Source organism: Lethenteron reissneri, chromosome 43 (genome assembly GCF_015708825.2).
Source record: "Lethenteron reissneri isolate LAM-NWPU_2019-01 chromosome 43, ASM1570882v1, whole genome shotgun sequence".
NCBI lineage: Eukaryota > Metazoa > Chordata > Hyperoartia > Petromyzontiformes > Petromyzontidae > Lethenteron > Lethenteron reissneri.
In genome coordinates, this window is record NC_083821.1 from 11,083,463 (window position 1) to 11,197,720 (window position 114,258).

The 114,258-nt window shown below is 47.0% G+C and overlaps 1 protein-coding gene across 2 annotated transcripts; it reads left to right on the forward strand.

The window, feature by feature from the left end:
• Window positions 1-245: 245 nt before the first annotated feature.
• LOC133353301 (potassium voltage-gated channel subfamily KQT member 4-like) lies at window positions 246-107,541 on the forward strand. 2 transcript variants are annotated; one of them, XM_061569425.1, is made up of 15 exons: window positions 246-793; window positions 44,609-44,699; window positions 53,529-53,655; window positions 54,694-54,869; window positions 57,526-57,654; window positions 58,797-58,907; window positions 60,143-60,238; window positions 61,924-62,012; window positions 63,166-63,210; window positions 68,046-68,341; window positions 69,495-69,600; window positions 72,271-72,402; window positions 74,129-74,267; window positions 79,221-79,644; window positions 107,156-107,541. In XM_061569425.1, the coding sequence occupies exons 1-15, from the start codon at window positions 399-401 to the stop codon at window positions 107,428-107,430; spliced, it is 2,631 nt and encodes an 876-aa protein (XP_061425409.1). In that variant the 5' UTR covers window positions 246-398; the 3' UTR covers window positions 107,431-107,541. The 2 variants fall into 2 exon arrangements, with proteins under 2 accessions (XP_061425409.1, XP_061425408.1); XM_061569424.1 differs by lacking the exons at window positions 63,166-63,210; window positions 107,156-107,541 and having other exon boundaries at window positions 79,221-81,549.
• Window positions 107,542-114,258: the final 6,717 nt, after the last annotated feature.

Below are 114,258 nucleotides of genomic sequence, written 5' to 3' on the forward strand. Positions count from 1 at the left end.
CACTACGCACACACACACTGACACACCTACACACACACACTGACACACACTACGCACTACGCACACCTCGCCCCGTGATTGCGTGCGACAGGTGCAGTCACTGACGCGCGCATTCGGGGGAGGTGGAGCGGGGAGCCCTCGTGTGGCGGTGGCTGAACTGCCGAGGGGAGGGGAGTGGGGGGGTGCATCGCTGCTTATTAAAGGCAGCGCCGCGCCGCGTTCATTCATCGAGGCGCCACGCGCAACCCGCGGCTCCTGGACCACCGCGCGCCTTCGACGTGCGCCCCGAGACGCTCTGGCAGGACGCACCGAGGAGGGGGGGCGCACGGGATGGTGGCGTCGAGGCCGTGGCCCCGGTGACCTCTCTCCCCCGCCCAGCGCCATGCCGCGCGGCCGCGATGCGCGCTCAGACCTCGGCGCTCCAAGCCGCGACTCCGGCAGACGGCGGCGCTAGCGGCGGCGAGTGGCTCATGGAGCCCGCGGTCGAGATGCTCCAGGAGGAAGACGAGGAGGAGGTGGAGGAGGTGGTGCTGGTGGGAGAGGTTTTGACGGGGGCATCCCCCGGTGTCCGCGCGCCCGGTGCAGCGGCCTCCTCCGCGTCGTCTTCGACGTTCGCGCTGTCGGTGGAGCGCAAGCGGAGCATCCTGCAGGTGCCGGTGCCCGTGGTGCCGGGCCGCGCGTGGCGCTACCGGCGGGCCGCGCAGCGCCACGCGCGGTACCGGCGCCTGCAGAACGCCCTCTACAACGTGCTGGAGCGGCCGCGCGGCTGGGCGTTCTCCTATCACGCACTCGTGTGAGTGAGCTGCTCCGCCTGTTGCACTCCCACTCCTCCACCACCCCCGCCACCTCCCCCCGGCACACCCCCATACATCCACCGTGCCGCGGCGTGACTCGCGCTGCTCCGCTCGCTCACAAACGCAACGACGACGACGCCGCTGCGGTGGTGACTCGAACGCTGCGCCCCAACTCGCTCAGGAGCGCATTGTTCCGCCCGGCCACGCAGCAGTAGCGCTTAGCGCCTCGCCACTCACGCTCCGTCCGCCACCGTGACCACTAGAGCCGTGACCACCACTAGAGCTGTGACCACTAGAGCCGTGAGCACTACGACGAGCTGTGACCACCACTAGAGCTGTGACCACTAGAGCCGTGAGCACTACGACGAGCCGTGAGCACTACGACGAGCCGTGACTACGACTGCGTTCACTCGCAAACTCGTTCGGGGTAGCGCGCCCTGCACGTAACTCGCCCACCGTCCATTCACTCCCAAATATCTTCTCCGGGTTGACTCGCCCTGACCAATTCACTTCGCGACTCGTCAACTCCACTCGCTCACGCTACAAATGCGACTCTCGAAACGCAACCTCAGCCGATCTCTCAACCCTCACCAACTCAACTCACCCATTCATCCACGCACCAATGTTCCCAACGACTGACAATGACAGCACCGTACGTAAAATAATGTTTTCTGATGTGCAGATTTTTTTATTAAGCTTGTTTTTCCACCCGAATCCGTAATCGTTACAGGGGGCACATAAACACCCCTACATAAACATACATAGACACACCTGCAGGGCTTGTGTATCCAGAAGTTGCGCCCTCTGGGCAGTTCGCATATCGGGTTCCTGTTAATGATGTACAGTTTTTAATTAGGCGTATGAATGAGCACCTTGGATGTCGGGCGAACCGCATATAGATTCACTTGCTGATGTCTGTAAAGCGCCCTGCGTTTCCTCTTACACGGAACTGCTGAACAGATATCCAGATTACACTATTCCATTGCGCTTAGTTGACATTGTTAAAGGAAGCTGTTACCGTGCATAACGAGCCAACGCAATGAATATGCGACGTGGGTTGTTTATCGTTGCAATTCTGGTGCACTTGGCTTAAGTGAGACCTCCATCGAAGTGACCGTCTGGTCGCTTGGAACGACCTCTCTACGAAGGAGCGCTTGAGACCGGATGATACCGGAGAGAGACAGAGAGGGAGTGTGTGTTTAGTAAAGTAGCCGAGTCGTCGTGGCGGAACACAGTGGCCGCTCAGTGCAGCGAGGCTCTCCGCTCAGTGCAGGGAAGCTCCACTCAGTACAGCGAGGCTCCGTATAGTGCAGGGAAGCTTCACGTGTGCAGGGAAGCTCCACTTAGTGCAGATCGCAGCTCCGCTCAGTGCAGCGCGGCTCCACGCGCTCTGCACCGAGTGGCGGCTGCGTGCGTGAGTGGAATGGGCCTCTTATGGAATTCATTCACGAGTGTCTGATGTGATTGCGATCGAGCACGTCGATTGAAACGTATCAATAGACGTGCATGTTGTTCCAATAATAGTTACTGCGATTACACGAAAGCTTCACCGGCTCGTCGGACTCTTTGAAAAAAGGGTCATGCGTTGGGTTTTCTTTTTATTTTAAAGATGTTGTCAGCCAATTAATGATGAGTGTTTATACTACAGGATGGTCCAAATGTCTTGCGAACACCCCATTTAATCCTCTAATACGTATCTTTTATTTTCTTTAAAGTAACGTTTATTTTAAACAGAAATTGAATATGCATAGGAAAAATATGTTCATGGTCAATTAATTTGTGAGTCGCAAGACATTTGGACCACCTCGTCAAAGTGGGAGGAGAGCGGATCGCCCCTCGTGAGCAAGGGGGAACGCTCGATCCCCATACAGATGGAAGGAGATGTAGGTTAGTCCGCTCGCCTTGCAAATGTAGACCACTGATTAATATACAGGATGACCAAATTCATACCTACAGATAGATACAATCCGCGTAGTTGTGTCATGGGTGATGGTCGCATTTAGGATTTGCGCTTTGGGACCGTCACGCTGGGTAAGGTAGTGCGACGCAGTGGCTTCCCTTCCAACTGTTCATGATGAGAGGCGTCTTCAAAGTGCGCGGGTGTTAAATTGACTGTCATACAACAACGGCAAGAAGAACACGGTGGGTTTTGAACGACGGGCATAGCTACTCATGGGATGTAGCTACTGGTAGGGCAAAGGGGTAGACAGGAATCTACTGATATAAGTTTGCCGCATTGTGCGTTGCATCGCATATACGTTGCCGATTCACGAGGGAACTTTTTTCCTTCTAAGTTGAACGTTTCGCAAATGCGTTCTTTGAAGAAAAAAAAAGCGAATTTTTCGCGCAATTTTTAAAATTCGGTACGCACGCAGCGAAAAGGGACTGCAATGCCTGTTCATATACGCACATGACAGGTACCACGTGGAGATGATTTCCCTCCACGTGGCAGAGGGAGGTTCGACTCGACATTGTGGAGGAGTCGGACAGCGTGGCGGAATTGCTGAGTCACCTGCTGAGGCAAAGCGGTTATAAGTGACTCATAGAATTGTGCGCAGTTGCGTATACAGGACACGACTTCCCTGAAGGCATTCACCTTCAGCGAGCGCGATGCCGATCACACAACGCGGTTCGAATTCGACCCTCGATCGATGGCTGCGCCATCGCCGCACACGCGTCGAATAGAGAGCAAGGGACAAGTCCTTACTTACTAACACAACTCGTATCATTTTTCATTCCCCCTCTCCCTGAAAATCCTGGCTCTGCCAGGATTTAGTTTTCTGACAGATTTTTGTTTTCACGTTCTATTATCAAGCCAACAAGGTGAGGTGTTGAGCCCCAGAAGAGAACCAGCTTCCTCTGGTGAACATTCATGTGACTCCAGCTTCATCATCATAATTTATAAACAGTAATTGTGTTAACTATTTGATTTTAAGAATTACATTGAAATAAATTGTGGTGAATGAAAAGCAGGGGTGCAGGCCAACTTGGGTCATGTATTCTGTTGTTCCTAGCCCATGGGCCAGGGCAGGAACTGGTACCACCTGAGGTAGCTAAACCTTAGCAGTACTCATTTATTTTATGGCTAATTAGTGAATTACTTGATTAATCCTCTCACTTCACATGATTAGCACTTAATTCACTGTTGTTGGCTGCATTGTGAAATTGGAACCACTGAAGTTACGCCACGTCAGGTGGGACCGACCAAGTGAAATGTGTGGTGTGGGCTCGTGGACTATTGGGGCTGGGAAACACTTCAGCAATGTTGGTGCAATCGGATCCCACGAGGTTGCACCTCCATCAATCGCGAGAAATTACCCGATTTTAACCCTTTGCAGTTCCGAGACCACGGCAAGTTTCAGGGTGGGTCCCGTTCACCGCTGAATATAGGAACACGCAAGCGGTTCAGCGTTAACTGTATTTAGAGAGGCATAGCGCCGTTGTTTTTAAAGACATTGTACTCACCGCAGAGAACTGTAGCAACACGACCGCACTCTATAATAGCTGGCGCCAAACTGTGCCACACGCCCTCCCGCATGGCATTGTAGGATCCTCGGTACCGATAAAAGTTATTTAATTAAAAAATGTCTTCCATTCTCGTTACAATGACGTGCACATTATCAGAACGGGAAACGGTTAAACGCGTTGCAACTGAATGCAACAGAGCACAACGCTGCCGAAATATATTTCAATAATTTTAGCCCTCGGAGCTGGTTTCAACTGTGAAAAAAAAACACATTTTAACAACGCGTATTTTTATGGGGCCCCTTTTGTCAGTATTACGTTGATATGAAAAAATAAATAAAAAGGATTTACCCCTTTCTGGCAATAATACAGGAGGTGTTGGTTGACAGTTTAAACATCAAATAGACACACAGATAACAAGGCATCATCAAGTCTGCATTAACCACACATGCTTGTGGTAAAACATGCAAACAAATATGCTGCGATGATGTATGCATTGTCCTTGGACCTGATTGGCCTACACCAGAGACAACCTCCTTGATGGCTTTGTCTCACCGGTGCTTTAGAACAAAAATGTGAAGAGCACACGGAGTATGAAAACGCCAAAACATTCGTCTTTTTTTTCTTCTGTGCACTCATTGGGGGTACCGCGGTAGCGAGATGTTAACTCCCTCGCCTGGCATACAGGGGGTCGTGGGTTCGATCCCAACCCAGACGCCTTTATATTTGGAGTTTATATGTTCTCCCCGTGGTCGCGTGGATTTTTCTCCGGGTCCTACAGTTTTCCCCTCCACATTTAGAAACGTGCGTTTCGAGTTCTTTGTCTGCTCTCCATTTCCACGTGAGAAGCCACTTCGTTGAGCTGTCACCGGTGGCCTGGTCGCTTCTGAAAGAGAGCTTCATAGCCCAGTGCGCCTTACTTGGTCAAATAAAAAAACAATCATTGTTTAGTTTGAAAATAGCTCACACCGCAATCTGGATCCACTTTATTCCTGGCTTTGTTGGATCAGTAGTCGGCCATGGCCATCTTGAACAACTGCGGCAATAATGTTGGAGTTTAGGCTTGAACAAGGAGGAGTCTGTGATGTTATACATCTTATGAGAGGAAGTTCCAGACTGTGTGGGGAGCAGAAAAAAAGGAGGGATGTCCCATTCATAAGGAACATTGGCGGAGTGTGACGTTTTGATTTAAACAAAAATGTGTACGATAACGATGGATGGTGGTAGTATGTATGTGTGCAGCGTAGTAGCCAACCGTGTTAATCGTGCCCGCGCATCGCACGGGATGATTCATTAAAATTAACAAATTGAGGTGAGACGGTGAAAATGAATTTACAGGTGAGAGAAACACAGATACAGCTCGCAATGGGCAGTGCCAGCAGCAGCAGCATCAGCAGCAGCAGCAGCAGGTCTGATGAATGTGTCCCCATCACATCCACACCGTCCTCCACAGCTTAGCGCGAAAGAGTCAATTTGGAAATAATATCACAATTATTTGGTTCTTTCGGTAAAGTCACGTAGATAGAAAATAATGAAAAAAATAATAATTAAAACGACCGCTTGTGTTGCGATCGAAACGTTGTGAGTTTTTTGTCATCATTTTCATTTTATTATTTTCTATCTACGTGACTTTACCGAAAAAAACAAAGAATATGAATCCCTGCAGTCACGAAAGTTTAATGTAAAAATGTAATATCACAATTATAATGACTGTATTTATCCAGAAAAGCGACACTGAGTCATGGGGCTTTATTGGGAGGGTCCTGGATAAGGTTATTATGTTAAGATGTCTACACACGTGGGAGGAAACTGGAGCACATGGAGAAAACACCGCAACACGTAAGAGGGAAACTTTGGTCCGCTTGCTGTACTGTCTTCTCCTGGCGAGCTACGGCGTGGCACCTCGACACGCACGGGAAGGGAGTTTCACAACATGTGTGTGTGATCAACCAACCCTCGCCTCCACAGTGCTGGATGACAGGCGCGCGATACCACCACTTCCCAACTAAGTTAAATGGTGAAGGGGCCAGACGACATTGCTGGTGCACCCCAAGGTGAACAGGCGATGGCTCCGACTCTCAGCCACGCGGCTTTACTGACCAGGCGTGTCCACCATCATAAAGATAGCTGGTGTGAGATGCGACTCGGGCCTGTGGATCGATGCATCACACTGTGAATCGCGCACACTCTATGAAATACTGAGAAGTGGTTGTGAGTCAGCGACTGGCGCTTCAAGATTATATCCACCAATTGGGCAACCACTTTGTGGATACATTCTTTCCAGACGCATGAGAAGTTAAACATCCGACGGTTGCACATCGGCCTCTGGCGCTGTCCAATGCAGGTAATCGGCCTCGAAATCCTTAATTACGTTGAGAGCGTTGATTGGCATGGTAAATAAAAAAAAAACGGTACCAGCTAAACAACAGCCCGTGGTATATGCAGGGAAGCGGAATGATGTGAAGTGTTGAGGGGTTATTCATCTATTACTGCACATACAAGAGGCCACAAGGGCCGAACAAAATCCAAACAATTGGGTTCTATCACTATGCGCAGTTAACGTACACTGACATTGGCTGAAATCGGAGGATGACACTCCGTTAATGCTCCTTCTCGGGTGTGTCGTATTGGGATTGCAGAGGTTGACGGGGTGGAACTGCTGGCCACGGATTACACCGGAAGACGAGAGTCTGAATAAGCGGCGGGAAGGCTTTTCCTCGTGCCTATTAATGTTGCTTGGTGCTGAGTGACTGTGTGTGTGCACGCGCGTGGTATTTTGGTTACGCGAAACCCTCGAGTCCGTCTGAGTCTTGAGAATCCGAGCGATTCGCCGCTCGCCTGGGGTTGCCCCACACGACAAAGCCCCATGGATTCCACGGCGCATTCTCGCGACATCCTGCCACAGGTGTTGCGTGGTTTATGTGAATAAATAGAACTCTACATTCGACCCCACGAGTGCTGCATGAGAATCGATTGTCATGTCTACACACCGTGAAGGATAATAATATCCGCCCGTCCATGTGCCGGCTTCTACTGCTATTTGGGCAACAGTGGACAATGCAGAAAAGATCTATCGTTGTATTGCACTTCTGTGCTCCCCTGCCTGCACAACCCCGAACAGATCTGCGTAGAGTATCGTGGAATAACTCCCACGGCCCGCACAGCGCGGGAAATCCCTCGTCCAACAGTGGATTGACATTGACGCAGTGGTGGCTGCGTCTACAGAGAAGGGATGCGTGGGCACGGGAGGCCACTCTGGGTGTGTGTGTGTCACTGCAATATTTATAGCTTCGAATAATCCCCAATGGAATAGGGCCAGTTTACTGGACGACTCATGATCCAGAGGGACCTGGTTCATATCCTGGCCAAGGTCACAACCAACTATTGTTTGGTTCTTTCGGCAAAGTTACGTGACTTTTCTGAAAGAACCAAAGAGTATGAATTCCTGCAGTCACGAAAGTTTTAAGTCAAAGTCATAACCAACTCGTTGCAGGGCCCGATTCATGCAACGTTTATGTTCGTGCTTTTGTCGAACGTCCAGCCAATGTTGGAAATTCTGCAAAAAGAAGTGATCCCACCTCTTACAGGACACGATATAGCGAGCTAAAGGCGCAGCCCCGCAATTGCTTGCTCGTGCCGCTCTGCTGGCAGAATTACCTCCACAAGATGGAGCTCGCTCTAACAGAGAGCCCAACTGGAGGGGTTTTTGGCCTCCTCTTCCACCCCGGCAAGATATCTTGGAAGCGGTGAGAGAACCCACACTTTACCCCATCACACACAACCCACCGATTGACTCTTCGCGGTGCACCCATTTAGATTGCAGGGCGGGTAAAGACTTTTAAAATGCGCAGGGGCATTTGGGAAATGTGCCCCTTGTTTCAGTAGCCATGCCGGGAGATCGAACCGGCAATCTCCGAGATTTCAGGCCAAGTGTGCGAACCATTATGCAACGACAGCCACTGTGGTGAGATGTTAAATACCCCGCCTGGTATGCAGGATGACGTGGGTTTGATCCCGATCCGGCCGCCTGCTGTATATTTGGAGTTTGCGTGCCTCTCTCTCTCTCTCTCACTCTGCGTGGTCACGTGGATTTTTCTCCGGGTCTTCCAGGGTTTTCCTCTACATTTAGAATCAACGTGCGTTTAGAGTATTTGGCTGCTATAAATGTCTACGCGATAAGTCAATTCGTTGAGTCTATTAGGTGACTTCTGAAAAAGAGCTATACAGCTCAATAGTTAATACAGCTCGATATATACTAGGTAACGTTTGGGTAATTGCCCTTCATATTTGTCCAATGAAGAAGGGCCATTTCCTGAAATGTCGTTTATTATATATATGTTTACCCTGACACAAAAATGCCCGCAGCCAAATCGGCTGCTGGGCACGTGCCAGCGGGAATCGGTTGTGTGCAGTGATGTCATCGGTGATGTCATCGCGCTCGCCCCGCCAACGGACCAAGCCGACCAATCGGTCCCTTCATCTCGCACAAGGAACACAGGCACACGCTAACGCGTGGTAGTCACTTTTGGTTTGCATCTGGAATACATGGAAGTTCAACATACGTACGGCCACCGTGTTGGCTTTGTCACGACCCAATAGTGGTCGAATGTGTCCGTAGATCCCTACTATGAACATTGCAGGACCTGACTGCGATTTTGCACGTGGTGACCAAACGATATTCTTCCGAGTGTGGTGCCGAGGCTCTTTAGATGAGTAGAACACTGAATCCCTTGAGTGAGTATGCGACCGCCACACCCGATCCTCCCACACAAAAGAGTAAAGTGGACTCGGGCAGACTCCGTCGCTCGGCTGGGGTTGTCGGCCCCTAGGGCATGACTCGCGACGCAGTAGCCCTCGAAAGCAACGACATTGGCTGGTTTGCACGTGCTGGGCGCATTGTAGTGCCATGAGGGCTGGCAATGGCTTTGGGAGAGGCCTTCATCCAGCAGTGGATAGACCACTATTATATTGAACCTATGTTGCGCACCACATATACGGCCAACCGTGCTAATCCGAGATGTGGGGAAGGACAACAAACTATAAACACAACATTATGGTGATTAGTTTGTTATTTGTTAGATTTGTTAACCCGGAAGAACCTCGAAGCCTCAAGCTACTCTTTTTTAGAGGTGGCCTGCCAAGTTGTTTGCAATCGGGTGATGTTGATAGGTATAATCCCAAGTTAATGACTTGTATGACATTTTTCAGCATGCCATGTTTTGCCAACCCACCGTTACATTGTACGTTTTTTTGTGTTGCATTAGCTGTGGGATAAAACCGGAAAACCTCAAGGATACCAATGCAGGGGGGAGAGCTCCACACAGAAAGGTGGCCGAGTCCAGAATCGAACCCACGTCCTTCTTGTTCTGAGGCACACGTGTTTTACACTGCACCTCCACCATGCCGCCCATGCTCCCTCAGAGATGAGCAAGACCCGTCAAGTAGAACGCATGTTATTTTGACATTGGTAATCGGCCGCCTCGCTGCACTTGAGAATTGGGTTTCATCGCAGGTGGCCGCTCGGGTTTTTTCCCCCCCGCACCTCTGATTAGCACGGTTGGCGACGTACGGTGCGAAAGAAGTTCAGCATACATATGTACGGGTTCAGGAACTTGTAGAGCTCCCTCGGTGCTCAAATGCATGTAAGTACGTTGACATTTTTTCACACCGTACATAGCCAACCGTGCTAATGAGGCTCCGAGGCGCCACTGTGTGCGCGTTGCACTCTTAGTTTGCTCGCACGTTGGCAGTGCGCGCGTGTGTGGCGACCGCTGGCTCTTCGGTATTGATTACCTGGAGTCATGGCCAGGCGGTGTCCTTCTCGCTCTTCATTAAGTGGCATCACTCGCATCCAAAAATGCGGCCACTACGAGCTAAAAGTTATTTCTGCAACGCCGCTTGGTTTGCCAAGATTTATTGCAGAGACCAAAAACTTTAACGACATGCGAGCATTCGGAAGACGCGATGCCTCGGAAGACCTGTTACCACACGCGGCTTCGCCACACACATTGAACCCTAAATGTGTGAACACGTGAACTGACGAGACGGTACTCGTAGCTGACCGAGGAGCTGCGAAGGGCAGGAAAATGTGGTGATAGTTGACAGCCGAAGCACCTCTGCGGTGCCCTCCCCACCACCGTTGCGGTAAAAAAGATTTACGACGATAATAATGATGGTGAATTAAGTGGATCACTGGGTGGCAGAGGAGATGATAGTTCTGCGTCATTGTCAGAGCTCGTGTGTCAATCCGAGGCACCAATCCATATCTATAACCGGTCCTCCAAATGCCTCTCCACAATCTGCCCAATTTAAATCCTCGCTTCAGTTGACCGGGAGTAGCGCGGCTAAATACTGCTCAGTCCGACAACAGGATGCTGTTGTTCTTTGGGTATTTCGGTAAAGTCACGTAGATAGGTTCGAATTAATACAAATTAAATAAACAAAAAACTACGACGTTTCGATCACCACACAAGCGATCGTCCTCCTGATGACGATCGCTTGTGTTGTGATCGAAACATCGTAGTAATATGAATTCCTGCAGTTACGAAAGTTTTAATTCAAGATTTATAGGATGCTGTTGTTCGCGAGATGGTGGTCCATTGTCTGGTTCAGGTGGCCGCAGTCACACTCTGGGTTGTCTTTAATTCTCCACTTGTGGAGGAGGAGGTGTGTGCAGCGACCAGTTGCTGTTCTGAAGCGGTTGATGGAGCACCGTAGTTTTCTTGGCAGATCAAAGCCGTGCAGAGCAATGGTGGAGTCATCGATGAGGCTTTTATTTGGAACCTCCACAGGACTCCATAGTGTTTGGCAGCAGTCTCCAGTTGACCCCGCTTCATACAGTTGTCTCGCGCAATTCCAGATTTGGTTTCCAGGATCTCAGACGGCTTCATGTTGGATCCAGCAGGTCTTGATGTAACGGTAGATGTACACTTCATCGGGTTTTTTACAGTTGGTTCGATGTCGTGCCAACCTGGTGGAGGTTTGCTCGCATATTCTTGGCCAGAACTGGAAGCCACTTAGTGGGAGTGCATTTCGCTTGTGCCCGTTATCGTTCGAAGGACGGTGTTCATCTGGACGTCCAATTATTTTTGTGGGCGCTGCATGCCCAGACTGGCGTGCAGTACTCAGCTTCTCACGTTGTACCGGCCAGTTGGCATATCAGAACTCTTCTGCTTTTAGTTTTTTCGCACACCTTGTAGATATACTTTTTGAATGTGAGGCTTCTGTTTAATGTTATGCCCAAGTACTAGGGATATGGCTCGTTTCTCACAGAGTTACCACAGAAATTCACTTCCAACTGAGCGTTTACGTCGCGGTTATTGAGATTGTGGATTGAGATAGTCGTTGTGGTTGGATACGACCATTGTCTCCAGCTTCGAAAGTAGTCTTCTAATACGGACAAGTCTTCTGTTAACAGAGTTCAGGTTTGTTCCCTGAGTAACCATTGCAATGTTGTCTCCAGACGGTGTCATGGCAGTACCGGTTTTTTGCTTTTTCTGGAATCCAGCTTCAATGTAGCTGGTAAGTGAAAGGACCTGCTCACAGCAGCTTCTGGTAGGTCGAAAGCCGGCTTGTTCGACGGGCAGGTCTAGCTAAACTGTGGGCGCGATGCCTGTGAGGTGCATGCACTCCCATCAATTTGTATCCCATCGATAGCAGTGAGATGGGCCGTTAACTTGAGGCTTGACCTGCTGATTTTGCAGATGTCAGCAGGGCGATGACTTGTTCTCCCTTCCAGGCTCTGGGAGTTGTGCCACTTAAATGGACAGTGGTAAACAAGGCCGCGAGCCAGTTTTGGTCGACAGGTCCCAAGTTCTTGAGGAATTCTGGATAGATGTTGTCGTTGCCTGCGACTTTGTTGGCTTTGGTGCTCCATAGGGAGTGGACGATCTCATCCCTTGAGTACGGACGGGAGAATGTGGAGCTTGTTGGTACGCTCCTTACGGATGCAGTGAGGTTTTTTGCATACATCTTGTTTGTTCTGCTTGTTTATTGCGGCTTTTGTGCAGGTGAGGAGGCGATTTGGTCGGCGGTGACTTGTGGCACCTTTTTTATGGGTAGTTTGCTGGCGCTGAGATGGTGCTGAGGATTTCACGCTTTGCAGTTGGAGTATCAAAAGTTTATCTCCTTAACTATTTCTCACCATCGCTGTTGTCTGGCCGAAATTAGAGCCTCTAATAGTGCTGACACCTTTGCCTTGTCGCCAGTTCTGTTGAATGCTTTCAGAAGTTAATCGCTCTCTAGATTCCAGAATGGAGTGTATCACTTTCACTGGGCTCTGGGGATGATGTTGGTGGCCGCTTTGATAATGGCGTTGACAAAAATGTCACAGTTATGTGGCACCGGATCGATGGTTTGCAGCCATTTCTGATTCAACCTGGAAGGCCGACCAGGTCGCCTTCTGGAGCAACTGGTTTGGATCTGATCATCGGAATTTGAAGCCCGGTGTAGATGACTGTTGGTCAGTCTTGGCTGTCCCCTTTCCCTGACGCTTTACAGTGTGCGGCCGCGTGCGAGTGGCCACGGCAAGAACCCGCAACCACACTCGGCACTCGGCTGTTGGGAATGCACCATTCCGACGGGACACAAACCCAGCTCCCGTTGGAGTCATTTAGGATTGGCGATGATGGCCCTTCAACTCCAACCCTGCTACATTCCCTCAATCGCTGCACTCACGGAAGAAATTCAAACCTTGGCATTGCATTTGATGGGGATAAAACAAATAACAACAACTTAATTACAGCAAGATATTTTTTTGGGCTAGATCGCGTAAATAGACACAATTAGTAAGGTTTGTCACGTAAACAAAAAATGCCAATTCGTCATTCATACAGCACGCCGGTGTGCTGGAGAGTAAATCCACAACATTTACAAATCGAGTGCAACGTTTTGCCAGTAATTACAACTAGCATCATCAGGCGACAGACATATTTGTGGAGAAATCCTCCTGTTTCGTTTTTAAACACAGGGATACATGTGATGTCATCACTTGGTGGTGGCGGATTTATCGACACGTTTATATTTACACGATCAACCCAAAAAACCCTCTATTATGGATACTATGGGTGGCGAAAGTCTCCTACTACTACGTGTTAAACTAATTACAGCGATACGGTGATGTTTTTAAAAATGTAATGAGGCTGTGCGAGCGTGCGTCGATTGTGCTTTGAGGGCAGTGCTTATTTTTCAAAAGTCCACTGCTCGCACCACCGTGGCGTAGTGCAGTTCTCCAGTGTAACTCGTCGGGTGTTGGTCGAGTGCGACAGCTTGATTGCAATTGTGTGGGGAAGAGTAAAAAATATAATAATAAAAATATAACGATATTAACAGAAAATTGAATGATTAGAGAGTGGAACAAGGAATGGACTCTCGGAAGCCCTGGACTAGGGAGGACCCTTCAATGTGCTGTCTGCGTCCAAACTATGCGATGGAAGACGGAAGTATCATGAATATTTTTGCAATCTAGGTGGCCGGGTGACGTAGAAGTTAGAGCTATCAGCCGCCACCACTGCAGAGTTCTTGGGTTTGAATCCAGGCAGCCACTTGTGATCGAACCAAGTTCCCAAGTAAAGGGAGTTGATGCTGTCAGCTCGGTCGCCAATGAATGCACAAACAAGCATCACATTCGCTTTGGATCCGCACTTAATTAAGATAACTAACGCTTCTGAGAAATATAAATTTAACTGTCATTAGACTCACGTTACCCTCAGTGGCAGGGCAGGTGTGAGAGTGCTTTCGGATGTAGATCTGCGATATCCATTTCTGAGGGTCGTTCTCCAGCACAAAGGGTTGCGCAACGGCCACGTGAGTTCTGAATGGATTCATCATCTTGGGACGTGACTCTGATGGCACAATCAGGGTACAATGGGGAATAGTAAAAAAATAGTTGCCTTTAAGCGAGCGGCTTTAAACTAATAATGATACCAAGCGGCTGTCAACTGGTGCGCACATGAACGCGAGGATTGGCCACTGAGCCTGGAGTTGAAAACCAGGCGGGTTATGAAATCCGAGGTTGGCTCGTGTCCCCCGGGAGGCGTGGAAGCACTGAGTGTGCTGTGTATCCCCAAGTGGTTTATCTAAGGGTATCTGGGCACTGCAGCGCTGCGTGACAAACCGGGCCCGCGCTTTGGCGCGTCTCGAATGAAACATGCAGGCACTGCGTTTGGGAACTCTGCCAGGCAGTGCTGGGCAGTGTGCCCACGGATATTGAAGGGCTAGATAGGGCACGCTGCGTTTCGTGTTTCTGGATTCATATTTATGAACGCTTCCCAACTAAGATTTAGAAGTGTTGTTTTTTGTTGTTGTAATAGTTGGCCCCCAACTCGACGGTCGGGCCTCCAATGCTCGATAGAGCAAGTCAATACTTGGCTTCAGCTAGCAATGGCCAGGGAAAAATCCTCAAGCTCCAAGCACGTGAAAATCTTTCTTTTTTATTATCTCGTGTGGACAAATGCAATTTTGAATCGATAACAATATCTCGGCGGGTACGAGATCTGTACTTTGAAAGTGATTTTCACATCGGCTATTTTGGTTGCCAGCCACTGTTGACGAATTTAATTCATTTAAAACCAGGCGGCGATAATGAATGTTCCCTGTGATTGTGGGACAAAGTCAATCCTGGGATGCGTCACAACAAACCCCGTTGTGATGTGAGATCTGGTAAATGCAGCATTCCAGCAGCAAACCGAACTCTAAAATTGGGACCCAAAAATGTTCAAACTGGTCCAGCATTTGTTCGCTTAAACAAATGCTGCGTGATGGTATTGGTCTCGAAAGCCAATAGGCTTATGGAATAAAAAATATATCTTTGTTTGTATGGAGATGCAGAACGTCCTTTTATTCGTTTTTTTTTTGCCATCAACTAAGATGGGCAAAATTAACATGCTCTGTATATAATTGACAAACATTTCTGGGTGGCTCAACTGGATCACATGGTGACCTGGCAGCCCCTCCCGTCACTAAGCCCCGCCCCCTCCGCTGACCTTTACCGTAGCCACTCAATCACTAGCTCCACCCACACAACTCGTGACCTTTGCTCTCCTGAAATTGGCTTGGCCGGCAATTCGAACTCATCCATAATACAGGGTTTTTTTTTAGTTAGATCGCATAAAAATAAAAATGTGTCGTTAAACCCGCCACCACCCGACACAGCCAATTACTAATGTTTGTCACGTAAACAGAACATGCCAATTCATTACTAGTACAGCACACCGGTGTGTTGGAGAGTAAAGCCACAACAACGTAGTAACGAATTGGCATGTTCTGTTTACGTGACAAACCTTACTAATTGGCTGTGTCAGGTGGTGGCGGGTTTAACGACACATTTATATTCACACGATCTAACAAAAAAAACTTCTCTGTTGTGGATAATAATGGTCGCGAAAGCCTGCGTGTTAAGCAAGTTTGGTCTTCTTAGCGTATCGTTCCGAGCCGCACAATGAGCCGACGTCACATGGCGCATGAGAGGGATGGTTCACGTATCACTCACCACTGATGCTGGCGAGTGACCGGGAATCAAACTCGGGTCACGGAGTTCGCAGCTCGTTCACCACCGCGCCACCTGCACCGAGTGCTCTACTTTCCTAACAAGCGGCGGAGTCTCGATTAGTGGTGGCTGAAGCAATTACGTCTCGTACACCTGCCATGTCTGTGTATGTACGTTGACCTTCTTTCGCATCGTACGTAGCTACAACCGTGCTAATCGGAGGTGCGGGGTGAAGGACAACAAACTAAACACAAAAAAATTGCTTTAAAGAAACGAGTTTTCAATCTAGGTGATTTAAAAGTGCATAGCTCCAGTGGCTTCCTAATATCGAAAGGGAGAGCGTTCCAGACGGCCGCAAGAAGCGCATCCGAAAGCGCCACGCGATGCGGCAGCCACAGTCTCAGCTCGAGTGTGAACACATCGCTCGTGCGTCGTTATGTCGCTTCGACCCGTACACGCCGCGGAGCGCTTGGGCGTGCTTAATGGTGTGCGGAAAGCTTCGTTGTGGTCACACTGTGCTATTATCCTCGCGACCTAGGGTTCAATCGCTACTGATGCGCAGCAAGAGTAAGAAATTGGAATCCCGAGAATGGCCAAGTCATCGCAGCTTTAAATAAGTACATTGCCCAGTGCGTCAACATCGCAAGTGGCGAGATGACAAACGCCTCTGTGAGAAGTGCTCATCTTCTCCTGCGCTGCGCCAGCCTTAATGGGTGCTCGCTAACAGCAAGTGTTTAAAATGCTCCAAGTCTAAACGGGGGGGGGGGGGGGGTGGGGGCTCTGTGTTCGTGTGTGGGTGTCTGCGGTTATTGCAACCTTCCACCTCTCCCTCTTTTTTACGTAGCGTTCGCGGTGTAATGGGTCCTACTCTGTATAAGTTATTGGCTAATTTACTGGCAGCCTGAACATTTTATTTAATGCTGATGAGACTCGAAGGTCAAAAATCATGTTTGCGGTTGCGTCTCCCACCGATCCAAACTCATTTACGACACGCGCGCGTGTGTGCACACGTGTGTGTGTGTGTGCGCACGTGCGTGTGTGTGTGCGCACGTGCGTGTGTGTGTGTGCACACGCGCGTATGTGTGTGAGTGCACATGTGCGTGCATGCGCGCGCGTCGGGGTGCTGTTACTGTCCAGGCCCCGGTCTCGTCAATATTTAATGGAGTTACGGCGCGAGGAGCCTTTCTCTCGACTCCGCTCTGCCAACCGCGTCCAGCCACGACTGTGGGTGGGCCAGGAGAGCTGTTCGTGCCTGACGATACAGCAAGGGCACTTTAAGGAGCTTGGTACCCAGACAATTTCCACATCCGATCGATGCCATCGTTGTGGTCCTCTGCGTGTTTTGGCGAGCAAGGGCAGCGGTGGAATTGCGCACGGCGTGAACATTTACAGACTTCCAAGGTCATTGGGGCGCCTGGCGGTCTTCCTCATCCCACACCTCACGTCGACGCAGACGGAGTGGGAGCGATCGATGACGATAAGGCGGGCAAAGCCTGGATGGTGCTTGGATCGGGTGACCGCCATGCACTAACGGGTTCTCATCGGGGCAGGGGGGCTTTGTTCTGGGCAGCAGTCTGCGGTTCAGTGTAATATATGTATTTCACATGCCTGTAGTTATCAATCTGTACTGACGAGCAGGGTGAGGTGTGAAGGCGAGTGAGTGATTCTTGGCAGAGATGGGGAGGTTGGGGGAGGAGGGAGATGTTCCATGTAGCCATGGCATGGTGTTTTAAAAATGGACCAAATTGCGTACTGGGTTTTGGAGGGTGACGTTACCTTGTGCCATGTTTCCACGACCACTGGTAAACCGCCTTGGCCCAGCAATGGCCCTGGGCCATTCCAGCTGTCCCTGCACTCTGTGACCACGCGGCCGTCTCGGCTCGGCACCCTCCACTCCACCCTCGCCATCCCCTCACCAATCTTCGATATCACAGTATGCATTCATGTTGGCTTTCCACCATTATTTGAATGGGTTGGAGCGGTGGTGCAGTGCTTGGCGCAATACATTCTGAACCCGACGACCTGCCATGGCAATCGCTGCGGTTAGGGGTGACCCTGAACCGGACCTGGACCCAAGGGCCAACCTGGATGCGAGTTTGTGGCTTTGTTTTTGATAGTCAGTCACAGTGGGCCACTGAAGCCGCCCGTCTGGTGCTGGATTGGCCCGGTTTGGCTGCCTTGGGTGACCTGGGCCAAGCCCACTCGACTCGGTTCATGGACGAAGTCGCCTTGCTTCACTGCGGTCCCAGTGGTCCCAGGATTGTTGCCTCTTCGACGATTTGAGTTTGTTGGCTGAAACGAGACTCGTGCTTCGCTATGCATCGCAGATTTTTTTTAAATGTCCGCATGCAACGTGTGATCTTCACACATGCGGTGCAGTGGAGACATTAAAATATAGTTTGTGCAGTAAATCTTCCCCCCCACCAGCGACCGCTGGCTATTTCAGTGCAGCGTGTTATTAATACTCCCATGTGGCTGCATTGTGCGCATGACACTGGAGATGCTCTTTTTTTTTCTTTCACCGACCAAAATGATGACCACATTTTTTTTTTACGAACAATGAAGTGAGAATGGTAACAGAACGATGCTGGATTCGGTCACACGGAGGAAAACTGCGCGCACTGCAGACACGTGGTGCAAGGTGCCCCCCTATCGTGCCTGGCAGTTGGGGGAAACCCAAGGGGGCAAGAGGAAGTTAAAGCTCCCCATGGGGAACGTCGTGCGGGATCGTACCGAGAGGATGTTCAGGCAACCGTCGACCACCGATCCCGGAGCTGAAGCCGATCGATGGCTGGACCAGGCCGATTGACCTTTTTCGCAGTCCACATGACGAGATGGGCCAAATCGCAAAAGACCTCCCCCAGTGACATGGCGGCCAAACCCGTACTCGATATAAACTAAACTATTCGAAGAAAACACATTTTATTTTGCCAGGTAAGGCCCATTGAGCTATATAGCTCTTTTTCAGAAACGACATGGCGATGACTAATGCTTGCTCAACAAAGTGGCTCATCGTGTGGAAATGTATAGCAGCCAAATAACTCTAAATGCACGTTGATTCTAAATGTGGAGGGCACAGTAGTCTTGATTGGGGGGGGGGGGCATACGAATAATATGGTTGGGAACCGCTGATACAGGGGGTGCCACGGTGGTGAGATGTTAACTACCTCACCTGGTATGCCGGAGGTCGTGGGTTCGATCCCGACCCTGACGCCTGCTGCTGTATATTTGGAGTTTGCATGTTCTCCCCGTGCTCGCGTGGGTTTTTCTCCGCGTCCTCCGGTTTTCCCCTCCACATTTAGAGTATTTGGCCGCTATGAACCTGCATTAGGCTTCTTCTTTACCATGTGAGGCCATCTGAAACCATCCACTGGGTCGCCAACCTCGACACGAAGAGACAAGCGTGTCTGATGAACGTTGCACAATACGAGAAAGGAAAAAAAAACGACTCAAGACAATGAATATGCTCAGACCCCGACAGAGACATGGGGCGCTACCGAGAGGTAACGCAATGGAATAATATCAAACCGTTAAGATCCATTTAAGGCAGGCTGTAAAGGACCACCGGTGGTGATTTCTGTGCCGTGTGGCCAGGAGCGGTTGTGCGACGGGAGAGATGGGAGACGGGCGGCCGGTCGGCGAGCGTGTGGTGACTGTTGCAGTGCCCACTCGCCGCGGGATGCTTGTACCTGCCGACTCCCTGGGCGGTGGCGATTGTGAACTCGCCCCCCCCCCACCCACTTGGCAACAACAAACAAAACATAGCCGGCCGCCAATCGGGCGGCATGCCACCGGGAGATTTCGAGAAAACCCAAGGAAACCTCAAGCAGGTCGTTTCTGCCCTCATCAATTCGGTGAACGAATTCGCGTGATGGGTGTGCGTGTGTAAGTGTATGTGGGGAGCGGTGGTGTAGTGGTTAGCGCACTGCGCTATGAACCCGGCGTCCCGAGTTCGATTCCCGCTGACAGCCAACGCCCAGTGACGATTATCTGAACTGGCCCTTGGCCTCCCCTAGGTCGACTCAGTCTCAAATGAGTATCTGGTGCGGTGTGTAAACATCGCTACTGGGGAGACAAAGGCGGCTGGGCGTGGTCCTGGCCACCCACCCCCTCGTGTACCGTTCTGGCTTTCATAGGTGCTACTCGCTAACAGCACTTGACTCTACAGTCTGTTAAAGCTATACGGGGGGTCTTTGTCTTTATCTTTGTAAGTGTGGTGTGGGTTGCAGGGTGGTTAGAGCTGGATTCATTCCCAGATCAAATCTGAACCTCGTCTTCCCACCTTGAGAATATGAACCTTGGCACCAGCGACGCAATGCTGGTATATTGTGTGTGGTGTAGACCCAATATCCTATCATAATGCACTTAATCATCAGCAGCAGCCATGATCTATTCACTAGTTGGCGAGCACCTGAGGAGGCAGAAACTCCCAGGGTCTTGTCAGAGAACAATCCATCGAGCTACTCCACGCTTATTCAATCGCTCCATCTTTCTGCAGTAGGAAGAAAAACAATCTTCTTGGGTGAGTGTCCACTCCCATCTCGAGTCTCGACCACCGGACGTCAGCGAAGCGCCATACGCAAGCCCACGAAACGATGCCACGAACCTGTGTGCGCGTGTGCTCTTCCTGTCTCTCACTGTGATGGCATAACAGGCGCTAATTTGCCCAACCACCACCACCACCATCCCGACGCCCAGGACGGTGAAATGAGCACCGCTTTGTTCTGTGGGGACAGCAACGAACTTTGTTGGGAACATCAGCAGTCGTCGATCGAAATTAGGGATTTCGGATCATTGTGGGGGGGGGGGGGGGGGGGCACGTGCCACCCCACCCCCACTGGCTCCGCCAGTGCTCGGATCCGCGATGGCCACGTGTGTGGCGGTGAGCGCGCTGCGCTACGGACCCGGGCCACCAACGCCAGCGGACGAATTGTCGTCCGAACCGGTCCTGGGCCTGCCCCAGGTCGGCTCGGCCTCAAATGAGTACCTGGTGCAGTGTGCAAACGTCGCCACTGGGGAGACAAAGGCGGACCAGGCGTGATGGCCGCTGGTCACACACTCCTCTTGCGTGCCACAGTGCCGGCCTTCATAGGTGCTCGCCAACGGCACTTGCCCCAACAGTCTGTTCAGGCTCAACGGGGGAATCTGTGTATTCGTCTTATGCCGACAGCGAAAGGCCCTCCTCCTATCGTCTGGAAGGGCTGGAATCATCAGCGGAAGTCAACGCGTGTGGATGTGGTGACAGTGGTTTGGCTGCTCCGGGGAGCTGGATGGGCAGGCTTTGGCCGTCGCCAACGTCAGCTGGGGAACAGCTGCTCCAAACATCTGAGCACGATACTAGCTAGTGCTGCCCCCAACGCCTTTGAGTTATTGCTTTCGATGGTGCCTGCTCTCCCCCCTGCCATCCGAGAGAGTTTAGAAACGAGCAAAAAAAAATAGTTGTCACAATCCAAACAGGCGAGGTACACACGGCACAGACTCCCATGTTGATAAACTTAAATTTGAGCCCAATTCCCCCACAAAAAGCGTGTTTGAATGATGCATGTGACTATTTCATGGTAAGCTTGTTTAAATGATACATGTGACTATTTATGGTGAAGTCGTTGATTATGCATGTGTGACAGGGGAGGCCCTCCTATATATTTTTCACCAATTTTTCTATATTGTATGGGGAGCGGTAGTGTAGCGGGTAGCGCGCTGCACTACAAACCTGGCGACCCGAGTTCGATTTCCGCTCACGGCCAACACCAGTGATGGTGATTATCTGAACCGGCCCTGGGCCTCCCCTAAGTCGCTGTGTAAATGCTGCCATTAGGAGACAAACGCGACTGGGCGTGGTGCTGACCACCCACACCCTCGTGTGCCGTGCCGGCCTTCATAGGTGCTCGCTAACAGCACTTGACCCAACAGTCTGTTAAGGCTAGACGAGGAATCGATGTGTCTTTGTGTATATATGTGGGAACGCAAGCGATACTTTTCCCAACTATTTTCGTGTTAGATTGGTCAACTAATTAAAATGATAATTGGCGGCGTAATCAATAACTTGAATAAACGGATAGGCCGGCTTTACTCTTGTGTCGCCTCGCAGTTGCACGTGTTGGTGGCTCCGTGTGAGTGAGTGAGTGGTGTTTACTCACCGTCTGCTGCGTGAAGTCTGGAGTTGGGGTTTTTGGATCAAATGAAGTGCTGAGAACATCAAAGTTGCTGACTTGAGCCATTCCATTGAAGCTGTGAGAGCCCTCGGATTTGAAAGCCAGGAATCTTGTTGCTGGCTCATGAACTGCGTGGCCACTAATCCTACGATCCACTAAGGCGCCCGTGGCATCCTTGTTGTCGCATCGTTCGTTCGCTTCTCACTCCGCTTGTCCTGCTCAGGGTCGTGGTGGTGGTGGCGTGTTCAGTAGGGCGGTCCAGAACTCTCTTTTCCTGACCACAGACTCTAGCTCGACATTACTATACACTACTATACATTACTACTGTACATCACTATACACTACTATACATTACTATAAACTACTATACACTACTATACATGACTATACACCACTACTATACATTACTACTATACATTACTATAAACTACTATACACTACTATACATTACTATACACCACTACTATACATTACTATACACTACTATACACTACGATACATTACTATACACTACTATACATTACTATATACTACTATACACTAATATACATTACTATACACCACTACTATACACTACTATACATTACTATACACTATACACTACTATACATTACTACTTTACATTACTATAAACTATACACTACTATACATTACTATACACTACTATACACTACTATACATTACTATACACCACTGCTATACATCACTATACACTACTATACATTACTACTTTACATTACTATACACTACTATGCATTACTATAAACTACTATACACTACTATACATGACTATAAACCACTACTATACATTACTATACACCACTACTATACACTACTATACATTACTACTTTACATTACTATACACTACTATACATCACTATACACTACTATACATTACTACATTACATTACTATACACTACTATACATTACTATACACTACTATACATTACTATACACCACTACTATACATTACTATACACTACTATACATTACTATACACCACTACTATACACTACTATACACTACAATACATTACTATACACTATTATACATTACTATACACTACTATACACTGTTATACATTACTATACACTACTACACGATACACTACTATACACTACTACACTACACTATACACTACTACACTATACACTACTACACTATACACTACTACACTATACACTACACTATACACTACTACACTATACACTACTACACTATACACTACTATACACTACTACACTATACACTACTACACTATACACTACTATACACTACTACACTATACACTACTACACTATACACTACTACACTATACACTACTACACTATACACTACACTATACTATACACTACTATACACTACACTATACACTACTACACTATACACTACTACACTATACATTACTACACTATACACTACTACACTATACACTACACTATACACTACTATACACTACACTATACACTACTACACTATACACTACTACACTATACACTACACTATACACTACTACACTATACACTACTATACACTACTACACTATACACTACTACACTATACACTACTACACTATACACTACTATACACTACTACACTATACACTACTACACTATACACTACACTATACTATACACTACTACACTATACACTACTACACTATACACTACTACACTATACATACTACACTATACACTACACTATACACTACACTATACACTACTATACTACACTACTACACTATACACTACTACACTATACACTACTACACTATACACTACTACACTATACACTACTACACTATACACTACTACACTATACAGTATACACTACTACACTATACACTACTATACACTACACTATACACTACTACACTATACACTACTATATACAGACTTTAGCTCTTCCTGGGGGGATTCCCAGGTCAGCTGAGCGACATCGCCCCACAGCCAGCGTGGCCTGGGCCAGCCCCGGGGTCTTCACCCGCATTAAATACAAGTCGCGTCATCAAATTCGAGCAAGTGACGAGGCTGGCTCCGAGCGCCCTTCGCCAAGTCCCATTGGAACGCCGTTATTTGTTTGATTCCCACGCAAGCAGTGTCCAATTAAGATACACTATACATTACAATACGCTACTGCACTATACACTACTACACTAATCTTTATTTGAAGCTTTTATTATTATTTTTCTACCTACGTGAATTTACCGAAATAACCAAAGAGTATGCTACAACACCACTATACACTACTGTTTTATTCTAACTTGGACGCTTGATATGCACGTGACCGGCCGGTGGCCAGGCAGCACCGATGAGGACAGAGCACCACCTGAGAACCTGGGTTCGAATCCAGGCAACTGTCTGCAATTAAACGGAGTTTTGCGGTGTAGTGAGCTGCTGGACAGTGAGAAATAACGGCACACACACACGTACACAATTTGTATACAAAACATATAATGTTGGACGAGATTAAATATTGTTTGCTGTGTTCTGAAGTTGTTTTCCTTATAACTATTTTGTTTAGCAAACGTTTTGTTTGTGACTTTCGCTCATATTTAACCTACAGTCCAGTATTTTCAGATTTCCTTGAATTCGATCGTATTCTGCAAATCCGAGATCACTCTACTTTTCCACTTGTCTTTTGGCCTTTCTTTTATTGCAAAAAATGTGTTATGCCTTCTAATCCCAGTGTGAATGGCCTGAGTGAGTGTGTATCTCCTTCTCTCACTCATATGCTAGGTTTGTACATCGCTCCGATTTTCATTCAATCTCAATGTGCAAGTTCCCTCTCTACACGTGGTATTCATAATTCATGTATATATTTATTTATTTTAATAAGGTTCCGGTTCGTGATAACTTGGATGGCCCCCTTCAATTCTCGGTGAATTGAATGCATGTTGAATGAGTAATCCAATCCAGGCATGATGGGATGAATTGGAAAAAGGCAGATCCGGCAAACCCCTTACTATCACTCCTCCAGTGGGCATTGATTCTTAAGATCATTCATTAGGGCATTTAGGCACCCCTCCCCCCTTTCTCTCCCCCCCTCCCTCTCATTTTCCTTCTCATTGAGGGCTATCAGAGCTTATGAAGACACCAGGGGGTTGTAGAGTTTATTGAAACACGAGGTTTAGACATGTTTCCATTCCACTGTAATCCGTAACGCGTCTTGCGCTGGTGTCAACCTCCGTTCATATCCTCCGCGTCGTGTACCTGAATCGTCTTGGTAATAAAAAAAATACTTTGGGGAAAAAAAGGCAGATCCGGCTCAATACGATGCCAATGAGGCAAACAAAAAAGCAGGTTTGTGACTGTTCTTGGAATGCGGAACTTGATACTGAATAGGAGTGTGTGCGTGTGTGAACAAGAGAGTTTCCATTGGGTGCATACTGCCAGCCATGGCATATGGATCAGAAACCTGGAAAATGTATGTGTGTGTGTTGAACCTCTTTCGCACCGTACGTGGTCCAACCATGCTAACCGGATAAAAAAACTGGAACAAAAGCTGGAGATTAGACAGGTGATGAGATCCATGTTCAAAATTATCGTGAAAGATTTCATGAGTAACGGGAAGATTGGGTAAAAATACACAAATGTAATTGTGTTAACTGGGAATAAAAGAAAGTAAGCTTGGACAAGACATAGTTCTGCATTGGACAAGATTGACGACAGAATGATGACCAAAGGAGAGAATGCACTTGGGAGGACAATCACTCCTAAGGTGGAGCTATGAAATCCGTTCATATGCAGGAGATAGATTGACACGGTGTGGAGAGTGCTTCATCACGCATTAATCAGAGTACGGTTGATGACGGTCATGGTGGGACTAATTAATTATCACGGTTATGGAGCAGGGCAGCTTAAACACGGGCATTGGAGTGGCAACCAGAGGTTGGTGACCAAGGGGAAGCGCTCGAGACAGCTGCTGCTGGGATGCCGTGTTTTGCTGCAAGAGCAGAAAGTGGGAGGTTTGGTGTTGACTGGAGAACAGCTGAAGGATTTGCCAGAGGGAAGGAAGCAACGGCGAGGACTGGTGGCATTGACAATAATGACCTCTTGACCTATCTACATAAATAAACACCTTTATCGGCATGTCTCAAACAACCTCTAGGGCACTTGCCGACAAGGTAGAAAGCTGAAATGTGTTACCCAGGTAACTTTTAGAATAGAACAACAGGAAAACTCTGAACATCGGAACATTTTCATGCGCCCCCAAATCTCGATTTTAAGTGCGCCATTAACATGTGTGTGTGTATCATTCAGAAATCGTTCAAAATATAAGATTGCGGCGTTTTTCGTTTGATAGAGTGTTAAATGGCAAATACAATTTAAGCAAGAACCATTGTTCTATCTTTTATTGTTTTTGAGATATTTAGGATGAAAGCGGGTTTGAATGAAAAAAATACGCAGTTTATGATGTTCAAATGTGAATAATTCGAAAACGGTAAAAGATAGGAGCTTCCCCTTACAAAAATTAAGTTAATAAATTTGTGTTTTTTATAATAATAAAAAATGAATGGAATATTTAAATTGAGCGGTTTCCGATGGGTACGTCTTCAAATATACGAAGTTGAATCAAGTCGTCAACAATTTTAGTTTTGCGGCAAAATATGAATGTCTTGGAGTAGTTGTTCGTGTCTGATCGTAGCTGCAAATTAAAAAAAAAGCAGGTTCATTATTATATTTATTTTAAAAAATGCCTGGCAAAGACAGGCTTCATGAACTGGTATATATATATATAAAATGATTATATTTTTACACTTCTAAGAATGCAGGCTTATATCACAATCCACGATGAGCATTACCATTTCATATTGTCGTGGCTACTGCATTGGACACCTGTGGGTGTCTCCCAGGCCGTAGAGATCACGCAATTTTTCTCGCATTAAAAATGCCCCCCTGCTCTGCTGTGACCTACAGAGCTTCTCGCTGCTGAGCTTGATGTCCATCGACCCCCTCGAGCCCTGCAGCGTTCAATGCCTCTGCCCGCCGCACCCTCGTCCCCTTCTCTCTCAGTAGAGAGACAGGCTGCAGCTGCCAACTGATTCTCAGGCTGCAAGATTCGGTCATAGCTGACACCGAGACCCACATCGTAGAGTCGTGTGATCCGCTGTGATCAGTACGTGTGTAGTGACACAGAATCGGTCACTTAGCAGAATAGCGCTGGTTGCTGGCAGGGAAGGGGATCTGCAGCTACGGCAGCCCTGACTGACAGCGGGTCACGTGATAGACCAGAGAGTGGGATGTAGGGGAAAGGTCACGGAAGGGTCACATCGAGAACCCGCTGTTAGGTTCCAGAAGGGGGGCGTGGCCAGGCCACGCTGACAGTATAAGAGGGGCCCCGGGAGGGGACCTTGGGGCTGTCGCTTGGAGTGAGATTCCCGTCATGCTGCTGAGGTCTTCGTCACCGTCACCACCTTCACCATCTCGGCGGCGTCAGTCAGGCAGTCTGCCAATTGTCCTGACTGGGAGCTGTAGTTACTATAGTGTGAACTGTTAAGGCTGTTAATAAACAGAGTGCCTCCTACTCTTAGTCTCTCTGAGTCAGTCACTACACGGGTATGAACATTCAGTCCAATGTACAGAGGTAGTGGTGGTGCATAGTTTACTCAGTGTCGAGATTTGGCAATAATGGGAGCCTTTTTCTTATTATGGTCTGGGAGTACAGCAGTAATTTGATAGAGACAAAATTATATTTTGGCAATGTTTTGTTTACATCTGTGGCCATGACCATATTTTAGTAATATTTGCAACACTTTCTTAAGGTTGCTCCTTTCATCCGGTTTCACAGTTAATGTTTTTGACCAAAACACGTGTTTGTGGCGATTTTCACAGTGCGGAATGAACAAAATCACATTTCGGCTTGTAAAAACTGTCGCAATGATGTTGTTTTTCGTGGATCCAAGCAAAAACATAAAGTATTTCCTTTGAAGATCATCTAAAAAAAAATTATGCTTTTATCCACTCTGTTTCCATTTCATCATAAATCCGGCCCTAAGCTGCCTGACTACTCTGACGAAACAGCCATTTGCGACAATCCCTTGCGACATTTTTACTCGTTAGGCACATTCTTGGGTGGATAATCCTCCCGTCGGGTGCCGCGTAAGTCCCGTCACGCTCTCGAGATTTTTTGCGCCCTGCGACGTAAGACCTTCCGAGTAAATCGGCTCTCGGCGGTTTGCATTCAGGAGTCACGAACTTCTTGTGGAAGGCGTTTTGAGAACGGACCGCGTGCTGGAAACGCCACCTCGGTGACCTCTGGTGCACCTGTGACGCTGTTTGCCAACGCTGAGCTAGAGGTTTTGTTTTTCTCTTTTTCCTTTGCACCACGTGTCAACGCGGGGTTTCAAAAGCGTGTGGGTGCACGATCTCCGCCCTCAATTACGCCGACCTACATCAGCAGGAGCGGCGACCGTGACAGTGGCAACGTGCATTCTCGCGAACTCGAGCGATGTCACTCACGTGACTTTTACGTCACGCTTCTGGCAATGGCCCTTCGAAGCACAGCACATCTACTCGCTATGAAGAGTCAATGTCTGAAGCGTAACCGGTTCTATATTGTTCTTCATTTTACGGCATTGTTGTTGGAACACTGCAGTTTCGCCAAAGAATGTTTTGTAAAGATGTAGCTTTCCCTTCGTGATGTAAATGCGTTGCATATATTTTCTTACGTCCGCCGTGGAGAATGGGCAATGGGATCGGCTCATCATGCTGGCGTTGGGCGTATTTAAACAACGGGCAACAGTTAAATTGCGACCTCTCAAATGCCATCATCTACCAGGATTATTATGAAATTTGTTTAAAGCTTTTTTGCTGCTGCTGCTGCTGCACAATGATATGTTCCAGGCTTATTTTGTCTTAACCAGGTGATAACTTGAAAGACCAAGATGAGTCTCGTTTTATAAGAGTGACCTGTGTTTTGATATTATCGCAGTCTGCTACAGTGGAAGAATATTTAAGTGATCCATATTTGTGGTTGTACAGTACACCCAAAACAAGATAATATGATGCTAATTACAATTTGCAAAGATATGGGAACTGATCGCGGTAATCGTCATGTTGTGAAACTGAACGTCGTATCGTGAAAAATGATATCGCAGCGAGGGAGTGCAAAGGTCAAACCGAAGGCCACCCCAACTCACATTGGGAGTGAAACCCTACAAATTAAGTACGAGGCAACCTTTGCGGTGGACGTTTCCCCGTTGTGGGTTGCCGATGTCGGATCGACATGGGCAAGCCTACGCTTACTCGCGCCGCGTTCATTTCAAGTTAAAAATTGTTCGGCCACTTCCATTGTTGCTGACATTGTAGCCCCCGACAGCAGACGGTGGCGCTTGTTTGCTTCGTGCGGATAGGATTTTGCACGGAATGGGATGGTTTTTCTTTCTTATTTTAAAAATCAGTTTCGGCTCATCATTCATTCTACGATGCCTGTAAAATGAGGACACCCCCCCCCTCCCCGACCGCGCTAATGTGCGTCGACGGTGTCCGCAGCGCGTGTCCGATGGAAAGACCGACCCTGCCACAGGAATGCTTTTAACCATCGCTGCTCTGGCTGGAGCCGCTCGTTTGAGCGTGTTGGGTGTTGGGGGTGGGGGTTCTCGCCGTGGGAGCATAGAAGGTTCGAAACAATTCTCTCAAGGCGGAATGGCGTGATGGCCAGGGGAGTAGACCCTCTTGTCCACTTACTCTGCCGGGCCAAAATCTCCCCACCGTCCCCGGCCCCACGCCGGGCTCTCCTCGCACGCCAGGGACCGATGATGGAGCCGTGCCGGCGATGAACTCGGCCACCAACGGCTGTGGGCCACACCACCAACGACAACAACACCATCACCAACAACAACACACCAACAACAACACTACCAACAACAACAACACCACCAACAACACCACCAACAACAACACCACCAGCAACAACAAATAAAGCGCTCCTTTGCTCCGCGTGCAGCTCACCAGTCGATGAACACCCCCCTCGCACTTTGCCGCATTGTGGACAATGTGCCCCCCCCCCCCCCCGTGTGTGTGTCGCGTTGTTTTCATGTCTCACGTCGCCAACCGTGCTCGTGGGAGGCGCGCGTCAAGGGCAACAAGATGACACTGTCGGGTGAGGGGCCTCTCCGTTGCAAGCTCGTGAGGTTTAACTTGACCAGACTTCATTGCGCTGGCCAGCGCAAGGTCGGAGAATGTAGGAGTCGGCATGGAGGTGCAGAACAAAAACAGATTGTCCGCACCGACCTCTGCTGCCCAGCATGTAGCCCTGCAGCAGCCTGTAGCGACCTAAATCTTGACTTAAAGATTTCGTGACTGCAGGAATTCATATTCTTTGGGTCCTTCGGTAAAGTCACGTAGATAGGTTGAAATAAAATAATAAAAAAAACTACGACGTTTCGATCACGACACAAGCGGGCGTCATCTTGATGACGATCCTGATGACGATCGCTTGTGTCGCGATCGAAACGTCGTAGTTTTTTTGTTGTTTTCTTTCAACCTATCTATGTGACTTTACCGAAAGACCCAAATAATACCTATAGCGACCTGTTGTGCATGGCGGTCACTTGTGCGAGCGCTATCCAGGCGAGCAGCTGCTTGGCGTACGAGATCCAACGAGCGGTAAATCAACGTGTCGATGGTTTAAGCCACACACACGCAAAGACCACCGCTGAATGTCCCCCTTTGTGCACTTGAATTCTGTGCCTCCTCGTGGCTGTAGGTAAGACACCCAGCGGGTACCGACTTGGAAAGTCAGGCGTGACCCAGGGCATGCGCCGTTATACTTCTGTGTTGTTGCTCAAGACGCAGCGGCATGAGCCAAGCGGCCCTGTTCTCTCGAGCTGGGCACTGCCAGCCGATCCACGCATCACTCACGCGGGGTTCCGTGGTGTGTGTGTGGCGGGGAGGGGGGAGCTGTGTAAAGCGTTGGTGGAGTGGTTCGTGGCACTGCACTGCGAGTCTGCCGTGAACCGAGTAGCCAAATACATCGGCGATGAAGATCTGACACGGTCCTGGGCCGCGCCTAGGCCGACTCGTCTACTTCACCACTGGGGAGACAAAGGCGGCCGGGCGTGGTGCTGGCCACCCACCCGCTCTTGTGCCGTGCCGGCCTTCATAGGTGCTCACTAACAGCACTTGCTCCAACCGTCTGTTAAGTCTACACGGGGGATCTTTGCCTTTGGGATAGGTTCGTGTTATATATGTGTGCGTGTGTATAAAGACCAACAATAAAGATTCCCCATTTTACCCGATTGACTATTGGGCCAAGTGGTGTTGGTGAGCACCTATTAAGGTCAGCCCAGCGCATGGGGGCACTGATCGTGGTCCCACCACACGAGCTTCTCATTTTAGGCTGAGTAGACCCAGAGGGGGTACAAGACTGCTTCAAGTGTCAATTATTTCCACCGATTAATTTGTTTGGCCGGGAATCGAGGGTCAGTGATCGTAGCGCAGGGCTGTAGCCACGGCAACACCACCGCGCCCTCCTCATACAATAACAAAGATCCCCCGTGTAGTCTTAACAGACTTATTGGGGAAGTGTTCTGAGTGAGCACCTACGAAGGTCGGCACGGCACACCAGGGAGGCGAGTGGCCAGCACCACCTCCGGCCACGTTTGTCTCCTTAGTTGCAATGTTTACGCACCACACCACGTACTCGTTTTAGGCTGAGTCTACCTAGGCGAGGCCCAGGACCGGTTCAGATCAACGTCAATGGCCTTGGCCATGCACACACACACAGATCCGCACGCACACATAGCAGTGGCATAGTGGGTAGTAGCCTGGACCACAACGTGGGTACATATATATACATAGATAGAGTGTACCGCTGCAATAAAATAAACTTTAAATAATTTGAACGTTGCACTCGCAATACTCTAAACAACTCAAAAAAGCGTGCGCCGAGACTGCACGCGCAAGTTCGGTCCAAATGCCGCACGGACGCTGCTGCAGCTCGCCACGTGGGAGGTTTTTGCGGCGATTTCCGCGGCGTTGAGATCGCTTATCCGTGTATTTTTGTCGTCGTTTAAAAAGTCGAATGAAATCACGTTGCAAGCTTTAAAAATCACTAGTGTTTTGGTATTTTCGTGGAAATAACAGGGGTTTTGTTAATTGTTCAGAAACGTGGGGAGACTGTGGCACCGCCATGAGCCCTGCAATTTTCCCGAGCATTTCGTGGACACCACCGGCGGAGTCAGTGGCGGGGGGGGGGGGGGGCACGTGCCCCCCCAATGATCCGATCGAAATCCCTAATTTCGATCGGATCATTGGGGTTTATTAGTAATAAATCGGAATTTTGCGACCCTCACTGCCACTGTGTAGCATATTATTACGTGTCAGGGACTCTATGAGATGATAGGACAATAGTCTGAGTCCATAATTGGCAATAAGTCACGGCAAAGCGGTTATAAGTGACTCATAGAATTGTGCGCAGTTGCGTATACAGCGCACGACTTCCCTGAAGGCATTCACCTTCAGCGAGCGCGATGCCGATCACACACGGTTCGAATTCGACCCTCGATCGACGGCTGCGCCATCGCCGCACACGCGTCGAATAAAAAGCAAGGGACAAGTCTTTACTTACTAACAACTCCTCTATAATGTTTCATTGCTGGAGGGGTTGCCCCCCCCCCCCTTACCTGAAAATTATAGCTCCGCAATTGGTGGACGCGACCATCCGCTATTCTTGTTGGCAGTGCACAGAAAGTGACAATTGGTATCTGACACCCCCCTCACCACACACACACACAAGTGTTCTGGGCCGCTCATACGTCAACTCAACGCACATCCGTACCGTCCTGAAATCCGGTGCGGTACGATCGGAGTCAACACTGAGAAGGCAAAGTTGACGCGACCTCATCCTAGGTTCTCACTCGCTCGAAGTCACGCCCAAGCCCTTTTGGAGCCATGCGCTCAGCAGCGCCAGTTGAAATCCCTATGAAGCCTGGAGGGCAGAATGGAATTCAAAAGAACCTCACAAAGCAAACACCTCGTGAAATATCCAAAGCCGACGATCCCTTGGGGTTTCATCTTCCACGAAGCTCATGGGTCCACCCTAAATCGCATCAAACTGCACAAACCATGGCAGACGCTGCTACCTGATGCGCAGATGGACAGTGGTGCGCCACCGTGGTCATCCTGAACAGACCGTACAACGGAAAACGACGCAATGCCACTTCTGCGCATTCTGGGTTGACATTTATCTGGCTTGACCACCTGCATGTAAATTGTAGCTGTTGTTCTTCACCTATACATCAGCAGCTGTACGAAAGAAGAAGACTCCACGGTACTTGCCCTGACGCTCCATAAAGTCCACAATTTGCTATTTTCTCGTGAAAAAATGCGCGTGCGTGGTCGCACATTTTGTGTGCGACCGTGTTTATGCACTATATGTTGCCATTGTATATCAGCAACAGCAGCAGCATCCACAGCAGTGATCTATCCACTGCTGGATGAAGACATCCCCACGCCATCACCACCTCGCACTGTCCTGTGATATATAATACTTACTATTTAAACTATTACTTTGTTTATTTTACCAGGTAAGGCCCACTGAGCCGCGTAGCTCTTTTTCAGAAGCGACCGGACCACAAATGATAAGTGGACTATCATTTGCGACCTGGCCGCAAATGATAGTCCAATTATCATTGCACGTATCGTGTGGCTTACGTGGACAGTTATAGCAGCCAAACACTCTAAACGCACGTTTCTAAACGTGGAGGGGAAAACAGGAGGAACCGGAGAAAAATCCATGCAACCACGGGGTGAGACAGAGGATACTCCCTCGCCTGTATACCAGGCGAGGGAGTTAACATCTCCCCACTGCTTCGCCCCTTAAGTCTGTCTCGCTGCTGTGCCCAAGCGTCATTGATGGCTCGCGTCTCGGAACGCGTGGATTAGAGAATGCACGCGGGTGAGAGAGACGTTATTTTTGACTTGAGCAAGTAATTGGGCTTGGCGAGACGTGTTGCTACTTGGTTTGACGACTGCCGGTCGAGACGAACAGCGGAGCTGCAGCCAAAGGAGGCAATGCACCTGAGAGTACGCCGTGGTATATCCTTGTGCGTGTAAGTGCGTGACTGTGTGAGATATCCGACTTGTGTGCCCGTGCGCATGTGTTTTGACCCGGGAATGTGTGTGTGTATGCACGCGTGTGTCCGAGTAGGTGTGTGCGTGTGTGTGTTTGTTTTGTTTGCGAGCGCGTGTGCGTTTGTGTCCGTGGGGAGCCGTGACGCAGCGTGTTGACGCGCTGGGCTACGAACCCGGCGACCCGAGTTCGATTCCTTCTCACGGACAACATCGATGACGATTATCTGCGCCGGTCCTGGGCCTCCTCTAGGGCGACCCAGCCTTAAATGAGTATCTGTCGCGGTGCATAAACATCACTAAGAGGGAGACAAAGGCGGTCGGTCGTGGTGTTGGCCACCGACCCCCTCGTGCGCCGTGCCGGCCTTCATAGGTGCTCGCTAACAGCACTTACCCCCACAGTCTGTTAAAGCTACACGGGGGGGGACTTTGTCTTTGTTACGTGGTGCGCTCAATGCTTGCACTACGATGCCATTGGTTTCCCTGAGCACTCAATGGAAATTGGCACAGAGTATTTGTAAATGAAATGGGACTCCCCAAGGTCAACTCCGCCTAAAATAGCCACAGGCTAGCTTGCCCCATTGTCAGTCAAATGAGGAGCCACGGCTATCGCATACATTTGACTCCTTAAAATATGAAGACTTCGCTGAAGTCATCATCTGCTAGATGCGTATGGAAAATGCCTCCCCTGCACCGTGCAGGCTTTGGGAGTAATTTGAACATCCTTCACTCGGCTGTCAGCGTGGGTTTGTGAAGGTCGGACGTGTATATGCAGGAGTATAGAAGTGCATTTTTTTTTACCTGGTGAGGCGTACTGAACTGCGTCTGTATATCGCTGAGCTGAGAGTGTCCCACCGTGGCCATCCTGAACAGACCGTACAACGTATAACGACGCAATGCCCCGATCCATTGCGCAATGCCCAATCCATTGCGCAATGCCCGATCCATTGCGCAATGCCCGATCCATTGCGCAATGCCCGATCCATTGCGCAATGCCCCGATCCATTGCGCAATGCCCCGATCCATTGCGCAATGCCCCGATCCATTGCGCAATGCCCGATCCATTGCGCAATGCCCGATCCATTGCGCAATGCCCGATCCATTGCGCAATGCCCGATCCATTGCGCAATGCCCCGATCCATTGCGCAATGCCCGATCCATTGCGCAATGCCCGATCCATTGCGCAATGCCCGATCCATTGCGCAATGCCCGATCCATTGCGCAATGCCCGATCCATTGCGCAATGCCCGATCCATTGCGCAATGCCCGATCCATTGCGCAATGCCCGATCCATTGCGCAATGCCCCGATCCACTTGCGCAATGCCCGGGTCCACTGCTCCTGGCGCCGGCAATGTGGCTTGACCACCTGCATGTGACATTGTAGCTGTCGGTCTGCGCCTCCCCTGCCCACAGTGAAGCCCCGCAACCTGCGACAAAAACCTGTCGCGCGTGGCGGTTGCCATCACAGGCACCATCCCGGCCTCAACCCCGCTTAGCTTCCGAAATATGGGAGGAGATCTGCGCATTCTGGATTGATTCGTTCTCCGGCAGACAGAAAATAGCCGCGTCAATGTAACCGGTGCGGTCATGAATTCTGCTGGACTGTGTTTCTATGTTGTTTATATTGGCGGCTGGGGCCTGCGGAGAATTGGTTTGCCCCCACCCCTACGGCCGCTGCAATGACAGTCATTCCAGTGGCCAAGAAGCAGAGGCCTGGGAACAGCTGTGTTGTGTGCAGTGGGGCCAGTAAACGGGCTCTGCGGGTGAAATGTGAAAAGTGTGGTATGGAATGTGGAATTGTGCCTTGTGGCAGGCGGTTTTGACGCTGTGGGGATTGCCCTGTAGGAAAATATCGTTGCCCAACGGAGAAGAGTGCACGTATTCTTTTTTACATTTTAAGCGAAGATTTGAGAACGTTTATGCATTCGCTCTGCCTGTCTGTCCATCGGTCTGTACACACTGGTCCAATTTGGAGGAAACGTCAGCCTAAACGTCGGCTCGCTGTTCAGGACTAGCCCTGTTTAAAATTGGATAAAGTTGATCAGAGGGTTGCTTTAACGGCGGCAACACGCGCACGACTCTTTCTTCAAAATACTCAAATGCGTGTTGCCCACCCCGTTATTCATGAAATACCTGCGAAGACGAACCGCGTGGTGGACATCACAATCCACCAGTGCGCACAGTTTTTCCTGACTCTTTTAAAATCATCAATTCCAGCGTTTTTCTGTTTTGTCGACGCGGGTGTTTTTTTTTATTCGGCCGCGTTCATCAGCACTTCTAAACTGCCGTCGCGACGATCGAACTTTGTTCCGCAAGTCTTGAGAGTGGAGTGCATCGACCACCGTGTTCCGTTCGACTCGGCATAAAACTTCGCACGCACTCATTTGTGTTTATATCCACCGCAAAGGGGGGGGGGCGGTGGATGGGCTTAGCTGACCCTCAACCGGGAAATTGAACTCACAGCCCCGCTCATTATAAGCTGTGCATTCCCCGCCAGATATATAAATGAAATGAAATGAATTGGGTGCCATCTTTGCAGAGCGTGAAGCAAGTGTCTCTTCGTCTTGTGGTTGTGCAGATCCGAGCGAAATGTAATTTTTTCTACACCTCGTCACGTGACTCTTGTGGTGCAAGTGGGATGTGCTATAATTTAAATGCAGATTTGGAGGCTATGCGTTGGGATGGATGTTGCAAGCGACAGAAGCCAACGGATGCCGTGCCAGTTTCGATTCAAGCGCCGCACTTTCTTGCGAGCAACAACGGTCTTAATAGGTGCCCGCGAACGGCAGATATCTTTGCGGTGCGACTATGCCAACAGGTCAACGGGCGATGTTGTGCATGGTCGCGTGTGTATGTAGATTTTGGACGTGTACATGTTTGCCGTGGTTATACGAGTGAAAATGTACAGTTGCCCAATCATGTTAGATCTTGGAAGCTTAATCGGAGTTTGAGCCTGGATATTGTTGGGATGGGTGACCACCATCAAACGGGAGTCATTCAGTTGTGGGGCTGTGTAAACTACTTCTTTTATTTTTACTAGGTAATGACCACTGAGCTATATAGCTCTTTTTCAGAAGCGACCTGGCCACAAATGATAGCTCAAAGAAGTAGCTTATCACATGGAAATGTATCGCAGCCAAAGACTCTAAACGCACGTTGATTCTAAATGAGGAGGGAAAAACAGGAGGACCCGCATATAAATCCACGCGACCACGGGGAGAGAGACACGCAAACTCCAAATATGCAACAGGCGTCACAGGGTCGGGATCGAACCCCACGACCTCCTGTATACCAGGCGAGGTAGTTAACATCTCCTAGCCACCGTGGCGCCCAATGCTCCCCAGTGTCAATAACCTGCAACTGACGAGCGTGGTGAAGCCGTAGCCACAGAACCCCCCCACCCCACCCCCACTTGCCTGCACGGGGCCTATGGAGGTCCGAATCGAGCAGTGAATTGACAAAAACGGGCCCCACACATGTACGCGTGTGAAATGTGATCCACACCCACCCCGTGCGTGTGTGTGTTGTGCACGCATGAGCAATGTCTTTGTGTCCGTTTGTTGGATTAAGTTATACACGCGGACCTTTCGAAACTAACAAGTCCATTAAGATAATGAACAGAGAATTACAGACTTAGCGAAAACACGGTGGGGTTTTTTTTCTGTGGCATTATTAAACCCGTTACACATTTTAATTACGCGCAGCCAAATTGCACCAACGTTTTCCAGATTGCCCGAGGTGTGGTGTTACCACCAACTCCAAACCAACTCACCCACCCACCCCCATCTCGGTTACAATCATTGGCCAGACGGCCCTCTCAGGGTTCCGCGTACCCCACTGGTTACAGAATTCATTCACAACAAGAGGCGCTTAATGGCAGGGTGAGCTGCTCGTAATTAGAGCCGATACGTTTACACGCTCGAAGCGATTACACGCCACGAGTATATTAAATGTGCTTCATAAACTTTACTCGTGACCGGCACCAGTGGCGGATTTATGTTGAAGGCAATTAACTCGTTTGACGCACAGTTGGTCTAATAGGGGGAGGAGGGAATTAGTCCGAACTTTTCGCCACGATCCAACAATCCACTACGAGATGAATATTTCCACGAGCAAAGCGAGCGCCACGTCTCGCAACCCTCCCGCCGTGTGACATTCCATCCGGCACCTGCGCATGAGCCGATTTCATAGCTCCTCTCTGGCGTATTCCTTCCTTTTGACAACGACCCCCCCCCCCCCCACGTTTTGGTCTTATTTCTCTATATAGTGGAGGAGTGACGTTATCCCAAGTAGCGGCTCTTACGAAACGGTGAGTTACGATCTCGCTGCTTCCTCCCCTGTTAATTCTCGACTTGCGATTCTGTTTTCGAGAACGACATTTGAGGTTGTCACTAATCTCGTCGCCTTCTGGACTTTTAATAAACATACATATTTGGGGGGGGGGCCTTTCCGTGTCTGCACAAATATTGGACCGCAGCAAACTTTCTTGTGCTCTGACGTCCTTGAATCCCGATCAGAGAAAAAGTATGCAGTGTAGAAATGAGAAGTTGCCATGTAATAGGCCCCCCCCTTACCGGTGTGCAAATGGTGGTGCAGGTGTCTAATTCACACGCGTGGGTGTAAGAGACTCCCTGCAAGTGTTTTCTCCCGGGTCCCCCCCCCCTCTCTTGCGAAAGAGGCATTGCGTGTTAATGAGCTCTTAAACTTCATCTGAAGAAAGGGAGTGGAAAAAACAACGTATTTATGTTACACTCTAATCACCCTGCGTGTGGGGACATACGCTTTGAACGTAATTAGCGCGCGTATTGGATTTTAAAAAATAAGTTTTATCCTGCAATGAGCGCAAGCTTGCAAGTGTTGCGTAATCGAAGGGCGTGTGTGCGCGCGTTTGTCCCGACGAACTTATGAGTTTCCATCACGCGCGCTTGACTTGAGAGCTTGGTGGTGTTGTGTGTGTGTGTTGTTATGCGTCGGTGTTTGTGAATTCATAGCTGTGGTGCTGTGAGGGCACGAGTTAATTTTGTGAATGTGTTGTTGGGGAGCGGTGGTGTGGTGGTTAAGCGCGCTGCGCTGCAAACCCGGCGAGGCGAGTTCGATTCCCGCTCACGGCCAACACCAGCGACGGTTATCTGAAGTGGTCATGGGCCTCCCCCTAGGTCGACTCAGCCTCAAATGAGTACCTGGTGCGGTGTGTAAACATCGACACTGGGGAGACAAAGGTGGCCGGGCGTGGTGTTGGCCACCCACCTCCCCATGTGCTGCGCCGGCCTTCATAGGTGCTCGCCAACAGCACTTGGCTGAACAGTCTTCTCAGGCTATACAGGGGATCTTTGTTTTGTATCTTTGTTGTAGTTACGTGCCGGTGTTTGTGAATTCATCGCTGTGGTGCTGTGAGGGCACGAGTTAATTTTGTGAATGTGTTATTGGAGAGCGGTGGTGTGTTAGTGGCTAACTCGCCGCGCTGCGAACCTGGCAAGCTGAGTTCGGTTCCCTCGCAAGGCCGACATCAATGAACCCGGTTTGGGCCTCCCCTAAGTCGACTGGGCCTTAAACGGCACATATAAACGTTATAACGTGGGAGACAAACGCGGCAGGTGGGTATGGGACCATACATTTAGTGCGTACGCAATGAGGGGGGAGGGGGGGGGTTAACCCAAATCCGTACCGCTTGCGTATGGGGGGGGGGGTCTACTGACAATGTTACATACGGCATAAGAAACGTGGGGGGGGGGGGGGTTAAAGCCTCGATAATAATTTGTCTACATTGGCCTTCAAATAAGTTAGATAGTCCGGCGGTGGACTATCTGTTTGCTTAAACACGTTAATATTATTAATCCTTTATCGTTTCAGCGTGGATTAAATATCGGCCGTTCTATAGGATTCGGGGGGGGGGGGGTGTCAGGCATACGTACGCATGTGGGGGTGGTTGTGGTGTAAAAAGTCCGCGTGCGTACAGGGAGGTTGGGGAAATGTCAAGTTTTGACAGATTTTTGGCGTACCTACTCAATGGATGGCCCCCATTTATCCGGCCACGCCACCCCCACGTACACCGCGTCAGCCTCCACGGATAGTTGCTCACGGCGATTACCTGTTGAAGGCCACACGGGGAAAAGGCCTTCGCGTGTTGCCCGGCGTTCGAGAATTGTTTCGCAGAAATGCGGCACCAGCAGCAGCCACCACCACCCAGGTTAGATTCGGTCTCATCTCATCCCGATCTCATCCCAATCTCCGGAGCTGAGCGGGGCTCTCCCACGGATCGTGCTGGGATGGGCCGACCGCCAGAGCACAAGCGAAGCTTGCGCGGGCTGCGTGTGTCGGGGCAGCAGAGGTGCATCGCAAAGCGACATCCATTGTTGTCCCGTACTTCTGTGATCCCCACGTCTATGTTGCCACACCTTAAACAAGGCACTGGCCGATCGCGGTGGGATGAGTGGCAAAAGTAACACACGTGACCTGCAAGAGGCGCGGAGAGACTCTGAATCTATCGGTGGATTGACGAAGGGGCTGTACGCGGTGTACATTAGTGCCCCGTCCTGACACCATCGACTCGCCACACTTGACAAGTTGACATCATCACGGGTGGACACACCTATTGGAACTCCTGACTTCGGCGCTGCTCTGCTCAATGCTTTGATTCGGACACTTAGGAGGTCCCCTGCTGCGCTCCCCACCTCAAGCCAAGCAACCACCATGGGATCGGATATTGTTTGTCTTGGTAGTTGTAGACTTCCAGATGAATACTCCCAGAGTTGCACTTGGATTATTATTCGCAGTATACGTGGCAGCGTGCTTTGTAAGTCCGCGCAGCGCATGACTGCACACGCGTGTGCCAAGTGTGTGCGCGCGTACGTGCCTATGTGTATGCGTGTGGCTTTTTATGCCCTGATTTTCCATGGGCATTCGATTCCTCATCACAATTCGCGGGCGCTCTACAGGTCATGGTGAGCACAGCAATGAGGCCAATCCTGTTGTCTTTTTCCCTTTGTGACTTCTCTGCACTGGAGGTGTGTTCACATTCTGGATGAGTTTCAGATTATTGGTTTTTTTTTTCTTTCAGGTATCGGATAGGCTATCTCTCAGCCAAAACAATATTTAGTATTTGAAACAAATATAGATCGTATATGTGTTTTTTTCCCCTCATCGTATAGAATTTCCTATTTTTATGTTCCGACGTTTTGAGTGGCAGATTCGTGGCGGAAAGGCGCCGCGTGTGTCGGCAGCAAAACACAAGAACCTGACTTGACTACCGCGGAGTAAAACGATTGACTTGAAAGGGCAAGCAGGCTTGGGTAGATGTCGGCAGGTGGAGACCAGTGACGATGCAATGGCAGCCAAAGGAAGAGCGAGGGGGGACTGTGCCCGACAAGTCCAACGAGCGCCGAGACGGAGCGATCGGAGAAAGCTCCCGTGACACCGTCCGCTTGCGGCATCGCAAGGGATGGTTACCGCCTTGGGGAGGGCCTTCATCCGGTCCTGGAGCTGAACCCTCTCCTGATGACGATCGATTGTTTTATCAGGTGGAGTTGTCTGCCTGTGTGTATCTATGTGTCACCGCTCCCACCCTCCCCCGCCTGGAGCGGTGGTGTAGCGGTAATCGCGCTGCGCTACGAACCCGACGACCCGAGTTCGATTCCCCGCACCGGTCCTGGGCCTCCCCTAGATCAAGAGACAAAGGCGGCCGGGCATGGTTGCTGGCCAATTCACCCACCCCCTCGTGAGGCGTTCCGGCCTTCACAGGTGCTCGCGAACAGCACTTGCCCCCGACAGTCTGTTAAGACTACACGGGGGTTCTTTGTCTTTGGCACACCCCCCCCCCCTCCCTATTGATAGAGCCCACACGACTGAAGCAGGGCGCCATCGAACCCCGCGATCGCACGCATGTGTCCTCCGGTCAATTAGCCCTGGGATTTCCCTTCTTTATTTAGTTGCCGAGACGGGCGGGCATTTGATAGTCCAGAATGGAGAGCGGGTCTAAGATTTCATGGAAATAAGCCTCGTTGCGTGCGTGCGAGCGTGCGTTTAGTTTTTTAAAATACGTAAGCGGTTTATACAGTGAAAGTCAGAATATTCGACACGTGCCTATGCGCATGCGGCCGGGGTGTTGGAATGCCGGCGACTGTTGTGAGCCTCGTGATGGACTAACGGCAGTTCGACTTCCCCCCCCACGGCCACAGCCACGCCAGTCCCTTGTCAATCAATCCACTAGGTTGGACGAGTGCCTCCCGATGCACGCCGCTTGCGTTGTCGGGGGAAGACTTTGGCCGCCCGCTTAGTCAACGCGGTTGGTGAAGTTGAGGTCGGAGCAGACGCGGGGAGCGCCGAGAGGACGTTGCGGTGCTACAATCGGTGGTAGTTTTTCGCGCACTGCCCCTCTGCTTGTAACGAACGGTCGTTTCTTGATTTGAAGCTTTCGTGGCTGCAGGAATCCATACTCTTTGGTTATTTCGGTAAAGTCACGTAGGTATAAAATAAAATAAATCACGACAACACAAGCGTCCGTCATCAGGTGATGACGGATGCTTTTGTTGCGCTCGAAACGTCGTGATTTATTTTATTTATTTTATACCTACGTGACTTTACCGAAAGAACTAAAGAGAACGGTTTTTTTGCCATTCCATCGCCAGTCGCGGTGCGCAACAGGCAGTGGCAGTGGAAAAATGAAAACGAGTCAGTGGGGTGGGGGGGAAGGGGAAGACTCCCTTGGGTCAACCAAATCTAAAACGAGTATTTATTGCGGCACATCACTAGCAGCAAAGGGCGAGACAAAGGTGGTCACGCGTGTGTGCTACTGGTCACGACACCTCCAGAGTGCGTCATGATTGTAATGTGTTGAACTTCTTTCGCCCCGTACGTAGCCAACCGTGCTAACCGAAGGTACCAGCTTGAACGGGCACTAACGGCTGCTTGGTAAGGCTAACAGCTGGATCTGTATTTGTCTGGGTGTGTTTGTGGCACAATATAAATGGGCGCATCCCAATGATTTCCCTCTATGAGCAAAATAGTCGTCTGTGTTGGTTTATTAGGTCAGTTTCAACGGTACGTGTATATCCACGACTGGTCAATATCGCTCTGGCCACGAGGTAAATCTCGAGTGACCTTTAATGCACACCAGTCACGTGGCTAATGGATGCGTGATGGAGGCCTGCTCGGTGTAAAATACACAGCGCGCACCACCCTCGCAGCACAGTGGCACAGTGGAGTCTGAATGTTCTCTCCGTGTTGATTTGAAGCTTTCGGGGGGTGGGGGGGCAGCCCCCACTCAGCAGCTGGAGATGAGAAATTATTTCTCCAATAAAAAATACTTTTCTATAAATTAAATCATAACCTAAAGCTTTCGTGACTGCAGGAATACATATTCTATGGGTCTTTCGGTAACGCCACGTAGATAGAAAAATAATAAATAATATCACGACGTTTCAATCGGAACACAAGCAATCGTCTTCAGTTGATAATTATCTTATTATCTACGTGGCTTTACCGAAAGACCCATAGAATATGTTTTTTCTAGAAATTGTTTTGTCTTGATATTTTTTGTATAAATATAATGCTTCCTTCACGTGAATTGCCTAATGAAGCTAACATTTATAGTTGTTCGTATGAGAAACCGCTGCAACACCACAGTGTTGATTTGTGCCTCGGGGAGGTCTCGGGCGGCTGCGGAGGCGTCCGAGTGAGAGATTTCCCCTTCGTTCATTGCGATCAGCTTCGCGTTTTAGCCACGCCGTTTGAGACCAATTCGGGGTGGTGAAAAAGGCGCCCGTGGCTGTAATCTGTAATGAGACGACGTCACGACGCGAGGTGGCATTGTGCCAATAGAGCAGGTCACGGCCTACACGCTCTAGGCTTTTTGCAGTGTCAAAGGGGTTGCGTAGTGTGGACTTGAGGGTCATGGGGACAGCATTGGATTGCGTTGTTGTTTGTTTCGTATCGTTCATAATGCCTACCCGTTGGTAGATATGACAGTTGTATCACTTTCACGGGAAGGCCAATACCATGAGGAGGTTTTTCTTAATTAAGACAATATATTTTCAGAGGTCACTCACAACAGCCCCACCTCGTGGAAATGTCACGAACCGCCACTGGTGCCGGGTCTCCTTTAGGTCGACTTGGCCTATAACGAGGAGTTTCCTGTGCAGTGTGTACACACCAGCAGTGGGCAAACAAAGCTGGCCAGGTGTTGTACGAGCCACGCCAAATCACTGTTGGGACATCACCCCTAAGGGCAGACGAATACCCAACTGCAAGTCGATGCTGCGTTCACTCTGTGACCACACAGGCATTGCTGCCACTGGGGTTCTCCTTTTCCTAGACTGCAGCAGGACATCGGAATGGCTAATATGAGACGTACGTTGCTATGAGTTCTGTGAGGCACGGAAGTGCCCAAAAGAGGCAAAACTTTCATTCTAGATTTGAAATTTTCGTGACTGCAAGGATCCATACTCTTTGGTTCTTTCAGTAAAGTCACGTAGATGACTGAAAGAACCAAAGAGTATAGGCAAAACCTTATCCTTAGCACTTAATGCATGCACCGTGCTGGTCCTAAAAGGTGCCCGGTTACAGCCGTTGCTTCAACAGTCTGGTAAACATCTACTTGGAGGGGATAAATTGCGCGCCGTGTGCGTGTGCGCTCTGCAGGTTCACATTGGTGTTCAGCTGCCTGGTGCTGTCTGTCTTCTCCACGGTGCCCCAGTACCAGGATCTCGCCTCCGAGGGCCTGCTCATCCTGGTGGGTACCAACTCGCCCGGCCTGGGGCTCTCGGTTAAACCTCACAACGTCTCCGCGTGTCCTCGGCTCTTTTGCGCCACGTGGCGTGAGCAGAGTAAGCGAAACGTTTCGGGCCCCAAGTAACTCAAGAGGCCCTGGATAATCGGCTAACACTCAGATACCTACACAGCCAAACAAACTCATAATTCTAATGGTTCAGCAGTTCCACTGCTGGATTATATTTTTTCCGCCTGATGATGACCGCTTGTGTTGCAATCTAAATGTCGTGATTAATTTTATTTTATACCTACGTGACTTTATCGAAAGAACCAAAGAGTATGGTTATTAAATACTTTAAAATTTAATTATTTTATTAACCGAATGATTTCACACAACTGTGATGTAGTGAAGCTATGTAGCTTGTACTACACGTCACGTTTGTAGTTTATCTGATACAGCTAGAACCGCCCCGTCCTATCTATCTCCTATGATCGTAACGAGAGGACAGGCGAGATATATAAAAAAACATCCAGGTAGAATTATGATGTTAAGTTGCGTAGTCTTCTTGTCCCCTCTCTTTATTCCATGACTGGTAGAGATGTACGTATGTGTGTTGAACTTCTTTCACACCGTATGTAGCCAACCGCTCTAATCGGAGGTCGCCAAACAGCTTTCCCGGAACCCAAGTGGCTCTTCGTTTCAAAGTTGTTCTTCCAGAGAGAATTCACGTGTCTGAAAAAGTGCCCAGAGACAACGACCTCATCAGCCCACGTGCGGTGGGTCTTGTCGGAGTGGCTGTTGACACCCACCTGTGCGTCTGGTTGTGCGCATGTGGGCGACTGTTGGGGATGTATAGGACAGGTTTTGTACGCGCGTCATGAAATCTGTGGACGTGAATGCGCGTATTTAAAAAAAAATTCTGAAATATGTTTTATTTCACATCCTCCCTCGCAACATCCTGACGTTCTGGACGGCATTATCAGGGACATCGACGATATCAGGCACAGCAGACTCATCAGAGCAGGCGGTGGGCGGGGAAGAGGGATTTTATTTGAGGAAGGGGGGGGGGCAGTCATTGCCATTCTGGGCTCAGATATTGAAGGTTTAGGAATGGACCCCATGCATGTGCTGCATTCTTCTTCTTTGTCTCTGAGCTCATAGCTCAGATGGTCAAGTGCGGAGATTGGGCCTAATTAATGCAACCATTGAGTATGGGGAGAGGGGGTTCGTGATTCGTTCACGTGCTCAATATGCTTTTCTTGGCCGCTATATCGAAAGCCCTAAACGCAATGTTGCGTTCTATGAATGCACGCATTTGTGAAGTTGACGGCAAAAGTGTGTGCGGTGGTGGCTGTTGCACGCACGCCTAAAGACGAGATGTCCAGGAGGTGGCAGAGGCTGTGATGGGGAGAAGAAAAGTGCCAGAGCAGCTGCAAGGCTAGGCTGAGAGATGGAGAAAAGCTGAATTGCACACCGGTGTAAAAAAATAACAATTTGTAAACTTTAAATGTCATACATTCAGACAAGTCGTTATCTGTTAACCCATATCTGATTAGGCTGTTGAAGCTAGATTAACACACTGGGAAAATTTCTCAATGGGTTTGACATTTGTAGCAACACAACATTTTACAGTAGGTCAAAAAGTTATTTACATTGCAGCATCTTACAGATTTTACAGACGCTGTAAAGTATCTTTATTCAAGTCTACGTCTGTTGCTTCGGGTGGGTGAGATACATATTCCACCCGCTCTGACGATAAATACAATTCAACGTGACAATTCATGGAGATTGATTGACGATTGACAAGGGAACGATAGGCTCAAAATCAAAATGCAGAAAAAGCAAAACGTACATTTCTTAGCAACGATATTTTAATAAATAAAATGTGTTTTTTTTCTCGTAAATAATCATCGTACCAAAACATCTTCAAGAAATGTTCTCCAGCACTATCATCATCATCTGTATGCGCTACACTCGTGTCCTGAAGACACGTGCACGTTTACACGCGACAACTGCATACATGGGTCAGTGTGAGAGGCGAACCAAATGGATAGCCGAATGTGATAGCAAACACCACTACAACATATATCTGTCACTATCGAACAAATAAGTGGCAGTGAATATACTGAGACCATTACCCATCGCTGGGGAGGGTTACACGAACGTATTGTTGGCTGTAGAATACCTTACGAGGCACGGGCTCTGCGTTGACCAAACAGCAGAGAACACAGCAGAAGCATTTCCCGAAAAAAAAAAATTTTGGATGAGAGATCACCCAAGACATTGTTTACAGACCGAGGGGCAAATTTTACATCAAATACTGATAGATGTGAAAAACAGGGAACATCTCCAAATCTACGTTTGTTAGATTAAATGGTCTCATGTCGTTAATTCTAATCACAATGACTTGGAACAACACAACTGTCTGCATACAGAACCACCCTTTATTCAGTTGCAATGCTCATGTGTGGGAGAGGTGCCAGGCCGAGTATTGACATTCAGCTTGCTTCGAATGAGCCCATGCTAAAAAACATCGTTAAATGATGAGATCGAATGCCTTAGGGGTGTGAAAGAATGGGCAATTAAAAATACAGCTTTGTGCCAGACACAGAGTGCTATAAATCATGTACAAATGGACGGAAATTAGAATTTAACTATATGGAGCAGAGCTTGGCTGCACTGCCCAGCACTTCTCGCGAGTCAAAGTGGAGCATTCGCACAGCCCTTGAAGGGTCCCGGGCAGAGGCTTCCACGTGGGACATTGTCCGTCGGGACCGATTAAATCTGCAAACAAACCTTCGAGGAAAAATGCCTACAATAAAGAGCTAAAACGTTTCCTGGAGAAAATGAAACGCAACAACAATCGGTGCCTATGGAACAAAGTTTAATTGGAATTCATAAATAATGACGAATCATACATTATGGAGGAAAAAATACATTACATAAAAAAGCAGAATAAAGAAATTAGTAGAGCTTGGGCAGGAATATAGAGCCACCAGAGTGACCTCGTGATTTTGTGACGACGGGTGACAAAGGTTGAACACGTTCAAAATGGACCCCGAGTCGGGGGTCTAAAGAACGGCGAGGGAGTTCATGACGGAGTAGGTCACTAGTGTGTGAAGAATTGAGTTATAAAGCAACATCTAATTTAGTCCCATAATAAACCTCGCACGGACTTTGTGTGAAGAAGTCTCATTGTCCGATGCGAGGTCGGCAGCAGAATTGTTGTTGCGCTAATAACTCGGATGTTGTGGTGGTGCTGGTGGTGGCTGTTCCGTGCGTGTCGCGTAGTTGGCGGTCGCTGTGCTGTGGTTGCGGTGCGCGGTGCGCCTCAGCGATTGTGGAAGCTTGTGCGCATCGGTTAAATCTGTTGATTCATTTTTTTTGTTTATACTAAATTATTTAAATACATCTCTTTTTTTATTTTACCAGGTGAAGCTCACTGAGCTGCGTAGCTCTTTTTCAGATGCGACCTGGCCACAAATGATAGCCAAAACAAAGTGGCTTATCACGTGGAATTTCAAAGCAGCCAAATCCTATAAACGCCACTCCTCTACTGCACACCCACACCTGTTTATTAATCTGTTGTACAAACTTGAACTGTGCCACTCAAGTTCACGTCGCATTTGAAACATTGGGCGTAACTCATACTTTTTTTTTTATTACTAACGAACAATTTTTTTTTATTTTACAAGGTAAAGCCCACTGAGATATGTAGATCTCTTTCAGAAGCGACCTGGCTATCAAAAATAATAATAGCTCAACGAAGTGGATTATCGTGTGGAAATGTATCGCAGCCAAATATTATAAACGTGTGTGCATTTTAAAAGGTGAGGGACAAAACCGGAGAGCCCTGGAGAAGAATCCACGCGGCCACGGTGAGAACATTCAGACTCCAAATATACAGCAGGCGTCAGGGTCGGGATTGAAACCACTAGTTCCTGCATACCAGGCGAGGTAATTAACATCTGGTCACCGTGGCGCCCCAATATATATCTAAAGGAGATGATTTTCTTCCGTGTCAAAAGTTTATTATTTATCATCATAAAGATGTCGTCATCCAGGCGAACATTACACTTACATAATTGTTTGACTTGTAACTCCCTCCTCTACAGTATCACTAATGTGCTCCTCCACAAACTCAAGTTGGTCCAATTGCCAAATGCCCTCATTCTCACCTGGTCATGTTTAATTCGTTTTTGGCTTTCACTGGCTCCCAATACATTCCCACATCTATATATATATTAAAGTCAAAAATTGTGTGTGGGTTTGTGGCGGGGTTTGTGACGGGGTTTGTGTGTGGTCGCGCGCTTGGCTCTCCAACGGTGGAGTTTAAGTAAGAAGAAAAATAGCCAGGTACCATGCCATAAGCCCCGCCATGAGCAAGTGCTATTCCTTTTTCACATCCGTCAACTTTAAATTAGTTTAAATAGCGATTTAGTGCGATTTCTGCGTGCTTTCTTCCTATTTATTTATTTATGACGCGTGCACAACCATACCAACTCACGCCCCTTTGGTGGGGAGGACGGCCCATGCCAAGTCGCACGCCTTCGGTGGGAGTGAGGGGGACGTTTTTTTTCGCGTTAAAAATCCTATAAAAATACATTAAACGCTCAGGTAAATTTTTCACTGTCTCATGGCCCCCCCACCCCGATGCATGCAGTTATTACTACTATACAGTCGGTAGATGCTACCACTATAGGCCATAGATATTACTGCAGAGCGGCCGGGGACATCGTGCGTTAGGGGGGGGGGGGGTGTCAGGGCTAGCAGCCCAGCCCCAGCCTGCCAAGGTGCCACCTCGGCCGGCTGGACAATCTAGGCGAGGCCGGAGGCTCTGCACGGGACTAGGCCTCACCACGCCACTCTGTCAGGTTAGTACTTTGTGCTATAGAATCGATAAATACTGCTATCGAGTCAGCATGTACTACTGTAGTGATAGCAGGTACCACCACAGTCGGTATACACTGCTGTAATCATAGCAGGTACCACAACAGTCAGTATGCACTGCTGTAATCATAGCAGGTACACCACAGTGTGCATTGCTGCAGTGAAAGCAGGTACCACCACAGTATGCACTGCTGTAATCATTGCAGGTACCACCACCATAGCCAGTACGCACTGCTGTTAGATTTTTAAGAGTAGTTTTGAAATATTTTTAAGACCCGGGCAATGCCGGGTACTTCCCGCTAGTTATAAATAATGATCACAGGCGTTCCTATCCCATGTCGGTTCAAGGGTTTGTTTGACCACATGTTATCACACTGGCCAGTGTGGATTGATGAAGCGTCACTCGGAGTCAAGGGCTGTGCTTCAGGACTGTCCCACATTGGACTGTCTGACCCAGAATGTTTTAAGGCGTTTTTTTGTTTAAAGTTTACTATTCAAATCAACCCAGCCAGTTTACCGTTTCAAAATGCGGGCCTGTTCCAACAAAACTCCCTTCAGCTAACCTTCGTCACACCGCGTGGCCGCAAAGTGCACCTTGCCTGGCACAGGTGTCATGGTGCCATTTATTGATGAATGGCGATTGTTATTATAGTTGTGTGTGTGCGCGTGTGGCTCAAGTATTTTTGAAACTGGTGTTGTGTGTGTGCATCATCTGTGGTAAGATTGCCACTCGACTACGTTTGAACAGTGTATTGGATAGTGATTGAAATCTGTACCCAGGAATGTATCACCAGGCCTTCAGACAGAATTTTTTAATAGACTTGTCACATCAACACATAATTCACACTAATGTGAAGGTTTACTGGGTACCTACAACATTTTGCAATCATTGCTGGTCCAGTGGGATATCGCATGTGCGCAGTCATTTAGAGCAAAGCTGAGGCGCTTAGTTAATTAAGTCAATGCATCATCTGAAAATTGTAATCGACCCTCCACTATTGTGGTTGATTGCTCTTCGCCCGTCATCCTTTATAAGGGAGCACTTGCCCCCAACATTATATGTGGGCTTCGTGGGGAGGTCTTTGTCCTATTGTGGTCGCGTAATAAATTTTGGATTTACGATGCGTAAAATAAATGCAACGACATCGTCCAATCGCCGCGATGCTAACAGATAGCCTTCTTGGCTGTGCCCGAGCCCGATCTTGTTTGAACGTCTGGAAGCTCGGCGGGTATTCAAGACCTGCAATAAAGCTGCTGGGACGGAGGAATCGCCGCTGTGCGCGCGTGTGATGGGTTGCGTGCCGTGTTCACGCGACGCGTTGCGACGTGAGATTGCGACGTGAGGTTGCTTTGTGCCGTGTGCTCCAAGCGGCTTCGCTCTCGTTTGTCAGCCAGTCCTGGCTGCTCCTGCGGTCGAACTGAAATCGGTTGGAGCGTAATGCCATTCGAACTGATCGCAACAGCAACGTTTAATGGGCAATGTCATGGGAGCACTCATGGTGATTTAAAATGTACAGGTAGGAACAATTCGGCTAAATTGGTTGTTGATGATTTCTGTGCGAATCCATTTGAGGCCTTGAACTTTCCTATTGAATCTAGATGTGAAGCTTTCGTGACTGCAGGAATCCATACTCTTTGGTTCTTTCGGTAAAGTCACGTAGGTAGAAAATAATTATACGATCAAATATACGTGTAGCAGGCAGCATAGCAAAAGCTACAGCTATGCTGCTTGGTGCACGCGTTTGATCTCATTCAAATTATGTTGCTTGCGTGTTGGTTGTAATGGGAATTCGCATGTTGCTCCGAGCAGCAGGCTTGTTGTGTTGAACTGATCCCACCGTGGTTCATCGTCGACTCTCCAAAGCCTTGGCCTTTTCTGCGTGACTCGATGGCAGAAGACACAATGCAGAGTAGGCATCGGACCCTCTCCAAGTCTGTTCACCGACCCAGTCGATTCGGTGAAGATCCTGGCCAGAGAGTGAGATGCAGGGGTGGGGGGCCTTGGTTACGCATGCGAGGGTGTCAGAGCCATCTTTTGAGGCTGGGTTGCTTGGTGGCCAGCAGAGGGCAGTGCAGAAAAAAAACATTCTATTGTTCAAACGTGCTTCTGTGGTTTGCTTCACAAACGTGTGCAAACCAGCATGGTGAAGTATAGCCAAATAACCCCTCCACTCTATCAAGGTGTGGGGAGATCCTCATCCGGCAGGTTGATTGACAAAAGTGCTGTACAATGTTTATGGATTATCTTGAGAGCAAGTGCACGTGGCACTACTGTGTTGGTGCACTGAGCCAGATTGTGATGACCCTTACATTAGAATCCTCCCAGTCCCCTTTTGTGCCATGAATACAATGGACTCAGCCTTGCAGGTTACCAGAGGAAGGCACAGATATGTTAGAGGATTCCAGTTGGGTCTATAAATACAGACATGTGCTCAAGTCCAGCTTTGTTCATTACACTGCTGGATGAAGCCCCCCCCCCCCTCACTGCCATTGTTCATGGAGGATATTTCACCATGCTGGTCAGTCCATATTCGTGAATGGGTGTGTACCAAGGACCGGTTCAGGTATCACTCGCCATTCATAGAAGTCGTGGCCGGGAACCGACCACCGGTGGCTGGGTCCGTGAAGCACTCTTGCTCACCTCTGCACCATTGCTGCATCCACATTGGATGGATAGGCACGAGGCAATGCATTCACTCACCCACGCAGCCAAAACAGAGCTTTTGCAGTGGCGTAAGATAACCTTGAAGAATGTAACGTGAAAGTCTGAAACATTGCAAATACAAAATGTGAACACAAAGCACTTTGTGTGTGTGCATCTCGATTTTTCGAAAACAAAAAGAGTTAGGATGGCAATGTCTGGCATGTGGAAAGCTGGCGCATGCCGTTTATTTATTGTATCAATCTACTTTCTCAAAATTTAATTTATACAAACTTATACAGTCATTCTATGTCATACAAAAAATGTATGTGCACAAACTAGCTTTGTTAAAATCATATTTAGTAAAATTATTTCAAGATAAGCAACCCACCACTTGAATTGGTAAAAGTAGCAAAATATGCATTGGTATGTGCACGAATACTTAGTGTTTGTGGTTACAAACTATATTTTAGTTTACCAGGTAAGGCACACTGAGCTGTCACTTTTTTTCAGAAGTGGCCTGGCCACAAATGATAGCTCAACATAGTGGCTTATCACGTGGACATTCATAGCAGCCAAATACTCTAAACACACGTTTCTAAACGTGGAGGGAAAAACCGTAGGACCTGGAAAAAATACACGTGACCACGGGGAGACAACATGCAAACTCCAAATACACAGGCATCAGGGTCAGGATCAAACCCACATCTCTATATGTGTGGACACTTGCAGTACATTCACTTCAGAAATGCAAACTTAGAGAGACTGTGGTCGGTTCTCAATTCACCAAATCCATCTCGGTCTCCCCAGCATGGATAGTGACCGCACAATACCAGGTCTTACTTATTTTAGGCTGAACCAACCTTGAAACTTTTTATAATATGTCTAGAAATCTCTTGTTGAGCTTCAGTTCAGTCTGCTAACGACCCGGCCATTTCCCTTCCCCTCGCACACACACACAAAGATCCCCCTGTGTAGCCTTAACAAACCGTTGGGGCAAGTGCTGTTAGCGAGTAGCACCTGTGAAGGCCGGCACGGCACACGAGGGCGTGGGTGGCCAGCACCACGCCCGGCCGCCTTTGTCTTCCCTAGTAGGCGATATTTACACACCGCACCAGGTACTTATTTGAGGCTGAGTCGACCTAGGGGATGCCCAGGACCGGTTCAGATAATCGTCACTGGCGTTGGCCATGAGCGGGAATCGAACTCGGGTGGTCGAGTTCGTAGCGCAGCGTAGCGCTAACCCACGACGCTGCAACGCTGCAAGTCTCAACCGCGTCTCGTTCCCTCCCTGCTTGTCTATCTGCGTGCCCGTGCAGGAGTACATCATGATCGTGGTGTTTGGCATCGAGTACATTGCGCGCATCTGGGCGGCCGGCTGCTGCTGCCGCTACCGGGGCTGGAGGGGCCGTCTCAAGTTCTCCAGGAAGCCCTTCTGCGTGATCGGTGAATGCATCCGCTCCTACCAACTCTCGTGCGTGGCATGGCTTAGGGTTGCCACCTTGCCCCGCTTTTTTTGTGTGTCCTAGAATCATCCTCTCCTTGAGGTAGCTGTCCGAGATCACAGATTCGGATCGTGACGCCGGCTGAGGAATAGTCTATTTTTTTTGCGAAATACGTCACGGGATCTTTAACGTTAATTGTCAGGCAGACGGCGCGTATTGTTATGCTATAGAACCCACAGTGATAACCAGGGCAGCCGCTGGAGTTGAACCATGCACTTAATGAACGCACTGCAGCTAGGCCTGGGGTCGGCAACATATCTATATCTTTCTGAGACACTGACAATCCCAAATGTTGTCAGTCGCTTCGTTAAAACGCCACTCAAGACAATGCATTTTTTCATGTAGGTCTTCCCACATCCTTCCCATTTTTAAATGTAGTTAATTTTTATTTTATTGTAGAAGTGGAAACTCTGTAGCGATGAAACCAAGGTCACTGAATATACTCGAATTGCCACGCTATAATTTTTCATGATACAATAACACATTTCACAGTATTATTCTCGAAATATTAGTTTCCCCCAACTTTATAATTGCATTTCGAATTTTATTGTGTTGTGCGTGTGCTTCACTGTACTTTGTGTATGAGTAAATATGATTTAAATACAATTCACACAAAATAATTCTGCCGTAAGTCTTTTAATCAGTGTAACTTTGCAATCAATTACACCGAGATCGCACGGATGCTGTCAGTTTCACAATAACTAAATGGTTACTGTAACGATGAAAATGTCACATAATAAACATGCCATCAATCCACTCTAAAACACATTTCGAATAAGTAATTGTATTGAGAGCTTTTTAATTTTGTCCATATTTTCCTCCCATATAAAATGAGCCACTATAATCACAATGTATTTTTTCGGTAAATCAGAACGATGAGAAGTGAGTGTGTGAAATGTTTTGGGTGGCTCAGGCGTGTAACCGTTATATATACTGTGCATATATATACTAACCGTTATCCTCGGTGCTGTGTTTCCAGACATCATCGTGCTGATCGCATCGCTGGCCGTGCTGGCGGCTGGGACGCAGGGGAACGTGTTCGCGACGTCGGCGCTGCGCTCGCTGCGCTTCCTGCAGATCCTGCGCATGGTCCGCATGGACCGCAGGGGCGGCACCTGGAAGCTGCTGGGCTCCGTGGTCTACGCGCACAGCAAGGCGAGGGATAGGCCCCCAATTGGCGCAAACGGCCGCAACAACAACAAATGCCACTATGGCGTTGGTTATCGGGGTTTGTGCGCTGTCGAGTTCTCCGATGTGTTTTCGGATTTTACCCGAGTGTTGTTCCGCTCGCCGGAAGTGTCTGCAGGAGTTACCATCACGTGAAAAGCGAAACGTCGGGACGTGTTTCTCCTCTCGTGTTTTTGTACTGTTTGTTGTTGGAACGTTCTTACCCACCCTGACTGGACACCTGTGAAAAAGAGCTTCATAGCTCATCGGATTCCTGTTGCAGTATAAACACATATTCGGATTCTGATTTGCCAAACCGCATGTGGTAACAACTGGAAAGCAAATTGGAGAGCTGCAAGTTCTTGGGAATAGTGGGAACTTACCTTGGCCACGGTCTATGCACGTGCAGTTATCGTATGAATGGGTGGGCAGCCCGTGACGCAATAGGATAGAGAAGAGGTCGTGTCCATCATTTTGGTCGTGGCGAGTTTTGTTGGGCAAATAACCATTCAGTAAAATCGATCACGTCTGACAAGCGGCTGAATGGACTCATTTCAACCGTTGTCTTTGTGCAGGTAGGATATTGTGCATGTAACAGCCCTTATGTCAATCTACTGCTGGATGAGACTACTCTTCACGCTGTGCGGATCGTGGGGTTTTATCAGAATCAAAATCAGAATATTTAGGAATACTGGAGGAATGTCCAGTCAGGGCGGGTAAGAACGTTCCAACAAACAAAACAAAAACATGATAGGAGTGCAAAGTACAGGAAAGTTAAATAAATGACCCAAACAGAGACAAATGAAACTAAACCATCTCCATCCAACCAGGCGAAGCCCACTGAGGTATTAACATATTTTTCAGAAGCGACCTGGCCACCAATGATAGCTCAACAAAATCGCTTATCATTTGGACATCTATAGCAGCAAAACAAATCTCAATAATGAGTGCGGGTTGGCAGAGGTGGGGAGTGTGACAATGAACTTGGCTGTTCTGCCCTCTGCTGGCCAACAGCACGAAACCGCAGTCTAATCGGGCAGTGTGATTTGGCGTAACTCAGGAGTCGGAAAAAAATAAAGCAATATTTCAACAGCCGCATGATTTTCGTAATATTAGTTTCCCACGACTTTATAATTGCATTTCGCATTTTATTGTTTTATGCTGCGCTGTACTTTGTGTATGAGTAAATATGATTTAAATAGAATTCATACGAAATAATCCTGCCATAAGTATTTTAATCAGTGCCACTTTATAATCAATAACACCTGAGATTGCACAGATGCTGTCAATTTCACAAGAACTAAATGGTTACTGTAACGATGAAAATGTCAAATCAACCTGCCATCAATCCACTATAAACACATTTCGAATGAGTAATTTGAATTTAGAGCTTTTTTATTTTATCAAGTATTTTTTATATATGAAATGGGCCACAATAAGCACGTAGTTTTTTTTGGAAAATCGGGAAACGATAAGAAGTGATTGTGTGAAGTTTCTGGGTGGCTCAGGCGTGTAACCGTTATATATACTGTGTATATGAGTAAATATTAGCGATATCGCTCTTTTTCAGAGGTAACCTGGCTATTACAAATGATAACTCAACGAAGTGGCTAATCACGTGGAAATGTATTTGAGCCAAATACTCTGAAAGCACGTTGGTTCTAATTGTGAAGGGAAAAACCAGATGATCCGGAGAAAATCCACGCAACCACGGGGAGAGAGACACACGCAAACTCCAAATATACAGCAAGCATCAGGGTCGGGATCTAACAGACGACCTCCTGTACACCCGGCGAGGTCGTTAACATCTCACCACTGTAGCGCCGAAAATAGTCATTAAACTCGGTGAGGCATTCCTGGGTAAATGAGTGGAAGTTAAACAATCACTTTGCTTCAGTCAAAATAATTAGAATCACTATTTATACTGGAGAAATCCGATGAGCTATAAAGCTCTCTTTGATAGATGTCCAGTAGGGGCGGGTCAGAAAGTTACAACAACAAAGTGTAGGATAGGTCAACAAATCACTGAACAAAAACATTCTGCTGGGTGGCAGGTAAAGCAGAATATACAGATCATCTCGATTATCTGATAAATACTGAAAACATTCTATGTAAGAAATTATAGATTGTCAGTACACTCACTCCGATTAAGAGCCAGGCTACAGTCTACATTAGTGTTTCTTTGTTTTTATTATTTTTCTGTAAAAAAAAAATTGTATTCACTTTATTTTTATTATTATTTTTCTATCTATGTGACTTTACCGAAAGAACCAAAGAATACAAAGAATATAAGAAAATAGTAAAAATATTTTCAAAGCCTAGTTTGCATCAGTTTTGTATTTATACGTGTGCTTGTTTTATGCAAGCCATATATTCCCAACATTACGCCGGATAATTGAGAGCCGACTGTGTTTTTAATTTGTAATGTGACGCTACTGCACAGGGTTTCACGGTTGTACCCTACAGCTGTCTGTTGGGTTGTACTGATTAGCACGGTTGGCTACGCACGGTGTGAAAGAAGTTCAACATGCTTGTGTGTTGTTCGACACTCGGCGCCTCTTCAGTAATTGAATTTCGTTCCTGAAGAAGCTGGGCATATGAAGTCACGCGGCTCTTATGACTGTGCTTGGTGGTGGTGGTGCAGGAGCTGATCACGGCTTGGTACATCGGCTTCCTGGTGCTGGTGTTCTCCTCGTTCCTCGTCTATCTGGCCGAGAAGGACGAGAACCAGAAGGAGTTCGGCACCTACGCCGACGCACTCTGGTGGGGCACGGTGAGATGAGGAACCGATCTGTGTGGAGGTGGCTGCGAAGGCAAAGGCAGAGATCCCCCATGTAGCCTTCAACAGGCTGTCGGGGAAAGTGCCGTCAGGGAGCACCGATACATTAAGGTCGGGACAGAGCACGAGGGGGGGTCTGTGAACGGCACCACGCCCGGCCGCATTTATCTCCAAAACGCTGACGTTACACACTGCACTAGGTACTCATCTTAAGGCTGAGTCGATTTAGGGGGGGCCCAAGACTGCTTCAGATATTTGTGACCAATGTTGGCTGTTGGTCTACATCCTCGTATTCTGTCGTGGCAGCTTGTGCTCCTGAATCCTACATACGTGTCTCATGTGTGTTTGTAAAGTTAAAGGCGTGGTGGGAAGCCCCCGGTCTGCAGGCCGAGAATCCGCCCCACGACTTCATATCACACGGCCAGCAGCCACATCTCACCCACCACATTAAAACTGCCCACAAATTACATTCATGCATCATTACAAGGATGTTAGCTGCATTAATGAGGTACTAGAGGGGAATATTGTTTATCTGGTAATACGGAGTTTAGAACTTTATTGCACTCGGTCATTGATGTCACCACAAGGGGCCTGCAGCAGTAACAGATGCGACCACAGCGGCATGTTAATACATGTCCTTGCGAAAGGTATTCAAGATACCTATCCGACCCTCCTTAATAAAAAGGTTTCCCACCCCTGGACCAAAGCACCTTAATGCGTGTGCGTTTGTGGGCATCACGGTGGTGAGATGTTCGCTACGTCGTCTGGTATGCAGGAGATCGTGGGTTCGATCCCAACCCTGACGCCTGTATATTTGGAGTTTGCATGTTCTCCCTGTGGTCATGTGGATTTTTATCTGGGTCCTCCCATTTTTCCCTCCACATTTAGAAACATGCGTTCAGAGCATTTGGCTGCTATACATTTCCATATGATAGGCAACTTCGTTGAAATGTCATTTGTGGCCAGGTTGCGTCTCTGAAATAGAGCTATATTGATAGCTCAGTGGGCTTTACCAGTGTAAGATAAAAACAAAAGTTTATAGTTTGTTTGTGTTTGCATAGCTGTCGGTCACATCTGTGTGTGTGGGGGGGGGGGGGGGGGCATGCCTGCGTGCAATGTGGATGGCTCCTGCACAGATCACGCTCACCACCATCGGCTACGGGGACAAGTGCCCGGTGACGTGGGTGGGGCGGCTCATGGCGGCCAGTTTCGCGCTGCTCGGGATATCCTTCTTCGCCCTCCCAGCCGTACGGGCCCACACACATGCTGCATGCTGCGCTTCCCAACCATCCACACTGTTGATGATAATGACAACAACTTGCATTTATATAGCTGCCATAATAGTTCAGAGATGTGGACACGGTGGAAGATAGAAGAAAGTGAGAATCACAGAGCAGAAATTAGAATGTTGAGATGGATGTTTGGAATATTAGTAGTGGAAAGGAGGTAGAATGAAGTAGAAACTTAGCGGGGGTTACTCGTGTTTTTGAAGGTATTCGATATGAGACTTAGATGGTTTGGTAAGTGTTGAGAAGAGACAACGAAGATGCAATTAGAAGGTATATGTCGACCAAGACTCGCACAAACTCATATAGAGACCCATAGACTCACACAGATCTACAAAGCTACACAGGGACCCATAGACTAATACAAACATCTGTTGGAAGTGCTATGGAGATGCTACCCCGAGGCAGGACAGAGGAGTAGAGGGAGACTGAGGGTGAGATGGAAGGATACTTTGGAACGAGAGGTGATGTCTAGAGAATGTGTCAAGTGTTTTACATTTTTCAATTTGCTTTCCGATATGTTTACAAACACGTGGCCACTGAGTCTGCTGACCCGCGGTTCGTGAGGATATTGCATTGATTTGTTTTGCAAGCACGGTTAATCCGCAACCCGGATAATTCACCCACGGATAATCTTCAGTGAACTGTATAGTAATCCCTCAGTTAACAGTGACATCGGTTAAGGGTTTTCATGTTAACGTTTCGCCTCCCATAAGACCCCATAGTTTCGACTTAACGTTAACATTCTGAGTAACGGTATGTTTACGTAATGCACGCGGGCACCAATTTGGACCAATCCGAGAAGTCGTTAAGTGAGGCTGAGCCATGCCCTCAGACAATCAGCTACGACCATTTATGAGCGTTTAGACCTCGATTTACTTTGTTTACATTGTTTTGGCAGTGAAACAGTCTCTCTTGCAGACTCAATGATTTTTAAAATATAATTTTTCAACTTATAAGTTAATTTAATTCACAGTTATTTCGGTTAGCAGTAAGTTTTCGTGGAACGAATACATTGTTTTTACTGAGGGACTACTGTCTAAGGGTGGCTCTGAGGATTTGCCCACTAATTCGCATATCTAACCATCCCCTATCTCTCTGCCTTCCCCTGGTCCCTTGTCCAAATGTTCATCGATTCCCCATGCCCTTGGGGGCTGCACGGGCCCCATTCTGCCTCCCCCCTCACCAACCCCAAGGGAATCCTGGGCTCAGGATTTGCCCTCAAGGTGCAAGAGCAGCATCGTCAGAAACACTTTGAGAAGAGACGCAGCCCGGCTGCAGGGCTCATACAGGTAAGAGGTACCCATACAGCCAGACAAAGAGAGCGCGCTCGTACACACACAGACGCGGATGCCGTCACGTGGGGGAAAGAGTCACCGACAGTTGGAAGAACACAACAATGCATCTGTGACAAAAACAAAAAAAGAGTTTGATAATTCGGTGGAAAATAAAAGAACTGCATTGGTAGTGGTGTTCGCTCATTTTCCTCTGCTGTCCACGCAGTCTGGAACTCTCCTACCTCAGTCGTCTGTGCTGTTGTCTTCTTGCCCTGCTGAAATTCAGGCTAGAGACTTTATTACCTCGGCTTAAGGCTAACTGTGTCTCTATAAAATAAAGATGCTAACTGTTACTATGCTACGTCTTGTAATACAGTCGTGTTTCAATGCTATATAAATGCAAAATATATGATGCAAGTACAAAAAATAATCATGAAATAAATCCCAGCACTATTACAATTGAAATGTTGTAATAAAAATTATTATAAGAGGCTACTGTTTGAGTTAACGAACTTTTCAGAGTGAAGGCCTCTAAAAAGGGCTATTGCCCACAACGCGAGCATGCTCTGTTATAAAGCAGTACTAATGATGACTGCGGTGCATTTATTTGGATCTGTGGATATGTAGGGGTGTTACGGAGGGGGTGTTATACAGTTGTGTCGGACGGTAAACAAACACTGGGCGTGGCTATGTCTGTGCGCGGGGAGGTGTTCACAGCGACGTCCGCACCGTTCAGCCTGGGGGGCTGACACTGAGCTGGGATCCCCCGCGGCCCCACCCCTCAACGGGGGAGGGATATATAAAGGGGTGAGCCGGAGGGCTTGGGGCAGTATGTATTAAGCTTAAACCAGTGAAGAAGGAAGATCTACTAGATAGAGCCCTGGGACTCCCCTGGATCGCTGCCCTTCTCAGGGCTGACCAGGACCGAGCCAGTGGCGTGGCCCCGAGAGCCAGAGCCGATGCTCTTGTCAGAGCCGGTCTGGGGTCTCCGGGCGCCGTAATCCCAGCTTAACCAGGGCTGGGTTAGCTAGCCTCCCCTAGCCCGATAGTGGAGGACCTAGAGGTAGGCTAGGTGTAGCCTAGAGCGTGACTTCCCAGTTAGACGGGTGAAGGGGCCGACACCCCTTCCAGTGCTGTACGTCCCGGTCTGTGTTGTACCTTGCACTGAATAAATAAGTGTGCCTCCAACCCCGGCGTCCAAGTCCTCCTGGACATTACTACAGATACATTGTTAAAGATAAAATGTGTAGATTAATGGAATGTAAAAAAAAACATTGGTTGGCGCATGAAGTTTTGGACGCTTTAGGCCTGTGTTGAACAACTATGTAAACAAAAATGGCCGCCAAGCTATTGCCCACCAAGAACTCGCAGAGACAAAAAAAGATAGATGAGTGAGATGAAAGAAAGCTAGACTAGGAGGTAGATTTAGATAAAAGTTACTAAACGTTAATGATCGTATATACAGACGTTATGATGGCGTTTGACATTATAACGCCTCTACGTAACCGCTCTTTTGCACCTCTAACATATGTTGTCACGTGGCCCACTGGTAAATATAGTTGAGAAACCATGCTTTCGGCAATGAGGATGGATGGACATAACATGAGAATTGAGGGTGAGAGTTGTATGAAGAAACTTGATCCAGCACGCGGCTATTGAGCCTGTAATCTGATCATGTGGCTATTCCTTGGCTCTCCCAGGCAGCGTGGCGCCTCCACTCGACGGACGCCAGCCGCCCCCACCTCATCGCCACCTGGAGGTTCTACTACGACTGCATCCCGTCGCTCAGGTATGCAGAGACCTCACTCAATGGACATCGTCGCCACCGCACGATGGCATTTAGCCAGCAGTGACAATCACCATTATCAATCGACATCAGCGTCACTATCGTCACGACCAATGAACAGGCCCTGCAGTATCATCACCAGGAATACCATGATCACCACCATCATCATCAAAGCTGTTAAAATCATAAATATAACCACTATCATATGTATTCATTGTTTGCATGTTCTACCCGTGGTCGCCTGCATCTTCCTCCGGGTCCTCCGGTTTTTTCCCTCCACATTTAAAAACATGCGTTTAGAGTAATTGGCGACTCTCGGTTTTCACATGATAAGCCACTTCGTTCAGCTATCATTTGTGATAGCCAGGTCGCTTCTGAAAAATAGCTATATAGCTCCGTGGGCCGTAGCTGATAAAATAAAATGTTTATACCAGTGTTTTGATCACATTGTTTCATCTCAACTTTAGCCTCCCCAGTTACCGCTTTCTAATTGCTAATCTGTTCAGCAAATATACGTTCAAGTTCTGCATTTGGTGATGATTTATATGTCGTATGTGCTGGATCTATCTGACCCTTGGTGCCACTGGTGGCCGATTTATATTTACCACAATGCTAAAGAGGAATCAATTCTTGAATTGCAACACGTGATACTGTCACCAGGGAGAAATCGTGGATCCTCTGATAAACATCGATGACCTTTAGCCTGTGAAGTACAACGTGAGAGAAAAACCAAAAAATATTCAGCCTGTGAAGTACAACGTGAGAGAAAACAAAAAAATATTCCCGTGGAACCTGGAGCAAGCAAGGAGATGCTCTTCATCCCTTAAATGTTTCCAGCGATTGCCTCCTTCCCTCGTTTTCCCAGGAACATCCTCTTTTTTGTAGGTCGTCATGGTACATTTTCAAGTCTTCCAGGACATTAAAATTCCAACTTTGGTTGGTTGCATAACAATACACCACACTCAAGACAACGCATTTACGTGGAGTTCTCCTTTATCTGGTACGGTGAGATAATCTATTCTGCTCCCCGGTTTGTTGTGCTTCCGAGCTGGCAACTTTTATTGTTTTCAAATGTAGCCTACTGAGGCTAATGGTGACATGGACATCCCCTTCACCCTCTGACATTTGACCCCACTTTGCCCCCGCTCCCACACAGCAAGCTGCACAGGTTCTTTCGCTCGCACGCAGGTCGTCGATATAGGTAGAGCCTGCTGTGCAGTGCTGGTTTCTTTGTTGTGTTGACGCGATTGAGCATGGCGTGGTTGTGTACTATGTGCCATCCATTTTGTGTCATCCATTGTGAAACCACGGTCATGCCAAGCAGTTATTTCCCTTGCCTGACGTAGAAAGAGTACTAATACCTAAATACAACTGTCAATGAAAAGTTTTCAAGAATTTCAATGTTCGACAGTCTTTAATCAAGGTTAGGACCGGATGAGATGCAGACGTCTGGTTTTCCACATTCAAACTAATCCATGTACAAACTAATTTCGCCTTGCTGTGGAGCACTATGGGTAAACAAATAGAAGAATAAGTGCACTTTGTGTCTCCACATACAAAAACAACTTTTAGTCCATCAGGCAATTGGTTTTCAAGACTAATATTATATAATCGCATTTGTTTAAGAAATAAAAGTCTGCTGCCTGATAATATTGGTCTGGAGAGCTATTAGGCTGGTAGACTAAACGTGTTTTAATTTATATTATGTGGAGACACTGAATCGAGTTTAGCTTATATGTGCATGAGTGTGGTTGACCGAACCAGGCTTAAGAGTCTACTGTACTTGATTCTTGTTTTCTCCCTCAAAACAATAATTCTACTGAGTGTGCGTTCACTTTACTTTAGCTTCGCGTTTCACCAGGGACTTCTCAAATGCCATTTCCTCCTCAAAGCAATTCCGCAGGCCACTGATCCATCTCCTCCAATGTCTCTCCCTTCAAATGCAAATGAGGTCGTCACTGGGAAAGAGGAAAAAAACCTGCGACGTGGAGAGGGTGCAATGGATGGATTTTGAGAAACCCCCGTTCGGCGTTCTATTATATGGGGAGGACCTCTTTTTGAGCTGCCAACTCTGGCTGGGATTTCCTGTTTCAAGTGATGTGCACCGGTGGTCACGTCGAACCATTTTAACACAGAGGCCATGACTTCTTCAGAGGCTCCTTCCTGCAGCAGCCACATGGTGGCCCTAGGGGGTGGAGGGGGCATCCCCCCTCCATTTTGTTTTAATCCTCGTGTGATGTCAAGACAGGGATGTTTACAAGAGACAAAGATGCGGTGAGATGAGAGAGCTGCAGACAAAACTCGTCGAGAAGGAGGTTGGCTATTCAAATCCCATCATCCCCAGCGGCAGTGGAGACCACAGGAGCCAGTTTGCTGCCTCTCCGTACGTGCCGCCTTCTCCCGAGCAGCCGCTGTCGCACGTCGAGTCGAGAGATGCGAGAAGGGAGGTGCAGACAAGAGAGAATTGGGAGATTGATCGGATTATTATGCTTAATTAGATTGCTGTTTTATCAGCATTTTTATTTTAAGCGATATTTTATACACTCATATATTTCGAGTAATCCAGGGCCCCTTAAGTGGACGTGTATGGAGCTTCACTTACCCAGCGGCAGACACTCACCAGATAGAGCACGACACACAGACACTCACCAGTTAGAGCACGACACACAGACACTCACCAGTTAGAGCACGACACACAGACACTCACCAGATAGAGCACGACACACAGACACTCACCAGATAGAGCACGACGCACAGACACTCACCAGTTAGAGCACGACACACAGACACTCACCAGATAGAGCACGACACACAGACACTCACCAGTTATAGCACGACACACAGACACTCACCAGTTAGAGCACGACACACAGACACTCACCAGATAGAGCACGACACACAGACACTCACCAGATGGAGCACGACACACAGACACACACCAGTTAGAGCACGACACACAGACACTCACCAGTTATAGCACAACACACAGACACTCACCAGATAGAGCACGACACACAGACACTCAGCAGATAGAGCACGACACACAGACACTCACCAGATAGAGCACGACACACAGACACTCACCAGATGGAGCACGACACACAGACACTCACCAGTTAGAGCACGACACACAGACACTCAGCAGTTAGAGCACGACACACAGACACTCACCAGATAGAGCACGACACACAGACACTCACCAGTTAGAGCACGACACACAGACACTCACCAGATAGAGCACGACACACAGACACTCACCAGATAGAGCACGACACACAGACACTCACCAGATAGAGCACGACACACACACACTCACCAGTTATAGCACGACACACAGACACTCACCAGATAGAGCACGACACACAGACACTCAGCAGATAGAGCACGACACACAGACACTCACCAGATAGAGCACGACACACAGACACTCACCAGATGGAGCACGACACACAGACACTCACCAGACAGAGCACGACACACAGACACTCACCAGATAGAGCACGACACACAGACACTCACCAGTTAGAGCACGACACACAGACACTCACCAGTTAGAGCACGACACACAGACACTCACCAGATAGAGCACGACACACAGATACTCACCAGATAGAGCACGACACACAGACATGGTAATCGATCAAGTAATCGATTACCGTGGAATTTCGTGAGGTAATCTCAAGTAATCGATTACCGTGGAATTTCGTGAGTTAATCTCACGTAATCGATTAATGTGGAATTTGGTCAGGTAATCTGAATTAATCGATTACCGTGGAATTTGGTGAGGTAATCTCAAGTAATCGATTACCGTGGAATTTCGTGAGGTAATCTCAAGTAATCGATTACCCTGGAATTTCGTGAGTTAATTTCACGTAATCGATTAATGTGGAATTTGGTCAGGTAATCTGAATTAATCGATTACCGTGGAATTTGGTGAGGTAATCTCAAGTAATCGATTACCGTGGAATTTCGTGAGGTAATCTCAAGTAATCGATTACCGTGGAATTTGGTGAGGTAATCTCAAGTAATCGATTACTGTGGAATTTCGTGAGGTAATCTCAAGTAATTGATTACTGTGGAGTTTCGTGAGGTAATCTTAGGTATTCGATTACCGTGGAATTTCGTGAGGTAATCTCAAGTAATCGATTACCATGGAATTTCGTTAGGTAATCTTAAGTAATCTATTACTGTGGAATTTGGTGAGCTAATCTCAAGTAATCGATTACCGTGGAATTTTTTTTATTACGCCCATGCCAACCGGGCAACTCGCGGCACTGTGCGTGTTTTGTGGCCGGCGACGTGTCCTGCCCAGCCCACTTCGAGACAAGGGAGATTCCCTGTCTCTCCGTGCCTGTCTTCGTCCCTTTTCTCTTTTTATTTCCCCCACGATGACTTTGTGTGCATCTCTCCACGTCTCTGTCTCTGTCTCCACGTCTCTGTCTCTGTGTCTCCTGTCTCCTGTCTCTGTCTCCACGTCTCTGTGTCTGTCTCTGTCTCCACGTGTCTGTCTCCACGTCTCTCTGTGGTGAGTGGCGACGTGGCGGTCAGCGACGCCGCTCTACGAACCCCGTGGCCCGAGTTAGAATCCCGCTCACGGTCAACACCCGGTGACGATCGTCTGATCCGGTCCTGGGGCCTCCCCCCTAGGTCGACTCAGCTTCAAATGAGTACCCGGTGCACCGTGCCGGCCGTCACAGGTGCTGCTACCCGCTGACAGCACTTGCCCCAACAGTCTGGTGAAGCTACGGGGGGGGGGGGGGGGGTCTTTGTCTCCCTGTCTGTTGCTGTGTCTTGTATATTTGTGTCTGTGGTCACTCGTTCATTTTTATTTTTTCTATATTTGAATAGCTCCCGGGCAGGTATTCGGAGTAATTTGCTGTTCAAAACTCCTCTTATTTGTGAAAGAATCTAAAAAAAAGTATTAGGAAGTCCCTCCGCTACGCTTAATGGGTACAATCGCGAATAACTGCAAATAGGAAGAAATAGGGCCACAGAAAATAGGAGTTTTCGATAATAGGGTTACGGATAAGAGGAGTTTTGTACCATATATTTGCATCACCTATAAGTAGATCAACCAGCATGAGCCCGACTTTATCGGATCTCAGAAGCTAAGCTGGTTTGCAACTGGAAGGTGCTTGCTAGGGACACCACCACAGCTGGTGAGAGGCTGCAGGGCAAGGTTCCAGGCGATATAGCTATTGCTGTACTGTAGTCATATGCTCCAACATCGATGCATTCCACCTTAAACCTGTACTGATGTGTGAAGTATGGTCAAATAACCCCCCACAATTCGCATGGTGTCAGCCCTAATTCAGCAGTGGATTCACAAAGGGCTGCACGTTTATATAGTTGTACCATTTTTGTTTGCATACAGCGCTTTTATAGTTTTTTTCATGACGAATTTTTTTTGTCGTGAATTGTATTGCACCTTAGAAGACATCATCCACCCTTCGAAAGCCTATAAGGTCTCTCTAGGAAAAAAAAACACTCGGCTCATTTAACGCTCACCTTGCTCCGAATAAAGAATCAACTCCTTAATCCTGGAAAGTTGTCAAACGAACCTTGTAAAGTTTATTTCTGCCTCTAGATGGACCTTCTAAAAATCCTCAAAGTCACTAGACAATTGACCAAGTATTACATACACATCGTCAACTGACACAGAATGCTTAGTACAAACGTGGAATCACTCGCAAATACGCAAAATGTTCTCGTCATAGAAATGTGCTCAGGGGTCAGCAACCTGCGGCTCCAGAGCTGCATGCGGCTCTTCAAGGACTGCTTCACGACGTTGTTTATTCAGGACCACCGTCTCTCGTTTTTAATACCGAATTTGGAACAAAAAATGTCTCTTCTTGTTATTTTGGTCTAACTACACACTCACCGAGCTGGAAACACCGCTTACCTGAAACTGGAAAACCAGTCTTCGCCCTACGTTTGTCGTATTATTAAAACTTCGCAAAAAAAAAGAAACCACGCCAACGTATGAAACCTACCCTTATTTCCCCGTGCGTGACTCCTCCTGCCCCGGGCACCCAGCCAGAAGGTCGGACTCCGAGAGCGCCTCTCCAGCCCCGTCACGCAGCTCATGCGCAGCCGCCCGGGGGGGGCACAGGGCCCCCCACGCCGCACTCACAGCGCCGACTCCTCCGTGCAGGGACTGGGGGGCCCTCCCAACCCGCCCCTCGGCACGCCGGCGCACAGCGACGTGGTCAACAACAATCCCCTCCGCGCCACCACCAAGGGCCGCAGCCACAGCTTGGGGCTGGGCGAGCGAGCGCGGAGGCGGACGAGCCTGCGGCTGGGACGCGCGCCCGGGGCACGCTCCGCGCATGGTGAGGGCTGAGTGGGTGGGGGCCTTGCTCACCCTCTTTGAGTGCTGACCGGAACATACTGCCACACAAAGACAAAGACCCCCCCCCCCCCCCCCCGTATAGCCTTAACGTGCTGTTGGGGAACGTGCTGTTAGTGAGCACCTAATGAAACCGGCACGGCACACAGAAGCTGTTTGGGCTGTGTGGTGGCTTGACATGCAGCTACATGACCCAGCCAAAGTAGCCATCGCCTGCGAGAGGAGGTCATTGATCGGAATGTGTCCAGATCTTTAAAAGGATTTGGAAGCCTCTTGCACAAGTCAGCCTGGTTAAACCCAGGATGCCTAAATTTTTAAAGCCGATGCAGGCATTACTTCAGAAAGGTACATTTTTGCAAGCACCCTCCCTAACACACATCTTTGTAAACACATCCACACACCACTTAGGAAATGCAACGTTTTCCAGTTTAGCTTTACGGACTGTTGCCGATTGCTGGTAGTGAGCACATGGATGTCAGTGAATTGAATGTGGGTTACTCAGGTTGTAGCTCAATGCATTGACCCAAGCATTAATCGCTGCGTGGTTTGAATGCGCCCGCCCACCACCACTCGAAAGCTCAGTGTCTTCACACCTTTGGCTTGTGGAATCTGCTGCAGTCGCAATGCCTGCACACTGATAGCTACAATACTGCTTCACATCACCGACACGCACACAACAACAACAACCGCCATTCTCCACTAAGTAACTGTGATGTCACCACGACGCTTGTGCCAAGCTATATGCACTTTAAGGCCACGTGAAGTGTCGAACGCCTGCTGCCAGGAGATCAGGGAACAGACTCGGATGCCATGGGTTGACTGAGATGACTCGCCGATGCAGGGTGCGGGTTCAGCCTCCTGGCTCCGACAAATTGGGTTTGGCCAGGAGACGACATAGATGCCTGTCCCCCCGGGGGCTTCCGGCATAAGCTTACATGTTTTCCACATAGTTAAGTGGTAATTACATTTAAGGTTGAGGGGTTACCAACCCCTTGCACCCATCCACATCCCCCATTGGCCACACTTGCACACAAATGCACACCTTACACCATGTTAAGGCCTACGTGGTCCAAACTTACCTCGTTCCCGACTTGCCGCATGTTTTTGTGTGAATTTGGGCTGCCCCATCTATTCAGAGACTGGAGTGTTTCTGGAAGGCGGCTCTGAGGAATCGGGCTGCTTCTTGGATGAGGCCCCTCAGGACTTCGAGCCCTCAGTGAAGGCCGTCATTCGTGCCATCAGGTGCGTGCAATGAAGGGTTCGTACGAGCAGTTACAATATCATACGTGTGGGAAATCTTTTCCTGACTAAAGACTGCAATAGGGCTATACAATTACCTTTTGGCGGAACACGCGGTTACTTCTCTCACTTCAAGAGACGCTTACAGACTCTGAGAAACATTTGGGGGTATTTCCAGTTTGACCCGGCAGCATCAACAGCGAACTTCTCAAATCTTGCTATTCATTGCTTGTATCATGTTCTCAAAAAGGTTGCCCCAGTGTTGTGAAGATTTTGAGAAAATTGGGATCTTGTCCCAGTTTAAATGTTCTGGTGTCCCAAGCTCAATGAAAGATACAGCCAAAATGCGGGGCTACCTGAGGAGTGGGCAGGATCGGTCGAAGATTTCATGGGGCCAATATAACAAAAATTGATGCCATGCACAATGTACAACCTGATGGTGCTGCTCCAGCTGCTGCTGCTGGGTGGGCATGGCTATATACATGCGGGGAATTTGATGGAGAAACGGTGTCACTAGGTCACCATGCAGCCAAATTGAGCCTTCCAAAAATGTGAAAACTTAAAGCCACGATATTTTGTTGTTGTAAGCAGCGCGAAGGAAACATTTCATGCTTTTGGCCCACTCCCAAAATAGTACCATCTATATTTTTCAACATTTAACTTCTGAAATGTGAATCATTTAATTTAATTATTCAGTTTAACACGTAGGCTTTCACGACCAATATTATCCATAATGGAGGTTTTTGGGTTATATCGCGTAAATTTAAATGTGTCGTTATATTCACCACCACCTGACAGTCAATTAGTAAAGTTTGTAACGTAAACAAAACATGCCAATTCGTTACTAGTTCAGAACACCGATGTGTTGGAGAGTAAACGCACATTTACCATTTGAGTATGACGTTTTGCCGGTAATTACAAGCAGCCTCATCAGGCGACAGCCATAGTTGTGGAGAAATCTTTCGGTTAAATAACTACAAGATTTTGAATAATTTCATTCTTTAGCCTATTGATGCTTTAAACCTTCAGGATACCGCCATAAATAATGATACAGGAAACCTCACCGAACGCGGTGAAGGCCGTCATTCGTGCCATCAGGTGCGTGCAATGAAGGGTTCGTACGAGCAGTTACAATATAATACGTGTGGGAAACCTTTTCCTGACCAAAGACTGAAATAGGGCTATACAATTACCTTTTGGTGGAACACGCGGTTACTTCTCTCACTTCAAGAGACGCTTACAGACTCTGAGAAACGTTTTGGGTTATTTTCAGTTTGACCCGGCAGCATCAACAGCAAACTTCTCAAATCTTGCTATTCATTGCTTGTATCATGTTCTCACAGCAGTGTTACCGGTCCCCACCCATGCCCCAAGGCATGAGAATTTAAACTTTTTATAAAGCGAACATTTTTATGCACCATAATCTCTCCGACTGATCTCATACCTCTTTCCCTATTCAGCCCCTTTATGGAGGCCGCTGGGTCCACGAACCTCTGGCATCAGCAGCAGTCCTCCACTGTTGGCAATCATAAACCACCTCTTGCTGAGGTTTCCATAGTCATCCTTCTCTATTTTCGTGCCTCCTCCTCCCCTATGTCACTACGTATTTTTCTCGGTCGTCCTCTGCTACTTTCTCCTTCTATGAGCTTTGCCATTGCCTTTGCTGGATTGCCATTTGGTGGCGTTCTTCTGACAAGACAATAGCAGTCTGAATTCCTCAATTCTTTCTATTATTGTTCAGTCCATCATCAAAGTTCATTCTCATTTCTGAATTTATTATTTCAAATAGCCATGTTCTTCTGATTATCTTACCCCACCGCTAGTCAATCTCCAGCGAACCGAAGGCCACTCTTCACTTACGACCCATCCTCCAAAATAAAACTAAAAATTTGCAAAAAAGTAAGCCCCAAAAAATTAGTGTTACTTTTTTAAAAATAATTTTATCGTTTCGATAACGTATTGACATTCATTCAGGCGCATATCATAATTGTTGTTTAGCATTTTATTTTTATTTGTTATACATGTAGACCAACGTGGAATCGAAGCCAGCATCCCTCATTATGGTGAAACGATTCATCCGTATCCCGTAACCATTTGCAAGCATAATCCCGTACCGCAGTGCAGTTCTCAATATGTTGCTCATGTGGGCCATCCTTCACAGGCCTGAACAGATGAAAATGTAAGGGTGCTAGATTTGGTCTACATGATGAATGGGGCAGCACAGTCCAGCCAAACTGTGCAATTGACCTCTGATGTTCTTAGGATCGTTTGTGGTCTGGCATTGTCATGTTGGAAGATGACTTAACTTGCCATTTGGTGCACAGACACTGTGGTCGCAAAAAGCATGCAATATAGTCCCTCAGTGATTCAATGAAGATATGGTGTGTATAGCTCTCTGATGTGTTCTTGGGTTGCACCATGTATTGTTTGGCATGTCTGACATTTTGCTTCTATGGATCTTATTCAGGAACTGAATTGAGCAGCTCACTTCCTCCCTCAACATCGGATATATCGTGCTGTAAAAACACGCAGTAAAACCAGAAAACACATTGGAAAGCTATACAGCACAATAGTGAACCTTCTTGGTCAGTGTGTGTGTGTCCGTGTGTGTGGTGGGAGTGTGACACAAGACGACCCTTTCCTCCTTGCCACTAATCCCCCCCCCCCCATCAGAGCAATGCACTTTCTTGTCGCCAAGAAGAAGTTTAAAGAGACGCTGCGACCATATGACGTGAAGGACGTCATCGAGCAGTACTCGGCCGGACACCTTGACATGCTCAGCCGCATCAAGAGCCTACAGGGAAGGTTTGCCACCGCCCTCCCCATACAACCAGCGCTGGTCTGGGAGGAACAGGAGGAGCAGGGAGAGTCGGGGACATAGCCACTGTGAGGGTTTCGTGGGTGATCAGACACTCCCAATAATTTTAATATATCACCGAGAGACGCTACGCACATTTTTCGACGAAAAATCGCGGTCTTTATGAGTCTTTCATTCATCACCTTCGAATACACAGTTACGCAAAAAACAGTAGACTCGGTACCGGTTCAGTTGCCCGCGGTTGAGTAGAATCCTGTCTGTAATCCAACAAATAATCACCAGGGACCATTTTCTAGTCAGACACCCCCAACTTCCATAGTGTGGGGGGAAGTATAGCTTCATTGATGAGTGTAAATGAAGTGGGGAGTGGCTTCAACAGACCGTTCTTTACTCGGTATGTGAACTGCCCAGTGAGTGCGTAAGCGTGATCACCGTTGAGCCAGCTTGCATGGGAGTGCCTGTCGAGGCCCTCGCAAGTCCATTAAGAAACGACAATGAACCACAGGTGTCCAGTGCTTCACCTCCACCAGCCCAAATACAATCAATGAATTGAGAAAATGTATTCTACTCCAGTGTCAGCAGAGGGTAGCACAGCAGAATGCATATACTCTACAATGTAGTTTAATGATCCCAACATTTAAGTTCCCTCATGCCTTCACTAATCTACACTGACCCAGTAAGGTGAGGTATGGTCACATTACCCCCATGAATCCTTTGGAATGGGGAGGTGTTCGTTTTTGCAGTGAAATGACAAAAGGGCCATAACCTTGCACATGCCATTACATGTTTTTTTACATGGTGAATAAAAGAGCCTACTGTGGCTGTAGGGGTCACGAGGGGCCATTAGATACCACAAATATCCACGGAAACACAATACGCGCACGATCTGATGCAAGTGTCACACAAGCTTAAGAACAGGAATGAATCAATTAATCGTTAACACCCTTAATTAACAGAGTACGGTATAGAAAACTGGGATTGGAAAACATCCGAATGTAACCGTATCACAGGACTGAGGCATGAGATATGGTCCCAGGAGCTGTGCCTACAGTTAGGCTGATAGTAAGGCACTATGGTAGCCAAGGAATGAAAGCATCCACGAGGTCGTCCACCGAATGGAGTGATCCAAATCGGCCCGATCTGAGGGGCCAAGTGGATTACTACATTGTAGGATTGTGAGAGGTGGCAGTAGCTTGGAGAGGCCTTCAACTAGCGGTATTTTGACCATGGCTGATGACAATGCTGAGTGTGCATAACAGGCAGTGTGTTCGGGACAGGTGGAGTGCACAGTTAATACATTTGTACAAGGCATGTTTGCAGAAAGTATCACGGTTGAACAAAAACAAAGTAGATCCAAAATAATCAAGGGGGCACATGCATGAAAGCATTACAGATGAGGAGATAAAGTGATGAACTCTGGATGATAAAATATATCATTGGTGGGATGGAAAGAGATTGCAGCTTCTAACAACCAGATCCTCTGCCTCAAACGGCCTTCATCCAGCCCTCAGTCGAAAAACGGCTGACGAGGGTGAATAGGCAAATTTGATTAAATAAATATTCAAGCTAAAGCAAATACTGATACATATATTCAGTTTCCAGAAGTGGCTAACGACAAGAGTAGCCTGCCTCAAATGGATGCTTTGACAGTATGCGTCGGCGCGTACCGCTCCGATAACTAATCGGGAGCTGTCTGCCTCTCATGTACTCAAGGGTGGAGCAGATTGTGGGCATGCGTGGGCAGAGCCAAGGGGAGAAGCGGCCGTGGAAGGAGAAGGGGTCCAGCCTGGATGGAGGGGAGCCGCCTGACGACATCAGTCTCCTGGGCCGCGTGGCACGTGTCGAGAAGCAGGTGCGGGGCGAGAGGTGAACGTTGTTATCGATTAACATTTCTAACGAGTCCATTAATCAATTATCCATTGCACTTTTCAATGACAACAGTGTCAGCCATTTTAAAGCTGCCGAATGTCCTGGTTTGGCCCAGACATTCCGAGCCTCAAAAAGGTTGCCCCAGTGTTGTGAAGCTTTTGAGAAAATTGGGATCTTGTCCCAGTTTAAATGTTCTGGTGTCCCAAGCTCAATAAAAGATACAGCCAAAATGCGGGGCTACCTGAGGAGTGGGCAGGGTCGGTCGAGGATTTCATGGGGCCAATATAACAAAAATTGATGCCATGAACTATGTAAAACCTGATGGTGCTGCTCCAGCTGCTGCTGCTGGGTGGACATGGCTATATACATGCGGGGAATTTGATGGAAAAACGGTGTCATGAGGTCACCATGCAGCCAAATTGAGCCTTCCAAAAATGTGAAAACTTAAAGCCACAATATTTTGTTGTTGTAAGCAGCGCGAAGGAAACATTTAATGCTTTTGGTCCACTCCCAAAATAGTACCATCTATATTTTTCAACATGTAACTTCTCAAATGTGAATCATTTAATTTAATTATTCAGTCACGTATAAAGATAAATAATACATTAAATACTAGCATACGACGTTTCGATTGCAACACAAGCAATCATCATCAGGTATAAATGAAATAGAAACACAAATCTAGTATACTTTTAAATGGAATGTAATACAACAGAGAGTCGGATAACATAACAGTCAACACCCTACCTGGTTGATTACATTCTTCCTGAGAATGCTAAATTTGAGAGAGAGATAAAGCACAGAACCAGAAACATATAGACAGACATATAAGCAGACAGATATCACAGAGATACATAGAGAGAGAACAAAACATAGGCACACAGAGAAAGCCATGTCTCTGTGTCGAGGCCTTAAATAGAGAGAGGGGGCGGGAGCGGAGAGAGAGGGAGGGGCTAGAGAAAATTAGCATGTCAATGAAAAGCACGACGCGGTGCGAAAGCTTGAAAACTAGGAGACAGGGAGAGAGACACACTAAATTTAATAACCTAGCAAAATATCGAAATGTAATGTAATGCAACACAGAGAGTCGGTCAACACACAATTAACGCATAGCCTGGTTGATCACGTATTTCAAAGATTGCTAAGTTAGAATTTAAGTGTGAAATTTTAAAGAGAGACAAGACACAAACATGAGGAACAGACAAAGGCAGAGAGGGAGAGGGACAACAGCCGAGACACACAGAGAGAGCAGAACATAAGAACGATAAAACGTGTGGAGACAGAGAAAGTACACTAAATCAAATAAACCTAGCAAAATTTAGAAATGTAACGCAATGCAACACAGAGGGTCGGTCAACACACAATTAACGCATAGCCTGGTTGATTACGTTTTACCAAAAAATTGCTAAATTAGAAGTTAAGTGTGAAATTTGAAAGACACAAACACGAAGCTCGATAGACCAGCAGAGAGAGACAACAAAAAACCCAGAGAGAGAAAAAGACAAACTTGAAACTTCCTTGCTGGTCTATCGATCTTCGTGTTTGTGTCTTTCAAATTTCACACTTAACTTCTAATTTAGCAATTTTTGGTAAAACGTAATCAACCAGGCTATGCGTTGTGTGTTGACCGACCCTCTGTGTTGCATTGCGTTACATTTCGAAATTTTGCTAGGTCTATTTGATTTAGTGTACTTTCTCTGTCTCCACTCGTTTTATCGTTCTTATGTTCTGCTCTGTGTCTCAGCTGTTGTCCCTCTCCCTCTCTGCCTTTGTCTGTTCCTCATGTTTGTGTCTTGTCTCTCTTTAAAATTTCACACTTAAATTCTAACTTAGCAATCTTTGAAATACGTGATCAACCAGGCTATGCGTTAATTGTGTGTTGACCGACTCTGTGTTGCATTACATTACATTTCGATATTTTGCTAGGTTATTAAATTTAGTGTGTCTCTCTCCCTGTATCCTAGTTTTCAAGCTTTCGCACCGCATCGTGCTTTTCATTGACATGCTAATTTTCTCTAGCCCCTCCCTCTCTCTCCGCCCCCGCCCCCTCTCTCTATTTAAGGCCTCGACACAGAGACATGGCTTTCTCTGTGTGCCTATGTTTTGTTATCTCTCTATGTATCTCCGTGATATCTGTCTGCTTATATGTCTGTCTATATGTTTCTGGTTCTGTGCTTTATCTCTCTCTCAAATTTATCATTCTCAGGAAGAATGTAATCAACCAGGTAGGGTGTTGACTGTTATGTTATCCGACTCTCTGTTGTATTACATTCCATTTCTAAGTATACTAGATTTGTGTTTCTATTTCATTCATACCTGAGGATGATTGCTTGTGTTGCAATCGAAACGTCGTATGCTAGTATTTAATTTATTATTTTATCTTTATACGTGACTTTACCGAAAGAACCAAAGAGTAATTCCTGCAGTCATGAAAGCTCCAAAGTAAGATTCATTATTCAGTTTAATACGTAGGCTTTCGCAACCAATATTATCCATAATGGAGGTTTTTGGATTATATCGCGTAAATATAAATGTGTCGTTATATCCACCACCACCTGACAGTCAATTAGTAAGGTTTGTAACGTAAACAAAACATGCCAATTCGTTACTAGTTCAGAACACCGATGTGTTGGAGAGTAAACCCACAACATTTACCATTTGAGTACGACGTTTTGCCGGTAATTACAAGCAGTCTCATCAGGCGACAGCCATAGTTGTGGAGAAATATTTCGGTTAAATAACAAGATTTTGAATAATTTCATTATTTAGCCTATTGATGATTTAAACCTTCAGAATACCGCCATAAATAATGATACAGGAAAACCTCACCGAACGCAGTTTTATCAAACACGTGGTTAAGCTGTGCACGGTTTACTTGAAGTGCTTTCTGGAACACGTGGGTGAGGTTTCGGCTGTACGTGGTTTGACGTTGCTAATGTAAAGGAGAGCCGACACAAGGTTGCAGGGGGTTCGTCTTTTAATCCTTGTCTCCCATCCACACCTGTCCCCAGCCATCCCAATCTCGTTCCCGCCAAAGGCCCCTTCTTCCTGGCCGTTCTCCCCTTATATCTCCTCGATTACCCCTCCCACTAACCCTCCTATTGGTGGGAATCCTTCCCCTGACACCCCTACACTAACATAGTTGTTAGATAGGCTTGCAAGAAGTGAGAGTGCTGCATCCGTTGGAAGGTACTATGGTGTGATTTAATCGACTGTCAGAAAGATGTATTTGCCATGGATGTTTTTTTGTGGTGATGTAACAAATACTGTACTCAACATGCTCATGCGCAACGAAGATGTGCACACACTGCCGCATGCATCTAGTTGTCCACTCATCTAGGACGTCAGTCATACGGACGCCTAGATGGCCTATCATTAACGTTCAAGTGATATTGTGTATGGGTGGACAAGCGTTGGGTGCAGGTGCCATGGTGTGGGAAGAGTAATGGAGAGGGGAGTTTGTGTTTAGCTGAAATTGAAAGAGTGTACACACACAAGAAATGGAAAGTAATATCAGCATCATTTATTGCAAAAATAAGAGCAGAAACTGCGTAGAATTCTAGAAACAAAGAGGAAAGTAGTAATCATTTTTTACCCAGAAATGCAACCCTTTATTTCTCATCAGGTCTATTATTTGTCGAACGTTGTTTTTCCCCAACACGGCAATTTCCAGGAATATAACCTCCTTCATTCAGCGAGGTTTTCCTGTAATTCAAATTATGTAATTCATTCATTCATGGAAGTTACATCAAGTAACATCAAGTGTAAAAACTTGTTATTATGAGCGTCTTGCATTGGGATATTTGGCAAGTAATTTTGTTTTCATCCTCAGAAATTATTCTCTGTGGTTAATTAAATAAAAATGAGCTATGAAAACTTACGCCACGCATGTTACCTGGTTTTTGTATCATTGATTTTTTTTCCATGAATTTCTGAGCTCACGCGCCCAAACATAAAACATGCTGAAAGAATTGCTTCATTAAACCCAATATTGCTTAACGTCCCAGATAAAAAAACACTGCTGGTGGAATCTTTGGAAACACACTAAGTAATCGTTGCATAGTTATAAGCATAGGTTTTACCCTCTCTGGCAATAAAACAGGTATTAAGATTTCGATTTAAAAAAAGAGGACGGCTGCTTGCATTGTGGCCGAAACGTCGTGAGAATTGTATGCAATGTTTTATTTTTATTATTTTATTATTTCCCTTCTACGTGACTTTACCGAAAGAACCAAGAAGAGGTATTAAGATGTTAAAACACCAAACAGAAACCTTTTGCTAAAAATCGTGTCTGCATTAACCACATATAATTGTTGTGGACATGCGCATAAAAAACATTCTCTGATAGTATATGCATTGTCTTTGATGCATATACTACCAGATCATGTTTTGGAGACGAGGCTATAAAGAAAGTTGTCTTGGTGTGGAACAATCACTTTCAAAGACAATGCATATACTACCAAAGCATATTTTTGTTTTGTTTTGCATGTTCACCACAAGTAGTTAATGCAGACATGATTGCTTGCAAAAGGTTCCTGTTTGGTGTTTTAACATCTCAACACAACTGTTTTATTGCCAGTAAGGGTAAAATATTATATTTTGATACTGGTAAAGGAGGTCCAATGACATTGAATAGTTGTTTGCATCAGATCAAGCAAGTAAAAAAAAACAGCAAAAAAATATATATTTCACTCAATTTCCTGGTCTGCACAGATGGGTTCATTAACTGTTTGACTATAATGACATCTAGCCACCCCATAACCCTGTGGTTATGGGAGTTCCATTCAGATCTACATGATCTACCAACCCTTGCTTGCAAAGTTCTGGATCACAGGCATGCACCACCACACCATTCTTCAGATGACTACAAACAGCACCTATTGCATTCAATGCATCAGGCTAAGAAGAGAGACCATTTTCTATGGTTACATTGCAGGTGCAAGTGATTGAGGACAAGTTGGATGCGATCATTGAGCTGCACCGCCAGGCAAGGTTACGGGCGGAGGGCTACGTTCAAAAGGAGCCCACTTCCAGGGCACCTACACCAGGTGACACGAAGTTTTCGGTCTTCGCTGCCAGTCCCTCTGGAGACCCGGGCACAGACGAGGCAGATGAAGCGGTGACCGCACGTGTGAGGGTGTCATTCACAGGGAATGTGGGCACGGTGGCGCGCACGTCGCCTCCAACTGCTGCGACTACTCCGGTCACGCTGGCCAATGGGCTTGCGGCTCTCACGATGCTACCACACTCTCCCGGCCACCCCGTGCAAGACCTCCCTCCCCCTTACCCGACAACGGCACACTCAATGCCCACGATTTCCAGCACCTTGCGAGAAACGGACTCTCTGGATGATCCACCAGGTGTGTGTGTGGCTCCGCAACAGGTGAGCAAGGCAGGACATGGGCAGTGGAGAGGCCACCAAGACTCTGCACAATGTGCACCACCCACACCCCCATGCTCACACCATGCCGGCATGGTGCCAGGGCAGCTTGAAGTGACACTGTCGGGCTCCATGTTGAGCGAGATGGCGGGAATGGCGGTCTGTTCTGAGCCATCGCTGGCTGTCATCGGGGACAGTCGGGCACAGATTGGCTCGGCTGCCCCAGCTTGGTCAGGACAAGTGGCTGAGCAGGGCCCAGAAGTGAGGCCCCAGGCTGGCGGGCTGGTCACGGAGCCCAGGGGCTGCAGATAAAGCAGCGGGCATGGGGCTCTGTTGTCTCCCTCCAGGGTGGGCTCGATGGGCCAGTCATCTGTGCTCAGGGCCCACACCCGGATGGAGGTGGCGTGTGAAGGACACCCGCCCATGAGAACAGGCAGGTGGTCCGCTGTCTCGTCATTTTTATAGTGGAAGAAGTTAATATCCAAGCCAAGTGGACTGTCAAATGCACCTTACTGCTCCAAGTTAAATTGGAGTGTTGAGTCATTACCATTGCCAATTGACGGGTGTTTAAGCCCTTTCATGTACAAGGATTTAATTTTGCACTTCCTGGCCCATTGAAATACTATAGTAGACCCGCAGGTATCACAGGTGGCTGCTTTGCAGTTAGTCTTACTGTATCAGAAACCAAAGGCAGAGATTATGCACCACAGGCTTGGGATTAAATGTTTTAAGTATAATTTAGAGTACTGACTGTGTGTCAATGTACATGACAGACCTGTATCAGAAGCCAAATATGATAGTGTATTTCCTTCTGCCAAAGCATGAATATCAATAGAAACAAGCATTATGAATGTACCTACCGAATAGTATCCTGCTTTTTATATATAACCAGTGAGGTATTTAAAAAAAGGTGAGTGATGGATTTCAGTGAGACGTTAAACTATGTTATTGCGATTACAATAGTGGGTGAATGTATGCATTACTGTCTGTTCTACATGTGTGGGTTGTGTGTGTGTGTTTGTATATAATAGGGCATGGTGGTGCAGTGGTTAGCACACATCTTGGCTACCCAGTTTCAATACCTGACATCAGTATCTAAACCTGTATTATACTTCTTCTAGGTCAACATCGGAGTAACTGATAGGATATTGAATAATAACATTGGGAAGACAATCAAACATAGCGTGCTTTGCCAGCTATAGTACCCAATCACTAACAGCAGCTTGCCCCTGTGGTCTATAACGGTAAATGGAAATCTTTGATTTTACGTGTACATGGTTAATCTGGTCAAGGCCATCAAGAGGACGGGCTTTGTATTGTGCTTTGTGCCTTTTGGGGTTCTGGCTCTTGCTGGGTGAGAATACCCATGTAAAGATGTATTCAGGCACCAGAGGCATTCACTATGCACCTGTGGGTGCATCAGGGATGTTCAACATGTGTTTGTTTCCACGATTTAAGTTGATTTAGTTTGAATCAGGTGGGAACTCCAGATAAGGATGGTTCCAATGCAAGAGTGACTTGGGTCACCAGTATGACAAAGGTAAATTTAATAATTAACAGAAATTAAGCAAGTATAAATCGGAAAAAAACAACTGTCGCACGAGACATCAACGTTATAATAATAGTTTACATTTATTTGTAAGGCGCCTTTACGAATGTCTCAAGTGCACAAACATAATTCGCTGTCTTACATACTGCAAGTTGGCTTGGGTAGATTATTTTTAGACTGACCATAAATCAATTACAATTTAAGTTACAGAAACATTAAATAGATATAGGGTTTACACCATTGGAACCTCATTTGCCAGTAAAAATATGATAATTGTTTTTTACCCTTCTATCTGACAACAAAACTGACGCCTTTTTACAAGGAGTCATGTTTGCATAGACCACAATACCTGCAGTCATAATATCAGAGTTATGTTTTTTGTTTGCATTATGACTGCAGGTATTGTGGTCTATGCAAACATGACTCCTTGTAAAAAGGTGTCAGTTTTGTTGCCAGATAGAAGGGTAAAAAAACAATTATTAAGATATAGGGTTATTGTAAACTGATATATATATATATGAAATGCAATTTCAAGTTGAGTTATTAAAAAAAATCAGCTTAGTGCATCATTGTGATTTGTATGGGAGGGAAACCATTGACAATTTTGAAACGATGGAATTCCAGGTATTTGGGGCATTAACAGGGAATGACTGAGAACCGTGAATTTATTTTTTCCCTTGTTACAATGCACTTTAGTGTTGTGGGGCATCTAAGTTTTGAGATTTGGTGAACTGTAGCTATGGTGCAAGACAGACGATGACACATTGTTGAAGACTGTCTGCGAACCAAGCATGGTGGCGGTCTGAGGACACTGCATTCTGCAAATGATAAAGCTACTGCCTGGCTCTGCGCAAACACACATATATAAAAGGTGTATGCAATCAAGATTAACTTGGCCATTGCATCTCCCTCCAAGTTAAAATTCAGAGTTGACCGGTCTTGGACTAAAGATCATAGTAATTAGTTTGTAAAATAAAATGTCAGGCAGAATGAAAGCTAGGATTTAGCAAATGTAAAATGGTTTTAGAGATTGATTTGTATTTGATGTCAGCATATTCTACGATAGGCATAAAGGTAGTAGCCATCACATGTTTCCGTGTAAAGATGAGAAACAGGATTTGTTTCTTCACAAAGTCTGGATCTTTATTATTTATTCAAATTGTTTTGAGGTTTGAAAGCCAGATGCCAATATTCTTGTATGAGGATACAATTTCAATTGAACCTTAGAGGGTGGTTATGGACAACGTGCAATGCCTCTGAGCTATAGTAGAGAAGTGCCCCAGAAAATTCACACCTTTTGGGGGTTTTGCATTCAGGTGGAGTTTCAGTGCTTATTAATATTTGGTATACGATTGTAAAGTCATCTTGTAATTTTTGTTGTACATTAACTAATGAAGATCCTGAGGTATAGAGAATCGTGTCATTAGCATACATGTTATGAGATGACTATATTATCTATATAGATTGAGAACAAAATAGGACCGAGCATAGAACCTCATGTAACGCCTTTGCTGAGTGGAACGAAGTCAGAGAAAAGATTGCCCAGTTTTACACATTGTTTTTTACCATTCAAATAAATCCCTTCGCCAAGCTTACGAAGACAGCTGAGCATATTGTCAAAATTGTTAGTGATGCAGTAATGGTGCTATGCTTAGAACTAAAACCAGATTAATGTTTGGTTAAGTTTCCATCACACTATGTTGCGGGTCAGTTGTCTAAGGCGGTTTTTGTTCAGCTGGCGGCCACGGCCACACTCCACTGTTATGAAGAGATGAACTCCATCTCTGTGCCAGCACTAGAATTCTATGATAATTGTTTTATTGTAGATGTATGGCGCTGGCATGGAGATGGGAATTAATTTCTTCATAAAGTATGTATGTCACGAAAATTTCAAATCTAGATATTATGTTAAACTTATTTCGCACCTTACGTAGCCGACCATGGTAACAGTGGACCCTGGCAGTGGCGTGAGTACTCAAGCCTAGTTTTTTCTGTTTTAGACAAGATACAGAGATTAGAGATGGGCGGGTAAGTGGACGATTTCTTTGAATCCCTCCCTGGATATAAACACGGACAAATGTAAATTTCCACTCACAGGGTATTGAGTTGGAATGCACTGACACATTTAACGAATGGTGGACTGGGGACTCAAACAGCATTGTCACATTTTTTTAAATATTTGAACAACATTTGGTTCAGCAGTATTACAGGGCTTAAGTTTAGTCATAATTGTTTTTACTTCTCTTAGTGCAAATGTTTTTAAGCAAGACAAAAAGGTGGAATAATTAGGGTTGAGTGAAATTAGTTGATGAGAGATTACTTGTTTCCAAGATATTCGCTGCTTGAACAAAACGCTTGGTTGAAATAATCAACAATACTATTTTCACCAGAAATATCACTGCCATTTATAAATAGACAAGGAATAGAAGAATGAGTCGTGGCATTCTGAGGGAAGTTTAATGCAGACCAAAATGTGTTGGAATTGTCTTCGGGGCTGTCTTAATTGTTTAAAGTATTTAGATTTTTAGTATGTTTTTGTTCTGTACACGTATTTACAAAGTATTCCGACATTTATTGTTCCTTCAGGAGGATTTGATATCCTTGATATGGCTCATGCTGTGTAGCTTTATTGGAGATTGTTTAGTTCAGACGTGAACCAGGGGGTTAACCTTATTTTTACTCATTGTTCTATGAGGGGGTGCAAATTGATAATTATCATTTAATATCCAGAAATTGCCTTTAGCGAGTGGACAAGGCAGACTTCTAATGCAGCAATCCCTCGACAACCGCGAGAGAGAGGTAGGCAAATCCGCGGTTGGTAGAGTATAGGGGGCCTAGGTTAACTAAGTTACCTGTTTCATCACTAAACACGAATGAAATACAGTACATTGCACAATAAAATAATAAAACACGAATAGATAGTACATTAACTTTACATATCTTTATTGTTGACGGTAGAAGACCACGATTATGAAGATGACAATGAGATGATGGGGGAAGGGGCGGTTAGGAGGAGAGGCTCAGCCCACCCTCCCCCTCCTCTTCCGGGTCATCAATGACGGATGAGTGGGCAGGCGAGGAGGCAGGCGTGGAAAGTCAACGTTTAAATCTTGACGGAAATCTTTCGGAGGTCGTCCTCGGATCTGCCATTAACATGCTAATTTCTCACATTAACATCACTAGCCCCGCCCACTCCGTTTATGACCCTTGGGCTACACCCCTTTCAAACCTTAAAATAGTCTTGCCTCAGCAGCTTTCCTCTCTTTTTTTCCTCCTGATGACGACCGCTTGCGTTGCGATCGAAACGTCGTAGTTTTTTGTTATTTTCTTTGAATCTATCTATGTGACTTTACCAAAAGACCCATAGAATATGAACTCAACGTTTACAGGCCGAGTTTGGTAAATTGGTATTCAGATAATAAAACCGTGTGTACGTGGATTCCATGATTAGCAAGTCCGTGGTTGGCAATGGATTGCTGTATATTCAAATGAAGGATTGAAGACCAATCAATTAAATTAATTTCATCCATAATAGTTTTTTTCCGGTAAATCGCGTAAAAATATAAATGTCATTAAAATCCGCCACCACCCGACACAGCCAACTAGTAAGAGTTGTCACATAAAAAAACACGTGGCCAATTCGTAACTAGTACAGCACACCGGTGTGTTGGAGAGCCAAGCCACAACATTTACAATCTGGAGTGAGTCTATAAGTTCCGAAGATGTTTAATCCATCAATTGAAATTCTGGTCCAGGATCTTTAAAGAGAGGCATGTTTTAGTGATGGCTACAAAATTTGGGTTAAGACGATATATAATTTTAAGCGAGTTAATTTTAGGTCTCAGATTTTTTGATACAATATGATCAGTAAACTGATTAGCATATTATAAATTGTTACAATTAATGTGGTTAATTAATTCTGGGTTTGTGCCTATTTCCATTTGGATATGCTTGGACCCTTAGATGTTTAAATAAACTAAAGACGTTTAATTCTGGAATACTACCTAGAGGACCCAGACTTAAAGGCTTGTAGAAGAATATAATTGCATTTCTACTGACAATTAATCCAAGCGATTTATATATATATCGGTGGTGAGTGGTCTTCAGCCGAAGCCGAATGTAGATAAACTAAATAGGTAAAGATGGTGTAGTAAAAAAAGGGGTTCATACTAAACTATATATAATCAAGGGTATTTAGTATATAAAGTGTGTTTTATATTCATGGAAATGAAGCTAAAAACGTAGGCTAAACAAAAATGGAATTTAAAAAATAGAGCAAATCAATCCTCAGATTTCAAAGTGAGGGGCATCTTAACAGTGGTGAGGAAAAAAGGAGACAGGCAATATTCGTGTTGCAGCTCAATGTTGCAGCTCAGTGCTGGAACTCAGTCCTGGAGCTCAGTGCTGGAGAGGGCCATGCTGGCATTTCCGTACTGGAGCTCAATGAAGGAGGGAGTGGGAGGAGAGAGCCAGGCAGCGGGTAAACCCATCCAGGATATTGAAGACTGTAACTGCGGTCTTCAAAGTGAATTTCGTCTGAAAAGGGTGCACGAGCACAGTCCGCCAAACAACCACCATTACAATATGACGTCTGGTCACAACTTGTCTTTCTATACATTACCAACTTAAACTGCTAAATTACCACCACGGATATAAATACAATGTAGAAACATTTATACAATTAAAGTGTTGTCTGCATTTGTCTCGGGCAACGTACTTGTCAAGATACCCAGATTCTGGGTAAGAGGTTCAACGCAAGGAAAGGTCAGGTAACTGGGGTTCGCAAGGAACAACACAATGAAATGTGCAATGATTTGAGAGGGTCATTAAGAAAAAAATAAATGCACAATATAGGTTAATCGTAGAAAAATGAACACGGCACAATGATTTAAAAACAAATTTAAAAGGAAATCCAAGGCATGAAGGAACATATCAAATTTAATCAAAGGAAATATTTAATCAGGGCAAAAGGTACTTCTGTAAAAATCCCAAAACTGATTACATTGAGCCCAAGGCACAGACGAGAGCTTGGGGAAGTATATTAACATCTAATCATGGGCAAGGGGCATGCTGTTATTGGGCCAGAATGGTATATGGGACAAAGGGGACTCATGCATCCAAGGTTCTCACAATACCGCGTGACCAGGAAAAGTAGACAATACTCGAGTTCTCACCATTCGTTCTTGAACTCCCATACAAAGGTAACAGGAGTAGGTAGAGACAAGGTCGCAGATGCACAGTGCTGTAAATGGGGAAACCACCACAACTACATCGTTGAATGCGTGGCCCTTGGATTGCCTGATAGCGACAGCAAGGTTTAAGTCATAGTCATAGTGCTCCAGTTTTAACATCAACGCAGGAATGACTTGATTCCAATTTGCCAGACTTTCAGTCGTGAAAAACAGAAGGTTACAATATGGGATTACAAGATCCAGACATAGTCGTAGAAGGTTTCAGATGTACAGGGCCTCGATCAACAGGGTCGAGACAAGGGGGGAGACGTTGCAAGCTCGCAGACCACAAATGGAAGACCAGACCGAGTTGAAGAGGCAGCAAGCTCACAGCTCTCGGACTACAGGGCTGAGCAGATTTGCAGACATCGCATGGTTCCAGGCTTTGATTAAAGGATCAATGCAGATTACTGACGAGGTGGCAAGGTTGCACGGCTTGGGCTCGGGATGAAAATCAGAGCTTACAAGATATGCAGGGTTTCCAGAGTTGACTCCCAGCTATCTCCCAGTCACTGATAATGTAAACTCTGCACGGGCAAACTCCAGGTATCAACAGACTGCACAACTCGCGCTTCTCAAGGCATTCGCCATATTCCTTGGTTCAGACATGATATCACCGCGTGCGCGAAAGAGGTAGCTTGCAGAGTAATTTGACGAGGAAGAGCATGCGATGTTTAACGAGCTGTCTTACACGGTGCCAGACAAGATATTGCCAACAGTTTTCAACGGGACGGTGCACTCATGTGTAGCCCACAGGGGGAGATCTTTGTCACGGCTCACCGGACAGTTCCAGACAAGAGCGAGGTAGAACACAAGTCACCAGGCCTAGTAATCCTCAACAAAGTTAGTAACAGTGCTTCCAAATGGCTCACGAGCGGCTCTAAGGTCACATTCGTGTTTTTGCAGGCAGGATTCCTTGGTTCTCCTGGCAGCTTTGGGGTGGGATGGCACTGCATGGTCACTGTTGCTTAGGTGAAGCTGGGACCAGCGCACCCCAGCCTCCTTAAAGACGCCTCCATCGTGCTCTGAAAAGACTGCCTTCCTTGGAATATTCTCTGTATCTAGAAGATTGGCTCTTGGGAAGGTCTGCTCTGTTTATAATGGGAAATCAACGTCTGAATGCTAAGGAATCGTTTTATATCTCGACTGACTATACCAGAAGTGCCTTCCACCCATAAAATGTAATCACAGCAGCGATGTAGGGTCAAAGGACAGAACAAGTAGGATGCTGGAGTAATTTACACTTGTGATGTTTTGTTATTGTACTTAATATACACATTAAAAAATTGACCATTGCTCAAAGTCTGTTATGGCACTGCAAAACCCTGTTTTATTAATGTGCAAAAATTTCTCCAGGTGTTTTCTATCTTTCTACATATAGCTTATCGTGCTGAAATATGGAACTACTTGGTGAGAACAACCCTTTCTTTGTCCATAAGCTTAGCAATACTCCACCCATAAGATGTGGTTTCGTGTACCACCCATAGTATTGAAATTAAAACATATCTACGCCCCCACGCTCGCATTTGACAATCCAGCAAAATATTTACTAAATCAAACGTATTACAAAAAATGAACGGTGACAAATAAAACATTTCCAAAGTTAACGTCAAAAATTGCATGGGATGTTGCGATGGATTGTTGGACCTGTTGAGTAGGTCTCAGAACACACGTGAGGCCAAGCTCTACCATGTGGTTCTGGTGTCAGTTGTGGTAATGATGGTTATTCGTGGTTGTGGTCCTGATGACGTTGGTGGTCGTTAGTGGATGTTGTTCAGATGGTGGTTCTGGTCTGGGTGATTTAAAAATATATATATAAACACATTTAAAGTGTTGATCACTGCTGTAAGGATTTTCTCGCTGAAGTTTTGCCATATTAAAATTCTCAAATGTATGCGTGGGGATAGAACAGCTGCAATTGGATTGGATGTAGAAATATAAAAATAGAATAGTCGTGTAAAGAGATTATCCCTCACTGAGGCGATTGAGATTAACAATGGTCGTTTAAAAAATATTGAATTGGAAAGTAAAGGTATAAACCTAGAGAACGTATCAACCACGTAAGATTAACTGATGACATTGTCATAACTAACGATGTTATATGTTGATACTGATACCTGCCAGAGAAATGTGGAACATTCACCAACAGAGATGAACCACGACCCATTGCTCATTCGAGACTGAGGATGGTTTTGTTTTGGCACAATTGACAATCTGTTACAAAACAACGTCGGCAAAACTTTGCGACAACATGTAGTAACTAATAAATCTCGGTTAATAATGAAGTCTCAAATCTGAACTAAAGTGAAGTGGAAGTTGGCAGTCGCAAGCAAGCACAGATGACTGCAGCTTGACTTCTTCTTGACAAGGAAGGAGTTATTGCATTCATATTCATGGGACTTCCCCGCATATGCTGGAATGCAGACCAGCAAAGGTTTTAATTTTAAAATTGGTTTACTTTTACAATACTGCCCTGCAAGCATTGTGATGTTTTAATACTATGATTGACATTTATTTTATATGAGTGTACAAAGTACTGTATATGCAAATTTTAAAGCCTGAGTCATTCAACGTCTGGTTTGCCACAATGCACCACCCTGTTTTTCATGTTCTGGGTAGATATGCCTCCAAAGTTTATTTGTCCGATGAAAAATAGTTTTACGTGCTGAAATGTGGAACTACTCGGTGAGAACAATCGTTTTCTTTCTCCTGAAATTTAACATTCTCCACCCTTAAGTTGAACACGTTAAGCCCTAAGGTATGCTTATGTCAACAGGTTTTTTTACTCTTTGGTTTTACATCTGGGGTTTTAGAGTTCGGCAACTATAAATATCAACAATAAGTAAAACACGCAGCTTTTAATGAAATAAAACGCACACTGACACCTATCTGAATGCAGTCACACCATCACCCCACGCAGAAATCCTCCCTCATGAACGCGCTCATACATCAGGCGAAGGAAGTGTCAGATGGTGACAGCCTGGGGAGTGGGATTAAAATGTTAAAGAAGCGCTGCAAATGAACAGGTAAAATAATGCACAAATCGACAGGGCACTGAATTCCAAAACCAAATAGCACACGTGTTAAAATTCATCAGGCAATTAAAACGATTACAATACCGTACATTGTCGGAGTAACTTATAGACTAGCCATATTTTTGGAAAAACAAAACATCCAAGTGAGGTTTGGCACCGTACATAAAAGCTATATTACCGAAACTATCAACAGAAGGTGTGTACCGGATGAATTGCTCCTGTGTCAAATGCTATGTTGGTCAGACAGGACGAATGATCAGCATGAGACTAGAAGAACACCAAAGGAATATGAAACACTCCCAAATACAGTGGCAGAACACACGTGCCAAAAAGACACTCAAATTATTTTGATGTTGAAGATCTGTGCAAAACTAGTTACTATTGTCCAAAACTGATTAGAGAATCTGTCGATATTGAGATAAATTAAGATCATTTTAACCGTTCTGATGGCTTAGTGTGGCTTGGAAGCGAATTATCAAGTAATACACTTTAACTGCATGCCTATACAAGTCACCATATACGTCGATGGTGATTAACTGTGAGCAGACAACAGGTACTGCTATTTCTTGCACCCAAAAACGGAAGAATGTACAGGCATGGTTTGCATGCATTATTATGTATGTTGATTACGCTATGAATAACCAAAGCGGTTAATGGTATCCATTGTAATGGTAATGCGTACATTAACCCTCCCCCATCGGCCTTTGCCCCTGATTGGCTCAAAAGTGACAACACATTAATCTCTCGAAGCAGGAGGATTTCTCCACAACTCACGCTGTCCGCCTGATGATGCTGGTTGTGATTACTGGCGAAATGTACTCGAATTTTAAATGTTGTGGATTTACTCTCCAACACACCAGTGTGCTGAACTTTGTAACTAATTGGCATGTTTTGTTTACGTGACAAACTTTACTAAGTCTCTGTGTCAGGTTGTGGCAGGTTTAACGACATATTTATGTGCTCCAACCCAAAAATGTCTCTTATGGATCAACAATAAGTTATTTATTTATTGATGATTAGTTAATTGCCTTCACTGTGGGATTTAATAAATACAGATCAACTGTGTTTGAACTATGTTTATGCAAAAAACTGTATGCATGCCCCATGCTATAGTTACTCCAGCATGTAGCTATTGATAGAACATGAAGAGTTTTAGTATTCGGAGTCTGTGTGACTGTGGGCGAGTAGGGAGTGGTAGTGTAGTGGTGAGCACACTGCGCTACAAACCTGGCGACCTGAGTTCGATTCCCGCTCATGACCAACACCAGTCACGATTACCTGAACTGGTCATGGACCTCCCCTTGGTCAACTCAGCCTCCAATTAACTACCTGGTGCAGTGCATAAAAAACATTTCCACTAGGGAGACAAAGGTGGCCACCCACCCCCCTCATGTGACGTGCCAGACGTCATAAGTTGCTTGCTAACAACACTTGCCCCAAAAGTCTGTTCAGGATATGCTGGGGATATTTGTCTTTGAGTGAGTGCGAGTACCGTATACACACCCTGTGATCATTTTGACCGAGTTCTAGTTATTGGATCGGATACAACTTCGCTTTTACTTTCGCACGTGCGCATCTCGTCGTGATTCACAATCATATTCTGAATCCAACGTAAAATATCTCGCTAAATGCAGTGCGTGCAACAATGTCCTAAGATGCGCAGGCGCAAATTGTTGTAGAATAAACTTTGATAAACCCACGCTCCGGGTCTCGACTCCAATGTCTCTCACGTACGTCGATCGTTTTAACTTTCCAAAAGGGATATTCCGTGAAAGTGCCACCACCACTCGTTCACGGTCGCCGCCTCTCATCGAAATCCTCCTCCACTCCTGGCATAGTTGCCGCATTCTTCTGAAGCCTTCTCACTGGGACTCTCTTTCACGAGGTGAAGTGAGTTGGTCTAGAAATCCTGGGGCTCACGAATCACTGACCTCTGTTACTCCTACTACCCGGATAAACTGTAATCTTGCATGCCTATTTCCATTTGGATGTGCTGGGCCCTTAGATGGTTAAAGAAAGCCTACGTGTTAAACAAACTAAAGACGTTTAATTCTGGAAGATTCTCCAAGAGGACCAAGACTTAAATAAAGGCTTGTAGAAGAATCTAATTGCCTCTGTACTGATACTATAAAGGGATATATATATATATATACACATCGGTGTTCATGGAAATAAAACTAACAGCGTAGGCTAAACAAAAATGTAATTTTAAAAATATAAGCAAATCACTCCTCAGATTTCGAAGTGAGGGGCATCTTAACAGTGGCAGGGAAAAGAGGAGACTGGAATATTTGTGTTGCAGCTCAGTACTGGAACTCATACTGGAACTCAGTGCTGGAACTCGGTGCTGGAGAGATCCATGCTGGACTTTCCGTACTGGAGCTCAATGAAGGAGGGAGTGGGAGGAGAGAGTCACGCAGGGGGCAAATCCATCGAGGATCTTCAAGATGGTGACTGCATTCTTCAAAGTGAATTTCGTCAGAAAAGAGTGCATGAGCACAGTCCGACAAAGAGCCACCATTGAGAGATGAAGTCTGGTCACAATTTATCTTTCTGTAGTGACATATCCTGTCACTATACTGGAGCACCAGCCCCTAATTCGGGAGTGCTGCTGAGCGCCGGGAACCTCCCTAGGAGGCTGAGGGACACGTCACCGTGGGCCGGGTCTTAACTCGGGATCATTGGTCAGACAGCGTGTGTGCTGATTGGCCCGTTCGCAATAGCTAACTCGCACGCACATAGCGACCAGTGTAGAACCCGTAGTTGTTAGAGAGTTGTGTTAATAAACTTGTTTCCTCCAAATTAGTGTGTGTACTGTACCTCCCTTTAGCAGACGCTACACTGGTGTCAGAAGTTAGGTCAGAAGTTAGGCGATTGCTTAGTATAGCGATGTTGATACGTGTGCCGATCGGGTCTCGGCAGACGAGGGATGCCCGCAGCGTCCCGCTCAATTGATGGAATTGGCACGCTGTATTATTGCTTGCAGCGGCGGGATCATCCACTGTTTTTGGGACCGTCGAGGGGGCAGACGTGCGGATCCTTGTCGATACGGGTGCGTCCACGAAAATCATTTCAAAGATGATTTTTATTGCTTGCTGCCTAAATCGCGCACAATTTCGCCCATTTTCATCCCCTATTTTGCATTAGAGATTATTGGATAGATCTTGACTACAATTTGCATAGATGACATTCGATTGACGGGGCTGTTCCTTGTTTCCAAATCTCTTGCTGTACCCTGCCTGCTAGAAACGGATTTACTAGGCAAGATGCTGCTTAAGATCCTTGTGGATTAGGGCTGCATCGAATTACCATCGGGCCGCCGAATGGCATTTTTATCATCGCCCACTCTATTCCGCACGGAAAACATATCAGTCTTAGCGATGGCCAACCGAACTGTCCATATTCCCCCGGACACGCAGATGCTCATTCCCTTATGGCTGAAGAAACAGTTCGACGGAGATTTGACCATAGATGGCGGTTGATAGCCCCCTCTAACAAGGCGGTTCATGGCCAAGATTTTGACGTTGGTGGCGAGCCATCAACACCCATTCATCCAGTTCTTGAATGTCGGTTCGGAGACGTCCGTAATACATGAAGTTTCCGTGCTGGCTCACGCAGGGGGAAACCAAAGGGACCTTGGGTGTTGCTGTGTCTGTGGGGCAGGGTGAGATTTCGGGCCAGGGTGAGGACTGTGAGTCGTGGTTGGACATCCTCTGCGCCGAAAGCAATGACTTATCGATGGCACAGAGGCTTCAGTTACGTGCACTTTTGAAGGATTTTTTTGACGTTTTTATCAAAACGAAATTCGATATTGGCTGCACACTTCTGCTACACCACCACATCGATACGAGAGATTCTGCCCCCATTTGTCAAAACCCTTATCGGTTAAGTCCCAAGGAGAAAGACTATGTGCGCCATGCGTTTGATTAGATTTTGGCCGCCGACATTATCTCTCCTTCCAATAGCCCGTGGGGAGCACACATTGTGCTTGTTAAAAAGCAGGACGGCAGTTTGAGGTTTTGCGTGGATTTCCGCAAACTCAATAAAGTCTCCGTTGCTGATGCGTACCCACTCCCATGGATGGACGACTCATTGGATACTTTGTCTGGAGTGCGGTTCTTCTCCACACTCGATTTGATGTCAGGGTTATGGCAATTGCCTCTGGATGACAGCTCTAGTCCAAAAACTGCATTCCACACACCCCAACTGCTCTTTGAGTTTAACCAGCTTCCGATGGGACTTCACTCAGTCACAGCCACATTCCAACGGCTAATGGAGCTGGTATTGGCAGAGCTACAATGGGACGCATGCTTAATTTATCTCGACGTCCTTGTATAGATTGCGGGCAGTTTTCCTCAAAATGCGGACTGCTTAACTAAAATTCAAACCACAGAAATGCCATCTGTTGCAGTGGTCGGTCAGGTACCTAGGCCACATCGTCGGCGAATTCAGGATATCATCAGACCCTGACAAAACTGCGTGCGTGCACACATGGCCAACCCCCAAGTCGGTGGGTGAAGTGCATAGTTTTGTCGGGTTTGCCTCTTATTCTCGACGTTTCATCCTTGGGTTCGCCATGATTGCATAGTGTCTCCATGTCCTCACAGCCAAGGGACACATTTCGGTGGGGGGAGGAGGAGGCTGCATTTGACGTGCTGCGAGATGGCCTGCTCGACGTGCTGCGAGATGGCATGCTCAACGCGCCTCCCCTTCGGTACCCCGATTTTTCTTCATCCCCTTCATCCTCGACACCAACACTAGCAACATGGGTATTGGTGCCGTTTTATCACAGGTTATGGACGGTGTGGAGTGTGTGGTTGCATACGGGAGTAGGGTGCTGTCTTCGGCAGAGCAGCGCTACTGTGTTACGCACTGAAGAGTTGCTGGTGATAATCTATTTCGTCCAACAGTACCCCCGTACCTCTATGGATGGAAGATTGAGGTACGCTCGGATTATGCAGCTCTGCAGTACACACTGCGTGTCGAACAGCCGTCGGGTCAGCTTTCCCAGTTGGCTTGAGGTCCATCAGGACTACACGTTAGTAGTATCCTATAGGAAGGGTGCTCGCCACATAAATGCTGATGCGCTGTAACAGTTGGCATCGACTGACCAGTGCGCGTGCATTTCGGGTGCGGGATGATGCAAACCTGCTGATGCAGTACCTCCCCGTGTTGTTGTCGCTGCAGCTGACGTTGCATGTACAGACGTGGCTGACAGGCACTCCACTTCCCCCTTCAAGTCCACATCCGGTCAGCACAACTAGGCGAGAGATGCAGGAATCCTGTGACGAGAAGAATCATCTCCTTAGGCACACCACCACAAGCCTGCGCCTCAGCTCGTCGGACACAACCAGCCATCCGGCCCAGGGAAGTGGCAGATGATAGTATTCCGCCCGGTGGAAGGAAGAAAAGCAAAAATACACAGATTCCGACGTGTTGGATGCACAACTAACATCGATAATCAAATCAATCACCCAACCACCCCATGGATGGCAGGGTCTCACACCGCTCTGCTACCGTTCCACCCCACAGGCGGCAATAGGGTGAAAACTGAAAGTCTAACACCCACCTACACACACCATGTAACATTCTGGACATCTCCCTACGTCCCAGGTCGAGAAGTCTCACTTCAGGGTCGACCCATGTACTGGCTCAAGCAAGGCATGCTTCAAGGTCGAGCCAGTATGCTGCACCCAAGGTATAACATTGGATGTCGTACTACATCCCGGGTTAAGGAAGCCATGCTTCCCGGTTGACCCATGTACTGGGCAAAAAAGTCTCACTTCAGGGTTTCCCCAGTATCTACATATTTTTTTGTACAATAAACACATCGTTAACAAATGTGGCACATCGCAATCACACAACAACAAAAAAATGTAGATCTGACCAACAAAATAAACCGATGTCACACTGAAAGCTATTAACACGGCAACCCACGGGACATTAAAGGGCCTCGGAACACCAGACACAACCGAATTAATCATTAACTGCCCCATCAAGATAACGAGCCTGATGCCGTAACCTTACACACACAAAAGCAAATTCCATAGCAACACACAAGCACAAACGCCGCGTTCATTCTACCCTCACACCGCCATAAAACCCAGTTCTCCAACTCCGCGAGCAAAAAAAAAGACGCAAAAATAACCCGGCGTGCGTAAGATGGATGAGGTGTGTTGTTAGGGCCGGGTGCATTGTGTCACGACTCGCCTGAGAGACTGTGAGGGATGGAGGATGGCAGGGTGGAACTTGTAGAATCTTGGATGGCGAGCACGGCATCCCCATTGTTGCATCTATACCCTTTTTTTATTAAGAACAATTCAAAAAATATATATTTTTTTTATTATATCTATATATATATTTTAAATAATGGAAACAACCCACTTCTCCTCACAAGCACACCAGGAATCTATGACGATAAGAATTCGGTCACAGAGAGGTCATAGACATCCAGATGGACAAAAAGATGGATGGACTAACCTCCCAAGACATCTGGAGATGTACAGATAGGGTGCAGAGCATAGATTTTGCAACTCGCGTTTTCCTTAAACGTTTTCCGTACCGAAAAGTAGAAACTTAACAAAAAGAGTAACCAACAAACAATAGCGGCTTTTTTTATTAATAATTCCCTTGTATTACTCGTATTCACCATATATATTATTTTGTATTGTATGTTTCTATCTACCTGACCAAAAAAAAATAATTACGAATTCCAACAGTTAAGGAAGCGTAAGTGGAAACTTAGTTGCACTTAACCTCAGGACATTAAAATATAACTCAAGAATAAATGTAACACACAGGACCACATAAATGTATTGCAAAAATCTCCTCAGCCACCTTTGTCTCCAACGGTCCGGCAAGCAAGAAGGGAGCATTTGAGAACGTCTGTTTTTTTTTCTGTTTGTTTTCTCTCGCAAGAGACGTGGAGAGAGGAAAGGGTGCTCACGTTTTTGAGTTAAACACGGCCGTCTTTGTCTCCCCGCAGCACAAACAGATGGCCCATGAATGCTTGGAGGGTTAGGAAAGGTCGCGAGGAGGGGTCGCGGGGGTGTCTGCTTCTTCTCGCTCTGTTTGTATTTTGTTGCCCGCTCGCAAGGAATGCGCAGAGAGGGGAGTCACGTTTTTGAGTTAAGCACAAGCGCATATAGCGAACAGGCAGTCTGTCCGAGTCGCGCTCAGCGTTGCGACGGGGCTCGCAAGGGAGCTGTGGCAGTCGTGCCTCGAGAAGAGATGGGACGACGAGACATCGTTAAAGTGGAAGCCTGAGAGCAGTCTGTCCGAGTCGCGCTCAGCGTTGCGACGGGGCTCGCAAGGGAGCTGTGGCAGTTGTGCCTCGAGAAGAGATGGGACGACGAGACATCGTTAAGGTGACAGCCTGAGAGCAGTCTGGTTCGAGTCGTGCTCAGTCTTGCAACTCGGCGTGCGACGCGGCGTTGCGACTTGGCTCGCAAGAGAGCTGGGGCAGATCGTGCCTCGAGAAGTGATGGAACGAGGAGGGGTCGTTCGAGTCGCAGAAGTCTGAGTTCAACCTGGGTCGGGGCTGGGTTTCAGCCGTGCTCCGGCTGGCGGAGCGTCGTGAGGAAACGAAACACCGATGCCGATAGCAGGTGTCGCTTCTCGCAGAACGAAGTTAAGTGCGAGTGAAGCTGGCAGCTGCACGAACAAGGGAGGTACGGAGAAGAGAGAGTGGCGAGTGACGACAAGCAATCAACCTGTAAAAGGGCGGAAATTGCCGAGCATCGATCAAGCGAGCAAAGCAGAGAGCGCGAAGCAGTGGAGAAAGCCTGGTCAAACGGCTGTGAGGAAGAGAACAGCGCCATCGAATGTGCAGTGTGTTTGAGGCGCACATCGACCAACGACCCAGTGAGAACAGACCAGACGTCCAGAGCGACGCGAGCATCGTGCCGACTCAACAATCAATCGAGCAGTGGAGAAGCCGGGGGCTGCCACCAAGAGAAAGCGCCATCGAATGCGCAGTGTGTTTGATACTCAGACCGACCACCACCCAGTGAGCACAGCCGCGTCGTCCAGAGCCACAAGCCAACACAGCCTGAAGCAAGGGCGAGTGTCCATGTGAAGTTGGCAGCGATCAAGGAGAGAGCGCAAGAGCAGCACGACTCGGACGTCACCGAGCGTCGTGCCGACTCGTGGAGGAGCTGCGCGCTATCCGGCGACGGAATCATCGCGCACCACGTCGGCGAGCGTCGTGCAAACTCAATCGAGCAGCGGAGAGAGAGAGAGAGCGCACAAGCAGAGACACGCCCGAGCGAGGGAGCAGCACGACTCGATGCGGCCACGCCCAACCCAGAGAAACCTCTGGCCGCTGTTTGTATCCTCCCACACCACACAAGCTAACGACACAACTCCCAGCTCTAAGAATTAATTAATTTTACAAGGGGACAATGCACACACCGCACGCACACGAATAAGACTTTCAAAAAAATTATCTTTGCGTTTCAAAAAGGGTTGCCATTTCGAGGTGGTGCGTTCACTACCAACTGATTGTGCAAAGCAGTTGCTGCCGTCGAGTTACATGAATAAGGAATGTTTTAGTCATTCAATTTCGTTAATTGCATAATCTTGCCCATGAATTTATTGACGTATACTCGCTTTTGCATAAGAGAGTGTCATGTGTTTGTTTAGAATTAAAATTGCTTAACACCAAGTCTCGAGTGTTTCTTCCAAGTCCATGCAAAACTGTCTTATTCTTGAGAACTGTATCCTGTGATGAGATCTGAAACTGGAGACCTAAAATAACATAAACACACTAAGATAATCAGTAAATGTTTAATCAATGATAATCGTGTTACCCTGATTGATACAACTCTGGATAAACGAAACTAAGCCTAATTATCATAACTGCACACATTAACATAATCGCAAGCATCCGCATAAATTACTACGATTATCTCCGCGATTATCATAATTTATGCATATAATTACACACATTATCATAATTTATGCGTGTTAATACACACATTAGCATAATTAATGCGATTTGCGCATTTTGCGGAAAATGATTAATTTTCATTATTTTTATCAAAAGTTCATAATCCAACACATACAACACCTTGCAACAGGATGCTACCAAGACGGCCGAAAATCTCCCTCCGCAGGAGTTGAGAATGGCGGGAACCGCGTGCCGCGCGTGCCGAGCGTGGCCGCGTGGCCGCCAAGATGGCGAGCACGCGCGCGGATTTCCCGCCCAGGCACCCGCAGCAGCGGCGGCATCCTCTCTACTCCAGGTCCGGCTCTCTCACTCTTGATGGCAGCGAAACAGCGACGTGATGTGCGTCCTGCTGCCCCGCCTGCAGCTCCATCTCCCTCCTTCACTGGGGCTGCAGACCACGGGGCTGCCCTGAAGACGATTTTCCCGCCGTCTCCGTCGTGTGAAAGCATCAAAGTAACGCTCCCGGCACAGTGACGTCATACGTGTGCACACAGTAATGATACCACAATCATTACACTTGCATAGCCTGATAGTGATAGCAAGGTTTAGGTCATAGTCATAGTGCTCCAGCTTTAACATCAACGCAGGAATTTCTTGATTCCAATTTGCCAGACTTTCAGTCGTGAAAAACAAAAGGTTACAATATGGGATCACAATATCCAGACAGAGTTGTAGAAGTTTTCAGATGTACAGGGCCTCGACCAACAGGGTTGAAACAAGGCGAAGACGTTGCAAGCTCGCAGACCACAAACAGAGGAGTTGAAGAGGCGACAAGCTCACAGCTCTCGGACTACAGGGCTGAGCAGAGTTGCAGACGTTGCATGGTTTCAGGGCTTGATTAAAGGATCAATGCAGATAACTGACAAGGTGGCAAGGTTGTACAGCTTGTGCTCAGGATGAAAATGAGAGCTTACAAGGTTTACAAGATTTCCAGGCTTGACTCCCAGCTATATCTAGTCACTGATAATGTAAACTCTGCACGGGCAAACTCCAGGTATCAACAGACTGTACAACTGGGGCTTCTCAAAGCATTCGCCATATTCCTGGGCTCAGACATATATATCATTACCGAGCGCGCGAAAGAGGTAGCTTGCAGAGTAATTTGACGAGGAAGATCATGCAATGTTTAACGAGGTGTCTTACACGGTGCCAGACAAGGTACTGCCAATGGTTTTCAACGGAACGGTGTACTCATGTGTGGCGCAGAGGGGGAAATCTTTGTTACAGCCCACAGGACATCGTGCTCTGAAAAGATGGCCTTGCTTGGAATATTCTCCGTATGTGGAAGATTGCTTCTTGGGAAGGTCTGCTCTGCCTACAATGGGAAATCAACGTCTTAATGCTAAGGGATCGTTTTATATCTCGACTGACTATACCAGAAGTGCCTTCCACCCATAAAATGTAATCACATCAGCGATGAGGCGGAGGGGTCAAAGGACAGAACAATAAGGATGCTGGAGTAATTTACACTGCGTTGTACTTAGTATACGCATATTTTAAAAACGACCATTGCTCAAAGTCTGTTATGGCTCTGCAACACCCTGTTTTTCTAATCTATGCAACAATTTCTCCAGAGGTGTTTTCTATCTTTCTACAAAGAGCTTATCGTGCTGAAATATGAAACTACTTGGTGAGAACAACCCTTTCTTTGTCCATAAGCTTTGCAATACTCCACCCATAAGATGTGGTTTCGTGTACCACCCATAGCATTGAAAATAAAACATATCTACGGCCCCACGCTCGCATTTGATAATCCAACAACATATTTACTAAATCAAACGTATTACAAAAAAATTTACGCTGACCAAAAAACACATTTCCAAAGTTAACGTCAAAAATTGCATGGGATGTTGCGATGGATTGTTGGACCTGTTGAGTAGGTCTCAGAACACACGTGAGGCCAAGCCCTACCATGTGGTTCTGGTGTCAGTTGTGGTGATGATGATTATTAGTGGTTGTGGTCCTGATGGCGTCGGTGGTCGTTATTGAATGTTGTTCAGATGGTGGTTCTGGTAGAGGTGAGTTTCAAAGAATATGTATACTCTAAACACATTTAAAGTGTGCATCACTGCTGTCAAGATTTTTTCGCCGTAGTTTTGCAATATTAAAATTTTCAAATGTGTGCGTGGGGATATAACAACTGCAATTATATTGGATATAGAAATACAAAAACAACAATAGTCGTGTAAAGAGTTTAGCCCTCACTGAGGCGATTGAGATTGACAATAGTATTTGTAAAAATATTTAATTGAAAAGCAAAGGTTTAAACCTATAAAACGTATCAACCACGTAAGATTAACTTATGACATTGTCATAATTAACGATGTTATATGTTGAGACTGATACCTGCCAGAGAAATGTGGAACATTCACCAACAGAGATGAACCAATACCCATTGTTCATTCGAGACTGAGGAGAGTTTTGTTTTGGCACAAATGACAATCTGTTACAAAACAAGGTCGACAAAACTTTGCGACAACATGTAGTAACTAATAAATCTCGGCTGATAATGAAGTCTCAAATTTGAACAAAAATGAAGTGGAAGTTGGCAGTAGCAAGCAAGCACAGATGACAGAAGCTTGACTTCTTCTTTGACAAGGAAGGAGTTACTGCATTCACATTCAAGGGACTTCCCAGGCATATGCTGGAATGCAGACCAGGTTTAAAACACTTGTTTTACAATACTGCTCTGCAAGCATTGTGATGTTTTAATACTGTGATTGACATTTCTTTTACATGAGTGTACAAAGTATATGCAAATTTTCAAGCCTTAGTCATTCAGCGTGTGGTATGCCACAATGCACCACCCTGTTTTTCATGTTCTGGATTGATATGCCTCCCAGGTTTTTTTGTCCGATTAAAAATAGTTTCTAGTGCTGAATTGTGGAACTACTCGGTGAGAACAATCGTCTTCTTTCTCCTTAAATTTGAACATTCTCCACGCTTAAGTTGAACACGTTAAACACTAAGGTATGCTTATGTCAACAGGTTTTTTTTACTCCTTGGTCTTACACTTTGGGTTTTAGAGTCCGGCAAGTATAAATATCAACAATAAGTATAACACACAGCTTTTAATGAAATAAAACGCACACTGACATCTATCTGAATGCAGTCACACCATCACCCCACGCAGAAATCCTCTCTCATTAACGCGCTCATAAATCAGGCTAAGAAAGTGTCAGATGGTGACAGTCTGGGGAGTGAGATTAAAAATGTTAAAGAAGCGCTGCAAATGAACAGGTAAAATTATGCACAAATCAACAGGGTACTGAATTCCAAAACCAAATAGCACACACGTTGAAATTGATCACGCAATTAAAACGATTAAAATACCGTACATTGTCGGAGTAACTTATATACTAGCCATATTTTTGGAAAAACAAAACACCCAAGTGAGATTTGGCACGATACATAAAAGCTATATTACCGAAACTATCAACAGAAGGTTTGTACCGGATTAATTTCTCCTGTGGCAAATGCTATGTTGGTCAGACAGGACGAATGATCAGCATGAGACTAAAAGAACACCAAAGAAATATGAAACACTCCCAAATACAGCTGTCGGCAGTGGCAGAACGCACGTGCCAAAAAAAACACTCAAATTATTTTGATGTTAAAGATCTGTGCAAAACTAGTTACTATTGTCCAAGACGAGTTAGATAATTTGTCGATATTGAGATAAATTAAAATAAATTTAACCGTTCTGATAGCTACAGGCTTAGACCTGCTTGGATGCGAATTACCAAGTAACACACTGTTTAACTGCATGCCTATACAAGTCATCATATACGTCGATGGTGATGAACTGTGAGCAGACAACAGCTACTGCAATTTATTGCACCCAAAAACGGAAGGATGTCCAGGCTTGGTGTGCATTAATAATTATGTATGTTGAGTACCTATTAATAACCCAACCGGTAATGTATCCATTGTAATTTATATGCGCTCAATAACCCTCCCCCATCATTCTTTGCCCCGGTTCACAAGTGACATCATATTTATCTCCCGAAGCAGAAGGATTTATCCAGAACTCACGTTGTCCGCCTGATGATGCTGGTTGTGATTACTGGCGAAACGTCGTACTCGAATTGTAAATGTTGTGGGTTTACTCTCTAACACACTGGTGTGCTGAACTTTGTAACTAATTGGCATGTTTTGTTTACGTGACAAACCTTACTAAGTCTCTGTCGGGTGGTGGCAGGTTTAACGACATATTTATGCGCTCCAACCCAAAAACCTCTCTTATGGATCAACATTACGTTTTTTTGTTTATTGATGATTAGTTAATTGCCTTCACTGTGGGATTTCATGAATACAGATCAATTGTATTTGAACTAAATGTATAAGTTACGTTTTCTATGTTTATGTAAAGACTGTATTCATGCCCATGCTATAGTTTCTCCAGCATGTAGCTATTGAAAGAGTTTTAGTATCTGGAGGCTGTATGACTCTGGGCGAGTAGGGAGCGGTAGTGTAGTGGTTAGCATGCTGCACGACGAACCTGGCGACCCGAGTTCGATTCCCGCTCATGACCAACACCAGTCATGACTACCTAAACTGGTCATGGGCCTCCCCTCAGTCAACTCAGCCTCAAATAAGTACCTGAAGTACCTGGTGCGGTGCATAAAACATTGCCACTAGGGAGACAAAGGCGGCCACCCACCCCCTCATGTGCCGTGCCAGCCGTCATAAGTTGCTTGCTAACAGCACTTGCCCCAAAAGTCTGTTCAGGGTATATGGGGGATCTTTGTCATTGAGTGAGTGTGAGTACTGTATACACGCCCCGTGATGTTATACGACCGAGTTCTAGTTATTGGATCGGACACAACTTCGCCTTTATTTTCGCACGTGTGCATCTCGTTGTAACTCACAATCCTATTCTCGAATCCAACGGAAAATATCTCGCTAAATGTAGTGCGCGCAACAATGTCCTAAGATGTGCGGCGCAACTTGTTGTAGAATAAACTTTGTTAAACCCACGCTCCGGGTCTCGACTCCAATGTCTCTCACGTACGTCGATCGTTTTAACTTTCCAAAAGGGATATTCCGTGAAAGTGCCACCACCACTCGTTCACGGTCGCCGCATCTCATCGAGATCCTCCTCCACTCCTGGCATAGTTGCCGCGTTCTTCTGAAGCCTTCTCACTGGGACTCTCTGTCACGAGGTGAAGTGAGTTGGTTTAGAAATCCTGGGGCTCACGAATCACTGACCTCTGTTACTCCTCTACCCTGATCAACTGAAATCTTGCATGTCTATTTCCATTTGGATGTGCTGGGCCCTTAGATGGTTAAAGAAAGCCTACGTGTTAAACAAACTAAAGACGTTTAATTCTGGAAGACTACCAAGAGGACCAAGACTTAAATAAAGGCTTGTAGAAGAATCTAATTGCCTCTGTACTGATAATATAAAGGGATATATATACATCGGTAGCGAGTGGTCTTCAGCTGAATATCGACAAACTAAATGGGTAAAGATGGTGTTGTAAAAAAAGGGGGTTTATGCTCAGCAAGGGTTTTTAGTATATAAAGTGTGTTTTATGTTCATGGAAATAAAACTAACAGCATAGGCTAAACAAAAATGAAAATTAAAAAATATAAGCAAATCACTCCTCAGATTTCGAAGTGAGGGGCATCTTAACAGTGGCAGGGAAAAGAGGAGACTGGAATATTTGTGTTGCAGCTCAGTACTGAAACTCATACTGGAACTCAGTGCTGGAACTCGGTGCTGGAGAGATCCATGCTGGACTTTCCGTACTGGAGCTCAATAAAGGAGGGAGTGGGAGGAGAGAGTCACGCAGGGGGCAAATCCATCGAGGATCTTCAAGATGGTGACTGCATTCTTCAAAGTGAATTTCCTCAGAAAAGTGCATGAGCACAGTCCGACAAAGAGCCACCATTAAGAGATGAAGTCTGGTCACAATGTATCTTTCTGTAGTGACATATCCTGTCACTATACTGGAGCACCAGCCCCTAATTCGGGAGTGCTGCTGAGCGCCGGGAACCTCCCTAGGAGGCTGAGGGACACGTCACCGGGGGCCGGGCACCCCGGACTTGATACAGCATGGGGTGTGGCCGAGGGTGTGGCGAAGCCATGACCAGGGAAACAAAGGGGGAGCCCCGACAGTGATCGGGGCTCGTTTGTGGGGATCGTCCAAGAACTCTTAACTCCTTGGTTCGCCCTCACTCGAGTCTTAAATCTGGATCATGGGTCAGACAGCGTGTGTACTGATTGGCCCGTTCGCAATAGCTGACTCGCATGCACATATCAACCAGTGTAGAACCCGAAGTTGTTAGAGAGTTGTGTTAATAAACTTGTTTCCTCCAAATTAGTGTGTGCGCCTCCATTTAGCAGAAACTACACTGGTGTCAGAAGTTAGGTCAGAAGTTAGGTGATTGCTTAGTATAGCGATGTTGAAACGTGTGCCGATCAGGTCTCGGCGGACGAGGGATGGCCGCAGCGTCCCGCTCAATTGATGGAATTGGCAGGCTGTATTATTGCTTGCGGCGGTGGGATCATCCACTGTTATTGGGACCGTCGAGGGGGCAGACGTGCGGATCCTTGTAGATACAGGTGCGTCCACGAAAATCATTTAAAAGATGATTTTTTATTGCTTGCTGCCTAAATCGCGCACCATTTCACCCATTTTCATCCCCTATTTTGCCGCCAACGGTCAGTCATTAGAAATTATTGGATAGATCTTGACTACAATTTGCATGGATGACATTCGAATGACGGGGCCATTCCTTGTTTCCAAATCTCTTGCTGTACCCTGCCTGCTAGAAACGGATTTACTAGGCAAGATGCTGCTGAAGATCCTTGTGGATTAGGGCTGCATCGAATTACCATCGGGCCGCCGAATGGCATTTTTATCATTGCCCACTCTATTCCGCACGGAAAACATATCAGTCTTAGCGATGGCCAACCGAACTGTCCATATTCCCCCGGACGCGCAGATGCTCATTCCCTTATGGCTGAAGAAACAGTTCGACCGAGATTTGACCATAGATGGCGGTTGTTAGCCCCCTCTAACAAGGCGGTTCATAGCCAAGATTTTGGACGTTGGTGGCGAGCCATCAACACCCATTCATCCAGTTCTTGAATGTCGATTCGGAGACGTCCGTAATACATGAAGTTTCCGTGCTGGCTCACGCAGGGGGAAACCAAAGGGACCTTGGGTGTTGCTGTGTCTGTGGGGCAGGGTGAGATTTCGGGCCAGGGTGAGGACTGTGAGTCGTGGTGGGACATCCTCTGCGCCGAAAGCAATGACTTATCGATGGCACAGAGGCTTCAGTTACGTGCACTTTTGAAGGATTTTTTTGACGTTTTTAGCTAAACGAAATTCGATATTGGCTGCACACCTCTGCTACACCACCACATCGATGCGAGAGATTCCGCCTCCATTTGTCAAAACCCTTATCGGTTAAGTCCCAAGGAGAAAGACTATGTGCGCCACGCGTTTGATTAGATTTTGGCCGCCGACATTATCTCTCCTTCCAATAGCCCGTGGGGAGCACACATTGTGCTTGTTAAAAAGCAGGACGGCAGTTTGAGGTTTAGCGTGGATTTCCGCAAACTCAACAAAGTCTCTGTTGCTGATGTGTACCCGCTCCCATGGATGGACGACTCATTGGATATTTTGTCTGGAGTGCGGTTCTTCTCCACACTCGATTTGATGTCAGGGTTTTGGCAATTGCCTCTGGATGACAGCTCTAGACCAAAAACTGCATTCTGCACACCCCAAGTGCTCTTTGAGTTTAACCAGCTTCCGATGGGACTTCACTCAGCCACAGCCACATTCCAACGGCTAACGGAGCTGGTATTGGCAGAGCTACAATGGGACGCATGCTTAATTTATCTCGATGACGTCATTGTATAGATCGCGGGCAGTTGTCCTCAAAATGCGGACTGCTAAACTAAAATTCAATCCACAGAAATGCCATCTGTTGCAGAGGTTGGTCAGGTACCTAGGCCACATCGTCGGCGAATTCAGAATATCATTAGACCCTGACAAAACTGCGTGCGTGCACACATGGCCAACCCCCAAGTCGGTGGGTGAAGTGTATAGTTTTGTCGGGTTTGCCTCTTATTTTCGACGTTTCATCCTTGGGTTCGCCATGATCGCAAAGTGTCTCCATGTCCTCACAGCCAAGGGACATACATTTCGGTGGGGGGAGGAGGAGTCTGCATTTGACATGCTGCGAGATGGCCTGCTCGACGTGCTGCGAGATGGCCTGCTCAACGCGCCTCCTCTTCGTTACCCCGATTTTTCTTTATCCCCTTCATCCTTGACACCAACGCTAGCAACATGGGTATTGGTGCCGTTTTATCACAGGTTATGGACGGTGTGGAGTGTGTGGTTGCATACGGGAGTGAGGTGCTGTCTTCGGCAGAGCAGCGCTACTGCGTTACGCACTGAGAGTTGCTGGTGATAATCTATTTCGTCCAACAGTACCCCCGTACCTCTATGGATGGAAGATTGAGGTATGCTCGGATTATGCAGCTCTGCAGTACACACTGCGTGTCGAACAGCCGTCGGGTCAGCTTTCCCGTTGGCTTGAGGTCCATCAGGACTACACGTTAGTAGTTTCCTATAGGAAGGGTGCTCGCCACATAAATGCTGATGCGCTGTAACATTTGGCATTGACTGATCAGTGCACGTGCATTTCGGGTGCGGGATGATGCAAACCTGCTGATGCAGTACCGCCCCGTGTTGTTGTCGCTGCAGCTGACGTTGCATGTACAGACGTGGCTGACAGGCGCTCCATTTCCCCCTTCAAGTCCACATCCGGTCAGCACAACAGGCGACTCCAAGGGCGGCAGGTGCAGGAATCCTGTGACGAGAAGAATCATCTCCTGAGGCACAGCACCACAAGCCTGCACCTCAGCTTGTCAGACACAACCAGCCACCCGGCCCAGGGAAGTGCAGATGATAATATTCCGCCCGGTGGAAGGAAGAAAAGCAAAAATACACAGATTCCGACGCGTTGGATGCACAACTAACACCGGTAATCAAATCAATCACCCAACCACCCCATGGATGGCAGGGTCTCACACCGCTCTGCTACCGTTCCACCCCACAGGCGGCAATAGGGCGAAAACTGAAAGTCTAACACACACCACGTAACATTCTGGACGTCTCCCTACGTCCCAGGTCGAGAAGTCGCACTTCAGGGTCGACCCATGTATTGGCTCAAGCAAGGCATGCTTCAAGGTCGAGCCAGTATGCCGCACCCAAAGTATAACGTTGGATGTCGTACTACATCCCGGGTTAAGGAAGCCATGCTTCCCGGTTGACCCATGTACTGGGCAAAAAAGTCTCACTTCAGGGTTGCCCCAGTATCTACATATTTGTTTTGTACAATAAACACATCGTTAACAAATGTGGCACATCGCAATCACACGACAACAACAAAATGAAGATATGACCAACAAAATAAACCGATGTCACACTGCAAGCTAATAACATGGCAATCCACGGGACATTAAAGGGCCTCGGAACACTCGACACAACCAAATTTATCATTAACTGCCCCATCAAGATAACAAGCCTGATGCCTTAACCTTACACACACAAAAACAAATTCAATAGCAACACACGAGCACAAACGCCGCGTTCATTCTACACTCACACCGCCAGAAAACCCAGTTCTCCAGCTCCGCAAGCAAAAAAAAGACACAAAAATAACCCGGCGTGCGTAAGATGGATGAGGTGTGTTGTTAGGGCCGGGTGCATTGTGTCACGATTCGCCTGAGAGACTGTGAGGGATGGAGGATGGCAGGGTGGAACTTGTAGAATCTTAGATGGCGAGCACGGCATCCCCTTGCAACAGGATGCTACCAAGACGGCCAAAAATCTCCCTCCGCAGGAGTTAAGAATGGCGGGAACCGCGTGCCGCGCGTTGCCGCGTGGCCGCCAAGATGGCGAGCACGCGTGCAATGTGCGCGTGCGGATTTCCCGCCCAGGCACCCGCAGCAGCGGCGGCGTCCTCTCTACTCCAGGTCCGGCTCTCTCTCTCGATGGCAGCGAAACAGCGACGTGATGTGCGTCCTGCTGCCCCGCCTGCAGCTCCATCTCCCTCCTTCACTGGGGCTGCAGACCACGGGGCTGCCCTGAAGACGATTTTCCCGCCGTCTCCGTCGATTTGCCAGACTTTCAGTCGTGAAAAACAAAAGGTTACAATATGGGATCACAAGGTCCAGACAGAGTTGTAGAAGTTTTCAGATGTACAGGGCCTCGACCAACAGGGTTGAAACAAGGCGAAGACGTTGCAAGCTCGCAGACCACAAACAGAGGAGTTGAAGAGGCAGCAAGCTCACAGCTCTCGGACTACAGGGCTGAGCAGAGTTGCAGACGTTGCATGGTTTCAGGGCTTGGTTAAAGGATCAATGCAGATTACTGACAAGGTGGCAAGGTTGTACAGCTTGTGCTCAGGATGAAAATCAGAGCTTACAAGGTTTACAAGATTTCCAGGCTTGACTCCCAGCTATATCTAGTCACTGATAATGTAAACTCTGCACGGGCAAACTCCAGGTATCAACAGACTGTACAACTGGGGCTTCTCAAGGCATTCGCCATATTCCTGGGCTCAGACATATATATCATCACCGGGTGCGCGAAAGAGGTAGCTTGCAGAGTAATTTGACGAGGAAGATCATGCAATGTTTAACGAGGTGTCTTACACGGTGCCAGACAAGGTACTGCCAATGGTTTTCAACGGAACGGTGCACTCATGTGTGGCGCAGAGGGGGAAATCTTTGTTACAGCCCACAGGACATCGTGCTCTGAAAAGATGGCCTTGCTTGGAATATTCTCCGTATGTGGAAGATTGCTTCTTGGGAAGGTCTGCTCTGCCTACAATGGGAAATCAACGTCTGAATGCTAAAGGATCGTTTTTTATCTCGACTGACTATACCAGAAGTGCCTTCCACCCATGAAATGTAATCACATCAGCGATCAAAGGACATAACAATTAGGATGCTGGAGTAATTTACACTGCGTTGTACTTAGTATCTATATATATATATAATCGTTCATGTCTGTCTGTCTGTGTGTGTGTGTGTGGACTTTGGCCCATACGCACTTTCATTGGACGGCGGTTGCCCCTGGCAACGGCTAGCCACGCCTTCGCCGCTTTCATTGGACCTGGCAACGGCTAGCCACGCCTTCGCCAAGGGCTGCAGTTTCATTGGACGGCGGTTGCCCCTGCCAACGGCTAGCCACGCCTTCGCCACTTTCATAAGCTCCGTATTTAATTAAATAATAGCCATTACACAGTATTGTTGGAGCGCTAGGGGGGGGGGGAAGGAACGCCACCCGTATCCTGCCTCTTCCAAGCCGACAATTTTAGGCGAGGCCGCAGGCTTTGCACGCTACTAGGCCTCGACACCCACCACGCCACTCTGAGGTAAATTCATCAAAGTTTTTCCTACTCTTCACTACACCCCCACCACAATGTGTGCTATTAATATTACTTTTAAACCCAACGCGCCAACAATCGATTACTTTAATGTTCACTGTACAAATACTCATTAAGCTGGGTGAGCGTACTGCCAGTCTATCATGTACACTGTAGCCTGCTTATTAAGCTCGGTGAGCGTACTGCCACTCTATCATGTACACTCTAGCCTGCTTATGAAGCTGAGTGCGTGTACTGGCAGTCTATAATGTGGACTCTTGCCTGGTTATTATAATCGATTCTTTATATGTTCTTTGTACAAACAGTCAGTAAGCTGCTTGAGCGACCCCAGTTCGATTCCAACTCACGCCCACCACCGCTGACGATTATTTGAAACGGACCTGGCCCTCCCCTAGGTCCACTCAGCCTCAAAAGCGTAACTGCTGTCGTGTGTGAACATCGTCACTGGGGAGACAAAGGCGGCGGGGCATCGTGGATCCAAGTCCCGGGCGAAGCCGGGTCATGTGTATGTGTGTTTGTGTTTATGTGTATGTCTGTGTGTCTCTATGTATGTGTGTATGTATGTGTATGTATGTGTTTGTGTGTATGTGTGTGTATGTATGTGGGTTTTTTAATGTCTTTATGTGTATGTCTGCGTGTCTCTATGTATGTGTGTGTGTTTGTGTGTATGTATGTGTGTGTGTATGTATGTGTGTGTCTATGTATGTGTGTGTATGTGTGTGCATGTGTTTGTGTGTATGTATGTGTGTGTGTATGTATGTGTGTGTCTATGTATGTGTGTGTATGTGTGTGTATGTATGTGTGTTATGTGTCTGTCTGTGTCTGCATGTATGTGTGTGTGTATTGTGCATGTGTTTGTGTGCATGTATGTGTGTGTTTGTGTGTATGTGTATGTCTGTGTGTATGTGTTTGTGTGTATGTGTGTGTATGTATGTGTGTGTATGTGTTTGTATGTGTTTGTGTGTTTACGCTCGCATTACACAAATGTGTTGCTGGTCTAAGGCGTTCCTCGCACAGCATTGCCGCTTTATTATTTCAGTCGTTTACTGCCTTACGCACCCTGAAAGTCGTGTGTGTCTGCAGCAAGCGCGTGTATGTGTACCTATGGACGCGCGCGCGTGTGTTGTGTAGGGGGAACGGTAGTGTAGTGCTTAGCGTGCTGTCTGTGTCTGTGTGTGTGTGTGTCTGTCTGTGTCTGTCTGCATGTGTCTGTGTGTGTGTCTGTGTGTGTGCGTGTGTGGTGTGTGGGGAGCGGTAGTGTAGTGCTTAGCGTGCTGTCTGTGTGTCTGTGTGTGTGTGTGTCTGTCTGTGTCTGTCTGTGTGTGTCTGCGTGTGTCTGTGTGTGTGTCTGTGCGTGTGTGGTGTGTGAGGAGCGGTGGGTGTAGTGCTTAACGCTACGCTGCGCTACCAACCCGGCGAACCCAGTTCCATTCCCGCTCACGGCCACCACCGGTGACGATTATTTGAACCTCCCCTAGGTCCACTCAGCCTCAAACGAGTAACTGGTGTGGCGTATTAACATCGGCACTTGGGAGACAAAGGCGGCCGGGCGTGGTAGATCCAAGTCCCGGGCGAAGCCGGGTCATGTGTATGTGTTTATGTGTATGTCTGTGTGTCTGTATGCATGTGTGTATGTATGTGTGTGCATGTGTTTGTGTGTATGTATGTGTGTGTGTATGTATGTGGGTTTTTTTGTATGTGTTTATGTGTATGTCTGCGTGCCTGTATGTATGTGTGTATGTACGTCTGTGGATGTGTTTGTGTGTATGTATGTGTGTGTCTATGTATGTGTGTGTATGTGTTTCTGTGTTTGTATGTGTGTGTATGTATGTGTGTTATGTGTCTGTCTGTGTGTCTGCATGTATGTGTGTGTGTATTGTGTATGTGTTTGTGTGTGTTTGTGTGTTTACGCTCGCATTACACAAATGTATAATGCGGGTCTAAGGCGTTCCTTACACAGCATTGCCGCTTTATTATTTCAGTCAATTACTGCCGTATGCACCCTTAAAGTCGTGTGTGTCTGCAGCAAGCGCGTGTATGTGTACCTATGGACGCGCGCGCGTGTGTTGTGTAGGGGGAACGGTAGTGTAGTGCTTAGCGTGCTGTCTGTGTCTGTGTGTGTGTGTCTGTGTGTGTGTGTCTGTGTGTGTGTCTGTGTGTGTGCGTGTGTGGTGTGTGGGGAGCGGTAGTGTAGTGGTTAGCGTGCTGTCTGTGTGTCTGTGTGTGTGTGTCTGTCTGTGTGTGTCTGCGTGTGTCTGTGTGTGTGTCTGTGCGTGTGTGGTGTGTGAGGAGCGGTGGGTGTAGTGCTTAACGCTACGCTGCGCTACCAACCCGGCGAACCCAGTTCCATTCCCGCTCACGGCCACCACCGGTGACGATTATTTGAACCTCCCCTAGGTCCACTCAGCCTCAAACGAGTAACTGGTGTGGCGTATTAACATCGGCACTGGGGAGAGAAAGGCGGCCGGGCGTGGTGGATCCAAGTCCCGGGCGAGGCCGGGTCATGTGTATGTGTGTATGTGTTTATGTGTATGTCTGTGTGTCTGTATGTATGTGTGTGTATGTGTTTGTGTGTATGTATGTGTGTGTGTATGTATGTGCGTTTTTTTGTATGTGTTTATGTGTATGTCTGCGTGTCTGTATGTATGTCTGTGGATGTGTTTGTGTGTATGTATGTGTGTGTCTATGTATTGTGTGTATGTGTTTCTGTGTATGTATCTGCGTGTATGTATGTGTGTTATGTGTCTGTCTGTGTGTCTGCATGTATGTGTGTGTGTATTGTCTATGTTTTTGTGTGTATGTATGTGTGTGTTTGTGTGTATGTGTATGTCTGTGTGTATGTATGTGTGTATGTGTTTGTGTGTATGTGTGTGTATGTATGTGTGTGTATGTGTTTGTATGTGTTTGTATGTTTACGCTCGCATTACACAAATGTGTTGCAGGTCTAAGGCGTTCCTCGCCCAGCATTGCCGCTTTCTTTTTTCAGTCGTTTACTGCCGTACACACCCTGAAAGTCGTGTGTGTCTGCAGCAAGCGCGTGTATGTGTACCTATGGATGCGCGCGCGTGTGTTGTGTAGGGGGAACGGTAGTGTAGTGCTTAGCGTGCTGTCTGTGTCTGTGTGTGTGTGTCTGTGTGTGTGTGTCTGTGTGTGTGTCTGTGTGTGTGCGTGTGTGGTGTGTGGGGAGCGGTAGTGTAGTGGTTAGCGTGCTGTCTGTGTGTCTGTGTGTGTGTGTCTGTCTGTGTGTGTCTGCGTGTGTCTGTGTGTGTGTCTGTGCGTGTGTGGTGTGTGAGGAGCGGTGGGTGTAGTGGTTAACGCTACGCTGCGCTACAAACCCGGCGAACCGAGTTCCATTCCCGCTCACGGCCACCACCGGTGACGATTATTTGAACCTCCCCTAGGTCGACTCAGCCTCAAACGAGTAACTGGTGTGGCGTATTAACATCGCCACTGGGGAGACAAAGGCGGCCGTGCGTGAGTGGTGAGGGAGGGAGAGTCGTGAGGGAGGGAGAGTGCTGAGGGAGGGAGAGTGGTAAGGGAGGGAGAGTGGTGAGGGAGGGACTCAGCCGCAAAACGAGTAACTGGTGTGGCGTATTAACATCGCCACTGGGGAGACAAAGGCGGCCGGGCGTGGTGGATACAAGTCCCGGGCGAAGCCGGGTAGTACAGCTAGTCTATATATATAAAATCGTTCATGTCTGTCTGTCTGTGTGTGTGTGGACTTTGGCCCATACGCACTTTCATTGGACGGCGGTTGCCCCTGGCAACGGCTAGCCACGCCTTCGCCGCTTTCATTGGACCTGGCAACGGCTAGCCACGCCTTCGCCAAGGGCTGCAGTTTCATTGGACGGCGGTTGCCCCTGCCAACGGCTAGCCACGCCTTCGCCACTTTCATAAGCTCCGTATTTAATTAAATAATAGCCATTACACAGTATTGTTGGAGCGCTAGGGGGGGGGGGAAGGAACGCCACCCGTACCCTGCCTCTTCCAAGCCGACAATTTTAGGCGAGGCCGCAGGCTTTGCACGCTACTAGGCCTCGACACCCACCACGCCACTCTGAGGTAAATTCATCAAAGTTTTTCCTACTCTTCACTACACCCCCACCACAATGTGTGCTATTAATATTACTTTTAAACCCAACGCGCCAACAATCGATTACTTTAATGTTCACTGTACAAATACTCATTAAGCTGGGTGAGCGTACTGCCAGTCTATCATGTACACTGTAGCCTGCTTATTAAGCTCGGTGAGCGTACTGCCACTCTATCATGTACACTCTAGCCTGCTTATGAAGCTGAGTGCGTGTACTGGCAGTCTATAATGTGGACTCTTGCCTGGTTATTATAATCGATTCTTTATATGTTCTTTGTACAAACAGTCATTAAGCTGCTTGAGCGACCCCAGTTCGAT

Coding starts and splice junctions, on each gene's coding strand:
- LOC133353301 (XM_061569424.1), top strand. CDS start 399: ATGCGCGCTCAGACCTCGGCGCTCCAAGCCGCGACTCCGGCAGACGGC. Junction 53,656..54,693: donor GAAGCCCTTCTGCGTGATCG/GTGAATGCATCC, acceptor CTGTGTTTCCAG/ACATCATCGTGCTGATCGCA. Junction 57,655..58,796: donor ACGCACTCTGGTGGGGCACG/GTGAGATGAGGA, acceptor GCTCCTGCACAG/ATCACGCTCACCACCATCGG.